The sequence below is a fragment of the Poecilia reticulata genome, chromosome 7, assembly GCF_904066995.2.
Source record: "Poecilia reticulata chromosome 7, P_reticulata-male-v2, whole genome shotgun sequence".
NCBI lineage: Eukaryota > Metazoa > Chordata > Actinopteri > Cyprinodontiformes > Poeciliidae > Poecilia > Poecilia reticulata.
Genome location: NC_088836.1, coordinates 27,559,412 through 27,669,151, shown reverse-complemented (window position 1 = coordinate 27,669,151; position 109,740 = coordinate 27,559,412). Strand labels below are relative to the sequence as shown.

General features: G+C 39.4%; 2 protein-coding genes and 2 long non-coding RNA genes across 10 annotated transcripts; 2 read left to right on the top strand and 2 right to left on the bottom strand.

Moving 5' to 3' along the window:
* The first annotated feature begins 281 nt into the window (after nucleotides 1-281).
* rapgef3 (Rap guanine nucleotide exchange factor (GEF) 3) lies at nucleotides 282-32,986 on the top strand. Of its 4 annotated transcripts, none has more exons than XM_081609233.1 (28): nucleotides 282-470; nucleotides 4,430-4,515; nucleotides 11,494-11,538; nucleotides 19,448-19,554; nucleotides 19,626-19,747; nucleotides 21,561-21,738; nucleotides 22,586-22,670; nucleotides 22,790-22,850; nucleotides 23,969-24,045; nucleotides 24,122-24,268; nucleotides 24,360-24,466; nucleotides 25,401-25,489; nucleotides 25,571-25,649; nucleotides 25,749-25,899; nucleotides 25,980-26,065; nucleotides 26,172-26,202; nucleotides 26,347-26,422; nucleotides 27,947-28,084; nucleotides 28,770-28,867; nucleotides 28,947-29,072; nucleotides 29,296-29,477; nucleotides 30,827-30,917; nucleotides 30,988-31,038; nucleotides 31,146-31,233; nucleotides 31,327-31,391; nucleotides 31,494-31,548; nucleotides 31,682-31,753; nucleotides 32,388-32,986. In XM_081609233.1, the coding sequence occupies exons 2-28, from the start codon at nucleotides 4,453-4,455 to the stop codon at nucleotides 32,504-32,506; spliced, it is 2,589 nt and encodes an 862-aa protein (XP_081465359.1). In that variant the 5' UTR covers nucleotides 282-470; nucleotides 4,430-4,452; the 3' UTR covers nucleotides 32,507-32,986. The 4 variants fall into 4 exon arrangements, with proteins under 4 accessions (XP_081465359.1, XP_081465360.1, XP_081465358.1 ...); XM_081609234.1 differs by lacking the exon at nucleotides 282-470 and adding an exon at nucleotides 3,617-3,634; XM_081609232.1 differs by lacking the exons at nucleotides 282-470; nucleotides 4,430-4,515 and adding an exon at nucleotides 6,595-6,975 and having other exon boundaries at nucleotides 25,983-26,065.
* LOC103467796 (uncharacterized) lies at nucleotides 25,255-30,328 on the bottom strand. 3 transcript variants are annotated; one of them, XR_014088278.1, is made up of 5 exons: nucleotides 30,215-30,328; nucleotides 27,980-28,194; nucleotides 25,753-25,863; nucleotides 25,566-25,654; nucleotides 25,255-25,483 (listed from the first exon to the last, which is right to left on the bottom strand). It is a non-coding gene; the product is annotated as an uncharacterized LOC103467796 (long non-coding RNA). The 3 variants fall into 3 exon arrangements; XR_014088279.1 differs by lacking the exon at nucleotides 30,215-30,328 and adding an exon at nucleotides 28,499-28,623 and having other exon boundaries at nucleotides 25,753-25,860; XR_014088277.1 differs by lacking the exon at nucleotides 30,215-30,328 and adding an exon at nucleotides 28,499-28,622.
* Nucleotides 32,987-33,012: 26 nt separating the features above from the next.
* itga5 (integrin, alpha 5 (fibronectin receptor, alpha polypeptide)) lies at nucleotides 33,013-85,681 on the bottom strand. Its single transcript, XM_081609231.1, has 30 exons — nucleotides 84,883-85,681; nucleotides 69,826-69,956; nucleotides 63,750-63,850; nucleotides 60,440-60,563; nucleotides 60,233-60,294; nucleotides 60,116-60,161; nucleotides 59,893-60,018; nucleotides 59,764-59,808; nucleotides 59,541-59,584; nucleotides 59,323-59,379; nucleotides 58,825-58,877; nucleotides 58,520-58,728; nucleotides 56,260-56,451; nucleotides 56,129-56,174; nucleotides 54,999-55,112; nucleotides 52,187-52,242; nucleotides 51,656-51,813; nucleotides 50,069-50,206; nucleotides 46,882-46,949; nucleotides 44,559-44,709; nucleotides 44,388-44,480; nucleotides 42,700-42,779; nucleotides 42,515-42,595; nucleotides 42,315-42,420; nucleotides 40,930-41,088; nucleotides 40,299-40,406; nucleotides 37,003-37,116; nucleotides 36,374-36,475; nucleotides 36,171-36,293; nucleotides 33,013-35,631 (listed from the first exon to the last, which is right to left on the bottom strand). The coding sequence occupies exons 1-30, from the start codon at nucleotides 85,089-85,091 to the stop codon at nucleotides 35,548-35,550; spliced, it is 3,180 nt and encodes a 1,059-aa protein (XP_081465357.1). The 5' UTR covers nucleotides 85,092-85,681; the 3' UTR covers nucleotides 33,013-35,547.
* Nucleotides 80,978-98,738, top strand: LOC103467799 (uncharacterized). 2 transcript variants are annotated; one of them, XR_534120.2, is made up of 4 exons: nucleotides 80,979-81,218; nucleotides 94,928-95,007; nucleotides 97,646-97,784; nucleotides 97,889-98,738. It is a non-coding gene; the product is annotated as an uncharacterized LOC103467799 (long non-coding RNA). The 2 variants fall into 2 exon arrangements; XR_534119.2 differs by having other exon boundaries at nucleotides 80,978-81,218; nucleotides 97,646-98,738.
* Nucleotides 98,739-109,740: the final 11,002 nt, after the last annotated feature.

Genomic DNA, 109,740 nt, shown 5'->3' with positions numbered 1-109,740 from the left:
TGAAAAAACATAAAGAACTGTGAGCTTTAGAAGGAATATTATTGTTTGTCTGAGGTGAAGGGCATAGAGCTGAAATCTGTGTTGCCAGGTTAAAGTTCAAAGTCTTCCTGTGGTTTTTTGCAGCTCTTCTGCAGGCATCACTGAAGGAAACCACACAATTCAGTTGTAGCTGTAGAGGGCATACCGTGGAAATGAAAGAGAAAAAAAAAAGAGTGTTGCTTATATTCAGACACTACGCGGTTCACACGCTCACTGCTGTGGGTCCGTGTTGCATTCAGCTCATGCCCTCCGGCGCTCGCTTCATGACCAATCAGAAAGATACAGGAAACCGTGTCCACTAACACTCCCCACGACTCACACAGACGACCCAGACGGGGAAACCATCCCCAGACGGATGAAACAAGGAACGGCTGGAAAAGAGGAGAGCAGAGAACAAGTGTACTGACGAGGCTTACAGGTGGATGAATGTGGTAAGTTTCTGACCGTGGATGAGAGCGATGCAACTGACAGGTTATTTGTTTACTGTAATATTTTAGAAATAATTCTGATCTTTGTACAAAAAAATGTGTTTTCAAAATACGGTAAATCTTACGTAACACATGTATATGAGGGTTTTGAAGTCATATTTGCCATGTGCATAAAAGTTTCTTTCATAGCTGCTCCAAAGTTTAGAACTAAACCAATCATACTTTCAAAGTTACTAAGTTTTTGATGCTGTTATTTAATTTAACTATGTTTATAGTCACTGTAAAAAAAAAAAATCATTGAAGCACATGGGTATGTTTGTGAACTGTTGTTATTATTCACTCCATTTGTTTTAATTTCTTCCCTCATATTAGCTTCACATTCTGCATCAGTCCTTATTTGACCACGAGGTCAAACAGATCAAATCTGTATTTCCTTGTCGCTGCTAAGTGGCAGGAGAAAGGAAGGAAAAAGGTGGACGTGTGTCACTGCATGCATGTGTGTGTGCGTGTGTTAGTGCACACGTGTGTGTGTGTGTGTGTGTGTGTGTGTGTGTGTGGGTGGGTGTGTGTGGGTGTGTGTGTGTGTGTGTGTGTGTGTGTGTGTGTGTGTGTGTGTGTGTGTGTGTGTGCTCAACAAAGATAGTTGGCAAAGTACATTCCATGGGCGTAGATGTGTTGCAGGAAATCCCACTCCCATTCCCGAAGGATTTAAATAGAAACACAGGCTCACAAAAATAAATGGAAAGAGAAAGAGAGAAATAGACATTGGCTGAGATGGCAGACAAAACTATGTCCTTAATTAAAGATCGCAACTATAAATATCCAACATATCAATCTGAAATCTAATTCAATCAATACTAGTAATACATACATAATTTTTTTAAAGTATTTGATACCTCACAAATTTCTTCTTTTTTTCCTTTTTTTTAACCACAAATAAATGCTGAAGATTAGTTTTCAAATAAACCCATTTTTAGAAAAGAACTACATTTAGATTGCAAAACCTGTAGAATCAGGAAATCACTTCAATAAAAACTGCAACAGGAGGTGGGAAAAAAAATCTCAAAGAGCAAAACATCAGATCCAATCGAAACAAAAAATAAGGAACAGACAGGAAACTGAGATCTGTCAGCATAGAAATGATTACAAAGTCATTTCTAAAGCTCTGGGACTCCTAGGGATGTCAGACAACCTATAAAAAAGAAGTTATGTGTGAATCAGGATTTTCTCTTCTTTCTCTCGACTATCATTAAGCTGACAAAAGTGATCCAGTTCAACTTTATCAAGAAATTTGATGTCAGTACAGGAAGTGTTGGCATTAAGCAGGCTAACTTTGTTTTCTGTCTAATGTTAAAACAATAACTCCTTCATGCACATAAAGGGCCACATCAGTCCCTGTTAGTACACAGCATGCCCACACCAACAGAGTGATCTAATAGATCAGGCAAGGTCATTTTATTTATATAGCACATTTTCAGCAACAGACGTTTACGGATCGATTCTGACCTCTGACCAGCAGAAATTGATACAACACAAATTGTAGACGTGCGTCTTCCCCAAAACACCTGCCGTTCTCTTTGAAAGCTTGTTTCAAAAATCAAAGCAGTAAATTAAGATTTACGTAGAAATGACACCAAACACAGGAGGATCTGGCGAAGAGCCAACAGTCATATTTACAAATATTACAGTCTGTTTGATCATCTGAAATGTTTAAGTGTGAATAAAACATAAAAACAAATAACATGCTACAGATTAAACACACGTGTAATTTAACACCAATGCAAAAATATTTTGTATTCTGCGTACACACAGATGATCTTTACATTTTCTTTTTTTCCACGCAAACTGCAAAACATCGGAGTTCTCAATAGAGGGCGCCATTTATTTAGAAAAAAAGTTTTCTGAGAAGCAAAGCATTGCAAACTTTACATTGCTGAACAGTTTAGTAGGTCAAAAGCCACAATTTAATTTTGCTGCCTCATAATTAAGATGTCATATCAACAAAACCCAGAAATCATTTACCTTCGAGGGAAGTTTCAGTTTTTCTGCTCTAATATTATCACCACCAAACACGGATTACTTTCCTCTCAGAGCTTGTTTTAGATCCAGATCTTTTCTGTTTGGGTCACTTAAAGCAGACGTTGCTTTATAAAGTAAGAGCTGCATGGAAATCAGACTAGACTCCCGACCATCAAATTATTCTAATATGTCTTTTCTTATCAACTCAGACTCTGTCATCAGCATAAGAAGAAATCCATTTTCATTAGCTTACAGAGCTCCGGCAAAATTTTAAGAGGGATAGACAGATTTAGTCACAGCACACAGACATTTTCAACTATGTAAACACTTTTCTATTTGATTTCTGGCTGCTAGGGCATCTCAGTGACTCCTCAAAGGTCTAAACATTGTAAGAGGATACTTTTTCTAACTTAATGTTAATGTTTATAGCCTTGATGGATTCTAATACATTTAGTCTTGAAATAAAAAAAATGGCTGTAAAAGAAATCAAAGTGATTTCTGCACGCTTTCAAAGCTATCCTTCACCCACCACATGCTAATGGATTAATGCTTCTGGAGAGAAAGAGAAAAGTGCTGAGGTGAGCATCAGGTGCTGTGGTTTTTAATACCATAAACAATAGAGGCTGTTTGAATATGCTGCCCTCCTACATCTATCCAGGAGGGGAAAGCGCAGACCCACGCACAGAAAAGCAGGACAGAATGGATGTTCTTGTGACTGAGCGCCTTGTGGAAAACCTTGGCAAACCGAACTGCCTCTGAGGTCAGCGCAGGAAGGGCAGCCCCGCTCTGGAACAATGGCAGGGATTTAAACAATCCTTGCATAACAGCCTGCAAGACAGAGTTGACTATGATCCAGTGCAAGGAAAATAAAATGACAGAAGGTGCTCCTTCGTTGTTTACAAATTTGTAGACTTAAGCTGGAGCATCGCAGTGCAATCGAATGTCATCAAAAAGTTTATTTGTCGGAATACTTCAGTTAAACAAGTGAAACTCGTAAAGACTAATTGGTGACAACCTGTTTATGTTGATGATTATGTTTAAAAGTTAACAACAATTTGTTCTGTTTTGTTATGTTGGATTGCACAATCATTAAGAAGACTGCTGACTCATCAGTTGTCTAAAAGATATTCAACAACTCCACAAGGCGGGTAAGCCACAAATTATTGCTAAAGCAGCTGGTTTTGTACATATTACTGTATGCAAGCACTTTGAAAATTGCATGGTAGGAAAAAAACAGTGCAAAGGAAACAGGGATAACTATAACCTTGAGTAAAAGGAAGAATATCAAGGTAAAAGACTTTACTTTATTAGGTACAAGCTGGAGTCAGCTGCAGTGCATAACTTGGGCTAAAACTATTGAATTCCTTAAATGGATCCACTTCAGAGGCAGACTAAATGTCCAAAGCGTATTTCCTGTGCCATAAAGGGCTGAATAGTTGCTCAGTTATACAAAGTCCACTTTATATATATATTTTGCTTTTCATCAAGTGCAGAGAGGCAAAGAATCAGAGCTTCAGCCGTCGACGGTGATTTGGGAAGCGATGTTTCATCGAGTACAAAGTCAGCAAATCCCTGTATCAGGAAGTTTCAGAGCACTTTGTTTCCCTCTGCTGACAGGCTTCATGAAAACACCGATTTAATTTCCCAGCATTGGCACCCATCCTCACTGCCAGAAGCACCAATACCTTGTTCAGTGATGAAAGCATGGACACATTTGATCGACTGACTGATCTAAATGCCACGAATGATCTGTGGATTCTTCTCAAGAGAAATTTATGAGACACCTGATTCAAGCACTTAGGCTTCTGTTAGAGCCATGGTCATCAGAACTGACAACAATAAGTGTTTGAAATATTCTCTATATTGAATATAAACTCCACTGTTTGAATTGAATTATTGAAATAATTATTGAAAAATGATTACTTTGCTTTTCTGCTTTCCAGATATTAGTCAAGTTGTCTTTTCCATGGAAAACTTGGTTAAGTCCATCTGTTCCCCGCCAAGACGGCGCACACCAGAGATCGGTGAAGTAAGTAATTTGACACACAGTGGTAAAATAACAAATTGTGATACTGGTGCCTGCCTCTGCCAGTAACTAAGTGGTAAATGGGCGGGATACACCATGGACAGAAACAACCATGCAAATGGAAACTCATACTTCAGAGCAATAGATAGACTAATTACAAACATGTTTTTGAAGAAAGTTGTACTTGGAGGACATGCTAATCTGAAATTTGAACCAAGGGCCTCCTTACCAACTTACGCCCCTGCACAAATAGTGATAAACTTTAAAATTTGTTCTGGGAAGCTACTCTTGTGACAACTAGTTAGGATGTGCATGTCATAAAAACTCACCATGCCTATGAGGTTTACAGTATAGCACTGTTATAGCATAACAGTCGTTTGAATGAATCCTTAATGCATTTCATAGATAGCATTTCTGACAAAAGTAAAGTAGAACGTAACCTTTGCTAAGCATTTCAAACATGGTTGATGTTTATCTTAAAGTTAATACCCTTCTAAATTAATTTTTAATAGTGCAGCTGAACTTTTACTACGAATATTATGATCCCATAAAGCAGGGATGTGGATGTCACAGTGTAACACCTGCGCTAAAGACAAACACAGCGAGACTGAGAAGTGGATACCAAACTTTAAAAGCTGTTCTGCTGTTTATCTGCTCCTGTTCAGGCTGAGTCCGACAGCTGGTTGACCTGATAAGTACGCCTGCACACAGTTCTGCAGCTCGCTTCTGATCTGAACAAACTAAACCTTACCATACCTGCAGAGAACAGAGTGCTTCAGTTTATTCTGACTGACTGTTAAAGAATAGGAACAGCTATGAGTTTGGTGAAATGACAGCAGAGCCAAGTTTAGCTTCACAATGAGCAATTTAATTCACATGAGACAGACTTAAAATCAAACCAGTTGCATATACAAAGTAAAATATTTATCATTTTAATGTTACAGCAATTTTAAGCAGATTTCACTTTTTCTTTTATTACTTTTTCCTTCCACTCAACTTTGAATTAAAACGTTTTGAAACAGCGCTCCTTGAAACACAAACGGTCTCCTCTGATCCACAGAAGTAGTTTTGCTTTTCTCAGCATCAAACCATGAGTACCGACATTCACTGACCTAGTGTCACTGACCTAGTGTCAGTGAATGTTTTATGGATAACTGTCAAAGAGAGTTAGGTGGTAACTAGTTACATTTACTTACATTTACAAAAAGTCACTGAAGTAACCAAAAATACATTTAGGAGTATTTTTTTTACTGTTTATTGTTCTTTTTACTTTTATGTAAGGGATTTTATTGTGAAGTATCCCTTGAGTAAAATATTTGCCACTCTACCACTGTGAATAGTTTCAATGAATGATTAACAAGATTGTTTTAACCAATAATTCAATAGACGCAGACACACACCTGCAGTTTTTGTTAACATTTTAGAAGGTTATATTGTTTCTTTTGTCTTATTTTATTTTGTAAACAACATCATTTTGTACGAATTATTTTCTTTAAGATCTTTAAACTACCAAAATGTCCGCATTTGTCCAACTGACGGTGTAATTTTTAAATATCAAACGACTGATAGTTTGATCTGACTAGCCTTTTTACCAAATACTTTTTTCACTCATATTGAGTAACTTCTTGGACGGCTACTTACAGTTACTCAAGTAAAAATAGGTATCAGTAGTGCTACACTTATACTTTAGTATATTTTGGGGTCATTCTATCCGCTTTTGCCGCCATGTCAGCAGCAGTTTTACAAGGTTTCTGTATTATAATTTATTTAATATTCGTCCAATGTGACATGTTTACTTTTGTTAGCTTGTGTTGGTCAAAACTAACCAAATAAACGCTTCAAATACATAATTTGTATTAGTGAGACCCATTGCAATGATGAAATAAACTTGTTGAACGTACTTTAATTCACTCGTGTGTTGTATTCTCATGGACGGCACGCAGCACCTGCCCGCATCCACTCCAAATATGTCAGAGCAGATAAATCCAACTCTGTTAATGAGGTTGTAAAGCTGCCAGAGGGAGGCCGCCTCTCTGACGGAGCTGTCCGTCCACAGAGCGCGCGCACACGCACGCACGCACGCGCCGAAGTGCGCCGGTGCCGCTCGGGATGGCCGAACATTACGCAGCCCTTCCTGACAGAGGCAGGCGCGTCCTGGAAGCTCTGAGTTCTGGACGCGTTGGGACGGCAGGAACACGGTCTGGTCGGGATTTCTGACTCAAAATGCGCAGGCAGCGTCTCCGCGGTGCTGAGCGGCAGCTGTGCAGAAATGAGCGGGCGGTCAGCTGCGTGCCGTGAATAATGCGTGGACATGCCGAGGACGTGCGAGGTTCCTCCGACTGGGAAACTTGTTCTTCGGTTGTTTTGATCTGACACAAGATGCATCTGTTTCGGACTCATAATTACCAAGTGTTCCCTCACCGCTACTCAGTGGAGAAACCGACCATACGGGGCATCAGCTGGGTATGTTTACTGCGGAGAAATATCTGTCGTCTTGTTAAAGTTATGTAAAGACAGTCATAATCTGTGCTTTAAACTGCATTTTTTAAAGACATAAATGACTACACTCCCGCAAGTTCTTTTTAGATATTAGTTTTTATTCAGTACTGGTGGAGCTCTAAACCTCCAGAAAACGATAATCAAGATTTTCTGGCAAATTCCAGCATTTATATCACATGATGCAAGAACTGAGGGTTATCTTCTTCCACCAAAACCTAAAACTTATCTAATACGACCACTTACGTTTACTTTGAAGTCCATGTTGAGTATTTTGGAGGCATTTAGACATTTTAGCTGCATTGTGTGCATATTAGTATTCCTATCCTCGGTTATGACAGAGAATTGTGATTTTTCTACTTAAAATGTGCTGAGCTGGTGACAAAGAGATGCTTTATGTTTATTTATACTCTATGTTGGCAAAAAAAAAAAAAAAACAGCAATTTATTTTCAGTTGTATTTATTTTAATAATTATTTTCATGCTCAACTGGTTTCATATGTGACCTTTAATTATTTTGATAGTTTAGTCTTAACTGGAGTGGGCAAATATTGGTATTTCCATAGTATGATACTTATGCATGTAATTGAAACAAAAATGTATAACATTCCCAATAATTCCCACTGCAGTAACTGGAATATAACATATTTATCACTATCCTTATGATAATGTACTATACAACACATCTTAATCTGATCAATAATGACCCATTATATTTACTTTCAAGTCCCCTTTTTAAAAGAATATTAACACTTTTTTCTATCTTAAATATGATCAAGTGACTTGTTAGTTGTAATTAATTTTTTAAAGAAGACTGATGGATGTAGGACTTTAGAAATTTCAGCATTTTGAACGATAACTTTGAAACCTTGACTAACTTTATTTCCAATAACTGACTCATGCCTCAACTGAACCAATTTAAACTTTACAACAGCGGTATTGTTGGGCCTTGGGAATACAATATTTGGTTTTATTACGTACAATTGATCAGAAGGGCAATTATTTTATATTGTAAGAAAATAAGCCTGATCTGTAATAAAAAGCATGAAAACACAGTCCCTTCACCTGAAACTACCGTAAGAGTCAGTTTGGGAACCATCAGTGGTTCCCAAACTGAGAATAACAAATCAATAAATGAGGTCTGAACATCTTCTTTACAAGCCAAACTAAATAACAAAAAGAAATCATACTAAAAGCATATTTACCTAATAAAATGTATAAAAATTAAAACAAAAACTGTACTTTTGAACAGATAAAAACAATAAACTAACTACTGCTGTTTGTTGTTTATGGACCAGTGTGAGTTCCCAGAAAATATTCAGTTTGAATGAAAACATCAAGGTTTCAGAACATTTAAATAAACATGATTTAATTATTTAAACTAGAACAACTACAATTGCACGTACTGTTAAACTAATACAACATTTATTATTACAGCTCTAATAGTATTACCCAACTTCCATGTTAATCAAATCGATGGGTGGAAATTGGAGTCCCTGCATCATGTTTTTGGGGGGTTTTTTCTTCAAAAATAAATCTTTCTTTCTTATAAGAGACAGAAGGTGCAGCTGACTAGCAGTGTGTAGCAGCAGGTAGAGAAACCTCTCTATTATCTATTTTGAAGGCCTGGCAATAGAAAGAGTTTTGACTCTTTTCTACTCTTATTTTGAAAGCCAAAAGGTTTGGAAACCACATCTTTATGCTAGACCTACTGTGGTTTATATTTCTGATCCTAATCATTTTCTACAACCATGAACAAAAGTAACAACTTCAGTGCTACAAAGCTGTGCCAGTATTACTCTTTTATGTGAAAAGTGCCACTTCACAGAAATCTGAGGAATGGCTCCGAGTAGACCAAAGCAGAAAGTCTCTATTGTGTGTGCAACCCCAGAGAAGGGACATGGGAAGGCACACAGCTTTTCTTATTAAACTCAGGTTATTAATAGTGTATTGTTTATTGTTCACCTTCCCCGCAGCTCCTCTGCTAGGTTTACAGAGGGGTGTGGAGAAGAATGTGCAAAGTGGAAGGCTTTGTTTCCAGGTCACAGGAAGACACAGAGCAGGGTTGAAAGCCTCCGGTTCTAAATTTACAAGTCGCTGAAGTAGAAACAACTTTAAATCTCCAGAGCCTGGGTTTGTTTTCATCAGCCCCATCAGTTTCAAAGAAACACACAAAATCAGGTTTTAAAAAAAGGATTTTTTGAAGTGTAAGTTGAAAGAAAAAGAGGGAAAGGGAAGGCATGCAGCAAATAACCGTCTGGGAATTGAACGCAGGACAACGGCGTTAAAGACTCTGAACATTGTGCACCTGCTTTACCAACTTAGTCACTCAACCTTCTTCTCTGGCATTTTCAGTTTGATCCTGACATCTAAACCACTGATTTTGTGATTATCCAGATAATTTCACACATAATAACTTGCTCAATATTCAAAAAAAGACACAATGGATGTTACTTGAGAAGGTACTTTTAGTTGAAAGTCCTTTTCTAGATCTAAAAGAGTTTTTTTTTTTTTTACTTTGAACAGATGATTATCTTGTTATGAGCACATTGTGTTAACTATTCTGGCAGTGCCTGAGAGCTTTTACGTGGTAACTGTGTTGTACGTTTCAGTTTGATATAATTAAAGTTATGTGCTTTTCAGTTCACTTTTTAATTGCTGATCCAATTAAACACAAAGACTGTAAGAACTGAGCTAATTATCTTTATTAAAACCAACATTCCTTCTTTTAACGCAGATAAAAAGCAGATCTGTCTTTTCTGCCGGTGTCTTCCTGCAGTCCCGAAAGGCAACTGGTTCCTCCACATTGTTGGTTTTAGTTCTGATTAAATTTCTTTTTGCTTGAGTCTCCACTGATGAAACTCGTGTACTGCTTGAGGGCAATTAGCATATTTGGAGGTTATGGTTGTAAACTTTCTTTAAGTCGCTGGCTCAGCCAAATTTAGACTTTTTTTCCTTCTTGAATTAGGGGAAATATTTTGTGATTCGTGCCTTGATCATGTGGCCGAACTGCAGACCAGACAAAACACGCCACAAAGTCTGGCTGCAGAAGGAGTAGCGGCAGTGATGTTTATCAGTGACGTGAAGATCTTATCACAACTTCCGGGTGAATGTCACCAGCTACTGTATATGTCACCGATAGCGATGCCATGTGATTACTTTTTTTTTTAAATCTATTCGAACAACTTCAGTCCACAGATTCAAGCTTTTGCTGCTGCTCCATTATATGAAACATATAAACAGCACATGGATAAGGACATATTATCAGTTAAGCATACAACTTACTCAAAAAGTAGCAGAAGTTTTTATTTATTCATCTGATCTCTGTTGCATAATGCATAAATATAATGCAATCCTCTATTACACATGTACAAGTCCACATTCACACAAAAACTGATCTATCGCAACCATTATTACCTAAAAATGTTCAACTTTAGTATTCCCTATGAATAAAACCTCAATAAATCACTGTGTCTTGTGAAAATATTATAGTTCAAGTTTATTTGTAAACTATAGTCGCAATCAAAAAGCGATAATAGCAATAATCCTGCAAGCAAGTTTGTAAAAACAGATTTATTGCATTGTTTAATTACTTTACTTTTATGTTAGAAAAAACAAAGAATCAAAAAAAAGTAAGCATTTTACCATGTAGAAATATTAGAGCTGTTTTGAGAAAATATTTTTAAAAACATAGATGATTAAAGACTGTACTTGTTTGTTCACAAAATAAACAACTTTAGGTCCAACACTGACCCCTGTGGTACGTCACAAACAATGACGTGTGAGGGAGTTGGTGGACATTTTGGGAGATGTGAAATGACTAATTCATTTCACATGAGCTTTTATGAGGCTGTAAAATTAGATTTATTGAAAACAATTACCGTGGGAACACAGGTACACAGCAGTAATAACAAGGTGGTTATAAAAACATAAAAACCAGGCAGCAAGGAGGAAGTCCCAGTTAGAGCAAAGTGCAGCTATGACATCGCAGAGAGTTATGTAAGCTCAGAAAGCAGAAAAGGTTCATTAATATCCAGAAAAACATACATAAGTAAGCAACAATAAAATCCTGTTGCTAAAATAAATAAATGTTTGTAATTGAAAGCAAAGCAGCATCATGTGAGGAAACAGTCTGAGCATATTCCTCTCTCCACCCACTGATTATACCCACTTGACACCTACCTACTCTGTGATGGAGACAAATTGTCTCCATCATGCAGTCTCAGACAAGGGAGACAAATGTAGGTAATATTTGTGTTGACCTTCATCTCTATGACAATAAAAACAGTATTACCGCTATCCGAGCACTCCAGCCTGGCAATATCCGCTCATTTAACGCAAGATTATCATCAACAACTAGTCCAGCTAGTCGGAGCAGGATGCTGCCGGTGCTCCGCAGAAGTTCAAGTGTTTTATTTCAGAGGTTTGAAGCATTCTGCAGATCAGAGGAAGTGAGAATAAAGCCTCTCTTTCTGCTTTCTCCTAGACTCCACTGCCAGAGGCCCTGGATCCAAAGGACACTATGAAGCAGGTGTGTATGCCAAACATTCTTCAGTACAGATCCTCCCCACAGCCAAGAGTAATTCACTGTTCCAGTGTGTGTTTTTAAACTCCCGGAGATCAGTGGGAGAGTCATGATTTCAGAAGAGATGAGTGATCTGAAACTCAATCTCTTAGAAAAACGTAGACACTGATAAAACCAGAACGAATTATTAGAAAAACAATTTTATCTAAACGACATTGATTACAGGTAAGTTACAGGCTTGGGCCAGGTTGAGATTCTCACAGTATATTAATCTTCATTTAAAAAATACCAAAGTTTCACCATGTCACAATATTAAAACAAAAATTTAAGAGGAAAAAAACTTTTATTTAAAATAAATGAATATGATAGCCATTATAACACTCTGGTGTTATAAAAGTAACACTGCATAATCCAAAACAGACAGATTTTTAGGTATAGAAGCTTCCTTTCAGTCAGCTAATTGGCAGTGCACAGCAACAGGTGGGGAAGGGGCAGAAGTAAAAGCTCAATTGACTCAACTGGAAATAGATTCAGCAATATTTCTAAACAGTCATTTTTGTTTTTCTCATGATCAAGCGAAAAATGCAGGAAAACTTTCAGTCAGCTGACTGGCAGTTCACAGTAACAGGTGGGGGAGGGGCAGCTCTGCAGTACTTTATTCTTTATGCGACTGAAGAAAAACTCTTATCACAATTCAGTTTCTCAGATTAGGCCTAAATGGTTGGAATAGCAGAAAGAAAAACTTGAACCTGTGATTTGTTTAATACTTTCTGAATTGCTGTTGTTTATATATCCATTATAAAACCCTCCCAAACTTCAAAAAATGTAAATCATACCCTAAATCTCTGCATCGTCACTCACTGACAAGCACTTGGCTTTGCTTTTGCTGATGTTTAGTAACGTGTAGACCAGCGGCGCATGCGTTCTCCAAATGTGCTGAACAGGTTCTTTTGTTGTTGCAATATCCTGCACTACCACTCAAGCAAGTCTTAAGAAACGCATTCCTAGCCGGGGAGGCATAACGAGTCTAAAGGGCACTTTAAAGGCCCATGGATAACTGATCCTGAGCCCTACTCGATCCAGTCCAGACCCCTTGAGCTGTTTTATCTGGACTTCTTCAGTGTTGTGCCAAGCAGAGGAACTTTAAAAGCACTGATAGTGCAGATCAACATGGAAAGTGAGTTCTGGTTAGATTCAGTGGGCCCTGTTTGACTGGAGAAGTAAAGTGTATTTTTCATCTCTAGGTAAATCAAAAACACATTTTTTTTTTTCTGAAAGAAACAATGGGATGGCAGAGGAGCTGCCAGTTTGGTTGCTAAGCTCCAAATGCTAACCCCATGTATTAAAATCATACAGTATGGTCACACTGGACGAAACTGATTGTTTTTAATAAGATGATGATGCTTATAAACCAGAAGACCAGAGTAAATATTAAAACTTAAGCTTGAAAATATCCGCAAATGAAGACAAATATGGCCGGCGATGGTTGGGGAACAGCTGGTTAAAGCCACTCCCAGGTAGAAGAGGCTCAAACTCGGCTCAAAGTTGTTTTTGCCGATGTGCACAAGCCAAAACTTTTACAAAGTCTTTATGTCAGAGGAGACAAAGATTGAGCCTTTGGGTAGCATGGTTTAGGCCAGGGGTGGGCAATCCTGGTCCTTGAGGGTCGGTGTCCTGCAACTCTTAGACGTCTCCCTGGTCCAACACACTTGAATCCAACAGCTGTACCACCTCCTAAGTGCAGTCAGGTTCTCCTGAGTCCTGCTAACAACCTCATTATTTGACTCAGGTGTGTTGAAGTAGAGATACATCTAAAAGTTGCAGGAGACCGGAGGCCTGGAGTTGCCCACCCCTGGTTTAGGCTGTTTTTTCTGCTAATGAAACTGGTGCTGTACACAAAATTAATTGAATAATAAAGTAACCTAGTACTGAGATTCTTGAATGGCTCTACCTTCAAATCTATTTAAAATGTATGGAATATACTTAAAACCTGGGTGTGAAAACCACCCAGGTTTGACTACATGACCTCTCTGCTTTAACCCTGGTGGTTCATGGCGGTATACGTTTATATTTACCTCTCTACACCCTGTGTGGATCAGAGAAAATCCACATTAAACTCAAACCTGTGGACTCAATTATTGTTTGTTTTTTTAAAAAAACCTGTTAAAGTTCTTTGTTATCATTCCACCCTGACAGAACAATTCAGATAAATAATTGAAACTCCAATATTTCTGACCAGCACTTTCCCCAGACTTCTGGTGTATGACAAGATGAATGTGTGTCCTTCAGAAGAACTGTCTTGTCTTTTGCTCAGAAAGAGAGAGGTGTCAGAGTCAGTCTGTGGAGCTGTGCTACGCGGCTCGTCAGCTCACGCAGTGTTCTGCTTCTCACCCAGCACATCCCACTGAGGTCACACAGAGAGAAAGACACAAAGAAACGTCTCGCCTACAGAGACACAGAGTGGAAAACTCTCTGCGCTCTTAATCGTTCCGCCCAACAACACCAAAGCATAAAACTACACTGCATATGTTTGTTTTTTTTTTCACAGTTTAAACTATCATCTTTTTTTTCAAGATTAGAAGTGAGTTTTTAAAGACAATACTGAACAGAAAACACTCAAGAGAAGTACAGAACATATTACAATAATCTTCTTCTTGTACTCGAGCATCAGCTCTGCTATACAGAGCTGACTAAATGTTTCACTGCAGTATGAAGTTGGTTATTGTTCTTTAAAAGAACAATAACCAACAATAACCTAACCTTGAACAGGTTAGGTTGGGCTATACACATTTGTTTTTCCACAAAATCATTCTTAAATGATGAGATTTTATTCTGGTCAGTTCTGCCTGTTGTGATCTACTTTCAGAATGAGTTGTTTTAGGGCCTGTCACTTTAAATCCAAATAAGTTGCTGGCCATGACCCCTGACTCAACGTTTACACTCGCACATAAAAATGGCTGCAAACAGATGAGCAAATATACAATCGTACATCTTTGAAAAGCAGAAGTAGAGCCTCCTCCACAACCAACAACAATGCAGCAAGTGGTTTTTTGGGTGATAAGTAAAAAAATTTAAAAAAACTTTGTGTCTTCCAGCAGCCATTGTACAGTGCATACACTCGTAAAGCCAGCCGGCAAAACATGCTGGAGCTCTGCTTGGGTTGCCAGGTGATGGACTGAGCTTCGCTGGATATGTGAGGGACAGTTCCTGTTGGTTTGCGACTTTACATACCAAAGGTTTTGAAACAGCTCATTTTCCAGACACCAAAAAACATTAACTTATTATCAACTTATTGCTGGGTGTCCACATGGGCTGCTTTTAAAAGCAGTTCAGACCCAAATTGAACACCAAAATTTACTAAATGTGAATTTTGCATAATAGGTCTTCTATAAACATTAAAGCTTATCTCTGACCGTTTTACTGAGTTACTGTCTTCATGATGCTCGTCTTCAAGCCTTCACAGAACAGCAGCAGGAATCAGTTTATCTTCAGCTTCTGAAGAAAAGCTCCCCCACACTATAATGCTCCATGATGTGGGGACAGTGTGCTCAGGGATGATGGGCAGAGTTAGGTGCTAAGTGTGACTTCATGCCACCGTTTGCACATTTTTAGCTTTCTAAAAAAATTTAAAACTTTGTATCATATACATGTAATATACTGAAGTTTGTGGGGAAAATGTGAAAAAATTACATGCCTTTGTAAGGAATTATATGTAGTATGACTCCTGGGTCTAAGATTCATAAATTTTCTCCCTTGAGAACTTGCATATAGGCCGTATGTTTGAATTATTGCTGCACACAGACGGATAGTACATTTAACTGCTCTTTGTTTTACACACCTTTTGGCAGGTCAGCTTGTGAGATTTATATTTGCTATACAATTAGACTCACTTAGAGCAATTACCTGCAGGGTTACAGCTGTATATGACATGATTAGATTACCAGTGTGTAAACCCATGGCCACAAATAAAAACAGTAGCTGAGAGAGTTAAAAAATGTTGCATAAAATGAAAAATAGTTCTGCATGCTGCATGTTTATATAATTGTCAGGTTCAGCAGTGAGGGGGTAGGCCTCTCTGTGACTTATGGCTTTGGAAGTGATTATTTTAAAGAACTTGCGTAGGTAATGGAAAGTGGTCTCAAAAGGGACATACGTTTTGGTTCTGACATGCCTGAGAATGTGACTCTGGGAGCCTCAGGGGGAAAACGGGCCCCTGGGAACCCTGGTGACCTCCAGACAGCCTTACTCCAGGGAGGTTTCACAGACGCCTCTGCTCACACACTAACTACCCCCCATGTTGCGTCTGAGGCTTAAGTGCTGCAAAAAACATGTCAACCTTAAACGACTCACATGATCAAACACTTTTTGATACCAAACACAGCTGATCGAAATAAATAACAAAAATGCAGCTTACCTTATAGAAACATCAAAAGCACCGCAGGCCTTACACTGACCTTAACCTCAGTTAGTAGCTGGGCAAAAATGACATCCAAAGACAAAAAACACACTTGAGAAAACAAACTGTCTCATTTCTGCCAAAAGCATCTCGGCATTCCCAAAGACAAAATATTTTGTGGACTGACTAAAAAAAAGTGACACATTTTGGTAACATCTGGCATAAAACTAACATAATTCATAAAAAATAAATATCATTCTGACAGTCAAACATGGTGGATAATTCTTACAAAAAATGCCACATTCTGCAGATTTTTCATTTAACCACTTAAACGTTTTTTTTTTTTGCATTATACATAAAAAAGTACAAATAATTCAAATCAATATTTCATTGCTTAAAACGTAACATCACAGCATTTCTTTAGTGGACGCTTTATCTTTTGTAGCAAAGAAATGCATCTGCAGCTAAAAAATACTTTTAACATCAACATGTGAAAAGCTCAGTGGTTTCTGCTTGACTTAACAGTGTAGGGTTAATCCGTTGAGTATTTTTTGGATTAACTGATAAATAATTGGATAACAGCAGATGCTTAATAGGAATTTTTACAGAATTTGAACCAACTGAAACTAAAACTATGACTTGGGGAGTTCTGGGTTGAATATATTTACAAATGAAGCAATTTTTTTTATCTTAAATACAAAATGTATGTATTTTTGTACAGTTTTGGCTTAATGCTGCTCTTAATATCTTTCTCTTTTCAGCAAAATTAGCATTTTTTGTCTGTATATTCTAGTTAATGATTGATTACTAAATTAGCTGACAATTATTTCACTATCGATTCATTGCGATTAATCCGACATCAGACTGAACCAATTGAAGCTGAACTTCCACCCTCCAGTTTGTGACTCTTAGCTCAAGTGCTCTTTGGTTAGGAGGCAGAGAACAATAATCTGAAAAACACTTCCACGTCCACTTATACGTGACTCACAAAACAAACTGAAGGTTATGCGTGACCTAGTCAAAGTCTGGACTTTAATTCAATCACCATTTTGTTGTTTGACTTAACGGGCTGTTGTGTTTTAACTTTAATTTCTCTACAGGCCTGTAAAAATTATTCACAAAAGATTGCCAGCAGTCGCTGGTGCTAATGGCGGGCCAGCTTATTAAGTTTACAGGACAATTACTTTTTTTATGTGAGGCCAGGATAGTTTGTTTGTCAAATCCTTTAGTTGAGTCTGAATCATCAAACTGACAAAAAAAAAGAAAAGAAAATGTTTTTTAGAACATTGTACATGCTAAACAGTGTGCTGTCGTCTTTCTCTCTATAATAAATCAAAGTTGTCAATTTTGATTTGTGAATTTGCATGTAAAAGAAACGACGAATGGGTGGCAGTCGTCTTGACGTCATCGAGTGTAAGGTCAGAAGGGGCAGCAAAAGGTCAGCAGGTGTTTTCGTATCCTAAGGGGGATGACGATGGGAGGTTAAAAGGTTTCAGAAAGATTCTGCCACTTGTTCTCTTTAAACTCCACCTACCAAGTAAAATTAAATAAAGCAGCACACAGTCAATGTGGAGCTCTGTGAAACTCAAGTCCACCACCTTGGGCAAACAACAGCCTCTTGAAGAAAATCCAGAACGCAAGCATGCGAGCGTCTGAGCCACTCGTGTAATCACAAGACGTGCAGGAGGTGTCTGCAGGCAAACAAGACAGGGAGGAGCAAAGGTCCCACCACGCTCAGTCATAAAATGTAGGTCATCCTGAAGCATCCTGAATTACTGGGTATTACAAAGCCATAAACCAAGCCCTTTTTTATTGCATAAGATTTTCGTCTGCATGAGTGGCTGACAGGCTTTGGCCCCCAATCTCTAGTGGTTTTATGTTTTAAGCCAGAGCTCATTGAGTTGCATGTGGACACTTGTGTTAATCACCTTGTGGTGACCTAAATCTGTCTGCGCGCAGAAAATGTGGGGACGTTTCAGGACAGAATAAGTCCACATAATGGCAGGTATTAGATTAAGCCAGAAAACTGACCTGGTTTACTAGAAGGTAAGTTCAGGTGGAATTAGTGCTAAGTCGGCTGCTGTTACACTATCAGTATACAGGAAGCTGTTGTAAGCCCTCTGAAGTGACGGAAACCCACCTCTGTGCTTCTGCTTCAGACTTTCAATGGAAAGTTTTGGCTCAAAGAAAAGAAAAAACGTAGAGGGTGGTGAGAAGGCGAAAGTTTGTTGTTGTCGTGTAGAAGCTACAGAACGAGCTGCACAGGCTGGGAGCTCAGTGGGGTGTGGGAGAGTTTCGCAGAGCCATTTTTAACGCATTCTCACCCTCATGCAACCCACACTTACACACGCTAAGTCACACTTCAACACCTACAGAAATCTCCACTCACGATGTTGATGTACACATGATTTCCACACTGGGGGTGGGTTTAAGTAGGGGGGATTGCTGTGATGAAAAGTGTGTCCCTCCATTTCTCTCTTTTGTCAGAGCATTTGCTGGAGTGTTTGATAGTGTTGCAGAAGTTGTCTGTTTCGGTGAAATGAACTGTTTTTGTTACAAATTCTTGCATTTTAGTGATTGAAAGAAACACCTCAATACCCTGCCTTGCATTTTTAGACACAAGACCCAAGATAAATCTGGAGATCCACAACTCAGATGACATAATCTACTGACATGACAACTATTAGTCGTACAAATCTGCAAGAGCAGCAAACAGAAAGCTGTCACTGAAAGAAAGTCACACAAACATTCGCGATAATCCATTTAGGCGGTCAGTAGATGTGTATCGGGTTGAACATGGTGGAGTCAGTATAATGCTGTTGACATGCTTCTCATTAGCTGGTCACAAAGTTGATAGAAGGATGGATGGATCTTAAGCAGAGAAGAACTGGTAGGGTGAAAAACTGTTTTCATTTTGGGCCACATCAGCATCAAGAATGTCCTCAAAAACCCAGAAAATCTAAATAAAACTACCTATAACAAACTGCTAAAATAATATTAAACATATTTTCACATTAATATAATCTGACACAATATAGATAAAACTGCTGATTTGATTGATAAAATAAGATTTAAGCACACTAATATCTCAAAAGTTCTATTTCTAGAGTCTAGGAGGCCTCGTAAAAACATACGGAGGGCCGGATTTGGCCCGCGAGCCTCGAGTTTGACACATGCGGTATAGAATAACATAAATGAATCCAAATGAGAATTCTTGGCAAGATTTGAAAATAGTTAGTAGAAGAAACTTTATTGCAAAAAAAAGTAATCACCAAAAACTGAACTCTTTAATTGTGCAAAGGTTTTACCGCCGTTCTCCACAAGACGTTTCTACAACGTATAAACTCAGGGGGAGTGAACGTTTACCACACTTTTCAGACTCTGAAAGCTTGCAAACAATGTAAACTATAAATTATATTTCTTCCACTTCACAATTAAACATACTTTGTATTGCTTTGTCTAAGACCTTCAGTAAAATCCATCAAAATTAAAACCACTCATTTCCTCATTTCTGTTCAGTTTCTTTCGGATCGTGTCGTAAAAGCTGCGCGGTCGGTGTACAGCGTTATGGTCGAGAAGAACCCTGGCCTGATCCGAGACAGGAAGCATCACCTGAAAACACACAGGTACTTCAGCTCTTTTTACCTTCAGCTAATGCAGGTTACATGTGTTACAATCTGCATCGTTTCCCCAACAGGCAATGCTGCTCAGGGAAGGAGTTGGTCGACTGGCTGATGAAACAGAGCGAATGCCTGCAGTCAAGAAGTCAGGCTGCTGGAATGTGGCAGGTCCTGGTGGACGAGGGAATCCTCGTTCATGGTGAGGACATTAAATCCAGCTTCAGTTCAGGAAATTCCTGTACACTGCTTTGGAAAACTTCATTTTGATAAAAATCTGGCACATTTATTTGCCTTTAGAAGTCATTTAATCATTTAGTCTAAATAAAAGCTGCAGGCTGCATCTTTTATTTAGAAAAATGAAATGACAAACGTTTTGTTACAGTACAAAACAGATCAAATGTGAAAAATCAAGCTCCTCTGCCTTCTCCCAATGCTCCCAGTGCTAACTACAGAAACACACCACTCAGTCAGAAACAACCAGAGATCCATGAGGACGGTCTTGGGGCCGTCAATCACTCTGGTGTACATGCCACTCACACCTCCTCATTACTCTCTGCTACACTACAGCTGGTTCACCACAACATAGCTTTAGCAATGAATGCTAAGGCTAATTAGCATATCCACTAATGACATCGGATAAGCAGTTTTCCTGGCAGTAAGTTATGTTTGCGCCATTTAGCAGCACATACACAAGCTTATTTGACAGCACCAAGTCATTACCCTTGACTCTGATTGGCCGTTTCTGACATGGCATCATGTATTTTTACCAACTTTGCATTAAATTATCATAATTTACAAAATCATGCAAAGTTGGCACTTTTAATGGACTTTTAATGCTACTTTTAGAATATTATTTGTCTCATGCCATACTGTCAAAACAAGGTGACAATTTGAACAAACATGAAAAAAACAACTATTGCTATAGCTACAACCTAAACAGCTAAGCTAAAGACATATTATATTAATATTCATGAAATTCTTGGATCTTTGCATAATTGAAGATGCATGCCACTGATGGATGTCTGATGTTTCTTCCATATTTAATGTCTTTAATTTATGCTGATGATAATCTCTGCAGCAGTAGCATACTCAAACATTTTCCAGAAGGGTTTGAATAGCTTGAAATTCAGCGACCATGAATATTGTGGCATCGGTCTGAGAGTGTTTTCTGCCGGGTCGAGGGTTCTCTGGCTGTCCATGATGCTCCATAATCCCGATGGAGGCCACTCTAATCAGGACAGAAGTGCTTCATCAGGAGCCAACAGGAACTAAGAAACAATTTGCACTTATTTCCATGTATCTGGATTTTTATGACTCTCTTGCCTGAAAACAAAACTTACCTCAATGTCAAAGCAATGTCTGACCTTGAGGTAATTACAGTACCTGTAAATGGTACTCAACTCCTCGGATGTTTTACCCTTTTTATTGCTTTTACAACTCAATTGTAATCAACTAAATTAGGCTTTTGTGACAAAAACGACTTAAATGTCAAACTGAAAACTGATAAAGCTGCCAGGTTACATGGGAATTGACTGAACGTCCTATTTCAACCCTGTGACTGAGGTCTGAGCTTTGACTGGGCCATTTCAGAACAGCCACCTTGTTTTCTTCAAACCGTTTCTGTAGCTAAAAGCTTTGGGTCGTCTTGCTGATAAATAAATGTTCTCTGAAGTCACAGAACCAAACTGCCTCCAGGATGATGCTGCCACCACCATGCTTCACAGTGGGTTGGTGTATTTGCGGTGATGTTTCTCCACTTTGGTCTCATCTGCCACTTGACCATGGAGTCTCCACACGTTTAATTTATGTTACATATTTTTGTCATTATTTTGTTGAAATTAAAAGATTTTTTAAATATATTTTTCTAATTTTATTCAACGTGACTGATTTGGGAATTAAACGGGTGAAACATCCAGAGAGGCGAATTCTTTTTACAGGTTCTGTTTTTCTGTGTTTGAAGTGAATGAATTTTTAAATCCTGCCGTCTTTTCCTGTTTTGTGAATGTTTCCAGTGAAACAGGATCTGAACTTCCTTGACAAGGACACACAGTTCTACCGGTTCCAGGACTCAGAGTTTGGCCTGAGCCACTTCTCCAACGAGAAGGACTTGGAGGACGAGCTGCATGAAGCTCTGTCCCTGCTGTCCCAGCTGGGCCCCGATGCGCTGCTCACCATGATCCTACGCAAATGGTCAGCATGGAAAACTGCTGGACAGTTTGTTGTGTATTTATTAGGAATGCAAGTTATTACCATAACTAATGAGTTGATCTAAAGTAAATTGATCTTATCAATAAGCAGCCATTTTCTTAAAAACCCAAGTAAAAACCTGAGTGTTGACTGTCTTTTCATAACATAAGGGCTAAATTTTTAATAATATACTGAATTAAAAAATATCTGATTACATTTAATATTTTGTCAGCTGCATACTGAACAAACGGAAAATTGTGTTTTTCTCACATTATTAAAATTAGACATGTATAAGATATAACAAAACAGAAACTTCTGAAGTTGCTCAACAGAAAATGATAAGAGAATAAAATATGTGAAACACTTAATTCCCAGTGAACAGAGAGGAGATACAGTCTGATTACCCATGAAGAAATATTTTCTCTGTTTTCCCCTCCGCTTTTCTGTCATCACATTCTCTTCACCTTCATAGTACAAGTACTATGAAGGTGAATACTTAAAAGCTTATTTTTTTAAACAACCACATAAAGTACATTTTGCATCCCACAACAGTTTGAACCGTTTCTCTTTCTTGCTCTGTTATGGTTCCGCCATTTTTGTTTCTGTGTCAACTGCCTCTGCTGAACAATGATCAACGACGCCCTCTGCTGAATCCTGGCTAAATTACAACACTAAAAGAAGGCCTAAGTGGATGTTATTAGTTACGAAATTGGAGCTAATTTTACTCTAATGAACCATTTGTCATCAGTAGTCAGTAGTCGTATGATTTGCTTAAAATATGTCTGAGGTTCCTGTGCCAGTGTGAAGAACCAGAACAGACAGATGCTCACGTTGATTATTTGTTGTTCAGTCCCAGTCAGAGGAGCGCGGAGGACATTGAGGTCATCTATGAGGAGCTGCTCCATGTGAAGGCCGCCGCTCATCTCTCGTCTTCAGTCAGTCCTTTATTCCTAGCTTCAACACACCCCTTATGTTTATGCTTTTATTTAGTTAATAATCCACTTCCGAATAGTCTAATGCTAGGCTTCCTGTCTTTACTGTGTTGTTTCTGTAGGTGCGGAAGGAGCTGGCCGCAGTGCTGGTGTTTGAATCCCACGTTAAGTCTGGAACAGTCTGTAAGTGATTCATTACCGATATAATCGCTCATACTGGCTCTTAGCTCTTACAGAGGGAAACTGGAGAGTTAATAATCAATGACTTATGTGGATTTATGTGTCTTCATTTCAGATTAGCAAGCTAAATCAACCCAAGTAAAAAGGTCTTTGTGTTGTGTTTATCATGGGTGTGCAAGTCTTTATTTGGTCATTTGATTATTTTGAATTTGTTATTAGGGTGGAATTGTTATATACAAATTTTGCGATTTTTAAAAGCAAAAAATGGGTTTAGAAGTCAGAATTTATTGTGTATTTTCTCTGGTCCACAAAGGGTAGCAATTATATACTGGCCATTACCTATCAGCCCTAGCTGAGGGCCAGCACATTTGGTCAGCTGTATATGTGCTGTACAATGGCTTCTGGAAAGGACAAGTGTTTTACTGTTGACTAACCATCCGGAAACCACTTGCTGCATTCTTGTTGGTTGTGCAGGAGGCTCTACTTCTGCTTTTCAAAATGTATGATTGCACAAAGATGTATAATTGCACATGTTGCAGCCATGTTAGTACGCAGGTGTAAACATTGAGCTGGGGGGCGTGGTCAGCGGCAGCTTATTTGGATTTGAAGTGTGAAGACACCCTAAAATAGCTTATTCTGAAAGGAGTCTGCTAGTGAACTCAGCAGACTAAAATTTCATTATCCAAGAATGATTTTGTGCAAAAAATTTAATTAAGATGATAAGACCTCTCCTAATCTGTCCAGGGAAGCATAATGGTCACTTTTCAAGAATCTGGTCAAATAAGATATTGAGTTCCCCTGCGTCTTGCTAAACAGCATTATCTGAATATTAATGGGGTGTATGTATACATATGACACCATAACAGGATTCATGCCTGTACTCCTTCACTTTACACCATTTTAAGCATTCAGCCTCTTTAGGCCTTCATTTGTTTTTCTCTTCACTAAAGGCGAGCAGATAATTAATTTTTTGTTTTTTGTCTCCCTGCTCGTGATTATGAGAGTTAATGCAGCATAAAATAGGAAAGGTGCAATGTAAGCGGGGTTGTCATAGTAATTTATTGACAAAGATGTGTGCAGGTGAACCATGTTTGTGCTGACTGCGTTTCATTGTGATGCAGTGTTCAGCCAGGGGGATAAAGGAACCTCCTGGTACATCATCTGGAAAGGCTCAGTGAACGTGATCACACATGGAAAGGTAACCCTGAACACGGCTTTTAGGTTAACTCAGATTTGAGCTGATTGTCACGCTCATGTGACTTGTGTTCAATCAGGGCATCGTGACCACGCTGCACGAGGGCGAGGACTTTGGGCAGCTGGCTTTGCTGAACGACGCGCCGCGTGCCGCCACCATCATCCTGAGAGAGGACAACTGCCACTTCCTCCGTGTCGACAAACAGGATTTCATTCGAATCCTCAAGGTTTGTCTGACACCCTCCTAACTCTACATGAGACCTCCATGACCTGCAACATGTCACCAGCAAAGCTGTCATTTTCTGCTCTGTTTTCCAGGATGTGGAGGCCAACACAGTGCGACTGGAGGAGCATGGGAAGACCGTCCTGGTGTTGGAGAAGAGCGCAGACTGCAATGGTCAAGGGGGAGCTGCAGCCAACAGCAAGTGAGTCACACACAAGCATTTCTCTTCCCTAACAAATGCTACTGTATTCTTTTATGTTTCATTTGAACATCTGAACATGCCGTCTTGTTCTTTCAGCCCAGCCGATAATTTGTCCAATATTGCTAGATGACCACAACGCAATGGGTCTGTCAGTAAACACTGACATGCACACTTTCAAAAAAATCCAAAGATGACATGATGGTCATATAAACCTCATATAAACCTTTGGCTTAAATTTAGTGCAACATTTGTGATGTTGCACCAAATTTAATCATATCGTAATTCAATATCTGCTGAGTTAGAACATTGTTAAAACTGCCACTTTGATTTTTACGCAAAATCAGTCAAACTCCCTTTAGATATAGTTACTTATTGAAGAACAAGTCAAGGTCAGGGTTTTTAATGTTTAGCTATGTTTTTGTAAATCGTTATTGAATCAAGTTAAAATCTACACTAAAAAAACAAACTTATTTGTCTACCTGTCATTAATGACAGAATATAAGGTACAGAGTGGCTGATTTGAGTACATCATTTGTATTTTTCTTGTTTTATATTGATAAAAATAATAATTTAATGTTTGCTTTAGTTGCACCACTCAGTCATTTCATCCTGACTTGAGGTAAATGCTGTCAGTGTACAATATGTCAAAAGCTGCTGACCCACCATAATGTCCTCTAATGAAAGCTTGTGTGCCTTTTGTGATGTCATCTACCCAAATACACACACCAGAAACCCAACAGGATTTTTTCTTTCAGTGCTTTTATGAAAAAGCAATGTTCCCTACAGCATGAATTGAAAAAAATATTTTAACTAGATGTCATTCAGAATTTTAAAACTGTAATATGACACATAAAGACCCTGGTTAACCCCACGGCAGCACAATGAAGCAGTGCAAGGCATTAAAGACGTTTTCTTCCTTTCCTTTCTGTTGCAGATACACAGTTATGTCGGGAACTCCTGAAAAAATCCTGGAACATCTCCTGGACACACTGAAGCTGGATTCCAATGGGAACGATCCTATAGGTGAGAGGAAACCACATCCCCATGGTTTTCTGTTTGTCCAGACGATCAGATACAGCTGACTAACTGATCATCTCACCTCAGATCCCTGCGTGAGCGACTTCCTGCTCACACATAAAGTCTTCATGCCGTCCAGCCAGCTGTGCTCAGCTCTGCAGCATCAATATCCTGACCAATGTTTTCAGTTTACTCACACTTTGGAGAGTGCTGCAGAAAATTATAACATCTGCTGAATGTGTTAGACCCTTAACCATCTTTGCACTTACCAGGCAGAGTTGTCCAAAGGCTCAGATCAGGAGAAGACTGCTTACATCTTCAACACCAAACAGAAGGTAGTGAAGCTGATTGCCCAGTGGGTGGCGCTGTACGGCCTTCTGCTGAAAGAAGACCCAGAAGTTGGGGACTTTCTGGAGGTGAGAAACTGATCTTCATTAAATACAATGAGATATAAAACTTGAATAATTCTCCTGCTCGTTTTTCTTCTTGGCTCAAGCAGAGACTGAAAAAGGAGGTTGCAGCTGATTATCGATTGTCCAGCATCCTGAAGGAGCAGTTTAGGGAAAGAAGGAGAACAAAAGTGTAAATATTTTTCGCTTAGTTCCTGCTCTTTTTGCAATAAATTAATTCATGAACACTAAATAATGCTATGGAACACAATTTTTAACTTTGTTTTATAACCTGACAGGATGGAGAACGGCTATCAGTCACTGAGCAGGGTGAGTTTTTATTTATAATCGATGCCTTTTGTTGTCTAGTGATTGAATGGCCAGTATGACTAGAAAAGCACTAACGCACTCATTAATACACTTTAATTTCAAAATATCTCTTCTCTCACTGATCTCCGAGTCATTTTGTTGCAGAATCAGCAGTTTGATTGGTTTCCGAGCTGTGAGGAGCCAGTTGGGAGGCTGCAGCCAATCAAAGCACAGGATAAAGGTGTGCAATGTTCTGGATCTTAAACAAACAAACCAATCAATTAGTAAATCAGGGAGAATGTAACACATTCATACATCGACTGTTTTATTCATGTAACTGAAAGGTTTTAAAATAAGCTTCCAAGATGTCCACACTCGTTATCGATTTGCATTAAATAAGAAAAGCAAAACTATGTTTGAGAGATTATTTATGCACTCTGATTGCATCCTTTTATTTTGACATAATAGCGCAAATGTTGTTCTAATAGTTTTTCACCCATCAGATATGCAGAGATTAATATACCAGTTCATATGTGCAACTAAACATGTTCCAACAAATATCCTTTGTCAACAGTAGTGAGCGGGCAACACCCATTACGTTTACGTTTCTATCTTAAATGCACCGGAACAGTGACACCTAGTGGCTCAAATAGGGTCCAACAAAAATATCCAGAAATGGCTCGTCTACCGGGGGCATCATTGTGTGTGCCCTCCTCAAATATATTGACAAGATATTTTACTGCAGTAGCAAATAAAAAAAAAATCCTGTTTATTTGGGTAGAAACATGACGGGACACAAAGGCCCAACTCTTACCCAACCTTCAAAATAAGAAAAACAGTTTTAGGCTAGAGATATGTTGATCTTCATAAGTTATGGAATAGCTACAAGAGAATAGTTTTTCACCTAAATCTGTAAAAAGCTACAGGCAAAGCAGTAAAGAAAGCTTAAACATTAACAAACAAATCTACACACAAAAATCAAGTTTATATTTATAATCACTCACCCTGAGAATCACCAAACTTACTGTTTGAGAACTGAATGTCATCTTTAAGTGTTAAAGTCTCCATAGCTATGTTAAGTCTTTTTTTAGTCTTTACCAGGAGTGTCAATAATGTGAAAGGTTTATAGGTGGAAGAAATTAAATTATTTTGCTTTTATTTGTACAAGAATTCTGAAACCATCACACTTTTTACTAAATAATATGTTGGCATGTTGAGTAGATACCTTAGATAACATAATTAACATGTTTTTGAATACAAAATATTGCTAAAAAGTATATCTTTGAAAAAGCCATTTTTTGCAAAACATCTTTTAATACCCATTACTTTCCTATAATAATCTTTTTTAACTGCTTCATCATGCATCCTTCATTTATTCATGATTTGTTTAGGTAACAGTCTATTTTTACTTATGTGCATTTCTCTCTAATACACTTTAGGTTGCGTAGAGAAAATTTAACTGATTCAAGTTGCATTGCAAAAATAAAATCCTATCAAGTATTTTTCGTCTAGTTTCTAGTGCAAATATCTTAGTCCACTGGACAAGTAACTTTTCATCAACATATAAGAGATTGTTTTAAGTCAATAATCGCTTATTATTGATAAAATGAACTAGTTCCACTGGAAGATTATTTAATTTCAAACATGGGGAAAATGCCAAGTTATAAGTGAAAAACTTAATATTAAAAAATCACTGAAGATTTTGTTTCTGCAGCATTAAATGAGAAAATGTTGACGTTTCATTTTGTTTTTCCTCTCTCTTCAGTGTTATATGAGATTTACAAGGCAGACAGCAAACCTCTCTCCTTGATGCTCCCTGTAAGCTCATCTGTTCAAGAGGTGATGTCGGCAATAGTCAAAGCAGATGGAGATCATGTTCTGGTCAAAATGAACTCCAGTGGAGGTGGGCCTCGCTTTTACGCTTTTCCTACAGTTGTAGAAACTTTAACCCTTCTTATATTCGTCTCAGGTCCGGTAGGTTGGTTGACTTCACAACAGACACATTCAAGTTCACTGGATTTAATTGTAAGAAAAGAGAAAGTGAAGTTGGTGGTTAACATCAGTCCAGCTGCTTCTGCCCCTAAACATTAAATAAAATACAATGAATAACCCTAAACCAACTACAAAGCAACAGCTCCCAATGAGCAGTTAGCACCAGTTAGCAGTTGTAAAGTTAAACATGGCTAAAATGGTCGACATTAATAATAACACATACAAAACATAGCAAAATTACTCATGAAACACTGTAAAATGTGTCTAATATATACGTTAAAATATAATACTTTGTAAAGAAAACTGAGCCGATTCTAGTACATACCACAGTTACCGACGGCAACAGGAAAAGAGGGCGGGGCTGTCAGTTACCGGTTTCTATAGTAACCACCAACTGTCAAGAGCAGCAACTTAAAACACCAACAAATGTTTGGAGAAACAACTTGACTGAACAAAATAAATTCAAAGAATAAATTACATTTTGACAAACTTCACATCTATATTACAGTTAAAATAAAACCCCGTTACATATACACACCGTGCATAAATAATAATAAATGGTGAGGATTTTGGTGTATATGTAATTTTTCTTACAGATAGAGCGCAGTTAAAGCTGGATGCCACTGCAGTCTACACTGCTCTGGGCCTCAATGAGAGACTGTTCATCTGTACAAGCAGCGACGTGGAACAGCTGGTGAGGAATGTTTGTCTTCTGCATATTTCATACAGTTTCTTAGAAAAGTCCCAACAATTATGCTCTTCTGTTGGTACAGCGGCCGCTGAAGGACCAGCAGGGCCCAGAACAGGCAACGACTGACCTGATTGAGCAGATGAGCTCCAAAGACATCGCCACAGAACTGACCAACTACGACTGGGAACTGTTTACTGCCATGCATGAGGTAACATCCCACATTTCTGGACAAAATATCGCATTTCACGAGACAATATAAACCACTTACTGAAGAACAAAGGAGTAAAGATTGTTTACCACCCAGTTGGTTGCTATAACAAGTAAAACAACCTGTGCCATCACATCCTCCGCTCTAAGCAGCTCTTCTGTCAGTCACTTCAAGGCTGTTGTATTTTTTACGTGGTGTTGACGCGGTGCCCCTGTTTCTGCAGGTGGAGCTCGTCTACTACATATTTGGTCGCCATAAATTCCCAGGTGCCACCACGGCCAACCTGGAGCGGTTTGTGCGCCACTTTAACGTGGTCCAGTACTGGGTGGTGACTGAGCTGTGCCTCTGCGAGGATCTGGTCAAACGGGCCATTCTGCTCAAGAAGTTCATCAAAATCGCCTCAGTGTAAGAAGACAAGAAAGCTGATTTGTCTTTTTATTTCAAACTTAATGGTCAATTCATCAGTTTGTTTCAATAGAATTATTGCTTCACTTATTTACCCCCGTCTCTTTTGTTTTGTTTTTATTCTTTTGCCCAGCTATGAGTTTTAAACTATCAGTATAAAATAAAAGCACACCAACAGCTAATGGATGTTAATCTGTTTTTAGAGTCAGATATTGACTGGAGGTGAAACACTGACTCTAAAATAAGCAAAATAACATCCATAAGTGGGATAATAATTTTTCAACACAACAAAACGCAAGACAAGATACAATGGGAGAGCAGTTTTACTTACTTTTAAACTTTGTGCATACTGCACAAAGTGTTTTAATTTACTGTACTGAATATTCCTTAAGATCATCTATTAAACAATGCATCACAATTGTCAAGTTTTTTACTCTCTTAAGCCTCCTCAGCTTTTGCCTAAACATGGAAAAATGCTTTTTTCCTCCAAAGTTAGCAGTTAGCATTAATCTTCCCCCTCAGTGATTTCTTTTATCCATCTTTTATCCATCTTTTCTTTAGATTAATCTCAGCAGCAGCAGCATATGAACAAGTTGAAAGCCTACGACAGACAGGAGAGAATAAATTATGTTTCAAACAGTGGAACTAATAAAAACATTGCATCAAACAATAAATCTATCTTGTTCTTCTGAATTCAGTCTGAGTCATGTAAACGGTGACTAGTGTCCATTTCCTACCTTTGAAGAAGCTTTCAGCTGAGGTTCTTTGTCTCAAGAGACCGTTATGTGAGCACAGGTGAGCCAGGTAAGGAGTTGGCTGAGCTCGAGCAGTGAAAGGGTTGGGTGCGCTTGATTCTTTTCAAGGTGCGTGCCAGTTGAGTGGAGTTGGTGAATACATTCTTATACTTTAATATCAGAAGTTGAAAACGATGGACAATCCCAAAAGCATTGAGCAAAGAGGAGCTTTACTTAGATTTCTAACCATATTTGGCACTTTGATCAGGAAACATGGAAACATTTTTCTTGCCCTATTTTGAGAAACATTAGGAGGTTGTCTAGGAAGGATCAACAATTTTAGCTGTAAGTAGTTCATTTTTACATATTTTTCACTGTCTCTGCTAAATGAAAGTTGAAAACATCCCCAATTTTGTGTCTGTTGCCAGAATCAAATCCCCCCATTTTAAAACATTCATTTTTATCAAAGGAAACAGGAAATTACAGCTTTTTTCCACTTTTCTGATATCAACCTTTGGTTCGCACCGTGTTTTTGTGTAATTGCTAAACTCTTTACAGCAGTATTTCACACATTTTAAAAACAACCTGGTTTTCTAAACATATATTCATCTCCAGGTTAAAAGAGCAGAGGAATCTCAACTCATTTTTCGCTGTGATGTTTGGTCTGAGCAACAGTGCTGTGCAGAGGCTTTACAAGACCTGGGAGGTGAGCAGACATGATAATATAATATCACATTGTTCTAATTTTTTACACTACTTTTTACTTTACCTTGCAGAGAATACCGAGCAAAACTAAAAGAATCTACTGTGCTTATGAGCGACTGATGGTAATTCTCACCACAAACTCTCATATCTCTTATTTTGTTGCATTGTTTAGATTAGTGAGTGAGAGTGTAGGACATGCTGGTGTTGATGCTTTCTCTGGTTCTGTCAGGATCCTTCACGCAACCACAGGGCCTACCGCCTGGCCGTGGCCAAACTCAGTCCTCCTTACATTCCCTTCATGCCTCTGCTGCTGAAAGGTAAAGAAGCACCAACAGTCAGCTTCAGAAATCAGTAGACATCTTTCTCTGAATTTTTAAAATACCAAATCCCTTCTGGGTTTTTTTGCACAGACATGACATTCATCCATGAAGGCAACCCAAACTATGTTGACAAACTGGTGAATTTTGAGAAAATGGTACAGAATTATTTTTTGCTCACTTTTTGGCCTAATTGTATTCAATGAAACATTTTTGTAAAACTGTGGGAACTGAAATGTTTAATCTCTTTCTTGTCCTAGCGAATGCTTGCCAAGACAGTTAAAATTGTACGAGGTTGCAGAAGCCAACCTTACGGTAAGTGAACCATGGATGCCGTCGCGTAAACAACAGTCCACCATTCTGAGGACGGGCATATGCATGTTTCAGCTGCACTGCAGGGATCCACTTTGTTTTATCCACTTTGTTTTATTCTCTTGCTGTTCTGCAGTGCCTTCATCGCCACAGAGGGGCCTGGCTGATCGCATGTTTCTGGATGGGCCGGCTACTCGATTGTCTACGTGTAAGCTATGTTCTTTTTGTAGTCATGACTTGAAGCCACAGTATGTAACTTATATAAACAATATGTTTGGGGGTTTTTTTTATGCATATTTGTTAAAACTTTTGCTATGCCACGACAGTATAGTAAGAGACAGATAATCAGTAAAAAAAAAATTCCAGTTCCTCTTGTCTTTTTCCTGCTGTCTCCAGAAATACAAAGCTCTCAGTCAGAAGCAACCAATCAGAGCCAGGAGGAAGATCTTAGCGCTCTCGATAATGCTCATGTACTTGCTACTCAATTTGCAAATGATAAACAGCTTATCGTTGCAGGAAAACTGTTTATTTTCCATCATTGGTGACCATGCTATCTAGCATGAGCATTCATGGTTGGCAAGGTGTGGATGAGCTTGATTGACACCGCTAAGACCCTCCTAGCTCTGATTGGTTGTTTCTGACCAGGAGCTTTGCATTTCTGGAGACAGCAGGGAAAAGGCAGAGGAGCAATTTGTTTCCACAGATTGTGTCTCGTTTCAACAAATAAGTAAAAAACTTTTTTTTTTATAAAGTTACATGCTGTAGCTTTAAAAGCCCATTTTTTTCTGCGTTTACATTTCTAACATGCAGCTGTTAATTTCCCCTCTCTCTTTCTCGCCCAGATTCAGACCATGCCTTCCCTCTCCGCTCTCCCAGCAACATCCGACACTACATTCAAACCCTGAAGGTGATCGACAACCAGCGGAAGCTCACCCAGCTGTCGAGAACAATCGAATGCTAGGACATCCGCCTCCGGACGGACAAATACTGGAGCTTTACATCAAAATCAGAAGTGCAAACTGGGCTGCAAGGATTTTCTGAACTTTTACAGTCACCTGAGTAGGATGGATGTTTCTGCAGTTCACAGCATGAAGTGAAAATGTGCAGCATGCACAGGAATGACGTCAGTGCTGAACAACAGGACAGCTGGGAATGTTTTTACCAAGCAAGCCTTACATCCGCCCCAAAAGGCTTCGTATCAACATGTAAAAATGCTGCTCTATATGTGCTGTAAATGTTAAATTTTTTTATACGACACATTGTAAGCTGCATTCATACAACACATGTTAAACATTTGTGCCACAAATACCATCTTTGACTTTTCTGAGCACTTCCGTTTTCACTTTTAAAGTAATATATTGTATTATACATTTTTGGCAACAACGCCAAACATTCACATGCTTTCATATGATGTTTTCTAAATAAATTATTTTCCAAGTTATGCATAGTCAATGAGGACACAAAAAATGGTAAAAAGGAGATTTTTTTTTTATTATTTAAAGTACAAACCAAAGCAGGTAAAAACAGACCTTCCACCTGGCACAAAAAAAAGTCTCCCCAATATGGGGTGAGAAATTTCTCAATCAGTCAAAACTCTCCTTGTCACAAATATGTACAGCTTCTTTTAGAAAGTCCTGGAGAGAAAAAGTGGATGAAGACATTAAAAAAAGAGAAAATAATTACCAGTGCCTTCTCCTGATGTAACAATGGAGGAAAAAGTAGAATGGTCCTGTTGGCAAATTTAAGGGAAGAGAAAATATCAGAAAAAGGATTTAAATCCATAACTAAATGGGGTTATTTCTCGTCCAGGTGGACGCAAATCATCCGCTGATCGGATGTTTTAGGAGGCAGGTGGAGGAAAAATGTGCACAACACGTGTCAACTAAAAAGGTTGAACAGCTGCAAAAGCAGAACCTGTAACTACTGAACATGCTTCGTGGCTTTGTTTCAGCATCAATCTGTGTAATATAAACCTGTGAGACAGTGAAGGCAGTTCAGAGCAGTCCAGTGAAGTGAGGATGAGTATATCTGGAGTTGGGGAAAGTCTTTTTTTTTAGATTCCACTCTGCTCGCAGTGAGAAAGCAAGAAAAAAACCCAAAACCAACAGGAGATTTAGTCTACACCTTCTGGTTTAAAACAAACATCAAATAAAAGCAGTGATACATCAAAAAGAGTGAATATAAATATTGCACTTCCAACCATTGTGTAGTTCCCAGTGCCTAGTTGTTATCCCTTTGTTTGAGGTATTTTTGCTGTTGGGTTTAATATTAACGAAAAACTCTGACCTCAATTATCTCAGGCTACAAAGGACTAGGCGGCAGGAAAGGTAAAAACCAGACACACTCGAAACAAAAGAACTTAAATACATCATTCACACGGATCCATGAACACATGGAGTCACACGCAAGCAACCCTAACGCTAACCCACAGGCATGAAGTATTTACATTAAGGCACAAAAACGTGAGTAGAGGTGCATCTTAATAAATTTGAATATCACCCAGTTAATTTACTTATTTCAAATATTGAAAGAAAAATACATTTTATAGCACTTCATTCTGTTCATTTTTGATGATTGTGGCTTCAAAGGCATAAAAATCAACACTCAAGCTCAGAAAATCACATGAGATTAATAAATAGATTATTATTGGAGGAATATGTTATGTTGTGGCAACATCACACACAAACACTCTCCAGTATTGCATGTACACATATTAACGGAAAGTTAAGTGGAAGGAAAAACAGATCAAGAACTCTTAAAATTCCCCATTACTTTTTGAGCCAAATTACTGAAATAAATGCTCTTTTTGCTGATATTTTCATTTATTCAGATGCACCTGCATATAAAAGAAGCAAATACAATGACTTATTGTTCAGTCCCTGTAGCCTTTTTGGTAGTGGGATGATGTCAGCTGCGTCTCATTCATTTTACTCACCAAAAAAAAACAAAATAAAATACAGTATCTCATTCAGCATCACTGACAAAGGATCTTTCGTTCTTCAGCCTCCTGTCAAGGCTACATCATTGCTGCCTGTCCCGTCTCTGTCCGTTTTCATCATGCTACCACGGCCGACATCTCTGTGTGCTTCTTTCCCCCTTTAAGCATCAGAAAAGACAGGAGAGCACCACTTTCTGACAGGAAGCGCCGCGCTGCTTCGACATGAGGTTCAACAAGTCTGTGGCGGACCCAGCTGGCTAGCGGCGCTGCGCTGACGCTGAGAACAACACGCACAAGACTTGGACGAAGTGATCAGTAGGAGTCAAAGTCAAATCTCAAAGGAAGCTCAGTCAGTCTTTGGTGTATTTGAAAAATATCAGTAGATTTCCTTTGAGTGCAAAAAAAAAAAAAAAACACTGTCCACCAACCTGAGGCAGAAAGTGATCATTTCCAGAAACAGCTGAAAAACATCCATCTAAAGCATTTTTAATACCCGCTTCTCCTGTTCAGGGGTTGCATAGTGGCGGCGGGCTGGAAAGCGACAACAGCTCACACAGGCGTAAATATCAGGGTCAAACATTTCATCTTAGCTCTTAAACCGGCTACCGTATTTGCTGCAAATCAGTTTTTAACCTGAAAGCTGAAAAAAAAAAAAAAAACCACAATCTTCGGTTGTTTCCTGTTAGAGACGGGAAACGTGTTCAATCATTAGCACCAATATGAAGCAGATCATCGCAGGCGTCTGTAAAAGTAAACCCAACTTGTTCCTGCATGAACAGGATAATGGCAACCTGTGTGCTTCTTTTTGCTGGATGATCTAAAATTTGTTTCTAGGCACAGAGATCAGTTCTATTTGACGACAATCCCAACAGGGTTAAAAACAAAGATATAAATATAAAAAAAAACATTCATTTGGCTTGTAGATCCTCGGGTTTTTGTCTTCCTCTAGTGCAGCACAGCGGAGTTCCAGTAGTCTCTCTGATCCACGCCACATGTTCCGTTGTGATTCTCTCCTTTGCAATCATTTGGCCAGATGTGGTGGTTCTGGTACCTCAGCCCATCAGTTAGGCCTCAGAGGCAGCCTGTGGTTTGAGTTGGGCTTTTTCCATGGCTGTGCCGTAAGGTAGAGAACGCTTGAAGAAGCCAAGCTGCAAGGAAAACAAAACGAAAATCAAATATGCAGGAATAAGATGCAAACATAACCCTCATCAGTTTATATGCGGGTTCTTTAAATGTGATCTTATTTTAGACACGAAAGACGTAGATAAAGTGGGAACAGTCAAAGAAATTTTCTGACACGTCAAAGAATGGGGATATCTGTGTAAAAGTGGGATTTCCAGCTGCTTCCATTCCCTTTGACTTTGTTATTTAACGAATGTTTACAGCAGCGTTTAAATGTTAGAGCTTGGAAATAAATTCAGGACCAGTATCTTGTTTAAATGAAAAGACTTGTAGCAAAATGCAAAACTCATTAAAATAAGAAAACTCTTGTTTTAATAAATAAATAAAAATAATTTAGAGCCTGCTGAACTGAACCAAGTTGAAAACCTCATGGTTATTTAATACAACTACATGCTACAAGCCCAAACACAAATGAAAGGGAAACTGCGTACATGATGTAATATGCTTTCTCTCTTACCAGCAGCAGTGACGTTTTAAACTCTTTTAGCTGAACTGCTCCACTCACCCTGTAAAGGACGTAGATGAGAAGAGCCAGCAGCAGTAAACCGGCCAGGATGGCCAAGACGATGATCCACAGAGGCACCGAGTTCTCAATATCTGGCTTGTTCCAAACCACCGGGGTCACCACCTGTGGATGACGACACCGTTCCTCAGCTTACAGTAATCCAGCTACGATAATCCAGCAACCTGTTAAAAGACAGCAAGTACCTTTTTCTGACCACTTGGGTAGTGCTTGGGTAGGATGGCATATGGCATCTTCTTCACGTTGAACCTGCCCAGACACTCCATTACATATTGCTTGTAAGCTTTCTGAAAAATATAAAAAATATATATATATATATTGAAAATGCATGAAGTACATAAAATCTACACCAGGTGGTGACACAGACCATGGGGAAATGAAACCTCTTCAGTACCACATCTATCTAACAGACACTGATTTTCCAATACATCACACATCTTCCATGTTGGTGTGTGAAGTGGGTGATGAATACATGACTGCAGAATAGACATGATGGCCAAGAATAACAAAAGGAAACTGTTGTTACAGCAATCTGGAGTTCCACAAAGCAACAGTTTTGTTTCCTGAGGCAAATATGTGATTCCAGTCAGAGTGGCAGCTGATCCAGAACCGTTATAAAGGCCAAGTGTGCACAAACAAAATGTGGTACAGAGGTTTTCACGTTTTTTTTTTCCTTCTTAGATCCTGCCAAAGCCTGACATGAGAAAATACACAAGCACTAGGGGGAAGTATTTTGTAGCTCTTTCCTCTGGTGGAAACACATGTCCATGTATGAGGAAGGCAGCTTGAATGGCAAGGTTGTTCTCCCACTAACCTCAGTGAAGGTCTCGGCCCAGACGCGCGAGCGCATTTTCAGGATGGCAGTGGTTCCCTTCTCCAGCAGACCCACGTTGCACTGGAGCGTCCAGCAGTCCGCATTAGAGCAAGACTATGGGGAAAAAAACAGAAGAGAATGTTGTAGTGAAAACATAATCTCCACAAACGTATGCCACAACAGAGCAAGCTAAAGCAAATGCAGGTGAGATTTTATAAGGCAAAACTGAAAACAAACACGGTCAAAATGCTTCAGGACACGTAAACGTAACAAAGAGCCCAATGTTATTATCCCAATTCCACGCCTGCTTCGAATTAGACTGAAGGAATGTCATGAGACTGTAAAAATGCAGCATGCACAACTTGCCACATTATTGCCCAACCACTAAACCCGGCCCATTTTTCTCAAGACTGTAGAATACACATCTTTATTAGGTCTCAATAATGCAGCTTTAACATTTTACAACATGCACACACTGTCCTTTAGTGCCAGTGCTAAAGCGAGACCACCCCCGCTCTCGTGGGTTTCACTGGGTTTCCTGCAGGAAAGCATTAGTTTACTTATTACACCAAGGAGGGAAAACCCAAGAAAAGAAGAGTGCAACCGCCCAGTTCCTTTAGTCTGAGTCTTAGACAGACTTAATGAGTATTGAAACAGACAGGGAACAGATCAGTTGGCTTCCTCCTGGTGGAACTGCTGCATGCCTGAGGCCGCAGGGCCACACAGGTCTGAGAAAATACAGCAACAATTAAGGTCGTCCTGAAGCTACATTTCACAAATTCCTCACGATGGGATAATGCACGAGAGGTTTGTGGTGTCCCCGTAACGTAATAGAAAAAGATTTGGAGCTGACATCAGTCCTGCTGTATGCAGAAACAAAGTGACACCCTGAAAACACGGCCCTCCACCGCCCCGTCTCTCGATCCAAATCAGTTTACCAAGACACTTCCTTTGGCTCGTCTGTTCGCCAAGTTTCAGGAAACATCCCTCTGCTATTTTACTCATTATCTTGACAGCCAGCAGACAGAGATAAGCTGCACTCTGGGTGTATTAAAATAGCCCATTAATGGCTCCAGTGTCTGATTGGAGAGGAATTTAGAAAGCTGATTTAAAGTACTGTGCGGAAATTGTTTTACAAGGCTGACACCGATTTATCTGTGCCAATTTCCTTAATTTTGGGAGATCGGTGATCGGCCAATTTTCACATGTGAAGCAGATCTTGTCCACTGATCTTATCTACCGCAGCAAAGATGTAAGAATCAACCACGGTCCTTCTCTTTTCTGCTGTTAGAAATGTTTGACTGACAGACCGGCCCACTAGGTCATGGCTGCACATTTAGAGTTAACAATAGTGATCCTACTGTTGCCAATTCAGCAACTTTCTTCTTATACTGAGCAACATTTCAGACAAAAACATTGAAAAAAACTGGTGTCGGCTAAAATCAGAATCTGCAGGTTGGTAATCGGTGATCGACCCGAAAACTGCAATTGGTGAACCGATTAACAAACAACAAGACAGAAGTCGGTCTTCAACTGTAATCTTTAAAATACACTTCTGTCACACTTTTGAAACTTGCAGAATTGACAACAATAATTTTAGAGGAGGCAAGGTGAGGCTTTCAAATCTAAGAATTATCAGACATGGTGGTGGCAGCATCATGTCAGAGGAGCTGGATGTACAAATTAAGAAGTACAAAAACACCCACATGTTTGGATTGACTGGAAATTGGACACAACTGAACGTCCCAGCAGGACAATAATTGAAAAACATACATCACAATTCATCTCCAATACCAAGTATTGCATAGTTCTTCTTTACTGCTCTAAGGAAACTTGTAATGTCGAATTGCGATTTTCACGACGTTCCTCTTCTGCATCTTTACCACTACATATTTCATTTACTTTTAATCTGTTAAATGGAAACCGGTTCACTAAACTGCAGCACAGACATCAACCAGTCAGACTGACTGCATTTCTACAGATTGCATTTGCTTTTAAAAATCTGGGTATTAGTATTAACTAATGAGCCAATCATCACCAAGCATTCAGAACCAGTGTCCATCAAAACAACAGACTTCAAACCAAGTCAAACTGATTTTTAAAAGCCTTTTTATGATGAGGTCAGCTATAATCAGCCCTCTGTGCATCATAACCTCCACAGACACGACTGCTCAGAGGGAGCTGAAGAGAGGGCTCCTTCACATTCAAGTGTCACTGAACAAGCCTTAAAAACAAACACAGTCCGAAGAGCCTGGTGGGCAGACAAAGAGCGGTCCCTGTCCACAGATAAGGCCAGCAGCTCCATGGATCAATAGGACCAGTGTGCAGCGGGTCAGAACACCCAGAGCCAATAAACGGACGAGGGAAGTGGTGCATCTGAGGCCAAAGTCCCGCCCCATGTCCGTGTCTGCACAGCGTTTCACTGCCCAGCCAGCGACTGAAGGGTCTTTAATGTTAATTGCCACAACGGGACCAATATGTGACCTCTGACCCCTCCTTTTTAATGGCTTCATAATTTAATTATCCAGTCCCCAGAGTCAAGCATGCAAAGCCAGTCAGGGGTTTGCATCCACTTATCAACATGAATGTTCAATTAGTTTTGGGCTTTTAATGACGCGTTTGAATTGTTTGTTTATTTTTGATGTAAAAGCAAATAACAATAATCACTTTTAAAGCCTTTAAAACAGTGTCATCATTATACACACACCATATAATTAAATTCCTTTATAATATAAGAAAATAAACATTTTAAGCTCGACCATTGCAGCAAATGATTCATTTCCAGCTACTGAAATACTTCTAACATTTCTGCTTGATTTAATATCAATACAGTGCAGGACTGATTTGTTGATTAATTTTTGGATTAACCTATTAATAATTGGATAGCAAAATGTACTTAGAAGGTGATTTTCTTTACAGGATTCAACTCAGTTGAAGTTAAAACTGCTCTTGAGGAGTCTGAGTAGAATATATTCATAACCAAATAAGGCTGTTTTTTTTTTATCTTAAATGCAAAATGCACATATTTCTGTACATATTGGTATAATTAGTGCTGAGGGAGTTGCTCTTTCAGTAAAATTTTATTTTTTGAGTTTGTATACTTTAGTAAGTGATTAATCAATTACTAAATTAATCCAATTAATCACCTCAGGCCTAATAACGTCAACACAAATGTGTGTCACAACTGGATTTAAAATACGGATTCATTTCAAATTTGAACACAAATTGCAGAAAATCCTCAAACTCGTTTGAAATTTCTTTGGGATTTTCATCTCTAAAACCGATGAGTGCCTCACCAGGTTGGTCAGATGAGCAAGCGAGTTCTTGTGGACGTCCCTCCTCTCAACATGATGCTCATCAGCCTTCAGCGCCAGAACAGGAGACTCTGTCGATGTGCGCTGGAGCTGGAGAAAGACACAAACGCACAAGCTCTGATTATCTACAGGCACCAATAAAGGAGAACGCTGCTTTTTCTGTCAATATATTGTCTAATGTTAGCACCACCCTGAGGTTTTTCCCCATTAATCAGAAGCATGTGAGGACTCCACTCTCAAGCATTTCCAAGGAAATCCACCATGAGGTCACAGCTAAGATGAATGACACCCTCCCAGGCCTGCTCAACATCTGTCAAGACTTCAAATGTAAACAAAAACAACTGCATGGAAATGTTTTGCCCACATAATCCCAAAGGCTACTAGTTGGAAAGGGGGTGTTGGTGCATGCTGAAGATGAGTGAGGTGGATCTCTGGGAGCGAAGGGAAGGGCTCCAACTTCAAAGCAGCGGTGGGTTAAGTGTCATGGGTGGAGCTGGGAAGCTGGGAGGACGAGGTGGATGTGGGCAAAACATTGGGAATCTGGGTGCAGGAGGATCTCTAATTTAGCCCCATTGGGCCCGGAGAGGTGTGTGCGCGCATGCGAGACGCTCACTTTGAGATTACGGTGGTTCAGGTTTTTGTCCGCGGTGCAGTTGATGGGACCTTCTGTGTAGAACTCCAGAGGGTAAAGGAGATCGTGACCCTGGATGCGGAGAGGGCAGCGCAGCTCCAGCAGGGTGCCACTGATCCGACTGGGGCCGTTGTTGACAAGCTGGGGAAAAAATACATTAATTAATTAAAAAATAAAGGAAATATGAGCTTTGAGAGTAAATAACTATTTCATTTCAAGGTTTCCCCCAGAAAACCTGCTAAGCCCAGAGGAGGGAGCTAGAGCTGTCATTCATCCAGCGACTCGTCATCTTTTTGAGTTAAAAATGCTTGAAGTTCACAGGAATTTGACAATATCACTTGACGATTATGTGTTTTTAAAAGATTGGAAGATTAATACCTGAACTCCAACTATAAAGTCTTAAAAAATGCAAACATATAAAAAAATAATCAATGCTTAGCCTGGTGGGGGCACAAGTAAAACCTGGTGGCCCGCCAGGCTTATAATACAATGGGATAAACCCTGCATTTTATTAAACATACACTTTGCAAAGAGTTTTGAGTTGAACTATACATATAGTATATATGTATATATGTAATCTCTTGGTATTGATGATAAATAATCTCTTTTTTTGAGTTTCCAGATGTAATATTGCTTACTTTCCTTCCTGAACCATGTCAGGTAGCATACTTAGCTTCATTAGCATCTTCAGTTTTCTTAGATTTCTGTCACTACAACTATTTTATCCATGTCCTTCTCTCTCTTTATTTTATTTTAGTTCCTAGAGCAAGTTGTTTAGTATACAAACTAACTTATAAGTAACTTTTCAGCGAGTTTTAAGTATGTGATTCCTCAATATTGATGAAAAGTACTAGTTATAAGTCAAATAATCTGTCAGCATAAGTAGTACTTCATCAAAATTAAGGAATTATTAAAACAAGTTCCCATTTATTGCTGAAAAGTTACTTTTGTGTTATTTCAAGTGTACTAAGATATTTACACTAGAAATTAGAACCAAAATACTTGGTAAAATTTTTGTTTTTGCAGTGAAGAACAGTTATAAATTGCAATAATCAATGCAATGATGACGCATTGTAATGCAGAAAAGGTAAGAAGTTCTTAAAGGGACAGAGGCCAGTTTTCAGGCAGTAGGTGGCCGTGTATGAAGAGAGCCATTAGAGTTCAGTGAAGCTGATCAATGTTGAGTGAAAGTTTACTTTGACGACTCCTAGAAAGATCCCAACTGATTACTGAAGAATTCATATCTGATATGGATCTCCATTAATTTGGTGGTGCAGCACAATCAATCATTTTCTTTTCCGGAATGAACAATAAAATCTACTTTCAAACCCAATCTGCACAGATAAGCGCTTGGCTTGGCCGATTACCTCATAAATGTGTTCCACGGCCGGCCCGACGTCCTGTTCCACCCCGTAGCTCTTGGGCGCTTTCCAGTTGGCCGGGGGAAAGAAGACCTTATCTGGCCGAGACACACTTGAAAAGAGAAGGAGGGTGATGAGAGCATGTGCAGGGAGGAGCTGGAGACTGAATGAAGTTCAAATGAGAGGATCTCTGCAGCTGAACTCACCCCTGCAGAATGACATCAGCCTGGACCACCACCTCAGGGGTGTAGTAAACAACCTCACTTTGGGAGTTATTTTCATTTTTACTGTGAAAATAACACAAAAAGCAACATTTGGGCTAGATATTAGGTTTGTGCTGTTAACTCTGAATCAGAAAGTATTATAGAAACACAGTATGCTCATAACGTACCTGCGTATCTGGAGGTAAAACTGGACAGTTTTGTGTGTGTCCTTCAGACGAGGCACCGTAAATCGCAGACCCGCCCAAAGCTGCGTACGTAAAATTTTAAATATAAGGATCAGAACTTTCAGAACAGGACTTTCCTCAGAAAAAAACGCTAAATATATTTCAGATTGCCTTGTTATTTGTGAAGTTCTGCACAAATGATTCTCAGTAAACCTTTACTTTCAGAAGGACGTGGTCCATCGCTTTGCGAGTCCCTGGTTAGGAATTTTAAAGATAATCTAGATCAAAAATCTAAAAGATTAAAAGGAACAAAATGTCTGCATTGAATAAATCAGTAATAAACCTGAAGATCCTTCGATAAACATACCAAACTTGGTCATACTGTCACCACCCTGGCACTTCCTGTGCTTTCCTGTTAAAATCGCGTCAGGTTGTTAACACCTTTTCCCAGCAGGCCGTTTGGGTTACAGATGTATTCTCCACTTCCTGTCACAACGTTTCCGGACACAGGAAAACTTTTCCCGTTCCATTCACCACCCATCCAAAACAATGTATTATAGTAATTTATGATGTACTACGATATGAAACACGCCTTTAAAAAAGTGTAACATTTTGTTCCAGTCACAGTAAAAATCGCAACATGGATTCGGCCAAATGCTGTTAAACAAATTACCTGATCGATAACTCATAGAAGCAGGACTTTAGTTTGGTACCGAGTATACAGAAATATGTTAACACGACGCAAAGACGGAAAGCATCGTCATGCTTTATTTATTTCACATCATCTTCAGCATTTCTAATTGTACTTTAAGAATATTTATTTGTTCATGTTTGACCAAGGTAGTCAATCTTTTGCTTTCGTCAGTTTTTTATTATTTATTTTACACCGACTGAACAAATTAAAGTTGTTTCTACATGTCTGACCAAGCTCGTGAAGATATTGGTGTATTTAAATGTGCCGTATTCATGCAGAGTTATGAAGTACATTTCTAATCCGGTACATTAATGTCTGTCTGTGCATAGAAAATGAAACATTCCAAGTCAATTCAGAACTTTTTCTGTATCGGATCGGTTCTGGCCAATACCAAGCCTTAGATTTCGGTAGATGTTGAAAAAATGTTGATTGGTGTATCTGTAATCAGAGTTGGGTAGTAACTAGTTACATTTACTCAATTACATCTACCTCAGTAACTTTGAAAAAAATACCTCTAGGAATATTTTTACTGCGATGTACATTCTACTGTTACTTGAGTAATTTTATTTTGAAGTATCGCTGCCGGTACTTGAGTAAAATTTCTGGATTCTCTACCCACCGAATGAAAAACACAGACACTCACCTGCAGATTTTGTTAAAGATCCATATGTTTTTTATTGAAAGAAACTGATTTGGAAATATTTTCTTTTGCCCAACTATTATTTTTTTATTGCTTATATGAATTATTGTAATTATCTTCCACTAAATTTTACATTTTGGCCCATCTGATTATTTTTAAATATTAAATGATTGATAATTTGATCAGATACTTTTTACCAATAAGTAATTTCTTGAATGGCTACGTTTTACTTTTACTTGAGTAAAAATATATTGAAGTTGTGCTGCTCTTACTTTGAGTACATTTTTTGGATACTCTACCCTGAAAGAGGGTGTACTTAGTTTTAGCCTGCAGTAAAAGAAAAAGCAGCCTTCTTACATTGGTACCGGCCTTCATTGGGTTCCCCAGATCACAGCTGAGGTATCGGGTCTGGTTCTCGGTGTCGTAGCTGCAGGTGAGTTGGGTGAGGCTCTGGAGAAACAAAGAGGACACATTCAACCCACAAAAAGGTTTGAGAATCTACAGGGTTTATTTGGTCGTTCTCCTCACCTCATTATTACGGGCGATGCCGCTGTAATCTGCCTCCGGGGGCAACGCCACATACAGCTCTGCCTCGTACGCCCCTCCCTCTCCCTCGTTCCTGGCGTTGAACGTTAAGGTCAGCGAGTTGTCATCGCCCAGGTAGACTTCCTTCCTGTCGCTGAGGGCCCAGCAGAAGAAAAAAAAATTATTGACGTGTTCAATTACACAACTTGCTGAAGAAATAGGTTAGCGTAAGTAATGAGAGTTTCAAAAAGCAACGTGTTTTTAAAGTTTTTTGGTTACAGATGAGATTCGAAGCTTTGCGAGCGTCAAATAAATTCCTCCCATGAATCCCTCTACAGTCAATTATTTTTTAATGTTGTAGTAATAAAGTCATTCATGCAGCACAACAAAAATCAGCTGCCATTCCTGCCTTTCGCCTGCACCCTTTACCATTCACCATTGTTTATAGCAGTGCGAGTTTGAGTGGGGAGCACAAACTTTTCTAATTACAGCCTGCTCTCGTAAATAAAACATCTGATCCTATAATAGCCTGAGCGTCAACTGTAGTCTGAGTCCAACCAACTGGCATCACACTTTGACAACCAAACAAATAAAAACACCAAAAAACCCAAAAGCTTCAGCGACAGATTCCCCGTCCAACAGGTTACGTGATTTTCCTACAGAGCAAATAAAAACACCATCCCAGGGAATGGTAAATGCTTTCAAATGTCACTCTGTCAGCTGCTCCGACTACCATTAGGTTTCTATGGTTTACTACAGAGCGGACAGAAACAACAAGAGACTATTTTGATAGCACTAATCACACTCGCCAATGGATTATTACATCCAGCCATACGTCTATGGGGGAAAAAAATGAATGCAGATGGGAGATAAATATAGGAAAGTGAGATCAAAATGACAGAGCAGAGAAGGGATCATCGAGGAGGCAGTTATTTTTGAGAAAAATGCAAACAGATTTTTTGGTTGCTCTCTTGTAAACAGCTATCCAAACACACTTCTTCACTTTTGCTATAAGGAGAAAAAGTGGTGCTTGTTGTTTTTATGGAACGTCGTGACACCACTGTACAACGTTACGGCCATTAAAACTCACTTTCTGGCATGTTAATCGAAACAAAAACCAGCTGTATTTATGATCAAGGTCTGATTTGCACAAGTGAAGAGTTCAGAGAATGAAAACCTTGTTCGCGGCTTACAGGGCACAGTGACTGTAAAACGTCATTCTCAGCCGCTGAACGTTTTCACCTTCTGTCAGGTTACAACAAACATCACCGAAGCAGAGGAGGGAAGAAAAACGATTTTCAAAATCTTATACAAATGTAATCCTGTGGAACCATCCACTTCTAGTATGGAGGTCAGGGATGAAGTTGTGGAGAAGTTCAACGTAGGGTTAGATTATTAAACAATTTACCGAGCTTTAAACATATCAGAGGACTGGCCATCAATGGGAATCTTCCTAAACTGACACGAAAGACATGACAACCATGAATCACTAAAGCCCAGGTTAGGAGAGACAATCTGATGACAGGACAATTTTTCCTCCACAAAAATTGCTTTTGTGGAAAAGTGGTAAAAAAAAAAAAAAAAGGAGCAATAAGAAAGAGTTCAGCTCTGCGGTTTGCTAAAGGCCATAGGAGACAGCGAACATGTGGAAGAAGATGCTCTGGTCAGATCAGAGCAAAATCTGCTACATCATCCGATTAGCATAACGCAAAAGTGGAAACATCGCCCAACAGAAACGAGAAGGAGAAGGGAAGCTTGTCAGAGTTAATTAAATGATTAATGGAGTTAAAAACTGGAGGAAAACTGTTAAAGGTTGCCAAGAGTTGAGATTGGGATGAAGATTTACGTTGAAGCAGGACAACAACCAAAAAAATCTGCTCTAGAGTTACGATAAGAACTGTTGACATCCAAGCATATTCATGTTTTAGAATGGCCTAGTTAAAGGACTGAATGTTAACGCAAATATATACTGAAACACACTGATGCTTGTGATTGTAAAGTGACAAATTCTTAAAGTACAATGGGTTTTAATTGGGGGGGGGGAGTTTATTGTATCGCTTATCACTTATTGTGATAAATTTTCTTATCAAGATATGATTTTTATTCACTTTAGTCACAAAAAATTCTAATAACATTTTGAAAAAAACTAAAACTGTCCATATTGTCAGGATTGTCAGGTTTACTTTATTTCTATGAGGCAATAAATATCAGTAAATTAGCCTTTATGTCGATATCACTCACTCAATTTGAATATGTTTGCAAACTGCTCTATTATCATTGATTTTCTGAAATACAAACTTTCACTTGAGGATGCGAGTCTACTTACCTGTGGACTGCCAGCTTCAAATCAGGAACGCAAATGTTGTCTTCTCCGCAGTCCAACAGAATCTGAGCCTGAAAGACAATCAAAGAAGTGACAAAAATGCTTTAATACAATGCAAGTAACGCAACTCATCAGTAAACAGGATTTGTGCCACAGGATGCAACACGCAGCATGACTAACACATTCCACCCGTCTGCCGTCCACCAAGCAAAGCACACCTGGATTCCTCCACCTCAGACAGTCCCGTGAATCACCTGCCACAACGCGACAAACACGCGTGGAAACAACGAGCAGGTAGCAACTTGGGAGCGCGCATGCAGGCGGGAGACGATCCGAAGCGCACAGCTGCCAGCTCTCACCCGTGTCCCACATCACAGCTCCGTGTGGCGAACCACACGCTACACCACCCTGCAAACCGCCGCGTATGATCATATAGAGAGGAGGTGGGGATCCTCCGGCTCGGAGGACGCTCTGAGACACAAGATATCTTTGTTGACATGAAAACAGCGGCGAGGCTCCGGAGATTACAGCCGAGGGGAAGACGAGCAGGGAGCAGAAACGCCGCCGAGTGATTGAGCGACCGCTGAACGTGTGGCGAAGGCAGCGGCAGGGTGAAGCTAAAAATGCATCCCGCTGCGACTGACAGTGCGATGATGTTTGTGACGATGAGGATAATAAATAGAAATGAACAAGAAATTACAGGCAGCAAAGCGCCCTCTTGTTATTATGCAATCCGGGGGAGGGGGGTGAGGGGTCTAATTATGGTCACCATGGTAACCACTATGCTAACTTGGCCACATGCTCACCCTTGACTAGTCTGTTTCTGTCAGAGCAAGGCAGGCTTATCACGGTTTCACCAACTCAGATTCTTATGAACTTCTTATGAACTTTACAGGACCATTAGAGCGAAATTTAAGACTTACAAACGTGCAAAAATATAATCTATGTAACATACAACTAGCCGCTAATATATGCTTGCTAGCTAGCAAATATTGCTAGAAGCCTGTATACATAGGATTAAATGGCCCTGCCACAACAAATTGAAGACCTATAATTAATGTATTTTTATATACATACATACATTTAAATATGTATAGAATTAGCAGCTAATATCCAATATAACAGTGCTATCTAGTTAACCTTGCTAGCTAGCAAGGGTATACTAGTGACCTGTATTCGCGAGATTAAATAGCCCTGCCACAACAAATTTAAGGCTTATAATCAACACATTTACATAAATTACACACGTATACATATATATCTGCTCTTGCTAACTAGCACAGGTTTACTACTTAACTAGTTACCTGCATACGAGATTAAATGGCCCTGCCACAACAAATTTAAGACCTATGACGAGCATTTCTTTTACGTGAATTTATGGATGCACAGACACACTTCTTACCATACCATCAGTTAACTTCAGCAGCAACATCAACAGGAATATCATTATCACAGAGCAAAATCAGACCACCAACTTGGCAGCATGAATCATTCATGTTCACTCAATCAGATGATGTTATTTCAAGAACAGCAAAGGCATTGATACACAATTTAAATCACTTCCAGATTACCTCCCGCCCCCAACCACCACAACCAAAAAGAAAAAAAACAACAATATCTTAACAAAAGATGTAAATTAATAGATCTCCCCTAAAGCCATAACTCTTCAGAGAGACATGTGGAGTATGTTAGGATGCGAGAGAAACTGCTCCAAGAAGATCAGCCATCTCTCATTCCCCCGCCAGCTTGAAAAGAACTTGGCACTGCGAAGCGAAACGTTACAAGGCCCGCCACACATTCTCAGAACATATGCAGAAATCAATAGCGCATCGGGCGTCTGATCTAACCCAAGGCTGCGGTGCAACGGTCACTCTTCGCTGTTTACGCAGACCTCAACTGACACAATATAAGGCAAGATTAATGAAATATGTTGGCAGTCTTACACTACTCCCTTTTACACACATCCATTCTCGGATCAAGTTTACGCTTTAAAAATTTGTTTTGTTTTTTTCTCCACAGGTTCAAAATTGGTGTTACAGCTCAAGCTTGTCTCGAGGTTTTAGTTCAACAACAGACCACATCTGTTGGAGGACAAATTGCTTTGATATCTGGAAGAGACATCAGTGAAAGAGACCAACAGGAAAGAGTCAGACAAATGCTGCAATCCAGAAAAAAAGACAAACAAAAGAGTTCAAAGTACAATGATCGATTTTTCCTACATCCTCCTACCGTCAAAACTGAAATCACATATGGTGCATAATCCAAAATGGCTGGAAGGATCCACAGTCAGTTAAAAACTTTCACCTAAATTGTTCATTTTTAGAACCAGAAACTAAAAAGCCAATTATGACACAGTCCTGGAACAAAGTTGGTAGGAAAACTCCATTCTGGTTTACACACGTCTCAAAATTATCGGTCGATTTTCAAAACCTGAGACCTCACACACGAGACGACAAAACACAAATTAAGACTTTAAATGGAAAATCTTCCAAAACCTCTCGAGATCAATCATGAGTTCAGAGTAAACAAACATGCCTGACTGGGAAAAAGCAATGGCAATGATTTGTGGAGTATATTTAACAGAAAATATAAAGACTTCTTACAACGCCCACCGGACCTTCTGGTTGTTTTGTCTTCTGCGTAATACGGATTTCCCTCCACATTTTCATCACCTCGCTTTCTGATTAGCTCGCTTTCTGATTTCTGGTCAAATTCACCAGGCTGCGTTCTCGTTTTTCTTCAGGAAACACCACACACGCTGGAATATTGGGCCAAGACAATCGGACATGATGAGTTTCCCCAGTTTTTGATCTGAAATGTCCTTCCAAGCAGACCAGCTTACTCCTAAATCAACACACAGCTAGAACATCTTTAAAGCCAATCCTGATAACCGGGGCGTCCTTAAATTTGTCAGAATTGGCAAAAAATAAATAAGACAAAAATCAGCAAAATCTCCAACCCTTTGAAATGAACAGATGATCTTTTATCAAGACCTTTAGAGTTGGTAAATAGTTGGTCACTGATAAAAAGAATGATTATTCTGTGTGGTAAATCTCATCTCCCTAAGCATTCTCTGAAACAAACCCAAATTATTCTCAGATTGACTGATTTTAAAAGATTTATAGACCAACAATGTTGTTTTTAACCATATTGCCAGAGGATGAAACTATTTGAAATGACGCCTACGTACCTTCTGCTCTATAACGTTGGTGGTCTGGTAGTCGAGGACGGGCCGCAGGCCATGGGAGTCGGAGGCAGCTTCTGGGTCCAAGCTGAAGTTCAAGGCCACAAAAATGGAGGAGAGTTTATCCCTGAATTCTTTCTCATCCTACAAGTAAAGAAAACACATGGCAGAGTTTACATAAACACCCGCTTTGTAGAAATGAAGAAAATCTGTTCAAGGCTGGGTTTGCTTTTTAGCACAGTTTCCACTGACCATCAGAATCGGTGCTAAAGTTCAACTCAAAAAAATCAAAACTGAACCCCCTTCAAAAGATTTTCACAAATTAATTTAGCAAAAAGAATACAATATTTTATCACAATGTCTCCCATCTCCATAAAAGACTTTAAAGAGAGTCTTTTATGGACTATGAATAAAACTGGACTCTCTCTTGATCCTTGACACTGATCAATAATGTAAAAAAAAACTAGGAATTAGAATCTAATACAATGATAGAAAACTAATTGTGGGTTAAACTCTGTAAAAGCAGCCAGAAAGGAATCAGTATTCAGCACTGGAAAGTCAACAGACAATACTTTTTACTTCCTCTCCCAGCTTTATGCTGGAGAAAATGTGACAAAATAAGTTATTATACACATATTTCTTGGGATTTTTCAATCATTCTTGAGCACTGGAAAGATGTTAAGAGATTGAGAAGGGAAATCCCTTCAAATGTTCAGTTTTATTTGCTCTTTTGAGCCAGCTGATGTTTCCAATGCTGACCAAAGACATATTCTGCTTTTGTTTCCGATGGCCAAGAAAATTAGAACTGTAATGGTGCGTTAAGACCAAACACGTTTTGAGTGCGAGGTGCGTCTGGTTTACATTCAAAGTCTATGTGGAGGCAAGTCGTGACGCATTTTGAGCGTCTAGCGCGGCGCAATTTGAAGCGTTTGACGTGAACTTTCGCTGCTTGATGCAGAGAGTCGATCAATCAGAGAGACTCCTTTTTGTGGCGTAGTGGAGCATTTACCGACGTGATCTTAGAAAAAGAAAAACTATGGAGGATAAACTAATTGTTGCAGTTTGCTCTCATCCTATAATCTACAAGTTATGACTACAGAGACAGGAACAGAAAGGACCTTGCTTGAGAAGTCAGGTAAGTTATAACTTTTACTCTTTGAAAAAATTTCGTTGCGTTTGACCTATCCAAATCCGTCCAGCAAAAACATTGAGTCACGTTAAATAAACGTATTTAGATGAAACATGCAGGAAGAGTTTGACGTGTATGTCAACGCCGTCGTAGAGTGATTCTGAGGCGCGTCTAGAGCGAAATGTCAAGCGTCTGCCTTCAAAGTGCAAACACGTCAAACTCAAAGTGTTGGACACGTTTCGTGTGAACGCACCACCATTACTTTGAAAAATGTGACGTCACCAACTGTAACTGAGTGGAAACAGACTAAAAAATGTATATGTGACGAATAAAATGACTGAAAATGGATGGTTTTCAACCAAAGGTTAAAGTTTACCTCTGCCTTCAAAGTATATTGGTTTGTTTCTGTTTTGAATTTTGTAGACTTGAATAAAGAAAAACTCTACAGAACTACGAGGACATACTCTTAGGTAGATCCTCGTTTGGTCGCACACACGATCCCCATGGCGAACCCTGACGCGTTTCTGGAGCGAAGGCTGCTGGGAATCCAGGAACAGAGCCCTCTTCACGGCACCTTTCTGCTTGTGCTTGTGGCTGTCGAGCTGCACCTCCACCTGGAAGTCTGAAACCCAGAGAGCAACACTAATGAGCATTCACTGAATGATGAATGCTCCTGAGTCACCTAATGACAGGTCTGAAAAGGCCCGACATAAATTCTCGGAGGCGAATGCAACGTAGCTGATGTAACCTAAACAGAGAGGCAGGGAGAGCATCTGTGCTTAGAGAACAGTGTAATTAGATAATAACTAATGATAAGGAAAGAGTTTGAATGCAGGAAAGAGTTGGTTACTAAACACCACCAGAAAAACAATCCAGAGATCTATAGTTCCTGTCAAAACTTCGTGTCACTGCTATGCATCTCAGATGCTAATATTGGTGACTGGTTGACATAATATGTGCTCATAATAAAGTGCAGATGTGGAAAATTGGCTCACCTAGATTGTCCGGTAGGTGTTTCCCTTCAGCAGATATGCAGTAACTCAGATTGACGCTGTTTTAGACACACACACACAAAAAAAGTAAAAAATTTAATAACAAAGGGAAATGTACTAATGAAAACGATTAGGCCCAAATACACAGTTTGCACAAGACAAACAACATTCCCTAAGTTGCTTCTAATTTTCCTCATGGTTTCCATCTTTCTTGTGTCAACTTGTTTCCAGGTTCAAATCACAAGGAACACCGGGAATGCAACGAATAACGTGAGAAATATTTAAATGTTTGGAGACGGAGCTGGCATGTGGCCACTCTCGCCAGCTGGGCTGATAAAGCGCCGGGTCTCCGTTTCCCCCGACCCGACAGCCGACACAGAAAGCAATAGCAGAGTTAAGAAGGGTGAAATTGTGAAAAGACTCGGGTTTCAGTGCTGACCAGTCAGTGGCCGTCTGCATAAGCCTGCAGCCCTCTCCCATGACATCAGCTTCGCAACATGCTTCTGCTGCTGTCCAAGTCTGCACCCGACCCCCGACCCCCACCAACAGACAACCACACACAAGTGAAAGACGGAGCAGCAGTTTGACCTGCTGAGCAGTGCACTGCAAAATGTACGCCTTCAACTTTTCCACATTTTGTCACATATACAAACTTCAGCTTGTTTTAATTGGGATTTTATGTGATAGACCAACACAAAGTGGGAGTGTTTTACAAACAAACCAAGATCAGAAAAGTGTGGCATGCATTTGTAACCCATCTTTCCTGAGTGAACACGCATTCTGGTGTATATCTACACCAACAATGAACATCTTTAGAAGCTCAGTCTGTGAACATCATCATCCAAGTTTTGCCACAAACTCTCAGCTGAGTCTAGATTTGGTCTTTGATCGGGTCATTCAAACACACAAGTGTCAGACTCGAGGCGAAATCCGGCCCTTTTTATGTGGCCCTTTAGACTCCAAGTTACATCAATATTATAATTTACTTCGAATTTTCACAAATCTGCAAAATTCACACGAAATTAACAGATCCCCACATTTTCTGATTTTACTGCAATTTTTTTCTCAGAACTCATCAAAAACCTTGGGCTTAAGTGAGCGCTGCCTCGGCTTTACCTGATGTCGAGTTATAGTGATCGATACGGCGAGTAACAAAAAGTCACTTTTAACATCACATATTAGCGCAAATATCATAAAAATTCCTAAAGTCCTGTGATTTTGAATGAAAAAAAACAATCTCAAAATCCTGGAGAGACTGATCAGTGTGGAAAGAAGTTGAATATTATTTCATCTAAAGAGACACTTATTGAATGCTGAAGCAAACAGTTCTTTATTAACCCTTTCATGCATAGTGGTCACTACATTGGACAGCTGTCTAAAAGCCATTTTCTTGTGCTTATTGTGGGTTTTTATGTTATAAATGCACACAAACCACTGAAGTGGACCCTGATGCATCATAAAATACACCGTCAACTACTGGCCATCAGCTGCAAATGCAAGAAATTATTTTCGTTAGATCCAATATGGCCGACTGACAAAAAATCACGCCAACCGACCCAGTCCCTCCTTTTACTGTAAACGACTCTTGCAGGTAAAAAAAAAATATTGCGACATCACATAACTGCTAAAGAACAAAACTACTGATGTATTTTTCAAATAACAGCTTTGTATTTGGAGAAAATTACAATTGATCACCTAAAAAAACTAAAATAAAAAAAAAATTTTTTTACAAATTTTTTTCCTGCCTTTTTAATGCCTTAAGAACATAAATTTTAAAAAAATTTGGAAAAAAAATCCTGACATAGGATCATAATTTATGCATGAAAGGGTTAATATTTTAACAGTTCGATGGGTTTTATCCAGACATTTTGGTGTAACCGGCCCTTTAAGAACATTTAGATTTTTGATGTGGCCCAAAATGAAAAAGACTTTGACGCTCCTCGTCTACACCATGTGCAAAGCTCAATGAAAAGTTTGGCCATCACACGACAAAATGTGGAAACATTTCAAGGAGGTTCTGCAGGTCAAGAAAGAAAAAAAGGGAATCTTGTTGAAATGGAGATGAAAAACGAGAGGATAAGACGAAGGAAATACAAAGCCTTCTTTTAGGGAGTAGCAATAACTTCACTTACGCGCTCCTGTGTCTGCACAACTGAATGCAAGCTCACAGGAGTCTACGTGTCCTGATGTTTCCCAGCTGTGTTCCTCCACCAAACAATATCTCATTCAAACCAACTGCAGAAACCTCCTCGCCCCTCCCCTTCCCATTATCCCCTCTGCTCTCCTTTCACCCCCACCAAAACTCCTCATCACCAGGCAACGCAGCATAATCAAGACATATGTGTATACAAGAGTTTCCTTTATGAATCAGGATGTGGAGAAAGGGGAGTTGGGGGGTGAAAAGGCAGACACACGAGTGCGGCGTCAACCATGCTGAGCAGCGAGGACCAGTCATCTGTTTCCTCTCCCCGTTGCTGGAGCTGAACTGCTCACATTAGGAGGAGGCCAAAAACGGCTTACAAAGCTCCCATTCAGCATGTTATTTCTCCGCTTCCCAACAGCAAAGGGCTAAGATACGGAGACATTCTGAAAATAGGTCAAATAAAGTCTGCCTCCGGCGCACACCAGCACCGTGTCAGCTGACATGAAGGATACTGCTTATCAGAACAGCCTGGCAGGATAGCAGTGTTTACGTATGGGGGAAATGGCAACCATCATCTTAGTTTTCTTTTTTTCCCCCCCAGAACATTCAGGTCAAACAAAATCTGACAAAGTCAAAGGATAAAAAAAAACTCAGGACAAGTTTAACACTCACCAGGAAACATGAATGTTGGAGTTTCCACTGGTGATCACACAGCTCTTCTCCTCAGGGTTGATCATTGTTGGGGAAACCGTAAGGGAGGCGACGGCGCTGACAATTGGCCGCGACCTTTGAAAAGTAATTTCAAAAAGAGGATGTTCGGGGTTTCTTAAGCCTTTTCAGGTCAAAACTCAATACTTTTTCCATCTCAGGCATTTGTTGTCAGTTTTAAAATGCATAGATTCAAAAACTCAAAAGTGAACACTAAACATGATATAACCAGTTATAAACATGATATAACACAGTTATAAACATATCACCAGTTATAAACATGACGTAACACCAGTTATGAACATGACATAACACCAGTTATACCGTGACATAACACCAGTTATAAACATGACGTAACACCAGTTATGAACATGACATAACACCAGTTATGAACATGACGTAACACCAGTTATGAACATGACATAACACCAGTTATGAACATGACATAACACCAGTTATACCGTGACATAACACCAGTTATAAACATGACGTAACACCAGTTATGAACATGACATAACACCAGTTATAAACATGACGTAACACCAGTTATGAACATGACATAACACCAGTTATGAACATGACATAACACCAGTTATGAACATGACATAACACCAGTTATACCGTGACATAACACCAGTTATAAATATGACATAACACCAGTTATGAACATGATACAACACCAGTTATAAACATGAAGTAGTCTTCATTCATGAATGGTTATGACTGTGTTGTCATGAAGTGTCATTCTGTAAATATTTACACTTTTAATGCAAAGTTGAAACTTTTGATTGACTTTTGGTAAAACTTTACACTAAAAGTGTCATTATTTGAAGTTGGCAAATTTAATGGACTTTTAACATAACTTTTGGTACAACTGAAAACAAAGAACTTTTATCACTTTCAATCTAGTCAGGATGTGCTCAGCTCTACGTTGCAGCAGTAAACAGGCAGATTAGCACGTTGTCTATTTGCAATCTTTACATTGTATCTACATGTTGAGTAGATACAATGAAAGTTAATGTCTTTCTCAGGTAACCTTTTACCATTTAAGCAATTATGCAAGTAAGATAAAGGGTAAAAGTTAGAAGGCATACCTATAGAGAACTGCCTTATTTACACCAAAAGCTCCAACAATGAGATCTGGAAAAGCAGAAGAGTAGGAATAAAAAATCAAACCCTGGATTAAAAGGTTATTTAAGTGATTTTATATAAATAAACACCTTACCGGGGTATCCATTCATGTCCAGGTCTTGAGCTCCTCTGAGGGAAAACCCGAAGCTAGCAGGAAAAGCACCAGCAGCCCACTGGCCTGCAATCACCTGAGAAGGCTTTTCCCTGAGGCCTTCAGAGTAGCCATTGTAGATGTAGACCAGTCCCCGGCGATCATCGCCTCCGAATGGACAACTTACAGCCACGTCTGCCAAAAAGGTGAAAAATGAGCTCTTCTAATCTGACAAAATGGAATTTTAAACCAAGAGTTTGAATGATAAAAACACAAACTTTACCATGAAATTCTAACTTTTCAGGATAAACAAGTGAACAATGACAGAGCGTGGATGAATCAGCCGTGACATTTCGTGGCCTTGACCCTGCCATTTCCTATAATATGCGGTGGGCGTAATATCCGACTCAGCTCATGTGAGGAAATAAAAGATCATTGTAGGAGCATTCAGTGTTCCTGTCCACATGATGATCTACACAGTTGCTGTTTTTTCCTGAATGTGGCATGAGTCAACATGCTGCATGTCTGCAAGGAGCTCCACTTGCAGGGAGGTGGAAAAAATCAACCCTGCAGAAGATTGTGAGGAAAGCTGAAAGGCTCATTGGAGACTCCGCTGTCATTGGGTAAACCATGTCGTAAAAACAACAGATTTCTGCTTAAAATACTCCAGTTGATGTCATGTACCTCATATTATTGAACCAACTTCATCCAATTTCTTTCCAACTTTATTTATTTTTCCAAAAAAGTCAATGGAAGATTCCAAAGAAAGTGTTTTTTATTACATTACATATAATTAGTTACAATGGAATAGCAAATTAATGGACTTAATGACTTCATGTTATGTTGGGTTTATATTTTGTAATTTCAGATGCTGAGTTCACTCACACTTTGGGAGAATAAAAAAAACACTTTCAGAGAAAACTTTGGTTCAGACCTTATCGTTTGTCAGAGACGTTCTGATCAAATTCAGTGTTCCCCCCAGTGCATTGTAAGCCTGGCGGGCCACCAGGCTTTACTTGTGCCCCCACCAGGCTAAACATTCCTTATTTTTTTAAAAATGTTTCATATTTTAAAACTTCACAGTTTGTTTTCATGTATTAATTTTCCAGTAACATAATTATCAAGTGATATTTTCAAATTTTCTGTCACCTTTAAACATTTTTTAACTCAAAAACACGACGGGTCGCTGGACGAATGTTCAACCGGGCTTAGCACGTTTTCTGGGGTAAACCTTGAAATTACATTATGTAGACAAATCCAAAGCCAAAGAATGCTGATTGTCATTCAAAGCACAGCAAACTCCAGCCAGCAGACGCCAATTAAAGAAGCTAATGTCTCCAGATTAGTTTTTCATTAGAAGTCCCGGCGTCTTAGTCATTGTAGCTCACCAATTACATTAAGCAACATATTTTGGTAACACTTTATTTGAAGGGATGTGCATAAGACTGACATGACACTGTCATAAACATGACATAACATCTGTTATGAACATAAATAAGTCTTTATGAAGGGTTATGACGGTTGTCATGAAGTGTCATTCGGTAAATAACACTTTTAATGCAAAGTTGCTCTAAAAGTTGCATGGAAAGTCCATTAAAATGCCAACTTTGCAAGATTTTGTAACATATTATTTAATGCAAAGTTGGCATTTTAATGGACTTTCCATGCAACTTTTAGAGCAACTTTGCATTAAAAGTGTTATTATTTACCGAACGACACTTCATGACAACTGTCAAACAGTCATAAAGACTCCTTCACGTTCATAACAGATGTTATATCATGTTCATGACAGTGTCATGTCAGTCTTATGCACACCCCTTCAAATAAAGTGTTATCCATATATTCTCTAATGGCCTGTTTGCTACTTGTTACACATTAATCTGCATACATAAATCCAAACATGGTCTCACTAACTTATTGTACATGTTTTGTACTGTAATGGCATCTCGTAGCAAAAGATCTTACAATCTGTAACACGCTTCAATATTTAAGCCATTGTGTTGGTGAGTGCTGAGTACATCACCCACAGGAAGTTGAATTTAAGGTCACCCACCTCATTGTTTGAAAATGCCAGAATGGAGTGATTGCTTTTTCACATTTCACACTTGCTTATTTTCCCAATTTGAAAACTGCTTTTTGAATCGTTTATGGTTGTAAAATATCTTTGATGATGCAAAACAAAAACAGGGGAAATCTGCTGATATTTTTTTATGGTACTGTGCTGCGTCTTCGCCTGAGCTGTTATTTATAGTTCCGCTCTTACCGTTGAAACCATCCTGGTTCAAGTCTCCCAGGGGTGCGATGGTGCTGCCGAATCTCCCAAACAGCTCTTTGCCTGTCAGGCTGGGTTTGGTGATCTCCAGGTGCAACGGGCTGCGCTGCAGGTAAGTGTAGACCCGACCCATCTCTTCCAGACGACCACCAGAGGTTCGGACCATGAACATGGGCGCTCCCACCAACAGATCGACCATCCTGCAAACGTGAAAACAAGACAGACTCTAAAAACTCAAAGCATTAAAGAATCACTTTAGCAGTTAGGAAGTTTCCAGTCTAGACTGGTTTACTCACCCGTCACTGTTGATGTCAGTCGTTGCCAGTGCGTAGCCAAAATATGAGCCCATCTATGAAGGAGGAAAGGGTTGAAATCTCAAAACCTAATGGAAAAAAATTTTTCCAAAATGCATACTACAAGCTCCAGACCTGTTTTTCCACTAGTTTAACAAAAGAAGACCTAAAGAAAATGCAAAAGCTTGATGGATTTTACAGGTTGAGAGTTTATGGGAGTCTTTCCTGTTCAGTTTTACTATTGTATCCTGCAATTCTGAGCCCAAAAACAACATAAAGTCAGACTGGGTCTTTACAGCGAATGAAAGTTTACATTTACTGAGCTGAATTATGTCTGTTTAAGAAGGTCAATGAAATTTCAGTCCCAAACTTAGTTGGCGATTCGCAAAAATAGTCTAAACCTAAACATTTTGTAGCATTACAATCACTGCATTACCTCTACAAAGTATTGTAAATCAGAAATTATTTTTTTCTAAATTAATTCAACGTTTTCCACCTTACCTGCTCACCAGTGAAGTTTCCCAAGGTGGTTAGATCTGAACCGTTCAAAATGGACACCTGCAGCACAGAAAACACACATGGCGAACATTTTTACTGGGTCAAATACAGTTCCTGGAATTTGCTTTAGAAGCAATGTGTCTTTTACTTTCCCCCAATTCTTCACTCCTGACGTGCTATCACTTCAAAAATTTCAATAAAGTATGCTTTGGTTTTCTTACCAAACCATAAAGAAGATTCCCCTTTGGAATGCCGGTAACAAAATCTACAGGGGAAAAAACAAAGATTAGGAAAAAAGCAAAATAACAATCAGCAGGGAAAGAAAGTAACTGCAGATTTATAATACTCACTCAGCAATCACATAAAATATTATTGTACCATATTTGCATTGTTAATTTAATATCACAGCCCACAAAACCCCAGGAATGTGTTAGCTGGATGTACCTTCCACCTGATCACCACTAAATTCCCCAACAGCAACAGAGTAACCTGGAAAACATACAAGACAGACATCAGGGTGAATGTTCACAGCAGAAATCAAAATTAAACCAAAACTTACTGACCACCACTGACCTTGGTAGCTGTCATCATGTGAAGCCTGAATCTGTCTGGTCTGAACTTGACCCTCTACTGCCTGCATGAAATAGCCTGGATAGTAGGCTTTGATGATGTCTTTCTTAGCTGCAGAGATCACCTGGCCTAAAGGTGGAGAGATGAGGAAAACTATGAAGAAGCTGATCTTCTCTACTCTGATTTTTGATGACTGTACAACATAACTAATGTTATCTCTGCGTACCCTGCCAGTAGTAGCTGCCAGGTCCTCCCAGAACCACTCTGCCATCCTGGAAAGACAGTATGTGTTACATGAGAGAGCAAAGCAGAAACGAGAAGAGATGTTAAAAACTAAGATTACCTTTGTAAAGTCAGCACTGAATCCACCCTGACAGTAACCCTGTCCTCCCCGATCGCTCAGTTCTACAACAAGGAAGGGACATTTTTTTATTTTTATTTTGCCCAAGTGTCTGGTTTCACGTAATATTCTATGAAAATTATAAATACATTCACCCAAATCTAAAATAAACCAATTCGAATGAAGGATTTTAAGTGAAGTGACAGTTACCTGTCCGACAGGGAGCATACTCCACAAATTTGGTGAAGTTCTGAAATGAGAGGTAGCAGGTTCCCGTGGCATCAGAATGGGGTTCATCCTTTACAGTCCGCCAGTAGTAAAGAGGGGCGCAAGCCTGGTTACAGTTAGGAAAGACACAGGCAGACATGGCGGGTGTTAGACGCGACGATAAACGGCATTACACACACTATCAATCAATCAATCAAATTTTATTTGTATAGCATATTTCAGCAGCAAGGCATTTCAAAGTGCTTTACATACGGTAATTAAAATAAAAACAGCATGTGACATTGAATAAACAGTGAGAAAGAGATTTTGAAAAAAAAAAAAGATTAAAACATTAAAACCCACATCCCTTTTAGGACTTCAGTTAAAAGTTGTTTAACTGGGATTCTAACCCTCTGGGACTTTAGTCAAAAACACCGTTTGACAAGGACTCCAACCTCTAGGTTTTTAGTTGAACGCGGTCAACTGGGACTCTAAACCCCGAAGGACTTTAGTTAAACGTCGTTTAACTGGGACGTTTTCCGGGGGGCTTTACATCATTAAAATGGAAACAGTGAGAAAGAGAAATAAAAATACATCAAAACCCGCACTCTAACCCTAGTTTAGCCATAAGCAACTCTAAACAAGTGGGTTTTAAGTTGAGATTTGAAGGCACCCAGTGTTTCAGCTGTTTTACAGTTTTCTGGAAGTTTGTTCCAAATTTGTGGTGCATAGAAACTGAATGCTGCTTCTCCTCGTCTGGTTCTGGTTCTGGGGATGCAGAGCAGACCAGAACCAGAAGATCTGAGGGGTCTAGACGGTTGGTACAACAATAACAGATCTTTAAGGTATTGTGGTGCTAAACCGTTCAGTGATTTATAAACTAACATCAGTATTTTAAAGTCTATTCTCCGAGCTACAGGGAGCCAGTGTAGGGACTTTAAAACTGGTGTTATGTGCTCCATCTTCCTGGTTTTAGTGAGAACCCGAGCAGCAGCTTCTGGATCAGCTGCAGCCGTTTGATTGATTTGTTAGTCAGACCTGTGAAGATGCTGTTGCAGTAATCAATGCGGCTAAAGATAAACGCATAGATGAGTTTCTCTAGATCGTGCTGAGACATAAGTCCTCTAATCCTAGAGATGTTCTTCAGGTGATAGAAGGCCGACTTTTGACTGTCTTAATGTGGCTCTGAAGGTTCAGGTCAGAGTCCATCACTACTACCAGGTTTCGGGCCTGATCGCTGGTTTTCAGTTGTAATAACTGAAGCTGTGCATTGATTCTAGTTCGCTCATCTTTAGGTCCAAAGATAATAACTTCAGTTTTGTTTCTGTTCAGCTGGAGAAAGTTTTGGCACATCCACACATTGATCCGTTCTAAGCATGACTCTGATTGGATGGGTTCAGAGTCACCTGGTGACATCGTGATGTAGAGCTGTGTATCATCTGCATAATTGTGGTAGCTAATCCTATGTCCTGTTATAACCTTAGCCAGTGGGAGCATATAAATATTAAAAAGAAGGGGTCCTAGGATTGAACCTTGGGGTACCCCACATGTGACCTTTGACCTCTCTGATGAGAAATTTTCGATTGAAACAAAGATATCCCTGTTCTTTATGTAGGATTCAAACCAGTTGATCACTGGACCGGAGAGTCCGACCCAACTCTCCAGTCGATTCAGTAAAATGTCGTGGTCAACAGTGTCGAAAGCTGTACTGAGGTCCAACAGAACCAGGACTGTGGTTCTCCCACAGTCTGTATTTATATGGATGTATATGGATGTCATTGAACACTTTTACAAGGGCCGTCTCCGTGCTGTGGTGAGCACGAAAACCAGCCTGGAAGGAGTCAAAGCAGTTTGTTATTGTTAGGAAGTTATTTAATCGTTTAAAAACAGCTTTTTCAATAATTTTGCTGATGAATGGGAGGTTGGAGATTGGCCTGTAATTCTGCAGTAGGGATTTGTCCAGATTGTTCTTTTTTTATCAGTGGTTTGATAACTGCTGTTTTCAAAGCCTGGGGGAAAACACCTGAAGAGAGCGATGAGTTTACTATTTGGAACAGATCATTAGCAACAACAGGCAGGACTTTCTTAAAGAAATGTGTGGGTAGGACATCCAGACAGCAGGAACCTGAGCTTAATTGACTTATAATTTCTTTTAGGGTTTTATAATTTAGTAGTTGAAATTTTGTCATTGTTCCTGCATTTGTTTTGTTTGGGTACTGCATTGGCACTGGCTTTGGAGTGGATGTGCAGATTAATCCTCTGATCTTTTGAATTTTCTCTGAAAAGAAACTGGAAAACTTGTTGCAGGCGGCACTATAAATCTAAATAACTCAACGCTTACAGTCGCACATGAAACGGCTGCGATTCTACAACCGGACATCTTTGGAAGGCAGAAGTAGAGCCAAATAGATGGCAAGTCAACAACAAAACACTCGTCGTTTCCAGCAGCCATTATGCAATACATGCAGCAGTAAAACCAGCTGACCCATCGTCTGGAGCTCTGCTTGGGTTGCTAGGAGACGGACTGCGCTTTACATTCGGCAGGTTTTTAAAAAGGATAATTTTCCAGACACCAAAAAACATTAGCTTATTGCTAAAACCAGCCGGGTGGGTTTTTTTAAGCGTTGGGTTGTTTTTAGAAGCAGTAAAAACCCAAATGGAAGTAAAAAGACATAGAAAATATGAATTTTGTAAAATACATTCCCTTTAAGAAAAATTCCTGAAATTTTGATGGTTCCTTCTACTTGGGGTGTGGGACTCCAATTCCTAATTAGGGTGACTTTTGCCTATATTATCTTTCAGAAACCAACATACAGATTTTTATTTGCAAACATTTACAGTCCCCATCACAATAAATCGATACATTTCTCAATAAAATACACTGAAGTTTGAGGACAAAATGTAGAAAAAATGTAGGTTACAAAGCAGTGCAAGAGAGAAACGAAGGTAAAACCTTGATGGAACAAGTGAGAATAAAATGTGACTTAATATAGAGTTTATGTGAAAGGTTAGTTTGAAACCATTTCAATGTAACATGGAGCATTTTGAAGGAAAATATTGTTACATCCCAAACCAGTTGTACTGCTGCACAAAAAAGGCTCAACATGGTCACAATAAGTGAAAAAATTATTGTACTCTTATTTGGTTTGATTTGCTATTGATTCTATTTCAAGCATTTTTTTTTAAGTTTCTTCAAACTGCATGGAGAGGAACAAATTAGGGGAAACAGGGAAGTCGATCTTAATTTTAATAATAACCAGTGTGTAGCAAAATCCAAACCATTAATACTTCACAAAAAAGGGGATCGCCTTACCAAGATTGAGTCACCGTGAGAACGCACTGTGGCGCCAAACCACTGGTGGGACTTGAAATCAACCTGGAGAAGTCTGCCATTGATCGGGGTGCTGCGGTCTCCTGGGGAAACGGATGTAAAGAAAAAGACTCTGAGTTACAGCCGGCTGATAAAACATGCATTCATTCAACTGGTCCCCAGCTATCCTAATCTTCCCTTCCCCTTCCTCGCAGAGACTCCTGAAAACATCTGTGCAATTGGCAGACAGCTGGAAGTTTGATTCCAGCTACATTTTGCTTCCATGCAAAGATTAGCCCAACTGTACGAGAATTTGAAAAGGTGATGTCTGCCAAAACCTCACGGCTCAGGAGCGAGAGCAGGTCCAGATTGGACCGGCCCGTCATGACCCTGCTGACCCGCTGCTCTGTTTGGCCACCTGGCCAGCAAGACTGATCCCGTCTCCCACTTTGACAGCAGCAGGTGATATGACAGATGGTCTCAGGAGTCGGGTTTAAACATGGCTTCATTTGAACACAGATGCTACATCTGTGCAGCAATAAAGCTGGAAATGCAAACAAACTGATTAGGAAAGGAGGACTAAAACCCACCACATGGATCATACCAGCGTACAATCAATCACACATCTGCAGAAGAGCACAGCAGTCTAGTGGGACTGTGGATGTGATGAGAGAAAGGTCTATGCATGTCTGCGTTTAATCTTTCCTTTCAGCCAAAGAGGCAGCCTCGAGCTGAAGATGAAGGTCTGCGCCATCTCTTGGTGGAAACAGCCTTGAGACTGAGGTCCAAAGAAAACATACACACTCTGGCCTGGCTTCCTTGAAGCAACTTACCATTCATCTCTGTTCAGACACACTTCACTCTGCTACTATCTGTTTTCATTTTCAGCGATGTCTCCGTTTCCCTTTTCATTTTTCTTACACCCTCTCACCCAAGCCTCAAAGTCCACATAGCAAAATTGTCTCCATTGCTTGCAGGGTGTGCTCCCGTTGCCTTGATCAAATTATTAAAAATGCTTTTTAATAACCAGGGTACATTTTTCCGTATAATCCCTCCCTGTCTCCGGGTTTTCCTCCTCCTTCATGGACTGATGGCAGCCAGCCCAAACCTCAGAGTTCAGAGCTGATTTACCCGCAACGGGAAGAAACGACATATTGTCTGAAGGTCAGTGAAGCTCTCATGGCAACCTCAGTCGGTGTCATTTTAACGACTAACAAATCAATGTGCTTGTTCTGTGGTCAAACTGAAGACAGCTGGCAAGAATCATGTGAATCCCTCCGAGAGAATAATGAAGGAGATTCAGAGAAGAGTTGATTGCCGAGCACTGCCAATCAGCTGACTGAATGAGGACCAAGTTTTTAAATATCTATGGTTTCAAAAAAACGGCAAACATTTTCTACTGTACCATTCCTACAGCTTGAAACCCTTTAAATTGCAGTCAGGTAAAACACAACCATTAAACATAGAAAAGACTAAGTGTTCATTTATACCAGGCCCGTTCAGTCCGCTTCAATCAAACTCTAGTTCGTTTGCCTGGAAAGTCCGAACTCTGATGGGAACCAAAAAACGAACTCTGGTCCTGCTAGAAATCTAGATTTCGGTTCGATTAAAGTGAACTCTGGCAAGTGAGCGCCAAGCGGACCGGAGACCGCGTCAGAAGAGAAAGCGGACTATAGCGCAGGGCCTTCTGGGTAACTACAAGCAAAACAAATGCATGTGTTTAGAACCAGCATGAGAAATAAGTTGTTGTCTTTCACCAAAGTCAAAAGAGAAATCCTACAACCGCTACTATCCGACGCTGCTCCTGTTGTTTACATTTTATGAAGAAGAAGGTTGCGTTCAGTGTCTTCTTTTCTGAGGTTTTTGTATCATTTCCTTCGGTGGTTCCTGGTGCAGCGCCACCACAGGTGAGGAGGGGAACAGGTTTTTCAAACGTTTGAATCATTTGAGCTGAAAATATAACAAATGTTGCAATTTTCCCCAATCAAACCGAGTCCATCAGGTGTTATGCAGCTTCCCCCCTACTTCTCACCTGTTGCTTTGCACTGCCAGTCAGCTGGCGGATGAGGCCACTCCACTTTTCCTTCACTTACAAGTAAGTCAAATTTGGCTCTTTAGAAATATTTCCAACTCCAAGAAATCTCTACTGCGATTATCTGTAAACTAAAGGCTGTAGCAATGTTCAATTTTTATCATATTTTAAGCAGCGGTAGAAGTAATTGTTGAACTTCTGTTAGTTTTACACAAACTAATCTTAGTATAATATCCTGAGACGGACCTAGGCCTGGACACAAACCATTGTCATCTGATCAGAATATCTCCTTCTTTGTTTATGTGAGGCTGGTTAATGCAATGTGCTGATGTGACATGGTGCCAGGCCCAGTCTCTCCCAGGACCGGTGCAGGACTCAGGGGGGTCTGGAGCGCATCTATACATTCATACTCCACTTTGAGCCGTTTGTGAGTGGATAGAGCCATTAGGGGAGTTAGAGCCTCTCGTTGTAAGGGTGTGTATTTCTGTGTTTGTCAGTGAGGTGGAAGACAAATGGTCAAATTCACTCAACACATCAGCTGGCCCTGTGGGAGTACCAAGAGAAGGGGAGGTGGACGGACCAGAGCGGGGGGGCTCTGGTTTCTCCCTCTGTCCCCTCCCTCCAATCCTGCATTTACCCTCTAACAACCTCTCTTCTGCCCTCAGTCCCCTCTTCTCACAGATTCACGGACAGGCTCTTATCTCCATGGAAGAGGAAGTGAATGGGTGGGAGCTTCGGACCACTTTGACCTAATTAGTTGAGCTAATTAAGAGGCTCTGTGGCCTGTAGGTCAGAGCTCAAACACACTAAGGTAGACAGGAACCTCCAGCAATATTTTTTATAGACACAGGACAGACAAAGGAAGACACTTTTTAAAACCAATTGCAGAAATACATTGAGAAATGGGCCGATTATCAGCTTACCGAGTCAAATGTTTTTATTGCACTGCAAAAACACAAAATCTCACCACGTATTTTCATCTACTTTCTAGTTCAAATATAGTACTTCACTTTAGATGAGACAAAACCACCTTTCAAGTAACTTTTTAGCAAGATATATGAGCTTGGTTTAAGTAAATAATTCCTCAATATTGATTTAAAAACTACAAGTTCCACTGGCAGATTATTTCACTTATATGATCAAAAAATATCTTGTTATACGAGACATAATCTGCCAGTGGAGCTTCTACTTTTTAAACCAATATTAAGGAATTACTGATTTAAAACAAGCTCCCATATCCTACTAAAAAGTCACTTGAAAGTTAGCTTTGTATCATTTCCAGTGAACTAAGATTGAATTAGAAAGCAGACAATATTGGTAAATCTTGTGTTTTTGCATGAGTGAACTCAACACATGTAAGTGAAAATGTCACACTTCAACAAGGAAGTTGATACTGTGGGAAAAAATTCAAAGTCGGCTATTTTTAATGTCAGAGAGGTAAAATTGTAAGTCACAGGAAGCACATAAGTTATTTATGACATGTCAGTTCATGCCAAGACACAGCTGTGGTTAATTCACGCTGTGAGAGAGAGAGAGAGCAAGACTTTAACCAAATAACAGGAAGACAAAGTTTCTCTCATGTATTCTTTTGAGCATCATTAAACATGCTAGATTTGGAAATATCTGCAGCCTTTTGGGAATCCCAGGGTGAAGGCAAGAGTTCAAACTCTAAGACTCCTGTTTTAGTAATGCTAACCTCGCTAACCAGGCTAATTGCTAAAAAGATGCCACTCACAACTCCTGCTGCTTCTTGGCAGAAATCCTAAAATATGTTTTGAATACATTCCTGTTTATTATTATTTTAAACAGAACCCAGAACTGGCTAAACGTGGACTTGGCAAGTCGAAGCTTTACAAAAATTGGAAAAACTGGCCACAAAATCACTCAATGTTTACAGCCATTGCTACCAAAGGCAGTGCAGTGAATGAGTAGCAGCAGAGGATGTCATAAGTGTAACAGCTGTTTGTCATAGACACATTTCCATGCAGATATCCATGTACTGAACGCTGTACGACAGTTCATGCAATGCTCCAGATGTTAGAGCTGGCTCTGGGAGTGTAATCTGCTCCTTCAAAGTCTTTTGAAAATATGAAGGACACTCCGACAGCCCAGGGGACCGACCTCGACTCTGAGGCCCCCCTGCTTGAGCATGACATCACTCCCTGTGGTCTTTGGCCAGCACCCATGGATGCACATGCAAGGAGAACTGGAAAAGTCCTGGAGCATTCAGTAAAAGATTTTTTTTCAGCCTATGAAACAGAGGAATTTTGCTCCCTCTAATACTTTATGCTAAGTGAATGATATTTCTAAGAAAACAGCCCGAGTTTGATGCAGGAGCTGCCATTTTAGGGGTTTCATGCTTTCTTTGTTTTGCCAAGTTGTGCAAAAAGGGGCTGATGGAGACTCTGTCAACAAAGTGAAACATGAATCCAGTCATTCGACAGCCTCCTGGACTTCCTCAAGTTGTGCCCAACCACTTAACCTAATTTTGACTGAGCAGGAACCTCTTTTGTGATGTCTGCCAGCTTCACCTGTCTTATAAACAGGATATTTCTTTCTTTGTTCTACTTGTTTACTGGTTGCTTATCTCAGTTTAAATCGTCGCGCAAGACGACACAAACATGACCTGAAGGAAGGAGGAAGTATCGCACAGAAAACACTTTTCAGCGCCCCATTGTAGTGTTTGCAGATGCTGCAAACACCATAATCACAAGACAATCAGACATTAGGAACAAATAAAGACAACAAAGTTTAGTGGAGTGAGAGATTGACATACAGAGGAGATGATCTGATGACCGAAAGAGTGAAGAGAAATGTCAGAAAAGTTCAGGTAATCTCCAGTGTTCATTTTCCAAAGAAGTGAAATTTCTATGCAATTTAAAAATATATTTCCTAACAATTAATCTTCTCAAATACTACAACCAAGGGTTTTGTATATCAGGAAACAAGAACAATGATGTGGAGATTATATCTAACCTCAAGTAAACGAAAGCACACGACAGATTATAAATAATTCCTTCCTTATTCATTAAACAAAAGTAAGGTCAAAAATGTAAATCCTTGAAAAAAAAAAAAAAAAAAAACTTTACAGCAGCTGTTTTGCAGCATCCCTGCACAGTGCTGGCTTTAAACATGAACAACACCTTTACAGATGTAATGTAGCAAATATTTTTCACTTTTTCCTTTTAACAAGTCAAATTCTGTCTGAGAAGAATTGTGATTTGGGCAGCTTTCAGAAATTTCACATTTAAGCTAAGTCTACACTAACTGCACTAAAAATGTGGCATTGAAGCTACAAAATGAAGCAAAATGCACAGAGAAAAAAGTATTTTGCTTTTATTTGTAGCTCTTAAAAGAAAAGTTGCACTGTGCAAAGATTGGTATTAGCTGGTCAGGGCTCTAATTGGTGCAGCGGTGCTCCACATGGACAAAAAAACAAGTATGGCGTTTTAACGGCTTGCAAACTCACAAATGAATAAACCACAACACTTCTGGAAAAATGTCCCTTTGGACTACAAGTGGAGGTGTTTGGCTAGGTGTCAATCTACCACTGAGGGACCAAGAACTCCTGAGTCGACCATATGTGGCAAACTGCAGCAGAAAAACCACCACAGACTGGTGGAAAAGGATAAGAATCAAGATGCTACAGTGGTCCAGTCAAAGCCCGGACAACAACCAGATTTAAGCGTTTTGTTGGGATATTTAGAGAGTTGTGCAAGAATGATTATCTGAAAGACTTTGAACTAAAGATTTCCCAGCAAACATGTCAAATTGAGCCAACGTTGTAGAGAAATAGTTACCGTCGTCTCAAAAGCTGCTTCGCTGAGGGGTGTGCTTACTTTATCACACATAGCTTTTCTTTGTTTGGTACACATTGACAAAGGGGAAACTGTTGTGTCCTTTTGTAAACTTGAGGTTAGACTTGAATCATTTAATAGCCTAAGAAGAACCAGATGAGCTTCATTACATCCTCATGCATAAAACTCTCCTGCTGAACGACTGTACATTAAACCTGGTTCTTGCATGTGTAGCAGTCATAAATCTTACCTTCTGGATCGAATTCAATGGTGTGACAGTTCGATTGGCCGACGCTCCACGGACAGTAGAACACAGACCCTCCCTCAGTAACGTTCATCTGGCTCGTGTTGGCCTTCGGGGCTCCAATAACCACACTCGCACTGTGAGGAGGGGAGAGAAACACATTGGAAGTTTTTCCTCTTTTTCTTGGTTTAAACGTTAAAACTAACAAATCCCAACCGTTATAAATGTGACATTAAGCCATTATTCAGCTCCGCTGCTCTCAGTCTGGTGTCTATTTACAGTCGCGCCTTCAGGCATATCCACTGAAAACAGCTTGCAAATTTTACTACTCACAGATTGGTGTTTTTTTTCCCCCCCACATGCAGAACATTTTAACAGGTTGCAGCTCTGTTTTTGCATATCCCACCCGGTTGATGCGATGGAAACTGTTGCCATCACATGTGCACATGTGACGCTCACATTAACTTCCCTCATACTTTGTCAGATGCACAAGGAGAAACACTTGCATGGTCACACATTCTCCTGGGAGGCCATGATTCAATAGGAAAACAAGAGAGCAGACACGCTAAGTGGAGTCACACTCTTGTTTCTACAGCTGGGATGCTAAACGACTGTATCCTTTCAGTTCTACCGTACGAAGAGAAGAACCAACCACTTCAACATACTGAGAGAATAGTGGGACCTAGAGGTGAGCCCAGGAGTAATAACCATCCTGGACGGACTTCAGAGGTAAGAGTGATTAAGAAAAGTTAGTGATGACATGTTAATGGATTCAGTCAAGATTTGTGCCGGGATAAAAGTGAACAAAGAAGTACAGATAATACGTCTTAAGTGGATACTTCAGCCCTGACCTCATCACAAATACACTTGACCCAACAAGTACCAGACCCAGTTACAGTTGTTTCCATGTGGGCAGCAGAGGGAAAGGACCACTGGGACCAGACAATGTCTAGGGTGCTTAAAAACAGGAAGAGCCCACCCATTCCTGCTCTGGATCCTCCAATAGTATACAAACGTTTACATTTTGGCTAAACTTAGCATCCTCTCCCCGAGGGCAACACTCATCTGAATGAAACAGCATGAAAACTCTGCTCAATAATTCACCAATATTAGTCCCACTTAAACCATTACAAAACAATCATACAAGGTTATCAGAACAGTCCAACAAGGAGGCCAAACTCTCAAAGCATTTCTAACTTAATGCTTTTGAAGAGACAACCTTTGGGAGAAAAAAAGCAGAAACTACAGAACAATGACGGAGCAACATGTGAAGCAGGAAGTCCTATTTTTGTACTGAGCAAGAAAAAAGACACAAATTACTTTATTTATAACCACTAATCCAAGCGTGTGTATCCCAGTGGAGTTGCCCAGCTCTGAATTACAGCAAGTTCTTTTCACATTTTATTAAAGCTACACACGTCAGTGTGTTTTGGGATTTATTTTATGTGACAAACCAACAAAGAGCAGTGCATAAATATGATGCCAAATGAGAATGGAACATCCTTACTTTCTATAATGTCACTGAATAAAATCTAGAGCAATCCATCTTTAAAAATCACCTAATTAGCAAAAATTAACTTGATCCAAGTCATCATTAATATTATGCTCAATCCATCTCAAGAGTATGGTGATTGTAGTAAAACACAAACCAGACACAAAAGATCGATAAATACAGAACAAACCAGGAATAAAACCTTTCGTAATCTCTGGGATATTATCTAATAATGCTCTCTGTCCAATGAGAATAGGGGAAATTAAATACTAGATGTGCAAAGCTGGTGGCGACACACCCCAACAAGCTAGCAGCTGTAATTGTTGGAGTTGGTTTTTCTACAACAGGGGTGTCAAACTCATTTTCATTTTGGGCTGCATCAAAAATCTGAATGTATTTAAAGGGCCGGTTGTGCCAGAATGTATTTATAAAACCAATTAAACTGTTAAAATATTAATAGCTGTAATTTTATACTGACAATTTAGGAATATTCACGCTAATATATGATGTTAAATGTGACTTTTTATTACCCCCCATTTCAAACGCAGACTACAACTTGACATGAAGTAAGGCTTATGCAGCTCAATGTCTTTGACCAATTTGAGAACATTTGCAGTAAAATCTGAAAAATTGGAGATTGGTTGGTTTTGAGTGACTTCTGCAGATTTGTGAAAAACAGAAAGGACTTTTTGATGCAACTTGTAGCCTAGAGGGCCACATAAAAAGCAGCGGCGAGCCAGATTTGGCCCCCGGGCCTCGAGTTTGACACGCGTTCTACAACATATCTATCATTTGAACACGAATGTACAGCACATTTTTTTATTTCTTAAATGATTGCAAACCATAAAGCAGTGGGATATATTTTAAACCGCCTTTAAATTTTTTTATTGAAATTTCAGAACAAGTATTTACACCCGTCACCTGCAAACCAGCCTAATCTATTTAAGGAAAACATACAATCACACCAACTCTGTTTCATGCAGCCTTTAGAGAGTTTACTAGAGCAAACAGCACAACTATGCAACTCATAACAACAGGGTCAGTGGACATTACAAGTTAAAACATTTTGTGTTAAATTAGATAAAGAAAACATAGAAAAAACATCAAAATACCAAAAAGTACATCATGCATCAACCAGAAAGTTTGGAGTTAATGAAAGTTTATTTTGCTTCCTTTGCTGCATGCAGATGTAAAAAATAGAAATACCACCTTGTTCTCACACACAAACAAACAGACTGATATCAATCTGAAAGTTCTGCAAATGAGGTTGAATTAGCACTTAATGGGCTCTTATCTGGAGAGGATCTAACTTTTTCAAACGTTCTCCCACCCAGCATACCTTTTCTGATTGTTGTGAGCTTAAACTTTGGCTTTTGTTTTTGCTTGCATTTAATAAACCGCTGGCATTCTGCATTATAAATCCCTTCGTGGGAGAAAGGGTCTTGAGATTGGCATGTAAAATTATTCAATTAGGTGTGGGGACAAGCCGTACTCACTCGAGTTGATCCTGCAGTGCCGACGGTCAGGTTGGACAAAAGAAACCCGTTCAGGCAGACGTCGCTCAGCATGCATTTGAAAAGCAATCTGTTTAGAAGAATGCATTGCAAGCTATGGAGAGAAGCTACTCTGTTTACTCACAGGCAAGGATTTTAATTTCAATTTAGTCTCCGAACCCAACTAATTACCCTTTTAGAGAGTCTAGATATCCAAGCAATGTTCTGGTAGCAAAGCGGCTAAAGAAGAAAAGAATTTGCAGCTTTATCCGTTTTATCAGCCGTCACCCAGAGGCCGCTAATGATCTCCACCACCCAACTAACAATTAAGCATTCATTAAGCTACTGTAAATAATTCTGAATGCAAGTCAGGAATGTGTAAACAACTTGACTGTAGCCGTCTCATTAAAGGGTCAAGCAATCTGGTGATACTCTACTAAAAAATAAATAAATAAAAGTCTTCCTGCACTGTAATTGCCAGACTGTAACCACTATTTTATGTGGGGTTGCAAAATTAAGGCTGATGCAAAGTGCTGGAACTCGCTGATGTGACATTATAGTGTGCAGCCATGGCTAATACGGTTTATGATGAGGTTACAGGCTGAGGTTGTCAACAGGCAAATTCCACACACCCTCCTATTTGAGACCAGCACCCCCTTTCCATTCCACATTTAATTGTCTTCCACCCAGCTGCAAAGGCTGATGTCACTTCAACACCATTATAACAGCTTTAAGGGAGAAATAAGGGGGAAAGAATCTAAATCACATTTGTTAGGCCTTCCAGTGTCGGCTGGAGTCACCATCTGCAGCCATAAACAAGGCTTAACAAATGCTGTGGCACATATGTGAAGGAAGAAGGCGGGTGGTGAAAGCGCTCGTGGCCTTCAAAACTCACCATCACCTTAATAAAATGTGGCCTGCGACTCGTGGGACTTGCACTGAGCTATCAACACTTACTTAAGAAATGGAGTGGCTCCATATCAGCAAAAACAAGGGAAGTGCAGAGACCTGATCCGAGCCAGGTTCCAGCTCCCGAGTCATCAAAAATGACGAGAGCCGTAGTCCTGCTTGGAGACCAGAGCTGTAACCAGCGCTTTCTGGCTTATTTTTAGGTGGAAACATAAAAATAACCAACGTTCTGGTAGCAAAACATTTTTCTTTTTTTACTGTAGATACAAGACTGATTCTGTTAAACAGGAGAAAGTATTTTAACCCTTGATTTTCTGTTATCCTGTTATTTAAAGTTTGTTTTTTCCTTTAATTTTAAAATAAAATATTTTTTATCTAACATTTCTACATATTAGACAATATAATATTTTTCATGAATATACTGGGCGATAAAAAAAATCTGATTGTTTTTTCATACCAGATGCAATAGTCAATTTTTTTTCTTTTTTTTTTAATGGAGAAATGACAAATGACAGGGCTGCACAGTGGCGCAGTTGGTAGAGCTGTTGCCTTGGGTTTGATTCCCGGCCCCGGTCTTTCTGCATGGAGTTTGCATGTTCTCCCTGTGCATGCGTGGGTTTTTTCTGGGTACTCCGGTTTCCTCCCACAGTCCAAAAACATGACTGTCAGGTTAATTGGCCTCTCCAAATTGTCCCTAGGTGTGTGTGTGTGTGTGTGTGTGTGCATGGTTGTGTGTCTCTGTGTTGCCCTGCGACAGACTGGCAACCTGTCCAGGGTGTTTCCCGCCTCTCGCCTGGAACGTAAGCTGGAGATGGGCACCAGCAACCCTCCCGACCCCACTGAGGGACAAGGGTGTAAAGAAAATGGATGGATGGATGGATGGATGGATGGATGGATGGATGGATGGATGGATGGATGGATGGATGGATGGATGGATGGATGGATGGATGGATGGATGGATGGATGACAAATGACAGAAAATATTGGAAAAGTGGCTTTTATTTCAGTCATCTCTTCTGTGAGTTGCATGAAGGAATATTGGAGCAGAAAAAAGACGCAATTTGACCAAACAAAATTGTGTTTGTTACGATAAAAAGGTTGTTGTCTTAATGAGAAAAACGTTTTGGTTTCTTCAAAATAGACACTGTAGTTTACACAATTAATAATTTGTTACTGGTGCTTTGAAAGATTAAGTATTTCTTTTAAATAATATCTGTAAAATGCATACCAAAGAATAAACTTTAAAAGATGCTCAAAATTACACATTTTAATTTTTCCTCATTAAAATTTCAAAATACTAAATTGTATAGTTGACCTAAAACAAAGGTCCAAATAAATAGAAGCTGACAGCCCAATGGAAACCCAAAGAGTGCATTGGTGAAGAACAAATTAAATCTTCAAAAACCAGAATCAAAATCAATTGATCAAATAAATTTTTTTGGTTTTTCACAATTTATTGCCCAGACCTGTATTGGAGAATATTGGAGCAATTTATGCAATATATTAAGAAAAAAAGAGAGAACAGGTGGAGGAATGAGAGTCGGCTGTAGTAAGACAAAGTGCATGTCTGTGAATGAGACGAAGCCAGCTGGAAGAGAGGGACTTCAAGTATTTACAGCATCGACCGTCCAGGAAAACAGGATAGTGTGATGAAGAGAGTCCAGACAGGGTGGAACGGAGGGATACAAGTTTCAGGAGCAATTTGTGATGAAGGACGGGCAGAAAATGCTTAAGGAAAGATTTACAAGACAGTAGTAAGACCAGCTTGTATGGGCTGGAGACAGAAGCACTGGAAAAAAAAGACAGGAGTGTCTGAAGATGCTGAGGTTGGACAGGATTAAGAATGAGGTCAGCACAGGTTGAGCGATGGGGAGATAAAGTTAGACTGAGATGTTCGAGACGCAGCTGCCAGGAAAAAGACAAAGAGGAGATATATGGACACATAGAGAGGACATGGAGGTAGATGGAGGACAGAGGAAGAAGAAGACGGTCAGGTGGAGGAGGATGAATCGCTGCGGCGACCTCTGAAAATGAAAACAGCTGAAAAATAAGCAAACAATTTAACCAATAATAAATCAAAAAAATCTTCTCCGGTCAGTAAACGTGCCATTCCCAGGCGAGTTTGAATCCTAATTAACTTCAAATCGTCTGTTCTTAAATGGGATTTATTTTGAAATATTGGCAACTTTTTGGAATCGGATGGTTACTGTAAAGGCGTCAGTCAGGAAACACACATGAAGTCAGCTTTTTGCAGCTGGTGATGTCGACTACGTTAATCTGTAAAGACAGTTTAGAAAATGCCAATTTTAAATTATTTTATTTTTTATTTAAAATAATAAACCCCATTTTTAAGGTGAATACTTTCTTCAGTGTTTCTGCAAGTTTTATTTCAGTTCAAAGTTTATGTTTGAATCTGTGAGATTTTCCATAGCTTACTTTTAGTTACTTTAGGTCATTCATTCCATCTTTTATTTCTCCTTTTTTATTGTATTTTTGTTCCTTTTTTACTGAGAAATGTTCTTTTTTTTAAGTGTGTTGCAGTTATGGCTGAGGGGAGCTATCTAGTTGTTGATGGTTTACAGCAGGAAAGCCAGATAAAATATATAGAATGCTATAAATTACAGCTGTTAAAGGTGACCTATTACGCTTTATTGAGCAGATGTGCAATTGTACAACCATACATCTTTGAAAAGTAGAAGTGGATCCTCCTGCACAACCATTAAGGATGCAGCAAGTGGTTTCTGAATGGTAAACCAACAACAAAACCCTTCTCTGATCAAGTAGCGAATGTAGCAGTAAAATCAGCTGACCAAATGTGACCGAACTCCACTGTGGTTGCTAGGCGTTACCTGGCAACCACAGTGGAGGTTGCTAGGCGGTCACATTCCACAAAGCACTGGAATATGACGTAATTTTTTAAATGGCTCTTTTTCCAAAACACATTATCTTATTGCCAAAAAAAACATTTAGGCATTTTTTTTTATCACTTCAACTGTTTTTAGCAGCAGTAGAGACCCAAATGGGAGTTTAAAAACGTGTAAAATGAGATTTTTGCAATTTTCTTTCCATTTTTAATCTGAAATTAAAATCAAGTAACATCAGATCAAAGCGTTACGAAAACTTGAGATCACAAATCTATAACCAGCTCATCTATTTCTGCCATTTATTATTTAGAGCATGACTAACTCAGACTCAGCTGAATGACTGACAAAAGAAACTCAAGTGCATGATGACTTGTTCTAGACAGCATGGAGCCATATGAGCGGCCCCGTGTCTTCCTCTCAGAGCCAAGGCCAGACAGAAGCCGTGCGAGTCCTTATTCTGCCATATGGACGGTCGTCCCCTCACATACACACACGCCTACACTAAAGTATAGGAGCATGGAGATGATGAGAGAAGCAGTGTCTGCTGGGATGCCGTGTGCTGACTACAGACCGTCTACTGTGCTAAACTGCAGCCACATTTTTCATTCACCGTCACATGGAGCTGGAATTTTGAGCCACAACAGCAGCATAAAAGAGATCTGCATGTTCCCTTGAAAGCCTGGGGCAAGAAGTGTCCAAAAACGTATAGACCTTCCTACAGCCAAGGACGGACTTACAAAGAAGCCGATTCAACGCTGATAAGATAAACAGTCCACTGTGTGGAGGATCTGAACCCAGATCAGAGCAAAAAAGAAATCTAGTTTCCTCAGTATTCTCTGAAGGATAATGCAGTTAAGCAACAGGTGGCCTGGAAATTACTAGCGGTGCTATCTAAGGCATGCACACCCTGCTGTTTATTGTCGCGCAGGAACAATCTGACGACTTCTAGACAAAATTTTAAATAACTGCTCAAACTTTCACACAACTCAGCAGGTTGGGGAGTCTCCAATCTGTTAAATGAATTAGCAAGTTCACACCAAAAAGATTTAGCCATCTTTAGTTTTTCTTTCACCCAGAATCTTTAATTGAGGAGCAATTAGCTCACTTCCTGCCAAGTCACAGCTGCGAACATATTTCAAAAGAGGCACGTAAGAAATGTAAGCCATCTTGTTACTTTTGTAAAACATCAGAATATCTTGTAGTCGTAGGGAAGACAAAGTTTCCAACCCCCCTCAGCAACAATTACCACCCAATCCTCCCCTCCTCCAGGTTCTCCTGCAGGGGGTTTTTAACAGCCTGGTGGTTCACACCTCTCCACAATGGCCACATCAGGGGGTCCAATGCTCTCACCTCAGGATAGAGAAGCTGTTGTCTAAAGGGAAAAATGGTGATGAAGGGGGTTGCAGCTGTCTGAGGGCTAATGTCCAACCCAAGCCAGAACTTCAGGCCCTTCCCACACAAACAGCTTCCTGCAAAAGTATTCACACTTCTTGAACTTTTGAGCAATTTGCCATAACATGACTGCAAACTTCAATCCTGATCCATTGCATTAGGATTTTAGATCATAACATAAAACACAAAGTAGTGAAAAGGAAGGACAATTATATGTAGCTCAGAAAATAATTACAAATAAAGATTGGGAAGGGGTTGTATTCTGCACCTCTCTTACTCTGATACCCCTGAAGTAAATGTAGAGAACATGTGTCAAACTCAAGGCCCGAGGGCCAAAACAGGACCACAATAAACTCCTATAGGGCCACATAAATAAAACCTTTAAGATGATATTTGTGTGCTTAAATATTATTTTATCAATCAAATCAAAGCAGTTTTTACATATTACCAAAATGCATCAATGTGAAACGATGTACTCATTGAATGGAGAGGCAGCTTTTAAGAGTATGTCCCAACTGCAAACCTACCAAGACCTGGTCATCTACCTAAACTGAGAAGCTGGACAATGAAAGCGGTAATCAGCAGCCAAGAGGTCAATGGTAATTCTAGAGCTGCTGCATAGAGTCACATAGTATCAGATAGAATACGTTTTGCATGGCAAAAACTGCTAAAAACACTAGAAGTCTTTTTTGAGGTTTTCCATAAGCAGTGTGGACGATGGCAATGAGTTGAATCTGTAATGAGGCTGAACTGAAGGTTCATCTTCCAGCCATGAAAGCAACTAAAAAGAAACTGGAAATCAGAAATACTTGAAAATTCCTGTTTTCAGATGCATTCCATATAAACTGACTAAAATTGAGTTTTGTTTTGGGGTTTTTTTGCCAAAAGCAAGGGGGAAAAATTATGACTGAAGCCACAATTGCAGCCAAAGGCCATTCAATAAACATCATTTTCTCTTACTTCTTACCAGAATTCCTTAAAGTTTATTGCTCTAAAGTGTCAAAATGTGAAAAGTTCAGTGGGTTTGAATTCTTTTGCAAAGCACTGCACAGAGAAACACAAACCCACATGCCATTTTAAAAAGCCTTCTTTCTTAACTTTGCTGACTACACACAGGCTGACGTCATGCACTGTACTGGTTGCCATATAAAGGATAGCCCTTCATCAGATTACCAGTGATGTGAGTCATTTGTGTGAGCGCAGGAGGCCAGAGTTAAAACAAACCAGCCCCACAGGCAGACACAGATTTAATCCAGCAAAGCATGAGTCAGGACGACCCCAACCCACAGCCAAATCCATTCCCCAGTAGATATGACTGGGCATTCCCCAAGCAATGCAGCAGAAGGTTCAGATGCCCTTTAAGCACATCATCACCATCATCAACTAAACTGACATCTTTATAAGTGAAAAAAACCACATCCTGTAATACAGAAACTCTTAAGGCATTATTAAATCGCACAAAATGTTCCCAACCACCAGCCTGTTGCCAATGGATGCACATAATGTTCAATAAAGAGCATTCCGGCTGCTTATTAGAAGGCTAGTATGTATTAAGAACAAACAGTCATTGCAAGACCTCCTCTGAAAGACAATAGTAAACAATTTCAGAGAGACAAAGACTCTCTTTGTCTGCACGCAACAAGGACCTGGATGAAGAAAAACTTGGCAATCCAAATATACAAGCTGTGCTCCTGCAGCTCAAACATCCACTGGTTTGATTTAGAAAAAGACCCAAAGAAAGAGACACCAGAGAAAACAATAAAGTTGGAGTCGATGTTGCAAAAAGAAAGGCTTTAAAAACGACAAGAAAAATGGCAGCAGATTTAGCAGCCAAGGGAGTCCTTGATCCAAAGTCAATATTAGCTCAATTCTAATCCTATTTGAGAGGGTAACCTCTCGAAGTTCCAAATGTGGTCAGTCAGAGCTCTGTTTACACTAGTCATGGTATCTGCTTCAGTTTCAAATTGCCCCTTGGCTAATTCCTACCATTTAATACCCAAACTTTGCCATTTTTCCCTTCCCACTTCCATCTCCATAAATGTAAACAAATTAATTTGTAGCCATGACGTTGTGCAGTAACTCTGTGACCTCTAGGTAGTGGATGTCACGCAATGTGGTCTTGAAACCACATTTCCTTACCGTATCAATATTAGTAACAATAAAAACACTGACAAAAGGTTTTTTTAAGCACTCGCACTATAAAAATCTGTATTATGCTCATAGTCATCTGCAAGACCCCATCAAGAGTTTGATTGGTGCTCTACTTTGGTATCATATATTCTCATAAGTGTTCCACAAAAATCCACAATATCACTCATCTTTTCTGAAAATAATATAGAATTAAATAAATTACAATTAGATATGATTAAAAACAGACCGACGTACAAAACCAGGACAGTCACGCTATCAATTCCTTAATAGCAATCTTTTTATCTAAGAAAAACTTTTGGTTTTTCTTAGATAAAAATGTATGAAGACAACAGAAAATATCTCGCTGCTCTTTTCCCCTTTGTGTATTTGACCAGGCCTGTAACACAGAGTTCACTGAAGCTATCCTCAGGCGTTCCACCATGGTGGGCCGACTATCAGTGTCCAAATTCAATTTCATGACTCAGGCTGAAGGGCATGACAGACCCACATATATAAACTTGTTGTCAAGAATTAGCATCAGAGTTGGAGAAAGCAACTCTTTGTCATCGAGTATTTATGGAGGGAGAAGTGTTTTTCTTCTTCTTTTCACATCTACATCTGCTATACTTCTTGTTTCTTACACAGATTTTGCTGATAGCAAGGATCTCAGACCGCAGCACAAGTACGATTATTTCTACTCATTGTCTTTGGTACTCAAAATAAATTTGGTTATCAAGAGCTGGATAATAAATCAATAAATGTACATTGTAATAGAGACACGATCAATATCAATTCATAATACGTTTGATAGAATATTCAATGTTCAATATAGAGTATTCAATGAACTCTGATCCAGAGCTGCACGGCATTCTGGGAGATGTAGGCAGAGAAAAGTCTTTAGCTGCTCAACCTCTCACAGCCAGCTAAGTAAGGCTTCTGGAATCAACTAACTGACTCACTCTCTAGTTACCTAGCAACTCACTCTCACTTTGGTTACCTAGCAACTACTTGGTGAGTAACTGACGCAACAGCAGTTTAGGATTCCGACACTTTGGCTCCTTAACTGCTTAAAAATAAAACAACAACGGCGTGGAGTGAAAACTGGATAAAAGAGGAAAGGTATGTCAGATATTTAAAACAAAAACAAATCAATAATGATCAAAACTCATCTTTTATTGTCCAGCCTTAAAGTAATTAACGTTAGAAGAGTTGTTTCAACCACATTAACCGTTGCTTCAATTAGAGATAACTCAAAAGACAAACGGAGCACTCAGAGTTGATTAGTATTTACAGCGGTGAGAGCTGTTATAAAAACCATTCTGCTAGAGCAACTTGAATTAAATATGTTTTTAAAAAGGCACAATAATTTCATCAACATAACTGGGTTTATAGAAACTTCCCCTGATACAAATAATCTTTTTATGCAACCCTGAACTGACCTCTGTGGCTCCACAGCTACTCCCCCACTCCACGCTTCTCCAAAGCGTGGGTGTGGATGATGTGTCGGTGAGAGACGAGATAAAAGCAACTCACTTCACCTCTGATACGTTTTGATGTGTAAACCTTGGAAAAACTGTGGATGAAAAGTGGCAGATATCTGTGGTTTGCAGATAAAGGAATGAGTCACTGACTTAAATCTTCTAAGACTTTTTTTGTTTGACTTGTGAATACATATCACTGAAAGGAAAATTACAGGGCAATGAGCTGTAGGAAATTTCTGCGTTAGAACATTACTCATGTTTATACCAGGGGTCTTCAGCCTGAGGCTCCGGGGCCACAAGTGGCTCTTCAGACAATAATGTCTCCTAATAACTTTGGCTAAAATGGTAAAGAACCAACTACACTACAACAACACTACAATATAGATCATAAAACAATATGTTTTGGTATTTATTGTAATACTAAAAAAGTTTGTACAACTTCTTTTCAGACTTTTTTAGGCAGCTGCATGTTCCTGCAGTCAAAGCTCCACATGAGGTCTTCATATTTTCATATTTATTGATGCTCTAATGGAACCAACAGTAGGGGAAATAATATAAATAACTCTGACAGTACAGTCCGTTTACAGGGTTTTTGAACATCATCAATTGGAATTTATAGCTGAAACGATAAATCTAAATTCTTTCAAGAAATTTTTCATAATAAATGCCCATTACTAATAGATCTAAAAACAAAAGCTGGTTTTATCTATTTATGGAATAATTACATTCTGTTTACACAACAGAATCACTTTATTTATACCTCAGTATTTTTTTTATATATATATATATATATATATATATTTACAATGTTTTCCATAAATAACATCTCATTGAAGAAAATGCATCCATCTTCTTTTTGTAAAAGTTTAAGTAAAATTACGGTTCTTAATTTATTACAACAAAATTCTATAATAGGCATTTAACTAAAATTATATGGATGATGCGTTTGTATCAACACCATTTGGAAATCTCTCACAATAATGATAGAAAAGATTATTTTATTGACCAAAACAATGATAGTTTTAGATGATGAGCAAATGTGTGGCCATTGATTGGTAACATATGAAACAAAACAACTCAGAAATACGGTGGCAGCAAGGTTCATAAGTACAGGAAATGGGGGTGAATCCCATGAATGTAAACAAGTCAAGAATACATATTTCTCTTCACAAAAAAAACAATCTTATCTTTGGAAACATTGTTTGCTCCAGGATTATGAAACCATTATAACATTGGAAAGGAACAACAAAAAACTGAGGAGAGGACAGTTCAGGCCACAGAAAGCAGCTGAGAGTCAACAGCCAGACCACTAAGGTGGCTGCAAGTGTTGTTTGTGAGCATAAAGTTTAGAAAATGATTTCTTTTGAAACAGTTTTTAAGTGTAGCCTGCCAGAACCCAACGTCACACAACAGCATTAGATTAAATAAATTACTTTTTCCTAAATATAATTTTTCATGTGAAGCTACAACAATTAGCTTCAACTAAGACTTTTTTTGTTTGTGTCTAAACCAAATGAAGTTCTAATGTTCTTCCAAACCTTTGGCTTGAAATAATTGTTTTTGGGCCAAGATAGGCTGACATAATTTGAGTAGAATAACAGACAGTGTCCTTGAAATAACGTTTAGAGTGTAAAAAGGTAAAAAATTAACCTTTGGAATCCAAAAAGTATTTTGGAATTGAATTGAATTATGGAGAAAGGTCAGAAAATATCCACTGCAATATAAAGTTGGTTTACTCTGTTGAATTGTTTGGAGGAACATCTTCAAAATGTCAGAGAGCGCTCTGACATTTCCCTTGATTTTCTCCTCTTGCTGAAGAAATAGCCAATTAAATATTTTCTTTATGAACTCAAAAAGTGGAGACTTTCTTCACTACTTTTGGTGAGGAAAAGTAGTGAACGCCATCCCTCTGTTCTACTTTCAGCTGCATTCTCTGAACGCAGCTCTGGAAATGAATAAAACTACTGCGAGCTACAAGGCCTACACACCCGCTGACAGGAGGCGAAAAGTTGTAAAAGCAATGATATATTCCATTTAAGCGTGGTGATTCAACTGTAAGAAAGTTAAGATTAAGTCATCGGTAAAATGACGTCTGGTGTGTCTGGGGCTGGAAGTGATGAGGAGAGGGGCTAGACAGTGGGGGGAGGTCTGGGCGATGGATGAATTAAAAAGCCCTGCAGAATGACATCAGCATAAGAGGGAGTAAGGAGCAGGATGAGGGAGAGGGGAAAGCTTTATGCAAACAACTGTCACCTCTTAAATCATACCGTCCTCCTACAGCCCTCGTTTCCCAGGAAGAAAAATTAGCACCAATAGGAAGAGGGTTTTAAAGAGATAAGTAGGGGAGATGCGGAGGTGGAGTCTCCCCACATGTCTGAGGGTCTACCGTCCTGAGAATTGGGGAGGAGAAACAGGGAAACCGAAGCTGATGCTGGCGGCCCACACGCCACAAAGCCCTTTCTCCAATCCCAGCATGCCGGCTGGTTACACAGCACTCAGCAAGTCTGCATGTCTGAGTGAAACTTTGGTTAATAATAACTCAAAACAACATTCAAGGTTTCCCTATGTAAGATAGTGATTCAGATGCATAGACACCCACTGAAATTACAATTTGTCCCCCCCAACCCATCCATTTCATGCTATCCACAGACCACTGGGGTATTAGATATGACCACAGGCATGTATGCAAGAGTTGAAATTCCAAAAATGACTGATGCCAAAACCCTTTCAGGAAGAATTCTGAGACAGTCACTGCATGCCGGGTGCCACAGGGATCACATCTCCTCTGAGCCAAGAAGCATCACGGAGAACCGGATTACTGAATGTAGTTAAGATTAAAAGGTCAAAAACTAATTTCACTCTGTTGGATAATAAGATTATCGTCTCTGACAGACTTTAAGATAAATTGTTCCTCATTCAGGTTCGTATCTTTTTTCTCATGACCTCTCCTCTCCTTCATACTGTAATCATTTTAGTTTTATTCCAAGAGTCATTCAATCAGGGCACCAGTCTGCTTCTCGGAAGATATTAAATTACAGTCAGTTGTGTTCACCGTGAGGGTGTGGGTACGCGCAGGACATGTGCCCATATGCGCGCAGCTGTAAACTTGGAGCCCAAACTAAATCTGAATTAAACCTGGCTGTGCTACTTTGACAGGAAATTGGAGGCAAATGCTTCAACAGAGCTGAATGGAAACTTTACTCACCGACTGTGCGCAACACAAGAGTTCAATTGAAGACAAAACTCCATATTTTAACTTTCTTGCGCATGTTTATTATTGTTATTATTTGTAAGACACTCACCTGGCAGATTCAGACAAATAAAAGTCAACAGCATATCCGAAGTAGCTCCCCTCTGGTCCGCTATAAACAGCTGGGTTCTCCACGTCCAGGTTGAACGCCTCGCACGCAGGCCGAGAGAAAGTGGCCAGAAGCCCGATGATGCAGAGGGACGAGCGGACGACAAAGGCTGCGGTCCCCGGCGTCTTTACGCGTGATCGCTTCGAGCCCATTGTTACCACAGCAATAATCCGCTAAAGTTTGGTCGCAACACAGTCCCAAGTTTTCGGTTTAACTAATCCGAAGATGAATCCCGAACAATTGCAACTTAAAATCGCATCCCTTTGACGCTGACCGGGCAGGATCTCATTAATGCTCCGTCAGCTCCTCAGCTGCGTCCTCTCGCCTTCACCCTCTCCGATTCTCTCCAGACGCACGCCCACTCTGCTCACCTAATCACCACGACACGCAGGGAGTTCCCACAGCAAAGTTTGGAGAAGGAGGAGTTTGTGTTTCCCTAGAAAGAGAGGAGAAAGAAAGACAGAAAGAAAGAAAGAACTCCTGATCCACTAACCCACCTACTTTACGAGGGTGGTCAAAGTGTCGCCTTGGAGATTATTACCCGACTGAACAATGGATCCCCAATCTTTGCTACTGATTTTATCTTTCACTTATCCTGAGCTTTTTACATCAAAGCTGTTTCCTGAGAAGGAATCCTGATAAGTGATGGAAAGGTCAATGAAACTTCTCATCCAACCCAGCAACAACTCACCGTCACATGTCTGACCAGGCGCCCCTTAAACGTTGTTAAAGGGCGGCAAACAGGTGACAGTATTGACACAATGCAAGGCAAAATTACTGGGGGTTTGATTTATATTGGAGGTAAATCCATTTACTGCCACTTTGGAGGAAAATCACATGGCAGCAACTCAGTTGGGCATAAAGGAGACTTGCTAAAGTTCAAACTGAGAATTTGAAAGAGGAAGAAAGTAGATTTTAGTGATTTTGAATCCATCCAGCATGGTTGTTGGTGCCAGATGATCTGTTCTGGGTATTCCAGAAACAGCGAATACGAGATTTCATCCATCTTCTCATAGCTAATCTGAGGCTAATCCTTCTCAAACTGGTTTCTTCATAATAACTTCACTGCAGTTATTGGGGTTTTGTGCGATGGTCCATTTATCAGTACCAAAGTGAACTGCTCAAAATATCATAATGTTGATTTTAGGCCATGTTGCCCAGGCCTAAACGGACATATCTAAAGCGTTTCTGACACCTGCAACAGCATTTTAAATCTAAGATGAGTAGACAAATGCAAGAGTGAATTAGGGCTATTGTAGCCAAAAAAAAATTGTAAATTTTCTTTAAAGAAATAAAAATAAATAAAAGCATAGAAAATTTCAGGAAAATATCAAGGAAATTTCTGAGTTTGGAAAGTCAAAAACTTGCTAGAAAATAAATCTGAAATTTTAAGATTAATCTCAGAAAATTCATAGAATAAACATAGAAAGCTCTGAGTTTAGAAAGGCAAAAAATGCTAGGAAAAAATTCAGAAATTGTAAAAATTTATCTCAAAATTTCAAGAAAACAAATGGAAATTTCTGAGTTTGAAAAGTCAAAAAACTGCTAGAAAAATCTTTTTAAAAAATTCAGATTAATCTCAGAAAATTTCAAGAAAACAAGAAATTTATGAGTGTAAAAAATTGCTTCAAAAATCTAATACATTTTCAGAAGTAATAAAATATCAACTTTTGAAACTCAGAAATAGCAATGCTTTTTCTAGAAAAATCCTGACAATCTAAAGATTTCCTTGTTTTTTCAAGCAAATTTTCAACTTTTCAAACTCAAAAATTTTATTGTTTCTTCTAGAAGATTTCTGAGATTGACTTCCTCTCCTTTTTACATCTAATGGTCCTAACACGCCATCGTAGACATTTCATCAAACGTGTCTACTGTGGTTAAAATGTTCCTGGACGTTTGATAGAATGGCTTAATCAAGCCTGAAATTCAACATATGTATTTAATCAAAATTTTGACAAGACCTATGGGTCAAAGCAATCGCATTTCATGAGCTAAATAAAACTTAACAAGCCACTCAGAGAGGCTCATGGAGATCCGGTGTTTGGGAGGAAAACATTTACTTAAAAAATTTTCCAAAGCCAAAAGTGAACCAACTACTACTTCACTTCCAAAATTAAAACCTAAAGCAATGACTTATATCTGTTCAACTCCATACTAATTAGTCTTTTATCAGCCAGCGTGTGAGCCATATGTATTTCCGCGTAATTACAGTGTGGATGTGACTGTGAATGTGTCCGAGTGCTGAACATGGGAGGGGGTGTGGGAAGATTTCTAACTCCTGCTTCTGAGTCACACCAGACGGAGGAAAGTGGTTAGACTGCAGAAAACAAGTGCTCCCTCCAACGAGACCTTTAATAAACCAATCCAGGCCTGCTGGAATTAGTGACTGTTGGTTTAGCTGATTCATACGAAGCGCCGGCGATTCGACGCTGCAGGGGCCAAATTTGGCTGTGTGGCAGCAGCAGCGGCAACATGAACTCTTCGTCGAGCTTTTGCTCGTATTTATAACCCGACCAAGTGGCTGGACGCGCAAAGGAAAGCACGACTGGAGAAATCCGGGGCGTCTGGAGGGGCCGGTCCACAGCTGTCGGGGGCACTTGATGGTTCAAAGCCCTAATCCAAGAGGGGGGTCTTGTTCACTTACTCTGTTTTTAGGTTCTCAAGATGCAGATTGTAGATGAATCGTGGAAGAGTTCAAGCTGTGGTTGACTGAAAGATCCATCATGTTTAGCCATTAAGCTGATTTGTGGTGGAAAGTTTCCATCCAGTGTCACGGCTTGATATGTTTTAGAAGTGCTACGCCCTGCAAACCCTGAAAAAAGGAACATGATGTTACATCAGCCACACGGGGATTGTTTTTATTTACTGTACCCAGTGAAAGTATTCACACTACAGAAACTTTTCCAGATTTAATCACTTTATAAGGTCAATTTTACATTTAGTTTAGGGTAATTGGAAAGTGGAAAAAGAAGGATACGGACCTCTTTTGCTCCTCACAAAATTAATTAATACCGTATGCGTTTGGGTCACTAATCCCATTATAAATGCAGCTTTTTTCTGAAAGCCTAAGACAGGGCTAAAGTGCGGTCCAGGGTCCATTAGTGGCCCATCGACTGAATTTTTGTGGTCCCCCAATTCCAACTTAAAGAAATAATCTTTTTATTTTCAGTCGGCATAAAATTATTACTGATGTGTTTTTCTTGTAATGGAAAATGTTAAGCACAAAATGAAAAACATGAATCTTTTTCCAACCAAACTTTTGTAATAAGTATAACCACATTTATCCAGAGAGTTTTACTGAAAAAACGACTTTTCTGCACCCAACTTGGTTATTACAGCAAGCATTTTGAAAGAAAGTGACCCAAATTCTGTTCTTCTGAGAATAAGAATTTGTTCAACTGAGCCCAAAATAATTTGAAAACTAAATGTCTTTCCTTTCATACAGCAAACATGCAAAATCCTTCTTAAGTGTTCGATCTACGATTTTCCTGCTGGATAAAAAGTAAAAATCGGACTACTTTGTTTGCTTGATTTTAGTTTTTTCCAATTTCGAGTACTTTTCACTTGATGATATTGGCCCATGTTTCCTGGCACAATTTGTTTTTAAGTGTGAACTGCTCCATGGAGATAGATGGAAATAAATGCAAAACAAAGACAATGGGGTGAAGATCTAATTTAATGCCGGACAAAAACCCCAACAGTAATGGCTTTGATAAAACATATTCATGTGTGTGAATGGTCTAGTCCAAGTCCAGATTTAAATTTAACTTTGTAGATGTAGAAAGCTGGTTGAGACATATCAGAAAAGACTAGTTGGAATGAAAGACGACTCTACCAACTCTTGACTTGGAGAACTGAATACAAATAGATATTTATATTTATTTATTAAAAAATAAATAAAAAAATATATATATATATAAAAAAAAAACATTCGTAATTTACCTTTAACTTCAAAATTAAGCATTATGTTGTAAGTGTCTGGCTGGAACTGGAAAAAAAGTAGAAAGTTACAGGGGTGTAACACTTTTTCAAGCACCACATGTTCATCCACAGTGTCGCTCTGCATGAGTCCACTTGTTACAAAACCTCATGACCTCATGATAAAAGAGGGAAGCCAAACAGTTTTGAAACAGCTACAACCGATTTCTGTTTTTCTCCATTGTCTTCTCCACCCTCCACCAGATTGAACAGCTCATGCTATCTATTAACCCACAGAGATTCATTTAAACTGTAAAAGATAAGATTTTTAGATAGGGGAAATATTCCTTTCAAGTACTTTCTCTCTTCTTTCTGTGTGTGTGTGTGTGTGTGCGTGCGTGTGTGCGTGTGGGGGGGGTGGCTCATCCAGTAGCGGCCAAACCTACAGACCAGAGAAAACAAGTGGGTTCGTTTATTAAGTAGATTATGTGCCCAAGGCCAGAACTTGCTCTCTCCTTGTTGATTTGCTCTGGCTAACTGAACACTATTTTCCGTCCAGTCCTTTCCGTTAAAAAAAGTGGGTGTGCTTTTATTCCAATGCCTTGGCTTTGACATCATCAGCCGCTATGGCAACAGATCTGAAGTGCAGCAAAACACTTGTAGAACATTTTGCAAGACCCAGCTGGCCAACTATTTTAAATATAGGAATGACACAGAGGCTTTTCATACGGCCTGGTACATATATATTACAGGAATAAAAGTATGCAAACACTCAAAGCCGTCTCGCTCTGTTAACGTAGCAGGGCGGAACATGATAAACACCTAAAACCACCGGAAGATGACTGCTTGTTACTATTTCACACTTTATCAAGATATAAACATGTGAACCCAGTGCTTTCAAAGCAAGGACTTCAGATTCACATTCTTCACGCAATACATTTCTAGAACAGAACATTTTCCTGCTTAAAGGCAAACCTGGATCTGATGTTTTCATGACAGTCTGGACAACACAGGTCGGATTGTTTTTTTCGATTGCTATCCAGGTTACTTGGATATCCGATACGTATCCGATCGTTTTAAATGTGACCTGCATCTGAACGGCCAGCTCGCATTCATCCGAGATGAACGTCATTGATACTCGACTAACGTCACTATTCTGCGTCCTGATACGCTCAAGCGGGAAGAAAAACAACAATTATGGCGGACAATAACGAGGATTAATCTGTTAATATGCTGGCTGCGGTCGGAGAGCAACTTCAAAATCGTAAACCGTTAGCATCAACGTTTACTTCCGCAAACACTGAGCACGTCTTCTTCTTCTACGTTATAGCAGTTGGCAAAACACTGAGCAGCTCTCTTTCTGTGACTATTGCGCCTTCTACTGCGCATGCGGAACATTTTATGGCCGTTTGCAGTTCACACACAAGTCGCATATTTGGAAGTGTGAACAACTACACTAAAAAACATAAAATAAAATAAAATTCGATTTGACACAAAATCGGAATTGGGTTACTTCAGGTTGCATTGTGAACTTGGCCTAACAAGTTTTTTTCACGATAATTTTGTATTTTGCTAGATTCATCTTTCTATGAACTCTAAACGGCATTCCTATTCTTTATGCAAAAGCAGCCACACAGCACAGTGGCTAGTAAGATTGATATTTTAGTTTCAGATTCTCTCTTGAAATTTTATTTGATCTTTGTAGTTTCTCAACCCCAGGTCAGAAAAGATTTTGCCTTGATTTGCTCTCAAGTTATATTTTTTGCACTTTATTTATTAAGAAAAAAAGTCACAGAAATCAGTTTTGTTTCTCTTTTTATCACATCAATTGAACATGTAAATACACTTTACTACTGCTCTTTTGTTCGGTTTTGTTTTAAATTGATCTTGCTTGTATATAACTTTGTTTATTCTTTTATTACACTGTGTTCAATAAAGTCAAACTCAATATGTTATTAAAGTATTGTGTAGCCACCTATAAAGTTTTACAGATTCTATTCTAAGTTTTAGCTAAATAATTCAAAGGAAAAATCAGAAAAACACCAAAAGGTGATAAGTATCGGTATCAATATCAGTATCGGTATTGACGATACTAGTATTGGATCAATACCAAAATATACAGTACACAGTGTTATTAACTAACTTTTCAAGGCAATACACTGATTTTCCTCTTAAGGGTATCACAAAAATGTTTACTGTTATCTGATAAACACATAAAAAAAACTATGGATAATTTCCCGTCTTTTTTGTAATTATGTACTAGTTTGTGTTGGCTTATCACACAAAATCCCCAAAAAATAAAGTTACCTTTGCCCTTGTGAGATGACAAAATGTGAAACCATTCAGGGGGGTTTTGACATTGCGCAAGGCACAGAAAGTCCTTGAGAGGAATGAGAGACTGTTGCTTAATATAAACTACCAGCTGAAAGCTTTGTGCAAGATTCCTTTTTGAACAAAGAATGAAAACGCTCCTTTCTCCCCTTTCCTCTGCTCCATCAGTAGAAGGGCAGCGATACACATCTTAGTGGGAGGAAATTCCACTTCTGTAAAAGCCTAGTCGTGCTTCCTGTGTTACCAGGTTTGTTCGCTGAGCAGAGCTGATCGCAGACACGCGCTCGTTCAGCTTCTATCTGTTTCCCTCTAAAACATGCACAAAGAGGAAGTGTGATGAGGTGAAGCTGAATGTTCCAGACACACTGAGACACTTCATGCTGGATGACAGATTTCACATGAAGGGCTGGGTCTTCTGAGCTGACCGGTGTTGCTGAGTGGACACAACATTGTTTCCAACACAAGCTCTTAGCAACATAATCACTAAATGAATCATTCGATTGTTTTAGAGGAAGAAAACATGCAAAAGGCTCCTTACAAGGAAAACATCACCCACCCTTGTGCCTTATTATTTCCTCTCCACATCCACATCTGTCCATCCACACAACACATGTGAAACACGATCATCCAAACATCCATCCATTTTCTTGCACCCTTGTCCCTCAGTGGGGTCGGGAGGGTTGCTGGTGCCCATCTCCAGCTAACATTTCGGGCGAGAGGCGGGGTACACCCTGGACAGGTCGCCAGTCTGTCGCAGGGCAACACAGAGACACACAGGACACACAACCATGCACACACACACTCACACCTAGGGGCAATTTGGAGAGGCCAATTAACCTGACAGTCATGTTTTTGGACTGTGGGAGGAAACCGGAGTACCCGGAGAAAACCCACGCATGCACAGGGAGAACATGCAAACTCCATGCAGAAAGACCCCCGGCCAGGAATCGAACCCAGAACCTTCTTGTTGCAAGGCAACAGCTCTACCAGCTGCGCCACTGTGCATCCAAACAGTGTTCATTATTAAGTTGTCTTGCTAAATAAGTCATAAAACACCTTCCAGCTCTATTGGAGTTTTTATATACGTCTGCAAATCAGTCGAGGTATCAGGGCAGTAAAGTAACAACATGCAATTTGTTGTAGGAGAAATTAAACCCACTTACAACCAGGCAGTAACACACACAAACAGTGTGTGTCTGGTCTCCATTTACAGCAACAACTGATATTTTTGCAGCAATTTGGTCTCAGTCCAGCCTCAGTGGAATTGTCTAAATATGCGATTTCTTTAAGAGGCAGTGTAAAATGTTAAGTCACAAAGAAAGACATGCAAGCTCAATATGCATCAAATTCAAGGTCCGGGGGCCAAATCTGGCCCACCACAACTTTTTATGTTAAAAATCTCCTTTGTGGCCATCAATTGCTTTCAACCTGACAGCATTGGCCCACAAGGTAAAAGGTTTGGACACCTCTGATCTAGAGAAACTCATCCAAGTGTTAAGCGTCTTCTCAGGTCTGCCTCAAAAATCAGACAGTTTCAGCTGCTCCAAAACGCTGCAGCTGGTGTTCTGACTAAAACCAGACAGAGCACATGAACCCGGTTCTAAAGTCCCTATACGGCACAGAGAATAGACTTTAAAATACTGTTGTTAGTTTATAAATCACTGAACAGTTTAGCATCAAACTACAGTAAAGACCTGCTGTTGTCATAGAGAAGTAGCATTCAGCTTCTATGCACCACAAATCTGGAACAAGCTTCCAGAAAACTGCAAAACAGCTGAAACACTGTTGATCAGCATATTTGATTTGTATTTGCTTAATGATTTTGATGAAATGTAATGTTTATTGCTTGTTTCATATTAGGTGACTGTATGATGTTTTTATCATGTAAAGCACTTTAAACTGCCCTGCTGCTGAAACGTGCCGTACAAATAAACCTGACTCTAACTCAGGCACAAATCCCCTCCAATTTGCTGCTGATTCTTTCCCACACCCACTATCTTGACCAAACATGCTTCACACAATGGAAACAGCAGCAGCTGGCCTCCTGGGACAAAAACAGCTTGTGCCAGAGCTAAAACAGCTGCACAGAGATGCTATTTTACTGTAGTCAGACAAAACATCAACACTTTCTTTCTTATTACTGCTTCTTATTGCAAAAAGAGCACGACAATAAATCAGCCCCTGCTCCTTTTAGCTCATACATATTTATATTTGGGAGATTGAAGAGGACACATCACTCTTTTAGACTGGCCTTTACATGTAATGTGGTAACTTTGGAAATCCTCCCGACAATGAGAAACCGATGTTACTCGAAGCCACAACAGAGATGAAGGAAGACATATATTTAACACCACTCACAGAAAAATCTGCATACTTGGATCAAGATGAAGAAGCAAACATGCAAAGACTCTAATCAGTCTCCAGGTTTATTTTTCAATAAATAAGGAGCAGATCTGGAGTGAAGGTTGGTAAGGTTTCATTTTTAAGTAACTATAGTCCAGATACATTTCCTTATTTGTTCCCCTTAGACTTTTTCACATTTTGTAAATTGCTACTTAAGATCTCAGTGGGAGGTTTCACACTTTATTGACGACCTTTTGATTTCACTTCAGATCTGTTTGAGGGCAGAGGTCTATTCTCTTTAAAATGCCTCTTAAATTTTGATGACCCACCTTGATGACCTTTTGTATCCAGTGACACAACATATGTTTGTAATGCAATTTTCTACAATTTGCTTATTGCCTGTTGTAAGAAAAAGTGACTTCATCAAATTTTACTCACTCAGTAGGATGTAGCTCAGAAGTGTTTTGGCTCAACCTGAGTCACAATCAGTCACATTTTAATAAAATTTGGCTTTAATGTTTGGCTTTAATATAAAATGTGCACAAAATATTGTAAAGTGAAAATAAAACATGTGGTATATGTTGTTATTCATCTCCATAATTTATCTAAATTTTTAATTTTCTTAAAACAAACCAGTACGCCACATTACAAATAGGCACAGACAAAGTATGAACTAAAGGAACAAATGACTTAGAGATGAATTAGAAGCTGCTACACTGCAAAAACACAAAATCTTACCAACTATTTTTTTGTCTTATTTTCCTGCTGCTTGGTGAACTTGAAATATGACAGAATGAACTTACAAGCATTTTAAAAACAATAAAGATTGTTTTAAGTCAATAATTCCTTAATCCTAATTAAAAAGTACCAGTTCCTTTGGAAGATTATTTCACCAAATAATGGGGAAAATATCTTGTTATAGGTTAAATAATTTACCAGTGGAACATGTACTATTATTACAGATATTAGAGAATTATATAAACAAGCTCCTATATCTTGCTGAAAAGTTACTTGTATATCAGTTTTTGTCTTATTTCAAGTGTTGCACTAGAAACTAGACCAAAAATACTTGGTAAGATTTTGTGTTTTTACAGTGTAGCCAAAACAACTGACTTAAATTCTGCTATGACTATTCACATATAATCTTTCCTTCTTCAATTTAACTACAACCCAACCTATCACATGTATATCTTGTGTCCGAGTTGGCAATTTCATTTGACGACAAAAACAAAAACACAACAAAAAGATGTAGCACCTAACGAACTCAACAGTGCAGCTAATAATTAATATATTAAATTTGAGTCGGTGAGTATATCATGCCCTGGTAAAGAACATTCCTGCTCTATCGCTCAAGCCTGTCCACTTCCTGATGTATTGTGTGTTACTTCCTGCCCAGACTCGGCTTCGCTGCCGCTCAACAACACAGCGGGCCGTTAACCATGCGGAGGTCCGACAAGAATGCGCCATACGTCACAGGTGACAACTTGTGTTTCAAGAAGTGACTCACAGTATGTCTATTAAAATGTTGCGCCTAACCCCTGACTCCCTTTAATCGGAGCGCCTCCTCCTTATAAGTCCATGCTGCAGTTAACGCTGTCCAGACCCCCGAGGTGTCATCCACTCAGCCAGCCTTATATAGAAGCCATCAGAGGTTTATGATCCATGCGTTAGTATCAGCTGGTGCTACCCACCATGCACAGGGCTCTCGCTCATCTAGCTAATGTATAAGTCACAGAAAGGTGACTTCCCACGGTGGTCTGCTCAAGCTGGTTGGTAATAGCACCAGAAGGTCATCTCTAAGTGAGTGGGATCCAAGTGCAACCTGCATCCAATGATGGATCCGGTAAAGATGTCATGCTTCAGTATTTTGTCATGTTCAAGCCTTAACCAGATTTTATAGACCAAAAGAAACTACAGCAAAAATGTGAAGCGGAAGGAAAGCAAAGCATGATTTGCACGATTAAGAGTATTTTACTCTGATATACGTCAATAAAATGCAATCCTATAAGCCTGCTGCAATGCACAACAAATCAGTTTCTTTTTGTTTTTCCCGTCTCTCTTTCTTTCTACCAAACACTGGATGATAAAAAGTTTCAGTCTGCTTCATTTGCCTCTACAAATCCCTTTTTTGAAACATAATTTTGTTTACAGAGACTTCAGTGTCCATTTTATTTGTTGTTTCAGTTGTTTTGTTTATTTATATCGGATATTAAAAATGTCTTCCAGAGTTAAATGTTTGCTAGAAATGAAAGTTTATTGATCTTTGAGGGGAGATTACATTTTAAATTATTTAAAAATTGTCTCAAAACAATACTATTATTGTTTATTGCAAAAAACTCCTGGGATAATTTGTGACATGCACAGTACATATGTATCTTTAGAAGCCTTAACACAGGGTTATCAAACTCATTTTCATTCTGGGCCACAACAAGATTAAGAAGCCATTTGTGGCTAAATGTATTGATAAAACTACTTGTTAAAAGGCTGTTAAAATATGAATAAATAGCTGTTTCTGCATTTTATGACAGCTTCTTGAAATTAAATTAAATTTAACATATTTTCACTATATCTAATTTGGAACAACACAAATAAAACTGTTCATTTGACTGATAAAATAATAATTTAAACCACATCTCTTATCTTATCGATTTTATTTCTACAGTTTCGAGGGCCACATAAAATCCTCTGGCGGGCCAAAACTGGCCCACGGGCCTTGAGTTTGACACATGTGCCTTAACAGTTTGTTCTACAACTATTAGTGAACAGGCTCAAACAAAAGCAACGAAGCCAGGTATTTTTACTGCTGCTATATCCAGCACTGGGATCTTCATGGAAAATCTTTGTTTGCAAACTTTCTACTTTTAAGAACATTAATTTTTGATACCAGCTTAACCAGAGTTTGTGCGACTGCTCTGTTAAACAGCAAACAAAAAGAATCACATTATTTTCTAATTGTGTCGTATTCATAAACCAAACTCAAAGGAATGACCCTTACTGGGAATGCTTGGCTCGGCTTCACATGCACACATCCTGGTTTATGGCAGAACGATCCCAGTCTTCCTGCTGCTGAGCTGAGGAATAAAATGCTCTGCTGCTGATGATGAAAGTCCAGAAAGAGAATGCATATTAATTTTCAGGCTTATTTTACTTCATATGACCAACTAATCTTTCTGCAACTTGCTTTATCTGTACTTATGTCTCAACTCTAACGATAATGTTCGCTGTAACACCAAAAGCTGCGTTTTCTTGAGCACACAAAAAACTCAAAGACTGTAATTTGATATAAGAAATATTAGGGCTTTATGAAACCCACCAACACTCCAGCTACAGCAGCCGCAGTGACTTCCCTGTGGGGAAAATAGGAAAATATACATTTTTAACAGCAGAGCTTGTTATTTCGCTGACATATAGTGGAACACCCAGCTAGAAAACAACAGGAAAACATTATCTCTCCAAGAACTTCCCAATAAAAATGTTACAAGAGATGGAAGCTCAGCAACACAAAACCAAAATATTTATTTGAGGAAACATGCAAACACTTGGATGAGATTAAATTCTTACTGACCCTAAGATATTCTGAGAAGTGGGACATGGCATAAATGTGCAGCTTTGTTTGATTTGATTTGATTTTATTTACTTATTTATCTCAAACAAGTTTTTTAAAAAGAAGAAAACAAGCTTTATACTTTTAATATTGGAGCAAGACCCAGAGAAACTCCTGTTGGTTTATAAATTGTGGAGTATTTAACAGCCCAGAACAAGAATCAGATATGGAGAACCGACATTTAGCTTTTTTGTTGTTGTTATCCTCACCTTTTGTTTTGTTTGTATTTTCTTCTAATTTATGAAAAACAGTTTGAACTGCCTTGTTGCTGAAAATGCGCTATATAAATAAAACTACCTTACTTTAAGTGTGTCTCCTGACTTGATGCAGGATAAGAGCAAAGGGAAATGTTAATCTGAGTTTCCTCAGCTCAAGTTCTCGTCCCTAAACACAAGTTTAATCTTTGTAGGGAAAAAATGGACAATAGGAATGAAAAGATTTCACTGTTAAACCTTTTCATTGTCCCTTCAGCACAATAACTTTTACTGCTTATGTGTTTTCCTTCTCAAGTGTGTGTGGAATGCCGTCACTTCGCCGGCTGACTTCGACCTGAACCGTCCTATGAATAGACCCGACCAGGGAACCATAAATAGGCCTGGCAGCACAAAGCCAGGATGATGTTCTTGTCCTGCAAGCTAAAGCCAATCAGGTTTACAAAGTAGCTGGCAGACAAATCAAATGATGACTCTTCCATTTTCAGAACCCCCCTAAAAGTGACAGCCTTGTTCTGAATGCTGATTCATTTCCACCTAGAGACTAAATACCTCACACCAGGGAGGAAATGACCATCCAGGGAAGACCTGCCTCATACAAATCCTGCTGAGAAAAGATACGGAGATGTTTGTTTTAAACTTGTGATTCATTCTTCCTAATAACTTCTCATGTGACAAACTGAGATGCCTTGTGATTCAGTCCATGCTCTTCTAAATAAGGCCCTGAGCTCCTCTGTGATATTCAGCTTTGTGTTCAGCACTCACCGTCTTTATTTAAGCCCAGACACAGATAGCAGGGAAGTAGTAAATTAATGAAGTGATTCTCTGTTTTTAGGATGATGCAGAGTAGAGGAGAGAAAGAGAGAAGCAAAACTCCTGCTGCTGCGTTCGTGCTGTTGGGAAATTTAAACTAAACAACACTGGGTCAAAAATGAAGAGCCTCAGAAGAACTCGCAGTGCCGTTTTGAGCTGATCGGAACTCACATGGCTGCTAGCGCCGGGCGTGTTGGTCTGAGTATTTCAGAAACTGCTGATCTCCTGGGATTTTCACTCATAATCGTCTCTCGGGTTTATAGGCAGAGGTCCAAATGAGAGAAAATATCCAGAGAGCTGCAGTTGTGTAGACGGAAAACGCCTTGTTGATGTCAGGGGAGAATGGGCAGGGCGGTTGGAGACGACAGAAAAGCGACAGCAGCTTAAATACATCCGTCCAACGCATGTAATTAAGATGAAAAAATATTTATCACCTCCATTTTATGGCACAACATTCATATCACCACAAACTCAAATGTTGCTCTTGAACATCATTCCCATTTACGACACCAATAACTTAAACAAATGGGATTTATATCACTAAACTGCTCAGTCCTCCTGCATTTGACTACATTTTTGATTTTGCTCTAGTGAAACAATTAGTGGAGAAAATGGCAAAAATACTATTTAAACTTTTACATTTTATTTGGCATCATCAATTGAAATTTATCAAGGCAATGATACACCAAAATTCTTACCATGATACTAAGTTTTTCACGATACATGAAAAACGATATGATAAATACCCACCAAAGCCATTTTTTGAAAACAAACTCATCCTTTAAAGTCATTCTGTAACGTAACCTGAATTGGAGTATTTCAATCCAAAGTTTCTTTAGATGCTAGAAGAAATACTCAATCCAGGGTCAAAAGTTTGTTGCTATGGAGAAACAACCTTTGAAAAAGAATCACAGCTATGATTCATCCGATCAACTTTCACAATTGCTCCATTTGTGTAGGAACTCCACCTTTCCCTCTCGACTTCAGCTTTTTTCTGTGTTGGCTAATAATATAAACCTCTAGTTGTTTGAGTCCAGTTCAGACATGAAGGAGGAGGATTGTTTGTATGTGAACGTTGAAATTGAAAGTTTTATCTTTAAAACCCAACCAACCAATTATCATGCAGTGGAGGGTTTTCAATATTTAGAGCAGACTGTGTTTTATTGTTATATCTGGGTTTAGAGTGATGGGAACACTAGTTTTATCAGTCAGCGTGAAAAAGTGTTATCTCAACTGGCAGAATATTTCACTTATTGGGGAAAATGTCTTAAAATAACCTACCAGGGTACCGAGTACCTTTTCACCAATATTAAGGAATTATTTACTCAAAATAAAAACTTTTCAGCAAGATATAGGAGTTGTTTTATGTAAATAATTTCAGAATATTGATTAAAAAGTATTAGCTCCATTGGAAAACTACTTCACTTATTTCACAACTGGCAGCTAGGGACTGCGCCGTTACCTAGCAACCACAGCCAGGCCCAGCCCATCACCTAGCAACCAAGTTCCACTTCCACTGGCAGATTATTTCACTTTTCTTTTCCATGTTAAAAGTGAAATAATCTGCCAATGGAACTAGTACTTTCTTTTTAATCAATAATAAAGAATGATTATTTGTAAGTTAGTCTTGTCTTATTTGGAGTGCGCTAAGAAACTAGATGAAAAATACTTGGTAAGATTTTGTGGTCGTGCCTCTCAGGGCAAATAACAGCTAAAGTTTTATCTGCTCAGTTCTTTATGCCTTACATTTTCTCCCCACCTCCTCCACTCTTTCGTCACTCCTCCGGGGGGAACCTCGATAAAAACCTCCCTCCTCATGTGAGAGTTGGGTCTGGTTTCTATTAGCGAACTGGCACAGACCTGTGTGTGCATTCTGTCTAGGTACAGAAGCTCTTAAGTCAGAAACTTCCCCTTTTACAAGACAAGCCCCCACCTCGTCCCTCAGTCCGTCCCTCTCCACTTAATCTATAGGGAGCAACAACCCACAGTTACCCCCCCACCGGACCACCCCTGCATCCAGGGGACACGGACGGCCCGGAACATTTGAGTCTCCTGGTACGCTTGTGCGAGTCAACACGCATGTTTCCATGAGTAAGAAGCGGGCTTGAACTCCCGGAGGAGCTGCCGTCATGGGCGCGACCAGCTTTTTTTCAACAGAACCACCTCAGCTCATCAGGGTCTGGCTGAACCGCAGCCACTAAGGACTTTGATTGCTCTTGGAAGAAATACTTTGTGCTCTTTGTAACACCCCATGTGAACAATAATGACGTCTTCCTGGAAGGAAGGGTAGGAAAAGAAAATATTGGATAAGGACCATAAAATCATCTGGATTTGGCAATAAAATACATGGACTTTATGAACGGTCCAAGTTGGTAGTTTTAAAATGAACTTGGCAGCTTCTGCTTTCTTTTCACGTGTACGATTGGCAACATACGGCCTACAGTACCTACTACAAAAATTACAATTACTTCCCAGTCTAGAAAATCTCTAAATAGATACAAATTTTGGTTTATGATCAGTTCACATTTTGCTGTTTGCAATTATTTTGGGTACAAAACAGCACAGTTTTTTATGGGACATTTTTTACACTGCAAAAACACAAAATAGTAGATTTTCAGCAAGTTATAGGAGGTTATTTGAAGTAAATCCTTTATGTTGATTTTATCACACTAAGTGATCAAATGTAGCAGGAGAAACTAGTACTTTTTTATCAATGTTAGGGAATTATTGACTTTAAACAAGCTCATATATCTTGCTGAAAAGTTACTTGTAAATAAGTTTTGTCTTATTTAAAGTGTACTAAGATATTTGCCCAATAAATTAGACGAAAAATACTTGGTAAGATTTTGCAGTGAAGCAGTTAATGACATTAACTTTGACCAAAATCATAAAGTCCTTTGGTTTGATCAGAGGTCATTGTCTTATTTCATAGATTCAACAGAAATAGGGAGTAACTTTAAAGTGATGTACAACTGAATTAAAATATGCATGACATCTAAGCATTTTTATGACCCATTTATCCATCCATCCATTTTCTTGACACCGTTGTCCCTCAGTGGGGTCAGGAGGGTTGCTGGTGCCTATCTCCAGCTAACGTTTCTGGCGAGAGGCGGGGTCACCCTGGACAGGTCGCCAGTCTGTCGCAGGGCAACACAGAGACACACAGGACACACAACCATGCACACACACACTCACACCTAGGGACAATTTAGACAGGTCAATTAACCTGACAGTCATGTTTTCAGACTGTGGGAGGAAACCGGAGTACCCGGAGAAAACCCACGCATGCACAGGGAGAACATAAAAACTCCATGCAGAAAGACCGGGGCTGGGAATCGAACCCAGAACCTTCTTGCTGCAAGGCAACAGCTCTACCAACTGCACCACTGCGCAGCCATGACCCATTTAATGAAAAGTAAAATTCACAAGAAAAATAAGCTGATATGCATTTATTAAGGCTAAAGATGTAAATTGTTTCTTTATGAGTATGAAATGGAAACGGGTTTGTTTACATACACAATGACCGTAATCTCTCTCTAGTAACAATTATTGCTTTTTTTCTTTTCTTTTCATTAATTGCCAACGTGTTCAAACCAAAAAAAAACACAATGATATTTGGAAATACAAACTGTGCTTTGTAGGTTTGAATGAAAAAATAGGCCTGGCGGTTTCTTTTTGGGTATGACACGGTAATAGATGCGAACAAAATGTAAAATTCTGGATACAAAAGGCTTGAAATAATCCAGAGCCAAATTCTGCGGCCAGGAAACGTTGAGGTTCATCTGGAATGGCGCCTGCCTTGTGCCAGCTGCTCTGTAAACATCTGAAGCTCCAAAGATCCATCCACTGTTTACACACTGTGCCCTCAATTTTAGAACGCATGTATACAGTTATGCAATTTGTGTACACAGTTAGGTTTGAAAATTATGCATGAATTTGTCTGCTTGCCATCAAAAAGAAAGACTTTTGCAATCCTGTTTGGACAAATTGGTATGGCTGACAGTTTTGCTGGCAGAGTTTACTGATCTTTGGCAAGAGCATACAAATTTGGGGGCTTTACCAAACAGCAGACATAAACTGGCAAGTTTTTTCAAGTGAGAATGTGAATTTCCACAACATTTTATTTCTGAATAGAAACAAATATTTGAGAAAACCTTTCCTATGATGTGATTATCAGTAAGCTAGCTAAACTAGCAAGCAGGGCTTAACCGGGGTGTGTCCAAATTCAGGGGCTGCTTCCTTCAAAGGTCGTGTTTGAAGGTCAGCTGAATCCAAAGGTTCCTCAAAATGCGACTCACCAATTTCATCGCCACTCACCTTCGATTTTAGCGGTCGACGAATCTACCCGGTCAACAACGGCTGGGTTAAGCTGTAGAGAAAGAGTAGATTAATATTCTTTTAAATCACACTTGTATAAATTAAGTCAGAAAAACGGCAAAGCTCTGCGTTAGCTGATTCAAACACTACTCATACAAATCTGCATTTTTTTGTATGCATGCTCATATTTTTATTTCTATACTCGATGGTGTTTTTTTCTACGTTGCACTCCTTTTTATTCTGTTGTTTTTCATGTCTGGAGCTCTTATTTTGTCCTTTCTTTCGTGAGAGCTTAAGTTTCCCATTTGTTGGACTAATAAAGGATTATCTTGTCTTAATAATGGTAACAAAGCCAGGATTTTAGTGTCCAACCTCAAAGTTTATTGTGTTTCGTAGAAAGCTTTAGCGCTTTGTAGGTCATAAAGCTACTTTGTAGTCACTTTGTGGGTCACTTTGTACCCTTCAGGGGTAGATTTATATGTACACTAGACAATTCGCTCATAGTTTACTGTAATTAAATGTCTCAGATAAATAATAAGTAGCATCTGGATTATTTGGATTGACCAGGGCTCCTAATGTGTTTAGTAAGATTTAAGTGGCCAAAATGGGGATAAACCATCAGAAAGTAGTATAAATCACACAGATGGTTAGTTTGAAACATGAAACAAGACAAAAAACTGATTTGCAATGGTTTATTCAGCCTATATAAGTAAAAGATTTGTTGGTTTATCTGTTCAAATAGAAGAAGGAGGAACAGACATGGGGAGAGCTGCTCACCAGTTAGCACTGAAAGCTGGAGGCAGAAACACAAAGCGCCTCAGAAAACGTGCGTTGAAACAGATGGACACGTCTTTTACAGGAACATTCGGTTCTCATGCATCACTAATATGCATTCTGGCTCATGTAAAATGAAAGATGAAGCTCCTACTGTGAATTTAACAACACATCCCGTGATCCACACTGACAACATGCTTCCTTAGACCTGCGTAACTCATACAGTAAAAGGCTAATTGTGAAGCTTTGTAGCGCGTTTTCTGCTGAAGTCGTTGAATCTGCCTGGCTCCTGAATCGGCTCAGGTTGAAATAGACATGACTTCATCGTGCCCGTGTTGTGCGCTCCCCTGCTTACCGCTGTAATTGCTTCCATATCGCTCAGCTGTGGCACAGGCCGAGCTGATGAAGCCGGTGGGAGGCTGAGATTTGAGGACAGTCAGCAGCAGCGTCTGGGTGGAGTCACTTCTCCTTTTCGCCCCGTGTTAATGACACAGCCATGCAGACCTCTCACTGTTCGGTGTGTGAGTAAGGCTTTCCTAAATGTGGATCATCACATCTTGAGCCATAACCTCAAACAACCAGGAAGGTCATTACATGCTTAAAATTGGAGGAAAGTACATTCGGTGTATTTAAATCCAACATGGTTGATGCAAAATTCCCCAAAGTTTAAAAACAATCTTTTTGATCCAATGGTCTGGATTTCTTCAGGGATTTTTTACTTTTTACTTATCAGCACAGAGCAGTCAGATGACTCCCCTGACAGACAGTCAGAGGCAGATATTTGAAGTTAAAGTGAATGATCTCAGTGTCCAGACTGCATGCAGGTGTGCAGATGATCAACAGCCTGGCGGTGGGCAGAGGCTGAATGCCACAGGAGTCTTTTCTTTCCTCTGACCTCAGTGAACCAGGTGTTTCCACCTCTGAAGCTGCTTATTGAGAAGAAAAAGAATCACAAAATAAAGCATCTGTAGCAGATCAAATGTGGAAGTGGGCACCTTTCTTTAACACACGACAGAGAATGAGATAATGTTTTAATGAGCTGATGTATACTTTGTTGTTGCGAGATAGCAAGAGAGAGAGAGAGAGAGAGACTTTCAGCAGATAATAGTGGCAACTTTTCAAGCAAATGTATTCATTTTTTATCACTGTTATTTTAATATTGACCAAAATTATTATGTGCAGGTTTTCCAAAAAAAAATAAGGAAAAAACAGACTTTTTCACAAAATTCTGAACAGTGCACAGTGCAAGTGTAAAATAAAGTAATAAATGACAAAACATATGACTTTGTGAAAATATGAAGCGGTTTCTCTCTAAAGATAAACTGTGGGAAACAACTTACAAATTAGAGAGAAAAAAAGTCACCAACATCTTGCAGGCAGTGTTTGTTGTACAGATTAGCTAACAGGATAAGCTGTGTTAATTATTAAACTTTGTAGAAGCATTTTGGATGCACAGACTCTGCTAGCCTAACAGGGTATTTAGCTTTTATATGAACATTACTGAAACCGTTTGATTACTGAGCCATCTGGATCAAAAACAAACAAAAGCTTGAATATGCAGAACATATTTAAGCTTTTCTGCCAGATTTTGTAGATTTGTTCTCTCTATATCATTATCTTCTCAATTTATAAAAGCAGGCTGTGCTGAATTACAGCCTGAGGATCCTCATCAGCACAGCATGGGGTCATACCTTCACTCTTTGACACACCTGCTCTAATAGCGCATATTAAACCCAGCACTAATCAGAAGGCTGGCTAAATTGTACTATAGCCTCTTGTGCATTTCTCCTGCCTTAATGAGAAAGCATTTCCGCGCTTTTCTAATCACTTTAAACGTCGATTTCATACTTAGAAGAGATGGATAAACAGAAAAAAGGTAATGAATAAAGACCAGCTGTGTTAAACCAAACAAGGATTACTCTCTGACTCATTGGCTCTCACCCTGTAATCAACTTCCACAAAAAGAGGGGAAAAGAAAAAGCACAGATGCAGGGGAAAAAAAACTCAAGCCTTCAGGTGGATCTACAAAGAGCGCGTTGATCCACCTGTCAGCTGCTGGTGGTGGGTGGCGGTAAGAGGGGCGGGGGGTTCGGCCGCTCAGGCTGTGATTAGCAAAGAGCTGGGCGATGACCTCCTCTCCCTGGGTGAGTGGTCACACTCGGCAGGAGTCTAATGAAGGGCCCCGAACGCAAAGAAGGGCCTGCAGGGTCAGAGACTGATGTCAGAGAGAAACTGCAGAAGCCTCTAATCAGGTGACACCAAACACAGAGGGCAGGCAGAGGCCCAGACACGTGCGAGAGTTGAGTCTGTGTGAGAATACTGTGGGGTTTAACAGGTTAATCTCTTACAGCTGCAGGATGCAGCTTTTATAAGAAATGTTGTTTACGTAATTGTTAAAACTGTCAGTTTTATCTCCTCCCTTGCTGCTATTGCCGTTTGAAGAAATGCGCCACCAATCAGAGGCAGGAGGAGGGGCTTAGCGCTGTCAATCAACCTCATGTACTCACCGTTAAAAGTTCTGATGGCTAAGGAACAACGCACAGTTACAGGAAAAGCGTTTATCCACCGTAATCAGTGGCTATGCTAAGTAGCCTGAGTATTCAAGTTTTGGAAGGGGAGGATGAGACGAGCAGTGCCACACGGAGGGGTGATTGTCAGCGCTGGTTGTTTCTAGATAGCACTGGGAGCACTGGCACTGGCAGAAGGCAGAGGAGCTCGACTGTTTTCAGAGATTATCTGTCTCCAAACCAAACTGTCACCACATAGTGACAGTTTCAACAGATATGTAAAATATTATTTACATAAAAAAATTTATGATGTAACTTATTAATAGTTTTCAGCCGTTAGCTAGCAATCCCAGCTCATCTCCTAGCAACCCATGCAGAAGTCCAGAACTTTTGGTCAGCTGGTTTTACCGCTGTATGCACTGTACAATGGCTGCTGGAAAAGACAGCAGTTTTGTTGTTGGCTTACCATCCAGAAACCACTTGCTGCATTTTTGTTGGTTGTGAAGGAGGCGCCACTTCTGCTTTTCAAAGATGTACGGTTGTATAATTGCGCATCTGTTTACAGCCGATTTCACATGCGAGTGTAAACGTTGAGTTGGAGTTGTGCGTGACCCTAATCAATTCATTCTGAAAGGAGCTCAAAATGAGTAGAACCTCATTATCTATGAATACTTTGTGCAAAAAATGTAACGGACATGTTTTGTGCTGCCCATTCAGCTATTCTAACCTGTAACCAAAATTAGTTTTGGTCATGGGTTTGAAACGAGGGAATGCCGTCTGCTCAGAAAATATATCCGTTCACACAAACAACAGCCAAAACATCCCCAAGAAGTCTTTACCCACCACCCAGACGTCTCCTGATTGTTTCTTCTGGTCAGGAAGAAGTGCCCTAATTGCTCCTATTTTCTGCTTCTGAAGTTGCACCAATTGCTTTCAGAGCTCAAAATATAACCTGAGAAAAAAAAAAAAACAGCCCTGGAGTCTGTGGGAAACTCCAGCAGAGGGTGAAGCGAGGCAGATCAGGACGTATTCATTAACCATCCTGCTGCACTCCGGTTCACGTTGCTGCGCCAAGAATTTATGGCAGTTTGAACTCTTCATCTCCGCTCAGACGTCTGAACCTCCCTTCCCAGGAGCTTAATCTCAGGGAAGGGCGCCTTGGGTTTCAATTGGATTTGTTTTTACCATCTCCAAGGATGCTGTCGGATATGGGAGTAAAGCAAATCCTTACCAAGATCACAAAGGTGTCTTCTGATGTTTTTCAGTGACGCTTCATCAGTCTAGGTTAACTCTTGCAGACACAGACGGTCGAAGATCACTGGTTATTAGATTTGGGTCAAATTTCTTTTGAGTTCCTAGTGAGAGAGCCTCAGGAAAGTGCTGGACCAGAACATTTTCCTCAGGAACAGCTGTGAGTGTTTGGTCATTACGGAGAAAAGGATGAGATCCAATTTACACCGTTTGACCTCCCAGTCTACCGTCTTACTGTTGCAAAATCTTCTCTTCTCCCCTGTCAGCACCGGTACCTCTGCGTGCCAGTACATAAATCTGTTCAGAACCAGTCCGGGATAAACTGGAATAAAAAGATAGAATGGGCTTTACTCTTTTGTCTGTATCCCAAACATGTCCTGTTTCCTGTGATTCAAAATGCAAACTTGGTGAAATGAAGGAATGAGAGAGGAGACAGAAACCAAGTCAGCATTCCTGAGCCAGAGCTTAGCTACATGTTTGTGTTCTTAACCTGCTCCATTATCTATTGGATCGCTAACATGCCGATGTTGACATTGACTCACAGATGTGGAGGAGCTCTTAAAAGGGCCAAACTCTGACTGACCTCACATTGCTTTGTTTAGTCCACATGTCAAAGTTACGTCGCCCTGTGTCAGGACAGACAGTTCCCCGAAACTCCCATTCTCTCCGAGGGGATCCCCTTTCCGCTGTTCTTCAAGAACCGCTATAAATAACCTTCTGAAGTCATCCCCCACGTATAATTAATTTACCAGAGTAGTCGACCAGCGATGAGGCGCTTCTGTGTTATGACAAGCCTCTCTATCAAAACCATCACCTGTTGGACTCCCACCATGACTGTTTTCCCAGCGGTAACTTGAGAGCGAGCTCTACTTCCCAGAACAAGGGGGCACAAAATGTGACAGCAGATAGAAAATAGATCTTATGTGCATAATGGAAGCTGATATGATATTAGTGGTTGTGCTTTCTAACAAATGTGCACAAATTTTTGTCAATATTCTGCGTTGCAAATGCGGCGTTTCCATTAAATAGGATAAAATTAAAATCACACACGAATAAATTTGTTCATTAAAAATGCCGGATGTAAACATTTACATGAGATTAATATTCTTAATTTATGTATCAGTCATCAAAGCAGACATCGGCGGAGTTTTGGGGAATTTGTACAGTAGTTGGTGATTTTACAGAAAAGCCATGGATTCAACACATTCGAATGACAAAAAAACTACTTCCTGTTGTCGTCTTTGTCATTTCCTGCAGTAGTAACATGATCATGTGACTCACATGATGCAACAAAAGTCTTTTCAAAAATATATATTTTTTTGATATGGCTAAAAAATACACCACCTCATCCTAACGCAAAAACTTTTTATTGAATTTTTTTTTTTTATTATTTGGCATACTTCCATTAAGCAAATTTATTCTTGCAATTTAAATTTGCAGTTTTATGGTTAATGGAAATGCAGCTACTTACAGAGAACCCAAAGGAATACAAAGAGAGTTACAATTAGATTCCTGGTATATATGTATTTATATATATGATTAAAAAGCCTGAAATAAATTAGTATTTCAGTTGCGCCACTAAGGGGGGCTACTGGGGGGCTGTGACCCCCAAGAATCAAGTTCAGTACAAACAAACGCAAACAGACTCATCGTTTTCAATCAAGACAGAAGAGTAAAAAAACCAATAAATACATAATTTTTTTACTGGCCTGGTCTGGCCATCTCTATAAAATATTTTTAAAAAACCTATCCTTTAATTTTATTGTACTTGTTTAGTAGGGTAAAAAGAATCCCCCTGTTGTAGAAATGGATGAATATTAACACATGTATTTAAGCTATTTAGCTAAATTAAAAGCCCACCTGTTTAGGAACATTTTAAATAAAACATTAATCAACAATCTGATGTGTAGCGATGGCTAAATGTAATGTTTTAGTTATTGTCTGTGTTCTATAATTATGAATTCAAAGTCTTGTTGCTGAAAGGTGCTGTACCAACCAAATTAGATTTGATTTAGATAAAACTACAAACATGTTTTTTTTCTGTTTGTAAAAGGTCTGAATGCAATAATTATTCAAAATTCAAACTAAACAGAACAACGGTCTTCTATTTTTGCTCCATTTCTGAATTGCAAATGTGCAAAGAAAGCTACAACTAATCAGCTTTAATCTGGTCTTGGCCTGATCCCGAGTGCGTTTCTAAATTCTGAATATTCCAAAGACGGAAAGTACAACACGTCCTCCAGCTCCATTTTGCTACAAACACACAAACACTGACCTGCCTGTGTCAGCATTCTCCTCACGGTGTGGAAAGTCTTATCCACAGCAGCAGCAGCAGGCCTCTGCATTGTTTTTACAGGTAGACCAGCTGAACCCCTTTGGTTTCAGGAAATTAGGTCATTTGATTGTATCATCTAAACACTGTACTGTGATTCAAAACTGAGCTCTCCTACATGTCAGCACGGCCCGTCCCCTGCTGGGAATAACACACAGTGTGAGTTTTACACAAGAAGAGGAGAATGAATTGTAGAAATGTGGCTTCAATTACAGCTAAACTGCTCGACTGCCATGATAGGAGTGAGACGTTTGCCACAAGGAGGGAATTTTACATGATTCACTTAAATTATCCAAAAGGGAATAGGGCACATAGACAGGAAGTGACTCTGCATCCTTTTCCCAGATTTTTAAAAGAACATATTACTCCTCTTCCCTCCTCCTCTGCAAAACAACGGCC

What these genes read in the sequence shown, in the direction of transcription:
- rapgef3 (XM_008414474.3), top strand. Translation starts at nt 6,892, where the DNA reads ATGCATCTGTTTCGGACTCATAATTACCAAGTGTTCCCTCACCGCTAC. An exon ending in CCATACGGGGCATCAGCTGG is followed by an intron (nt 6,976 to 11,493) that starts GTATGTTTACTG and finishes GCTTTCTCCTAG; the next exon opens with ACTCCACTGCCAGAGGCCCT. An exon ending in TGCTCAGCTCTGCAGCATCA is followed by an intron (nt 25,650 to 25,748) that starts ATATCCTGACCA and finishes CCATCTTTGCAC; the next exon opens with TTACCAGGCAGAGTTGTCCA.
- itga5 (XM_081609231.1), bottom strand. Translation starts at nt 85,091, where the DNA reads ATGGGCTCGAAGCGATCACGCGTAAAGACGCCGGGGACCGCAGCCTTT. An exon ending in TCAGTGCTGACTTTACAAAG is followed by an intron (nt 60,162 to 60,232) that starts GTAATCTTAGTT and finishes CTGTCTTTCCAG; the next exon opens with GATGGCAGAGTGGTTCTGGG. An exon ending in AATAAGGCAGTTCTCTATAG is followed by an intron (nt 55,113 to 56,128) that starts GTATGCCTTCTA and finishes TACTTTTCAAAG; the next exon opens with GTCGCGGCCAATTGTCAGCG.